This window comes from Felis catus, chromosome A1 (genome assembly GCF_018350175.1).
Source record: "Felis catus isolate Fca126 chromosome A1, F.catus_Fca126_mat1.0, whole genome shotgun sequence".
NCBI classification, from domain to species: Eukaryota; Metazoa; Chordata; class Mammalia; order Carnivora; family Felidae; genus Felis; species Felis catus.
Window position 1 is genome coordinate 208,150,472 of NC_058368.1, and position 143,761 is coordinate 208,294,232.

General features: G+C 44.3%; 2 protein-coding genes, 1 long non-coding RNA gene and 1 other non-coding gene across 8 annotated transcripts in view; 3 read left to right on the top strand and 1 right to left on the bottom strand.

Annotated features, from left to right (window-relative positions):
• Positions 1 to 6,292: 6,292 nt before the first annotated feature.
• On the top strand, positions 6,293 to 85,415 carry LIFR (LIF receptor subunit alpha). Of its 3 annotated transcripts, none has more exons than XM_045037924.1 (20): positions 6,293 to 6,308; positions 30,883 to 31,043; positions 32,709 to 32,823; positions 35,271 to 35,410; positions 41,384 to 41,547; positions 47,037 to 47,211; positions 49,018 to 49,272; positions 54,279 to 54,408; positions 54,837 to 55,006; positions 56,877 to 57,022; positions 58,659 to 58,821; positions 60,977 to 61,047; positions 64,341 to 64,554; positions 67,220 to 67,399; positions 69,999 to 70,100; positions 70,649 to 70,816; positions 74,470 to 74,631; positions 75,785 to 75,878; positions 77,737 to 77,815; positions 78,198 to 85,415. In XM_045037924.1, exons 2-20 carry the CDS (start codon positions 30,902 to 30,904, stop codon positions 78,819 to 78,821), a joined length of 3,294 nt encoding a protein of 1,097 aa, XP_044893859.1. In that variant the 5' UTR covers positions 6,293 to 6,308; positions 30,883 to 30,901; the 3' UTR covers positions 78,822 to 85,415. The 3 variants fall into 3 exon arrangements, with proteins under 3 accessions (XP_044893859.1, XP_023094747.2, XP_023094750.2); XM_023238979.2 differs by lacking the exon at positions 6,293 to 6,308 and adding an exon at positions 7,016 to 7,147; XM_023238982.2 differs by lacking the exon at positions 6,293 to 6,308 and adding an exon at positions 7,206 to 7,756.
• Positions 62,105 to 62,300, top strand: LOC111557052. Its single transcript, XR_002736813.1, has one exon. It is a non-coding gene; the product is annotated as a U2 spliceosomal RNA (small nuclear RNA).
• Positions 85,416 to 95,309: 9,894 nt separating the features above from the next.
• EGFLAM (EGF like, fibronectin type III and laminin G domains) overlaps positions 95,310 to 143,761 on the bottom strand; it is a 179,515-nt gene continuing 131,063 nt past the window's right edge. Inside the window, exons 12-24 of one of the 3 annotated variants that reach the window (XM_019811656.3) lie at positions 143,242 to 143,386; positions 139,732 to 139,921; positions 133,002 to 133,127; positions 131,433 to 131,676; positions 128,273 to 128,384; positions 123,657 to 123,773; positions 120,972 to 121,152; positions 115,162 to 115,185; positions 112,129 to 112,207; positions 108,345 to 108,488; positions 101,815 to 101,898; positions 97,297 to 97,400; positions 95,310 to 96,501 (exon numbers count right to left, since the gene is read on the bottom strand). In XM_019811656.3, the coding sequence (XP_019667215.2) occupies positions 96,347 to 96,501; positions 97,297 to 97,400; positions 101,815 to 101,898; positions 108,345 to 108,488; positions 112,129 to 112,207; positions 115,162 to 115,185; positions 120,972 to 121,152; positions 123,657 to 123,773; positions 128,273 to 128,384; positions 131,433 to 131,676; positions 133,002 to 133,127; positions 139,732 to 139,921; positions 143,242 to 143,386 (1,705 nt within the window). In that variant the 3' untranslated portion in view covers positions 95,310 to 96,346. Of the gene's footprint in view, positions 96,502 to 97,296; positions 97,401 to 101,814; positions 101,899 to 108,344; positions 108,489 to 112,128; positions 112,208 to 112,325; positions 112,653 to 115,161; positions 115,186 to 120,971; positions 121,153 to 123,656; positions 123,774 to 128,272; positions 128,385 to 131,432; positions 131,677 to 133,001; positions 133,128 to 139,731; positions 139,922 to 143,241; positions 143,387 to 143,761 lie in introns of those variants that run through there. The other 2 variants (XM_011286450.4, XM_011286454.4) reach the window with 2 other exon arrangements.
• On the top strand, positions 122,659 to 123,757 carry LOC123380207. Its single transcript, XR_006585737.1, has 2 exons — positions 122,659 to 122,964; positions 123,342 to 123,757. It is a non-coding gene; the product is annotated as an uncharacterized LOC123380207 (long non-coding RNA).

The following is a 143,761-nucleotide window of genomic DNA, read 5'->3' on the forward strand; positions in this document are numbered from 1 at the left end:
GTCCAGTACCCTGTGAAGTGAATGGGGAGAATGAGCTACAACACCAGTTCCCAAGTTGCTCCAGAGAACATGTAGAGCATGCCTTTAGGCTGGGAAGGGCTTTGCATGGTGCTCCAGCAAAACCCAACTTGGTCAAAGCATCACCTACAGTGGCAACAAGCTGGAGGTGAGATCCCAGCAAAGCTCCTAAAACTAGAAGTGGCAAAGGTTTACTGGGCAGCACTCATAGTGGAACAGAGTCCAGGAATCAGAGTGTGGATTTTAGAGCCAGTCTGTGGTGGTTTGAACTGCACTGTTGTCGATACCTGGCCTCCTTTGTAATTGGGGATGCAAATTCACAGGGTTGCAGTGGGTGCATGAGTCAGTACATAGCACCTGGCACACTGCAAGTGCTCGATAAATGTTTATTGCTATTATCTGCCAACTAAATATTCTAAACCCTGCTCTTAGCTCATGTCTTCAAAATCATTATAACAACTTTGCAATTAGACTGGTATTTTCAAATCTTTGTTGTTTTACCTAAAACATTTTTTTAATGTTTATTTATTTTTGAGATGGCGAGAGAGAGTGTGGATGGGGAAGGGGCAGAGGGAGAGGGAGACACAGAATCTGAAGCAGGCTCCAGGCTCCCAGCTGAGCTGCCAGCACAGAGCCCGACGCGGGGCTCGAACTCACGAACCAGGAGATCATCAGACGAAGTCAGACGCTTAACTGACTGAGCCACCCAGGCGCCTCTATTTTACTTCTTTGATCTTTGGTTTGTTTGTTCATCTGTAAAGTGGGACTAATCCCTATAACACAAAGAAAGTGCCCAGCGCTGGGACTGTTGGTAGTTCTTAATTGGTTAGTTACCAATTAATATTAACCTCCCAGTCTGAAGGTCACACGTACAACTGTCTCTCTTTCCTAGAGTTAAGAAAAAAATCTAGCAAACTTAGATTCATTGGCGTAGTCCGGGTTAGGCCTACGTAGGTGGGTAGGATGAGATTCCATGAGCTCTTGACTTTGAACTGCATCTAGGGAGTGGTAAAGTTTCTGTCTGCTGTTTGAGCGTAAGACTGTGCTGAAACAGAATAGTCAGAAACCCCAGATTTCTTGGGTTTGTCATGGAAAAGGTTCTCAGAGCTGCTACCTTTTCCTTTGAGAGTCCTCAGTTACCTCAAGTTCCGGCAAGCAAATCATCAACAGAAATGTCCCTGTTGACCAGAGCTACCGTAGTGATGGCCACTTTTGTTTCCAATAGGAGACCCAGGCGGTGTACCAGATTAGGAATCTGAAGGAAACCCCAGGGACGTTGCCGTTATTGAAATTAATTATTTAACGGACTCATTATTTTTCAATTGTGTTAGAGACCTTGAATTAAGTCTGTTGGCAAACGTGTAACCATTGAAAATTCTTCACAGTCAGAAACTGGAAACGAAAACTTTCTTTTGGTTTTAGATTTTTGGTCTTGTGCAGACCATTGAAGTCTGTGGATTAAGTGCATTAGTTAGAATAATATATTCAAGGATTTAAGGAATTTGGGTCCAATTTCGAACCACTCCACTACCTCTGGCTTGACCTCAGCTCAATTCCTTAATCTTTTGGCTTCGTGCTCCATCTGTGCGAGAGGCCTCTGGCAACCCACTGAGTGCAGTAGCTGTAGGAATAAATTAAATAATGGGCTTAATATCACCATTGAGAATGGAGTAAATTGCTCTTTTGTGGCATCCATTAGCTCAACTGAGAATATCAGCACAGGATTCTGGGACTATGATGGACTAGACGGGATAAGGTAGCATCAGTGTTAATGTCTTGTTTTGCCTCGAATGACTCTAGACAACAGATACAGAATACAGAGAAGAAAGAGAGAAACAGGGACAGAGGAGAGGGTTTGGAGAGGAAGAAGGAAGAGAGAAAAGGTGAAGGGATGGAGGGCCATAAGGTAGGATGTGAGGCATGAGTGTAGAGGTTATGCAGGAAAAGAGAAGACCAGCGAGGCAGGGAGGGGAAAAAGCTTACGGAGAGGACGCGCTTTACCCAGTAAGGATAGCAAGGTTTTATAACCACCTCACAACCACACTTAGTCCCAAAGCAGGCTCTCACATCTGCTTTGATAGATTTAGGAGGGATAGCAGAAATTGTAATAATGAGAATATCCCCAGCTAACATTTATCACTTACCCTGTGCCAGGCACATGCATAATGCATTCTTCCAAAAGGGACTCGAGGCTGTTTGCAATACAAGACAAACTACAAGAAGGGAGGGAAAACTGTATGTGCACACGTTGGCTGAGGGAAATTTTAGCAAAAGTAACACAGCGGTGAGTGGTTTTATAGGAATTAACTCATTTATTCTCTCCACCACCCAATGAGGTAGGTACGTTTAATAACCCCTTGCTATAAAGAAGGAAACTGGGAAAACCAAGGTTTTGATATTACGTCCTTGGCTTGCCTTCAAAGGACAGTCTAAAAAAAATAATAACCCTGTGGGCGTCTTGCTACTTACTTTCAACAATAGCAATTTCAAAGCTATTCACCAGGAAAAAAAAATATATTAGCTCTGCTTGCCACCAAAAGATGGCCAAAAATTATGTTGTGTAGTGTCCTTCTTAACTTAGGTCTTTTGAAAAGTTTATTTATTTATTTTGAGAGAGACAGAGACAGTGTGAGTGGGGGAGAGGCAGAGAGAGAGGGAGGGAGAGAGAATCTCAAGCAGGCTCCATGTTGCCAGCACAGATCCTGATGCCCAACGTGGGGCTGGAACTCATGAACTGTGAGATCGTGACCTGACCCGAAATCAAGAGTCGGACATGTAACTGACTGAGCCACCCAGGCACCTCTCTTAACTTTCGAGTATCCCTTATATAAAGACTCTTAAATTCCTCTCAGAACTTGGGCCAGGAGAGACTTTCTCCTAAATAAACTGTGTGATTCTTTCTACTTGACAATGGGAGTTATGAAAATCTTCATTTCCCCTATTTCACTTGGCTATGAGGAAGCTTGGAGCTAAGTTTTGTGCTCAAATGCTATTTGTCTCAGCCAGAGTTTTTTTGACTTGTCCTTTTTAATATTTGTCTTTCACTGTAAACCACCTTAAGTCTCTTTGGAAGAAGGCACAGTATAAATAAACAAAAGACAAACAAAATGTAATCCTGTTGGGGTTATGCTAGGGATATAATAATTTACCGAAATAGTTTCCATAACACCCCTGAAATCTTTTTATCTGAGAGGGAATATTCTACACGGTATCCTGGGCAGACACTATCTTTCATGGTGTTTATCGCATTTTTCATGCCCCTCAAATAGCATTCCAGACCACTTTGGGTAAGGAACATGACATCTAGAGAAAATTAGCTGATTGCTCTCATATGTCTTCTTGTTACAGGGATCTAATTAAAGTTTTGAATCTTGTCCAAAACTGTGCTCTAAAATAACCCAATTTAAATCTACATTTATCAGTCAGGCTTAAAACAAAGAACAGTTTCGTTCACCCCACCTATTCACTGGTTAATCACTACACTTAATTTGTAGATTTTTATTCAGTTCCAAAATTTCTTTCAGAAACAAAGCCAGTTCTCATCCCCTCGATTGATAAACACTATGCATGTTAGATCACACATCCCAAGAGGCCAGCTTAAGGGCCAAGATGGAAGTAATTTAATAACAAAACCTTATCTTCTCAAGGTTGCTTCTTCTGTGGGTGATCGACCCTTTCAGAGAACAAAGCCTTTCATTTCCAGAACTTACATTATAGGTATGAGTACGATTTTTGTTTCACTTAGAGATTATTTTATATTTTAAGCATTTCAAATGAAATCTTGTTTATAAAAAAAAAAAGAAAGAAAGAAAAAAGAAACATAAAACAGAAAAGCAGGGAGAACGGCCAAGAATTTGAAAGAAGAATGCAAATCTTGGGCACAAAATAACTAAGAAGCTAAATTCTGCTGTCCAGCAAGAAGTTAAAGTTTAACAATTCGCTGCTTCATTCCATTTTATTTTAGCTTATAATATAACCTACCCTTTTACTTCCAATTACGTGATCTTTTCTATTTCATTCTTGCTGTTTAACGAGCATTTAATGGGAACTATGTGTCAGGCTCTTCATATTATAAGACCTAAGCATCAAAAGAAACAAATTCTTGTTCTGATATTTCTTTTGCAACAGCTCATGAAATTGTAAAAAAAGTAAATACTCGATAAAGCAATATTTACAAATTGACTAGCCTGTGACACTTGAGTGAAATCCATGGCCCTTGAAATTAAGCTGAGATTCCTAGGAGAATCCACAATGGTTAGTACACTTTTTACACAATAGTTAAGAAAAATTTACTCCTATCAGCGCAGATGACAGGACCATATCAAGTGCTGCAAACTGAATTATGGCCTCGTCATAATCGGGATATTACCAACGTATTTTTAAAGCCACTTCTTTGTATGGAAATATAAAATCCGTGATTTCTTGGGAGAAGTGTGAACACCCCCCCCTCTTCAAACCAGACCTGGGTATGGGGTGAGCACGATGGTGGCCTTTAGGAGCTACCGCAAGTTCCTAAGTTTCCTGACCTATGAACTGGGTAGAGGGCATACATCAGAGGCAGTTTTCTGTGGAGCTAACTAAAGCTACGCTTCAAGGCATCTTTTCCAGGCCCCCCTTCATGGCCCTGGAAGGAGTCCTAGCAATAATACATTCACGCGGTTGTGTGTTTTTGTACAGTTGGCAAAAGTAAGCTCTTTTAACCACAATCAGCTGGGATTGAGGTCCTTTTGCACGTGGATTTTCCCTCTGTCACTTTCCCTTGTGTTGGATGTTGCTAGAGCAGTATGAGTAGGCTGCATTTGGTTTTTACTTTAAGAGGACTAACCCAATTAATTGCATAAAGTTCGGGCCTCACAAAAAAACTGCATCAATGCCTAGGTACAATAACAATACCTATATTACATGTGCATCATGATGCTTAAATGAGTAATGGACAGATCCGGGTACATGGTATATACCCAATGGATGCTAGGCTAGGCATTATCCCCCCAAATGTTTTCTTCTCTCTCTCTCTTTCTTTGTTCCTTTCTATCTGGAAAACAAAGTTCCAGAAGTTAGCATTTTATGTGCTTAAAACTGCAAATATTTTTCATGAAAAGGAACTTTTCAATCCTAGGTAACAGGACCACATGATTTTGGGGGCCCTAGGCACTTTTGCCTCTGTTGAATCCCCTCCTCCATTAAAAAATAATAAATAAAAATTAAAAAATATACTTTAACATTGTATTAGTGTAATGACAAATATTTTAATGTATATTAAAACACTCTCTTAGACCTTAATGTTAACTTTTTTCCTTCTGATTTGAAATGAGACCATTGACGTGGGCCCCTAAAGCTATTATGGGCCCTAGGCACTGTGCCTAATGGAAAAGCCAGTTATAGGCTTCTCCAATATAAATAATAACTTTCTCTAACCATCATGGACTCCAGAATGGGGGTAAGCAAAAGGCAATGTTGTATATCTTAAACCGAGCTTCAGGTACACAGAGAAGAACCATGTTTTCCAAACAAGATCTTAAGGACAATAGGAAGCATTTAGCTTTGGTGTTGCAAATATGCACGTGGAAAAAAAATAAAATACTCACATGGATGGAGTTGGCTCTTAGGAACTAGCAGGGACCATGTCTTACTGTGAAACACATTTTTTGTCTCTGAAGCTTACTTTTCAGTTAACATTCTTGCAGGTGTTTGGTTGCCTGTTTTAGTCACATTATCAACAGTGAAACGTTCTTTCAGAAAATAAGCTTCATTTTGCCAGTTTAGAATTTCACCCAAAGGTCTCTAGAAAACACACTGGTTTTGGTGCTGGTGCATCAAATAATCACAAATGAAACAAACAAGCTGGCTTCCTATCAAAGGTGTGTCTGCAGAGCCCTGTGACTCTGCGTGCCAGGGGCTCTATCTGGCACATTTCTTAACTTTGCAAAATTAATCGTGCCAAAGAGAACATCATCAAACGCGTCCGGCATAGAGTGTAAACATCTTCAAACCATGATTCTGCGCCATCAAGCGCTCTCCAGCTAATTTCATTTGGTGCATTACTCTGGAAGAAAATCGAGGCCAAGTGAAACTGCGGAAATGGGAACAATGCAAGGAGGAAAAAATCTCACCCCATTAAGGGATCCGTTTCTTCTTTGCACAAATAAACCCACCACGCCTTGGAGGCAAGACTAGATGGCTCCAGGATATTATCAGAATGCCCCGCGGGCCCTCTCGGACTGAGGGAGCCCTGCACTACAGAGGAGGAAGGTGGCTGGAGCCGCAGGGCCCCAGCCCTGGGCGCCTTTTAGGTAACTCCTATAATCTAAGCAATCGCTCCTCCTCCCCTCCCCCCCGCCACCCTCGCGGAGGCACAGAAGCCGGTTTTCGTGTGTTTTCACACGGGAGGCTAAAGCACGGCCCCACATTTTCCAGTCCTCAACGCAACGTTAGCAAGGCGCACTGACAGCGTTTCGGGAGCCACTCTCCTTCCCGCAGGGCCGCCGCACGCTCAGCCGGCCTTCTGTGGGGATTTGCACGGCCCCGTCCGCTTCGCTCTCCCTGGCTCCTCCATGACCTTCCGAGATTGGCCTCGGGACAGGACTCTCCGCGGAAGCACCACCCTCGGCGCTCCGACCCCGCGCGCGGCCGCGCTCCTGCGACTCCCAGAGGCGGCCCCTCGGGCGAGGGCTGGACGCGCGCGGCCGGGCCAGGGGGCGGGGACGGCGGGGGCGCGCGGGCGGTTTCCGGCGGGGGCGCGCGGGGCGCGGGCGGCGGGGCGGGGCGGGACTGGGGGCGGGGCCGGGACAGCAGCGCCCCCCGCCGAGCGGCGTGCAGGCACCGCCCCCGCGCGCCGCAGTCCGGGCTGAAGCGTCTCGGCCGTGGCCGTGGCCGTTAGCGTTGCCTCCTGGAGGCTCTGGCGGCGGCGGCGACTCCCAGGGCTCGCCGAGGGCAGCCGGCCGCCCCCAGCTCGTGGCCGCCTCGAGCAGCCCGGCGCTGGGACTGGGGAGGCGAGGCGGCGGCGGCGGGTTGTGCCCGGCCCCCCTCCTCCTCGCCTCCGGTCCCCGGGCGACTGCGGACTCCGGGCAGCCCCCGGGCGGCGGCCGAGCGGACGGCGGGGGATGGCGAGATAGCGGCGCGGGAGCGGCCCGTGAGTGCCGGAGGCGGGTGGGCGCGGCGCGAGGCGTGGGGAAGCGCGAGCCACGGTGCCCGGTGCCCGGTGCCGTGGGCGCGTCGCCGCGAGCTCCTGGCGGCTCGGGCGGGGTGGGGGGCAGCGCTCCGGCCGGCTCCGGTCTGGGGGCGTCCGCGAGGACTGACACCGGGGTGGGGGGAATGCTCCGGGTCGTGCTCCGGCTCCCTCGGGCCACCCCGCGTCCGGGAGGGCGCCCACTCCCTGGCCGCGAAATTCTGCCCCACGTAGGGCAGTAAGTTCTGAGACCAGAGGCTACCTGGGGGATGGGAAGGAGCTTTAATTTTTATTTTCCTTTGGAGATGTAACCAGCCGGGTGATTGCGTGACCCCGTGCCTCGACTCTTCATTAAACAGTTCTTTCTCTCTTCCTCCCTTATTTATGAGTGTATTTAATTTACCTGTACTTTTTATGTGCTTCTGTCCGAAGGCGCTAACCTCGATAAAGCCAAAGTTGAAGTGTTAGCGATCAAAGTGAGGCTTCTTGCACGATGCCACTTTTGATGGGTTGTCTGAAAGGAAGGAGCTGGAGTCTTGAGTTCTGACCCCTACAGAAAACTCTGCATGTCAGGTGGTTGTGCATTAACTTCAGGGCTTGAATAATGGGGATTCTGGTGCCCACCTTCGGCTACCAAAAAACAAACTCAGCAGCATATGAGGTCTTTACTCTCCGTTGGGTATCTTTGTGTTCCTTTTTGTATGAGTGTGTTTAATGCAGTCAAATATTGATAGAACGGGTGTGCATTTTTTTGAGTGACATTTGTGTGAAAATGAATTCTTTGCATTTGTTTTTATGTGTCCTTTTAACTTACATTTTTCAACAAAAAGGTTTCAGTTTAAGGTTTGCCTTCCCATTGTTCGTTTTCAGTTTCAGATTTCTCTTTAATTAAAAAAAGTTTTGGTTGGAGTAAAAGTCATGTGACCTAGTAGTATCATTTAGTCAGGGGTCCACAAATGAATCCTAAATTAAAGCCCATTACCATCCGCTGCAAATGAAAAATTAAAGCGTTTGTATACTGAATATGATGGTTGCCCCTCCCCCTAAAATTATTTTGCTGCAGATCTGAAATCATATTTCACCAAAATCGGAGGGTTCCTTGTCTAAACAAGCCTGGCAGAGGAAAGGAAACCTAAGTGTAGTAGTTAGTGTGTTCTCAAAAACTAGGGACTCTCCCCTCTTTTTTGACATTGACGTCCTGTTTTATTGCCAGGTGGAAACTGTGTTAATTTGGAGACTTCATTAGGTAATTACAAGCTCCATTTAAATACGAGGTATGTTTTCAAGGTGAACCTAGGCAGCTCTTTCCCTTCCAAGAATTGAACTGAGGCTTATTTGCTTTGTAATAGGTGAGATCACAAGCGAGCCTCTCTTAATTAGTGGAGACTTGGATTCTCTTCTGGGAATTAAGGATCAGGAACTCTGCTGTCGAATGGAACAACTTTTGTGATTTTTGAAAGCCTGTACTCTTAATGGGTCTTCTTGAATAATATGTTGGTAACCATATACGCTATTTTGATATTGAAATGTATTGTATTAATTTGTGGGACGGGCAGTTTGTGCACACTGGAGGAGATCAAATAGATATGAAGAGCTCTGGAGTGGAAAGTCCATCTTTCTCCCTTCTCTGCAGCAAGTACCCTGGTCTCCCCAGGAATCAGGGTTCCTAGTTCCTTACATATATCTTTCCAGATATACCTTATGCTAGTATTAACGTTTTGTATGTTTCTTTTTATTTGTCTTTCCGCAAACGAGGTCACTTTGTATATGCTGTTCTGCACCAGCTCCCCGCCCTTCCCTTAGAGTACTAAATCTTGGCAGTCTATCAGTACTTAAGAGAGCTGGCTCATTCTCTGGGAGCCGCTGAGAGTACTCCAATAAGGATGAACCATAATTTATTTAACCTCTTTTTTTTTTAATTGAGGTATGTGTAGGTTGTTTCTAACATTTTGTTATAAAATTATTGTAAAACTTGTGTTTTTAAAGTTTTTGAGTGGGTTTCACTTATTCCCAAAGGCAGTAGTAACATACGTCTCTGTAGCACATTCCAGGAAATAAATGCCCCTTCTCTCCAATATACACTTTTTGCTTTTGTATAATTTCACAGTGACCCGTAAAGATCTTTGGTGTCTTTGTGATGAAGCCTGAGCCATGATGGCCAGTAAACTAAGGTCATATACCTTGATGAACACCTTACCTCTTTGTTTCAAGAAAAGAAAGAAAAGAACAGATACAAATTTTTAAGAATAATCTGTAGGAAAAACTCATAAGAGATTAAATATTTTTGAACTTGGAGAAGAGGCTTGTACCTTTGATTAAGTTGAAGATGAAGGCAGTTTTTGTTTCATGAGACTTGTTTACCATTAGGCACTGAAATACCTGCCTTCTGTAGATTATCACCAGTATCTCATACTTTCATGCTGTTATAATATGGTTATAATTTGTACAGTTTGGGAGGTTAGAAGTAACTCTTAAGGGGAGGTATGCTTTTAGAAAATATTTGGCTCTTTAAAAATTGACATCTCAGTGCTTTTAAAACGAATCGTAGAAACAGTACTAATCCTAGAAATTGAGCCTAATACATCATAACATTTGAGTATTAGCCAATGTTGAGTTTTACATGTTTATTACATTTATTTTTGGAGAGTGTTTTTAAGATGAGGGTAAGCTATACTTTTTTTTTAACCTATCAAACAACTTAGTGTTTAAGATGTTTTCTTTTTCCTTATTATTTGGCACCTGTCATTGTAGTACAAAACTGCTAATATTGTCTATATTTGCTCTTCTTAAATAAGCATACATTGAGCATCTGTTACATTCCAGGCACCCTTATAGGGACTGCGAATATAGCACTGCACAGGGCAGGCAGACCCCACTTTTAATGAGTTCACAAATTACTGGGGGAGATGGATAAAAAGCAGAGAAGCAGTAAAGGAAATGATACCAAGTAGTGATAAGTACTGGGAAAGTAATGAGTCACTGTGGTAAAGACAGGATGGGGGCTGCTGTTTTAGATTGAGTGTTCCTGGAACTTTCTCTCAGGTAGAGAGATTTGAGCAGAGCTGAATGAGGCAAGGAGTCTGTGTGTTTGGAGGTCTGGAGGAAGAGTGGCTCAGGCAGAGGGAACCGCAGGTGCAAAGGCCCTCCGGTGAGGCTGGGCCTGTCTTACCAGAGGAGCAGAGGGCTGCCTCTGTGGCTGGGGTCTGTGATGGAGAGCAGATGGGGAGAGTGCCGGGCCGGGGAGAACAGGCACTGTACCTGGTGCCCGAGTGTTTGCACGTGTGAAGGAGTATTGTAGACGTGGAATAGAGGCCTTGGATGGGTTGTTCCTCCACCTGCTGAAAGCTCCAGGAGGGCAGGCAGGGGTCTGGCTGTTCCCCACCCTCTCCCACCAGCAGGAACAGCTGGCTGTGAATATTTGTTGAAGTAATGAATAATTGGGGAGTTTCAAAAAAATAATCCTGCCTGATTTTGGCCAAAATACTTAGATTCGGGAGTCTTGAGCTTTCCATCATGGCTGTGGCCCTTGACATTACCAAATCTGTGATGTACATCCTCTCAAAGTATTGGTTTGTGTTGGTTGCATTTGATTGCTTTTCCATGAAATTGAAGTGTGAGGGCTTAAAAACATACCTAATTTTCCAGGACATTGTAGTGACTTGTGAGTAATTTAGTCAGAAGTTTCACCTGTGATATCAGTAGATTTGCTATTTGCTTGAGCATAACATTTTCAAAGATGCCTTTTTTTGGGTTTTGTTTACTGAATGGATGAATTCCTTTGAGCAGATGACAGACTAATGAGCAAATAAAATATATGTACTTTATGCAGGTACTTCTATTCTCACAGGAAGAATGTGTGCATGTTCTATTTTAGGGAATATCAGGAACTGGGGTATTTCCTCTTCCCAACTTCTAATCAGTTTGTCATTCTAAATACATGTTCCCTTACATTAATTGAAAGCGTGGGAAATGAGTTTCGTGCCAAGTAATTGTTATAGATGTTTAATAAGAATCTGTTATCTTTCTCTTGACTGTGACTTTTTGGCTTCTGTGTGACGTTAGGAATTTGGTCATCTCGCAGAGTGAGGGTTTTAAATTTTTTAATTTGCTGTTCGAACTGGTTGATACCAGAACCGAATAAGTTGTTTCCAGGTTTCTCTTCCAACTTTTTCTCATGAGTTCTGCACAGACACTGTAAAGGATGGATTCTGTGGCTCCTAAAACTTAAGTCAGCTTTGTCCTTGTCACTGTCACTGCAGCGAAAGCTCTTTAGCGGTATAGCAGGAGCACGTGAGCATCTGTTTTATATGTAACTCGTTGTGGTCACTTAGCAGCTTAGATGTTTGAGCTGAAGTACTTTTCCTGCCTCCTTTGTATTTCCTCTGTGAACCACAGAGATGCAGAATTCCAAATCAGACTTCGGTTGTCTGAAATCAGAGCAGATACTTTCTCGCCCATCACTGCTGCTCATGTTGCTCACATAAGCAAAGGTTGTGTTTATCAGATGCGGTTTTATGGGTTTTATGTTGGAAGTTGGAGAAGAACTTCTGGTGGGCGAGCTTTTCATGGAGTTTTGCACAGAGGTGAGAAGAATCTTGGCATTTACCCAATTCTTCTTTTGTGTGGCAGGTACAGAAGACGACTTGGAATCCTGATAGGTGCCTGGAGTTGAGAATCTCTCTGTGTTATTAAGTGGCAGCATTCTGCACTTAGACCACAAAGAAGTGATGTCACTTCCTGAAAGTGTGTGTGTGGCCTTTCCCTAGAAGGGGGCTTGGGTTACTGAGGCCCCTTGCTGCGCCTTCCTCTCACTGCTCTCAGAAGCAGCCTTCAAGGAGACTCTGGATCTGAGGACAGTGGAAATGGTGGCGGCAGGAACATCTGGTGGAAAATAACAAGTGGCAGAAGTAGTGTTTCCCATTTCTAATATTAGAAATGCTAATGGGGCAGTGAGTGGTAGACGTTCTGTGGGCAGAATTGTGTGTCTGTTGAGCTGGGGGTGTGGGTGAGCTGGGGAGAAATGAGAATCCGCTACCCGGCCCTGAGTGCCGCAGCCCTTGAAAGTGCCGCCGTGCCGCCTGAAAGCTGGGGTGCCGGCCGTTCCTGGCCACAAGCTTGGAGACCCACTGCCGTACCAGCGAGGTCCTGTTTCACATTTCTTGCCTCAGTATTCATAGTGCAGTACAAAAGTGAAGGAGGCAAGAAGGTTTTAGAAACCTCTTCAAAGAAACTGTTAAAGTTGGGAGCATAAATCTTCATCTAATTGGAAACCTCTCCTGTGTTTATTCCTGGAAGATACCTGGCTCACCAGAGTTTTACCGTGAATGTAAAATTATCTTTTTTGGAGATCCAGGTTCAGGTTTTGTGGAACTATATAGAGCTTAAAATGCAAAGCACGTATCAGTAATAAGAACTTACACATTCAGACAAAACCGAAGAAAGTATAGAATTTGAGAGCCACAAGAGGTCGCAGGTCATCTGGTCCACTTCTTAAGTTTACTTGCGAAGAGACCAAGACCAGAGCTGTTGTAATTTGCCCAAGAATCCAGTGGCTCCAGACTGGGACTGTGGAACCACGATGTGCTGATTCTTCGCTACAGGGCCCTGAGCCTCCCCCCTTAGAACAGCAGCTCCTTGAAGGCAGGGACTCCGTGGGGTTCGCCACTGTGTCCTCAACAGACAACATTGCCCAGCCCATAGGCATTCAGATACTTGTTGCCAAATGAGTATCTACAGGATTTTAACAACTTCAGAGTGCCCCATTAGCTATAATATAGTACAGTATTTATAAAACTTGAAAGAATATGCAATTTCATGAGTTTCTTGTTAAAAAAATATATCACATTACTCTTAAAGCCCCCAATATTAAGCCTCATATTAGCCAGATGGGAAAGTGAAGGTGTGGCGTTTTACTTACTAGCTTGGCACTTTTCTGAGTCTGGCTTCACTACATTTTCTAATTGTCATTCTGTAAGCTCTGTCAGCTGGGATCTGATGTCATTAATGTTTTATATTTTGTTTTTGAAGACATGTATTTTAAAATACAGCATTTGGGCACCTGGGTGGCTCCGTCAGTTCAGCGTCTGACTCTTGATTTCGGCTCAGGTCGTGATCTCATGGTTAGGGAGTTTGAGCCCTGCATTGTTTCCATGCTAATAGCATGGAACCTGCTTGGGAGTCTCTCTCCCACCCTCTCTCTCTGCCCCTCCCCTGCTTGCCCTCTCTCTCTCTCTCTCTCTCTCTTTCCCTCAAAATAAATAAATTAATTAAATAAGTTTAAAATACGTCATTTGTTGTCTGAATTGTTTGCTGTTTCTCCACATATGTTTTACCAGTCATTTCACTATTTTTAAAACCGAAGGCCATATAGGGATTTGATTGTTTAAAAACAAATCTAGCCAAAGGGACGGGGGAATTGTCACTTTCAAATCCTGCTGGTGGGTGTTTGAATTGTTACAACTTTCCAGGAGGGCAATTTGGTATTACTCATCGAAAGCCTCAAAAATGTGCCATGTCTCTTAGTCAGGCATTTCCATCACAAGGAATTTAAACTAAGGAAAAAAAAAAAAAAAACATGTGTACAGAGACCAATCTGTAGCAATGGTTCTTACCTCCACGCTGCGTGTGGAGACCATATTCCTCAGTAGCTGTCTTTCCCACACTGGTTCTTAACTTGGTGGGAAGTCCACTTAGTGTGGAGTGTCTCAAAATTGCACGGGGTGCTCTCTGAAGTTTGGGAAAAACACATTTCCAGAATCTGGTGACGTCCCCACAAAGTACACACAAAAAAACAAACAACCTCTAATTTGCAAAATGATTTTTGTAGCTTTGTTTATAGTTCTAAGCTAGAAACAGTTTAAATGCTCAATAATAGGGATTGGTTAAACAAATTGTGGTATGTACATGTAATGGAAAAAACCCTTTATTCATGAACAGTGAGGTAGGTAAGGGAGTAATTTATTGATGTGAAAGATATTCAGAATTTGCAAACTGCAGAAGCAGATTGTAAAATGGCGTGTGTAAAAAAAAAATTTTTTTTAATGTTTGTTTATCTTGAGAGAGAGAGCGCGAGCAAGCAGGGGAGGGGCAGAGTGAGATGAGAGGGAGAGAGAGAGAATCCCAAGCAGGCTTGCACAGCACAGAACCAGACATGGGGCTCGACCTCAAGAACCTCGAGATCATGACCAGAGCCAAAATCAAGAGTTAGCCGCTTAACTGACTGAGCCACCCTGGCACCGCATGCATGTGTAAATTGATCTAAGTTTTTTGGTGATTTTATTTTGGAGGGCGAATGTGACAGAGCGTCTAGAATACAGAATGTGTATACAGTTTTCTACCTATTATATGGGAAAATGTCAGGGAAATTATACACCAAATATTAGGTAGGATTATCTTTGTGTGTTGAAATTACAAGTGACTATTAGTTATTTTTTTTTTATTACTGTTTTCCTGATTTCCACTATATAAAGCATGTTATATAATTAAGACAATGGGATCAGATGCTATTTCCCATTTACTGGTTGTGTGAACCTGGGCAGGTTCTGTCTCTCTTTCCTTATCTGTAAAATGGGAATAATAATGTCCAGCTCAAGGTGCCTGAAGTAGCGTTTGATAAGTGTTACCTTGACTTCACCTATCTGATATGATTAAGACCAGTATTATATTTCTATTAATATAGAATTTCTAAGCAGAATAATTTGTTTTACAAGTCCCATTGTTGTGAAAAGCATTTCAGGACATTCTGACAAAATATTTCATTGCTTTTGGTCGCTGATTTTGTTGAATTTTTATTTAGTTTAAACGTTTTTTTTTAAAGTTTATTTATTTAGAGAGAGAGAGAGGGAGAACACGCATGGGAGGGACAGAGAGAAAGAATCCCAAACAGGCTCCCCACTGTCAGCGTGGAGCCCTATGTGGGGCTCAAACTCATGAACCATGAGATCATGACCTGAGCTGAAATCAAGAGTTGGACGCTTAACTGACTGAGCCACCCAGGCACCCTGCATTTTTATTTACTTTAAAACTGAAATGCTTTCCATTGCCAAGAAATTTTATTTTGACTTGAAGGCTTTTTTCCCCTTCTGTTTTTGTCTTTAACAGTAGTAAGTTCTTGAAGGTCAAGGTCTCGTCATCTTTCCTTTTGTAGAGTCAGAATGAAATGTGATTCACTCCTTCAGTAACTGTTAGGGGCCTTTTTTCCCTGGGCGGTGGGTAGGCATCAGGTACACAGCAGCGCCCAGGACAGACATGCCCCATCATTTGCATGACATGGGAGGTGACCAGGACGGTTCAGAGCCAGGAGGCACACTCACACTCAATAAAAGGTCTTCCGCAGCTGACAGACACGTAGACCTCATTTCCTCCCCTGCAGTTTTAAAAGAAACTTCGTTGTGATGTTACTTTTCAGTGAAACAAACTGTGCCTCCTGCTTATTCCACAAAGCACCTGAGGAGCAGACTGGGTTATTGTTGCCTTCACTGACAGTTTACATTACACCTGCTTGAGAATACCCGAGGCTAAAAGTCTCTAAATTGCTGCTGTGTGTCTTTTGTGAAGGACGGGCCTTTCTGAGCTTACCTTTTATAAAATTACTGTGATGGGTTCCTACTAGTAAATTTAGGACCGAATGGAATACGTGGATCCCATTTGAGAAATTCTAGCACATACTCTTACTGAGGGTGAGGACAATAAAGCATGCACTTTAGAGTAATGTTTCTACTTGACAGTGTATAAAACGACATTAATTTTGTAATTTCCTAATGTAAGGGCAGTTTTTAAGTTGGCAACAGTTGAAATATTCTGATGTAAAGCAGACCCAACAGTCACGGAGGAAGCCTTGGAATTTCACAGGTAGTGACCTTGCGTATCATTCCCCTCAGACAGCCTGATAAAAGAACGTGGTCCCCACAAACCTTTTTTCTTGTGTCTACAAAATGCATGGAAGTTTAAGTCATGCCACAGGTCAGAGGCACCAGCAGAGCCAACATTTTATTCTTCATTTATCTCACGTTTTTCCTGTCTACACCATTGCTTTGCATGGTCCATTTTACCCCCTCAGCAGTTAGCTTCCCTTTTTTGGTTGAGGAAAGACCACTTTGCAGAAAGAAACACGCTTTATCTCTCTCAGTGAGATGTACTGAGTATGCATTGGCGAGTAGGAAGCAGCCAAGCCGTGTTGACATGCGGACGGTAGGCTGTCGGCTAGACATCGAATTTAGCGCACTCGCCCTTTCTCAAACACCAGCTTCAATAAAATTACAGACGTCTCTGTTTTGGAACTTTTCAGCTCTCTTCCAGATAATCAAAGCTGTGATTGCTGTACTCACACATCCCATGGGCTGTATTTATTGCTGGGATCAAAAGCTCAAACACTTGCAGGTGCAGTGAAGGTCACGTACCTTGCTGAGTGCGTCCGATCTGCCTTTTGTCTCCATGCTTTTGGTAGACACAGTGAGCGATTCTTCACTTTCTTTTTACTACACGGTAGACAGCAGTGATGATCTAGATGGTAAATGGCAACTGGAAGTTGTCTCAGTTCTGGGGACCAGTAAGGAGAGACACCAGGGGAGGTTGCTGTGCAACGTGAGCTTCGTTTCGAAGGATGGCCTGGTGTTTGTTCAACACACGAAGAGTGGGACGGACATGCCGGGCGGAGGGTGCAGCGTGTGCAGTGACCCAGAGGACCACCGAGTCTGGCATGTCTGGGGCAACTTGAGTGCAGGGGCAATGTGTGCAGAGGTGGGATTGGGAAGTTAAGAAAGCCTCGTGTCCTGCTAAAGTTGGCGCCTTTTCCAGTAGGTCAGGGAGACTGGTGGGAAACTTCAGGCCTGTGAGACCAGCATTTCAGAAATGTGACCTGGTTGTGCCGTGGAGGGTTTGGGGAGCCAGAGACCAGTGAGGAGCACTGCCGCCAGGCCCGGCCCCTGAAGTCTGTGTTGTCCTAACAGTGTCCAGGGGGTGGCACACAAGCTCCTCTCGCGCCCGGCCCTCCGTCCCCGTTTTTCAAGCTTCTGATTGAACTCCGCGCAGAAGCATTCCATGCGTTTAAAGCTCCCAAGCACTGGTCTACTGATGGCTTCTCCTTAAGTTGCTAAATGTTCAAGGGGTTCCCAAGTGTGCGTGGTAGGTGGAGCCCGGAGCGATGACGTAGCTGCTTGGGTTAAACATGTTGGTCAAAGGGTAGGAGCTTTCAGTTCTAAGGTGAGTGGGTTCTGGGGATCTAATGGACAGCAGGGCGAGTGTATTGTATGCTTAGAGATTGCTGTGAGAACAGATCTTAAGCATGTCCACTCTGCACACACAAAAAAGTGTGAAGCGATGGACGTGTTAAGTTGATTGTGGTGGTCATTTCACGGGGTACATGCATATCAACACATCAAGTTGTACACTTGAAAAGTATACAGTTTTGTCAGTTCTACCTCAGTAAAGCTGAGAAAAAAACAGGGAGTAGGTACACCTGTGGAGAGATGGGATAAGAAAGTGTGGTGTGAGATTTATATTGAAGCAAGAACTTCTTTTTTATTCTTTAATAATTTTTTTATGTTTTGATTTTTTTTTTTTTTGAGGAGAGAGAGACCACGAGCTGGGGAGGGGCAGAGAGAGGAGGGTGGGGGACAGAGGATCCGAAGCGGGCTCTGCGCTGACAGCAGAGACCCCGATGGGGAACTAGAACTCATGTACCGTAAGATCATGACCTGAGCCCAAGTCAAGTGCTCAACCGACTGAGCCACCCAGGCACCCTTGAAGCAAGAACTTCTCATAGTTTGAGCAATAATAAAAACAATAATAGTCTCTGTTTCATATTAATGATACCTTGACATTTGATTACCTACCTGTTAATTTTTCAGACTAAAAGTGAACCCTCCAGTTTTAATGCCACTGGAGGAGAGGATTTTATGCCTTGTGGTAAATGAGGAGGCAAAAGACTTATCCTTATTGTTACTATTTTGTCAGTTACGTTACATTATTGGCCCATTTCACTGATCAGTCTTTGGTGTTTTTCCCACATGTGGCTGCTAAATTATGTCTCTTCCAACCTGTGTTTGTTCATTTTCTACATGTGTTGTCATTGTCAGCATCAGCGTCATTTTGGACCTAAAATGATCAATGCTGAATTTATCTTATTGGATTAGTTTGTTGGATTAGTTTATTAGAATCCTCATTATTACATGCAGTATATTTGCTGTTTTGCCCATTTTTTTCATCCACGGATTTGACGAATGTGATTCCTGTGTCATCATCTAGTTCGTTAATGACAATGTCAAGAGAAATAGTGTGTCACACCTGTCAGTAAACTTTGTCCAGGGTGACGTCATCCGCTAAGAGGCACCCCTTGAGTAAGGCTGGGGAACATGGTGAAAGAACCCCCTTCACTCTTTTGCGTACAACCTGTGTCTCTTCATCTCGTTCATAAATACCTTTCAGTAAATATGTTCTGTTTCTGACGCTTGCTTTCCCAGTTCAGTAGCCTCATCAGGTAAGGGGGTGAGGGGTGGGGGCTGAGTACACTGGCCTAGGGTCCCTTTCCTGACATGTCCTGCAGTCTGACCCAGGATCATTGTAAAGCTTCCGTGTCTCTGGTCTGCAGAACCTACTTTCTTGACGGAACGTCTCACAGAACATCCCTTTCCAAAACGGTTTTGCCAGAAACCAGTTATTTCTGTTGTATTTTTCATTCTCTGTTCCACTCTGTTCAGAAGTTTCAAGTGAATGTGAGGTGCAGTGCTCTGCCCCCACATCTGTACAAAATGTTGTAGACTGTGGTCTGAAGCTAAAGGTTTTGTTTTAATTCTTTTTCTTTTCCTTTTTTTCTTATGAGAAGCATTCGTATTCTAAAATAATGCTTCAGATTTTGAGATCTGTAATTAAAGAATACCATAAAGGAAAGAAAAGGACCCAGTGAATTCTTTTGGAGAGGAGAGCTTTGAGATTCCAACCCTAAACAATGTTAAGAAACATTCAGGCCCCTTTTGGTCGATATCTGTGCACTGAAATATAAATCTTCAGACCGTTTATATTTTAAGATCATTTCAACAACAAGTCAAGAATTTTTTAATGCCAATACATTTTGAAAACAGGTTGTTAACTGGTGCCCTAAGAACTGTACTTGGCCTTCAGATATGTTTCCTTTGGCCCGCATAGTGTTTTGTAAAGAATTAGTTGCCAGCGTTAAAAATAAGGAGATTTCACGTTACAAAACCAAACCAAACCTGCCTTCCTGTCCCTTTTTTCAAAAAGGGTCAAAAAGGTCTGTGACTTCCGGGGCCCGTGTTCCCACGTGGCGGTTATGTGGGAGTCCAGCACGAGCTCCAGGCTGCCCGCCACCGCTGTCCGCTCCGCGCTTGTTCCCTGCAGCCGGCTCCACTCGCCTCGTCCGGCTGGTCCTCGGAGTAGGTTTGAGCTTGCACCTGCTGGGTTAGGAGCTAACCAGTTCCGAGTATACTTGGGAGAACAGCAAGGTGGTAGCAGTCTGCAGTTTTGTTCCCTGAACACAGGCTGTCTGACCTCTGTCTTGAGGTGACAGCCGGAAGTGCCTGGTAAAGCAGGTGGAATTTCCCCAGGAACAGCACGCAGCTGGGCGGCTGGGCAGGGTGGAGGAGGCCAGCACTCTTCACGCATTCTAGCTCTGCTGGTTCCCGGTGACAAGCAGCGTGCCCCAGGAATGAAACAACTGTGCATTTCTTAGGACATGGAAAGTAGGGGGGAGTAGGCCTGGGCGGTAGTTGTCTGATTCTAGAGACGTCAGGGAATTTGTCTGAGGTCACATACCTGCCACCCGGTCAGTGGCGGAATAGGGACTGGAGCCCAGGACTTGTTGCCCTGGTTCAGTGAGTTTTCCACTGCACATTTTTCATTTATGTGTAATTGTCTAGAGATGGGGGAATCAGGCCTGGATTCAAATCCACGTTCTGTTCCGGACAACATGTGTGAGTGACCTCAGGCAAGTGTCAAAACCTGTCTGTGCATCATTTTCCTTGTTATAAAGAAGGGGAGAATAATGATACTGACCTCATAGGGTGCTTACGGGGATTAAATATGATACTGCATTTAAAGAACTTAAAGCAATGCCTGCTTGTGATAAATAATGTATTAATAATGCATGATACCTGAAAATAACATTTGTACATTCTATATTATCATAGTAGACTTAGCTGAAACCAGCATCGCAACCATACAAAACTATTACATAATCATTTTTTTCCTCTTAGAATTTAGAAAGGGCTTTTAGGATGGCTTTACTCCATGTATTTTTTTTTTTGAAGCCAACAATTTGAGCCAATTTTATCTTTTTATTCATAATTTTTTTCTGTCGCAGACAGGCGCATTCAAAAGCATACCATACAGCTTCCTCTTCAGAATGTAAAGAAATAATTGAGTGTCATGAAAATATTTTCAGTTCCTCACCAAAAATGCCATTTGGGTGGATTTGTTCAATTCACTGAATAGATCTTGGATATATTGTGCATATAAAACCCTTTCAGATGCAGGAGTGTTATAAAGATAAATCTCTGTTCCTTAGGGAGCTCATAATTAATGGGAAGAGAGGGTTGGAGGAAGGGAAAGCGTAACCTCCGTTAATACCTGGTATGATACAACAAATGCCCGAGGTGGAACTTGTGCAGGGTGCACTGGGAACATTAAGTGATGCCAGCATCTGGGCGTGATGGCCTGCGAGAGATCCAGGAGGCAAGGACGCCCAAGGACAGGGAGTTGAGAAGGAGGATCAGCTTGTGGGGCCGAAGTTTGAATTTGAGTTTGGACGTACAGCCTGAGCAGTTGGTTGGGCCGCCTCCTGACTGTTGGCCTGAAGCTTGAAGGGACAGTGAGGGCTAGAGATGGAGAAGCTGATGGAAGCCAGGTGAGTCATCGCCGAAGCCAGAGGCCACGAGGTGGATTAAGCTGTGATTAAAGTACATGTGACGGCGATGCTGCTGAGGGCCCGCCAGAGCAGTGGCCTTGGAGAGAGGGGGAAAGGGTTGGGGGGGAGAGGTGGAGCCACGTGTAGGAGGTAAAACTGGTGAGTAGGTGGACGAGGTGGGGAAGAAGGTGGGGTTAAGGGTGACTCTCGCTTGGGTGACCCAGGAGAGACTGGTGCCACGAACAAGACCTGGGGCGCAAGAGAGTAGGTTGGGAAGGGAAACTGAGTTTAATTTTATACCTGTGGAGTTTTTGAGGGATCTGTGAAATCTCTAAGTGGATATGTCGCGTCAAAATATTTGTCATTCTTGAAGGACCTCGTTTGAGTGGATTTGTGTAGATAAACAAGAAGTTGCCTAGTGGACAGATGGTTCATCTATGGCTGGGAAGAGACCAGTCCTAGAAATACGGATTTGGACATCATTAGTTGTGAACGATGATTAAAGCCACCGAATAGATGATGCTATTCAGTGAAGATGCACAGGGTGAAAGAACGGTGGGCTAAGGGAGTCCCTTCCCAGCAAGGAAGTTGAGAAGGAATGCTCTCTTATGGGCGTCTCTAATCAACGGGGGAAGGAATGAATTCTTTAATTAGTGGTGTTAGGGTCAGCGTAACCTTTGGGGGCCAGGGGAACCTGCGTCCCGACTCCTCTTGTACACCGAAATTAATTTCAAAAGGACCAGTTTCAGATGTTAAAAGCCTTAAATGCACTGGAAGATTAGATGGGTGACCATTTTTACAACTTCGGCATGAGGAAGTGTTCACGGTCAGAAACCAGAAAGGACAAAATTGGAGAACCTGACTTAATGAAAGTCCAACAAAACCTCACTGGAAAGTAAGAAAACAAGCTGGAAATATGTGCAGTGCATGTAGCAGTCCATCTGTATACTGGGCTGTGATGTAAGGCTGTTTCTTATCAAGCAGTGAGAAAAAGATTAGTGTCTAATTAGAAAAATGGGCAAAAGACAGAATGAGCATTTTATTCATAAAGCATCTCAGATTACCAATAGACATGTGAAAGGTAGTTTTGACTACATATTCAGGAAATGCCATTTATGGCCTAACAGATGGAAGAGATCAAAATTAAAAAAAAAAATCCTTGATCTTGGTGAGAGTGTGGGGAAGCAGGTACTGGGGAACGAGCTGTTCCTGTTTGTTTTTGGAAGGTAAGCTTTTATCGTGCTTTTCCCCAGCACGTTGAAGATCCCTTGGCTGATTTTGGACCAAGAAGGAGTGTTCTTCAGGTTGTTTCTGTACTATAATAATAGAGCGTTTAACTCTTGCGATAGAAGGCAAAAACCAGCTCGCGGGTGTGATAGACATTGTTAGCATTTATCGAAGGCTGTTGCGTGTCAGCGACTCTGACCGCCCAGCGGAGGTGAGAGGCGAATGTACAGACCGCAGTCGGCAGCGCCATGGAGTGTCTGGTGGATCCCGAAGCACAGGAGGAGTTGGGGGTGTGGAGCATCCCAAGAGGCAGTGGTTGGAGGGGGGTCCTGAGGCCTGTGGGAATGTGTGGAGCTGGAGGGTGGTTCCCTGCTGCAGTGGGGGGTGAAGGGGATGGCTCTGAAGGGTTTTGTCTACCAGGCTGGCCAGGAACTTGACGCTGGAATCATGGGGAGTCTTCAGAGGAGTCTTAGACACCAGAGTGGTGTACTCAAAATTGTCTTTTTTTTTTTTTTGAACGTTTATTTATTTTTGAGACAGAGAGAGACAGAGCATGAATGGAGGAGGGGCAGAGAGAGAGTGGGAGACACAGAATCAGAAGCAGGCTCCAGGCTCTGAGCCATCAGCCCAGAGCCCGACGCGGGGCTTGAACTCACGGACCGCGAGATCGTGACCTGAGCTGAAGTCGGACGCCTAACTGACTGAGCCACCCAGGCGCCCCTCAAAATTGTTTTGACACGCTGAAGTTGATAGGGAACAGCCCCTTGAATTAACAGGGAAGTCCTCACTGGAGTGAAGATCGTCAAAACTGAAGGAGAGGAACGTAAAGATCCTGAAAAACAAAAAGTCAGACCGAGGAACACTTTTGGGGAAACGCTATCCTGCAGAATCCACGAAGACATATTCTTATAGCACAAGTCACATTTCATTATCATTCTCCTGCACGCAGATTCAGATTAGAGCAGGATAATGGAATCCGGAGGCCGTGGAGATGTCTCTCAGATTCCCAAACATTTCTTGGCTCACAGGGCTCTTGATGTTTCATTGTTTTCATGGTGCCCCTAAGTCCAAAGAAATGCCTAACAGCTCTTTTTGTGAAGTACTTAGTTCCAGACAACTTAGTATTTATGACCTGACACTTTAGTCGCGGTTTGGAAAAATAACGTGTATCAATTTTTAAAACAGAGATAATATTTTGATGTTATTCTTTAAAAGCCACATGTGTGAAAGATAATATCTTGATGTTATTCTTCAAAAGCCACTTGTGTGAACCTGTTGGGTACTGCATACCTTCTCAAACCTTGGAAACAGGTCGGGACACTGCCACCCTTGTTTCCATTTGTACGTTGATATCTGGATGGGTGGTGCTTATATTTTATCACAGCACCCAATGACCCTGTCTTTGCAGGATAAGTGACGTCATTGAGAGGAATGTAGCATCGCCTAGTGTTAAAAGTGACCTACCTTGGGGTGCCTGGGTGGAGCAGTCTGTTAAGCGAAGCATCTGACTTCGGCTCAGGTCATGACCTCAGAGTTCGTGGGTTCAAGCCCCGCGTCGGGCTCTGTGCTGACAGCTTAGAGCCTGGGGCCTGCTTTGGATTCTGTCTCCCTCTCTCTCTGCCCCTCCCCCACGTGTGTGTGTGTGTGTGTGTGTGTGTGTGTGTGTGTGTGTGTGTGTGTGTGTGTTGCATGTGCACACTCTCTCTCTCTCTCTCTAAAAAAAAGAAAGAAAGAAAGAAACAGAAACTGACTTGCCTTCCTAACTTGAGCTAAAGGTTCTGACAGTGTTGGACAGTGATGTCACTTTGTTTCCTTTGAAAACTTAAAATACACTGTAATATCCCAGATGGCTTGCTTTTGTGCCTTGGGGCACCTCAGTGTGTCGATTGGGAACTGCAGCTCCAGCTCCGACTCTGTGTTCTGGGCTGGGCAGTCCTTGGGTCAGCCATCAGCCAGCTTAAACTTGTGAGTGTCGGTGCCGTGCTGGACAGTGGGGGTGAACGGAGAGGCAGCATCCTCTCAAGGAACTTGGAGTCTGTGGGAGGAATTACAAAACTGGGAAGTGATGCCTGGGAGCCAGTGTCAGCAAGCTTTCCCTAGGAGGCCAGGTAGTAAATAAATCTTTTAGGCTTTGCTGGCCATGCAGTCTCTGTGGACGCTGCCCAGTCCTAACACTACAATGCAAAAGCAGCCACGGGCAGCATGTAACAAATGAGCACGGCCGTGAGCTAGTAAAACTTCATTCACAAAAGCAGACATGGCCCACGGCTCATTGTTTGTGCAAGCCCTGAACTAGAGATGTGATTAAAGCGTGGAAGCAGAAGAAGGAGCCACTGACCTGCCGGGGAATCCCAGAAGGGATCTCAGAGGCCACCCTGGGCTCTTCCTACCTCCTGCCAGGAGTTTCCCAAGTGAATGGAGGAGAGGAGGCGACAGAAAGCCATACAGAAAAGGAATTCCAGGCCCAAGGGAAATACTTGCAGATACAGGGAGTTGTGAAGGGGAGTGGCAGCTTGGAAATGGTAACTGTTAGAGGGGAGGGCACAGGGCTACAGTTCCATGGATCATTTCTCTCATGTTTCCTCCCTCATTTTTTGGTGAATTGCATCCTCTAGTAGCCTCCGGAGAATAGGTGTGTGGAGGTGTAGCTTTTGAGTTCTGGCATAGCTTTATAAAATAGATTTTATCATCTCTCGTAATTAGTAGTTTGAGAATAGAATTCAAGTGTGAAAATAATTTTTGCACAGATTCTGGAGATGTTCTCTTTAGCTTTCAATGCCAAGGAGTCTGATACTCCCCCTCACTCCCCCACTGTGTCTGTGGACCACACACCCAGTGTCTCCTCTGCAGCCCGCTCTGAAGATAGTGCTGTCACTGTCCCTGTGTGCTGGCGGAGGGCTGGTCGGGTTCATGCAGCAAGTCCCAGCGTCCTGGTTTTAGAGAACTGTTCCCATAGTGTCTTATTTCCGAAACCTTGTATGGATGGCCTTCCCCTCCCTGGAAGGTTTTGAAATTTTCTTTTACACGGTTATTCTCAGTGATGTACTTTGTTGTAACTGTAAATTCACTGTGCTGAATACTTGCCCGGCTCTTTGAGAACTAGACTTTTTTGCAGCTGAATATATATATATATATCAACAATTCTTTGTCTTTGTTATTGCAGTTCTCTCTTAATTAATCTTCCCAAAACACCACTTCCTTCAAGCTTCTCTGTTCCTGAAAAACCTTTACTGCCTTTCCAAACCAGCCAGGTTTGTGTTTTTCATAGGTATGTCTCCCTCAACTCAAATCCCCACACTTGACTTAACAGCACAGTGGGGTCTCCCTAACTGCAAAGAAGTTTATGTTCCTGCCAAGCCTTCTTCAAAGGCAGTGCCCCGGAGCTGAAGATCTCATGTATAGGGGAGGTGGAGGTGGGGAATGCAGTTAGGAAACTAGCTGCTGGTCACAGTTCTTCAACGTTTTCTTTTGTCCTCTAATAGAAAAGAATAAAGAAGGGACACTAAAAGAGTATGAATCAGCAGTATGGATACTGTTTACTTTCCATTCAGTCTCCCTTGCTTGGGGGTAAACATTCCAGCATCTCTCCTGTGGGTTTGGTGATCTTGCCTTGTAGTTAAGTGGCTTTTCTCCCTCCAGTGTGCAGTTCCTTTTCTGAATCGGTGACAGGAAGTATCTCATGGTGATGACAAAAAGCTACATTCTCGGGATGAAGGATGCTCTGGGTCATCTGCATTCATGTCTCCCTGACTGAACAGGTGTTTCTCAAGCCCCTTCCCGCTGGCTGTGGTGCCACCCGGGCACTGTAGGGAGAGTCCTGCCGGCAGGATACACTAGCTCTCTGCCACATTTCCCCTTCCCTCCTCACCCCCCTCCCCCTCCTCCCTCCACCCCGCCAGAAGAAAAATCAGATCGAGCAAAATCTGTCTGGACCGCAGTTTCTGGTCCTTCTCTGCCTTTAGCTTTACTTCCCTCTTTTCAACCCTCTTTTCTAATTGTCCTCAGCAGAAAGGACCAAAACCTCATGTAGATTGGAACCAGGATTCTCAAAGCTGAGGAGGAAGCAATCCGAGTGCATACGTGGAGGTTCCATTTCCCCAGGAGGGGCGGAAAGCACTGCATGCGGGCTGGCCTGCGCTTCTCCGCAGCCTACGCGAAGTCAGGACGCAACGTAAAGAAACTAACTAAACCAGCGAAAAATAGATTTTTTCCTTTCGATTCCAGCAATTTTATAAATTGATTCTGCTTGATCTGTTTTCTTAAAAAGAAGATTTGTTGATGTTTTTTAATCCTTTAACATAATTGTATCGCATAAGAGACAGACTGGTGGCCCACGGGTGGGGTACCTTCTGAAGGCATATTTTGTTTGGCCTTTAGAATGTCTAAAAAATACAAGTTAGTTCCTTGCATTTAACAAAGTTGAGCTTTTCATATACATCCCAGGTTTCTACCTTGGCTTGAAAAATAAAATCTGGCAGCATGAGGCCCACTGCTGCCACCTCTAGGCTGGGCGGGGAGCTCCGGTTTGTGCCTGCCCCTGTGGCCTGTCACTTCTTTTGTCCTCCAGGAATGTGCTGCTGCATTGGGCTGCCGCAGCATGCCACAGTGAGCCTCCTTTTGAAAATCAGCTCCTAAAGCTCTCTAAAAACGTGTTCTCCTCTAGGAATAAGGCATCCGGTGGGGAAAAAAGTAAATTTCTGGCAATGTTTCTATCGGAAGGGAGCAAAGACCAGTTTCACGTGTCCTTTTTCCATTAAAGTTCATTAGAAGGCTCTGTTCGTGTATTGTTGTGGTCTCAAGTGAGTCCCTTTGAAACTCTGCTTAGTAGTGAAGTCAGATCTATCACAAGCACAGTATCATATGGCGCGAGTGACTTCCTCCGAATTTGCTACATAAGTGTTAAGGACAGAAGAAAGTTTTCTTTATCATCCTGCGTGTGTTCACTTAAGCAGGTGTTGGTAGCATTGCCATTGATTGTCCTGTTCCTGAGCACACCCAGCACCCCAGCCTGATGCTCGCTGACCTCATCAGTGGTGTCCTTGATCGCTGCCTGCGGTCGGCGCCGACCTTGTGCTGGTGTATCTGCTTGCTTGTTGCCTGCCAACAGGAGTGGAATATCACACCTTGACTTTGGGAAGTTTCTCGCTTGAGCCCCGAGTAGAGGCGGCTTCTGTGCTGCAGTCCCAGAGGCTGAGGCCGGGAGGGATCAAGTGATTTGCCTCAGTCATGCTGCTGATTAGCCTTGGAGCCAGGAGGAGAGTCTGCGTCCACAGGGTCTGGTCCAGAGCTCGCCTGCCTACATACCCCTCTTGCCACTTCACAGGACACATGTCTCCTTTCTAGAACAACTGTAAACTTGTAGTGAGGGACTGTTTCACCTCAAGCTAATGTTCAGCCAGTCAGTGAATGCGGTGTGTGGTTATTTCGGTTACGGTTTGGTCGCTTCCAGGGCTCCTTGATTCAGTTATTCCTGCACAGGCCATGTAATAATTCTGTAACTTTAGCAACTGGCATTTTAGACATTCCACGAATACATTTTCATTCTAATATGTGAGCGAGTTGACACCAGAAGTGACTAGGAAGTTACTCAGCCAGAAAATGGCTGAACACCTTTAAAATGTGTGCCCGTGCCTCTTGTTGTGTTTTGGTTATAATTATTTAAGCTACTCGAGATTGCTGTTCTGAGTTTTTAACAGTATTCAGCAGTAGCTGAGAAGTCTTGCCGTCTGCGTTTGCTAAGAAAAGTGTTTTCTGAATCCTCTTTTTGGGCTGCAGTTAGTTAGATGTTGGATCCTTTTTCCTCTCTCAAGTCCCTGCTCTTAACATCTCCTCTCACCTGTTCTGTTCTTGTCTTGGGTTTTTTCCTGAAAGATTGCTCTCAATGTTGTATCCGTTTTTAAAAAACTTTTAGTATCAGCCAATACATTTAACTTACAAGAGCTATTTTTATTCCTGATTATTCCTTTTTCATTGCATCTCTTCTTGTTTTTATGGCCGAGTCCTGTTCATTCTGAGAATACGATTTAGAGGTGGGTTTTCTCTTTGTGTTTCAGTTTTCCTCTTTTCCACGTTATCCCTTTTCTCTAGGAGTAATTTTTATTTTTGCCCTGGTGACCCTGTTTATTTGGAATTTCTTTTCATTGTTTTGGGCTCTGCCTGTATGTTTTATGATCCTTGGTTGTCTGTTCCAGTATAAAAACGAGGCACTATTAGGTCTGACAAGGAGTTTTCAGTGCCTTGGAAGGACTCGTGTGTGGTGGGCTTCATCCCGGCAACAGCGAATGGGAACGTCATTCCTCTGAGGAACCCCTGTGTGTCAGATGCGGAAGCCTTTCCTCTTGGAGATCTGTGCCTTTGGTAGCTGCTCTGATTTCCTGGACAGTTCTTTTACATTCTGCAGGGAATGTGTCTTTGGGGAGTAGGAACACATCAAAGTTGAGGTCTTTAAACAAATCTCTGTTATAAACAGACTGTCTGTAAACAGCCCCGTAAATCGTTGCCTCCCTCTTTATGGACCCAGAGAGGATTTAAATGGCACCACCATCCTTCCATTGTTGTGTTCCCACCAAATCTGATAGCCATCTTTGCTTCCTGTCTTTTCCCTCTATCTCACACAACACACTGAATACGCTCAGTACCACTTACCACGTGTGTGCTACTCTGCTAAGTGCTTTACGTTTATTTACTCCTTTAATCTTTACAAAAAACTTAAGAGGAAAATATTGTTATCACCATCACTTTACACATGAAGAAATTGAGGCACAGAGAGGTTCAGGCCACACAATGAGTAGCACGGCTGGGCTTCAGCCCCAATCTGTGTTTTTTTCACCACACTGTCCTGCCTGCAGTGCATTGGGAAGACCTTCCATCTCTAGAACAGAGCCTGCATGTGACTGCCTCTTCCACGTCTGCTCTTAGAATCCTAGCCTTCACCACTGGTGGTGATGTCACCTGCACTATGGTTTCCCTGCCTCTTCTCTCCTCCCCTGGAGCCCACCCTCCATGTAGCAGCTAGAGAAATCTCCCCAAAGTGCACGTCAGATCATGGATCTCCCCTGATTAAAACACAGCAGTGGATTCTTTTCTCGGAACTCCATATCGTTTCCATGGCCCAGAGGCCCTCTGTGGCCTGACCAGCCCACCTCCTCTTAGCCCCAGCCCCGGCCCCTCCTCCTGACGTTTGAACCTAGTAAGCTTGTCCTTTCTTAGGGCTTTGTATCTGCTGTTGCCTTTCTTTCCCCTGCTCTTATCATGGCCATCTTCTAGTTATAGTCAGGCCTCAGCTTAGCTAACATCTTCACTTACACACTCTCACACACATTGACTTATTCTAGTTTTTTTGGTTTTTTTTAAGTTTATTTATTTATTTAGAGAGAGAGAGCCATGGAGGGGCAGGGGCGGGGGAGAGAATTCCAAGCAGGCTCCACGCTGTCAGTGCCGAGCCCGACGAGGGGCTCGAACTCACAAACCGTGAGATCATGACCTGAGCCAAGAATCAAGAGTCGGAAGCTTAACTGCCTGAGCCACCCAGGCGCCTCAGACTTCTTCTAGTTTTTAAAGCAGCTTTCAAGATCTGAAATTTCTTACTTGTTTGTATATGTGTATCTCCCAACTAGAGTCCAGGCTCCTTGAGGGCCAGGACTTGGTATGGCTCAGTGTGTATCTCCAGTGCCTGGATGGGGACCCGTGCTTGGTACCCTGTCTCTAGGCATTTGCTGCTGACAAGTGTCTCTGGGAGCTCTTAGGCTGAACAGCGCCTGCCTGCATTGCAGCCACTCCCCATGGCACTCCAGGTTCAATCGCTGCCCATCTTCTTGTTTACCAGCAGCCCCTTTCCTCCCATCGTGGTGTTTGGTACACTTTCATCATTTCTGTGTTGTCAATACTTTTGTCACATCTGCAAACCCACTATACTACTATTTGTCCTAATTCTTTCTTTAAACTATTTAAGTTTATATGAAAGATAAACATATCACGGTATAAACAAAAAAGAAATAATGACTTGTCACAAATGACTATGTTAATTAAAATTTAAAATGTCATTCCGTACATCGTTTAAAATTGTCAAAACTTCAATTTCATGTTCTGCTTTTCTATACTGAATAGTATTGGAGTGGAGAGTTATAAATATGTGCTTGGTTATAATCTTGAACTTGAAGCCCATCATTTGTTTAATTTTTTTTAATGTTTATTTTTGAGAGAGAGAGAAAGTGGGCAAGCGCACGTGAGCGTGCACAGTGGGGGAGGGACACAGAGAGAGAGGGAGACACAGAATCTGAAACAGTCTCCAGGCTCCGAGCCCATGCGGGGCTTGAACCCAAGAACCGTGAGGTCATGACCTGAGTTGAAGTTGAATGCTTACCCGACTGAGCCACCCAGGCGCCCCAAGCGGCTGTCATTGAAAGTTGAGCCTGTGACGGATCCCGGAAGCAGCCACTGTGTCTGAATGTTCACATCTCCTGAAGCCCGGGCAGCTTGAGTCTCGTGTGCACAAAGTTGTTCATGTAGAGTATGTTTCAGTATTCGCGCGGCTCTGTTTTCTGTGCCGGTGGGCACAGTACGAGGGGTCTTTGGAGCACTTTGAGCACCGTTTGAAACTCTTCTCCTCGCCTAGGACTGACTGCTTGGCACGGATGATGAACATTTCCTTACGTTTGAGAAGACCATCCCGGATGGTGGATGGTAAAAGGATGAGGATGACTTCAAGTTTCCAGCGGCTCTTACTAACATTTATTCTTCTGTATTTAATGAATCAAGTAAATAGCCAGAAAAGGGGTAAGTACATCTGAGTCTTAGAGAATAAACTGATTGCAATGCCATTGCTATTTTTTGCCATTACTGTTTTGGTTATGAGGTGATCCTGTGTCTTTATTGAACCCTTCAGGTTTTCTGTGGTTAAAATCCATTTCTTTGCAATCTTTTTTTTTTTTTTCTGTGTACTTTTTGTTCTCTTTTATAAAGGCCCATAAAGGTAGATGTAAATATTCTTGCCCCATTTAAAAAAATTAAGATATTATTTACATAAAATAAAATTCACCCTTTTAGGATAAAATTGTGTGAGTTTTGACAAATGTACACAGTCATGTAAACACCGGCACAATCAAGAAGTAGGACGTTCCTCATTCTAGAAAATTCTCCATGCTGCTCTGTATTTAGCCCCTCTCTCCCCACCTCCAGCCAACACTGACCTATGTTCTGTCTATAATTTTGCTTTTCTGAATGTCACATAAATGAAATCTAAACATCTTTCTTTAATAAAATGCTGTGTTCGTCTTTTTTAAATATATTGAAAATGTTTGTGTAGATTTACTACCTCACTAATTTTTATGAAGAACATTATCCTTTTGCCCCTGAACTTATTTTTAATATTATTTCCATAATTAAACATCACTTTTCCCCCAGGATCACTGTTGAATAATTTTATTATGATTACTGATAATTTCTAATGTATTTCTAACGTTTTTGTTTTCTGTCATATAAATAGCTTTATAATTTATTGCTTTCCTAAATGCCATGCCCGTCGTGTGTAAAAACTAAAAAAATCTTTTTCAGAGACATTTATATAGAGTCTGAGAGGGAATAACCTTTTTTACACTATAATTGCTTTATCCACTCCCTCCTTCCCTCTCTTCCTTCCTTTTGCCTTTTGTCCTCCCTCTCGTACCCTCCTTTTTTTTCATTTTCTTTTCAGCATGATAATTTTTCATTGTATAGTGCTTCTGTATTCCATGACCTTATATTATTTTATAGGTATGAATAAGCACTATTAGGATTATAATCTTCTGAGTCATTTGTTACTTTTCAGTTGTTTAGGCCTACACAAAAGACATATTTTTCAGACTCGTGTCAGTTCATTACTGTGTAAATGTCATATGCTTCATAAAAATCTAAAGATTGGTTATGGGGTTTCCATGCAGGTAGCAGTCTGGTAACAGGCAAAGAGACAGCAATGGCTACAAGTGCTCAGAAGCTGTGTTTGTGGGCATGGGGAACACGTAATTTTTGCTTGTAGTTATTTGTTTTGGGGGAAGGAATGGGGCCAATGGGGCTATTTAAAAAATCTTCTAGGCCCTCTCTGGGTCTCATCCTTGGCTCTACCGTCCCTCCCTGCATTTATCTTAGTGGCTGGAGGTGGGACTTTGATGGAGGCCCAGTCCCTAAGTGGTCTAGTGGTTGGCCCACGTCCATCAGTTTCCTCTCATTTGTTAATCCACAGCTACAAAGAGAAATCTAAAACCAGTCCCTCCTGTGACTCTGCAGTCAGTCCTGCAGAAAGAACCTGGCTCCTGTGCAGACACATATGCTCATACTCATGACTAAAGATGATTTGATGTGTTGAGCTTTTTACAGTGCAGTTAAATTATTAAGCATGTTCTGTGTGTGTGTGTGTGTGTGTGTGTGTGTGTGTGTGTGTGTGTGTGTGTTTCTCTCCTTCTCCAGGGGCTCCTCGTGATTTGAAGTGTATAACTAACAATTTGCAAGTGTGGGACTGTTCTTGGAAAGCACCCTCTGGAGCAGGCCATGGTACTATTTATGAAGTTTGCATTGAAAGCAGGTAATAGAGATACTTTGATTATTAGCTGTAACCTAAAGGTCTTCAATTGTAGAACATAGAGATTTTGTTCTAGAAATTTTTTAATGAAATTTTAAATCTTAGCTATTTCCTAAAAAATCTGAATCTTATGTCAATCAAAGTGGAAAAAAACCCTTCTCCTGGTTAAAACTTTGATTCTTTTGTTATATGAATATTAAGTATGGAACACACCTTGAATATGTTGTGGATTCTGATCTGTAGAGAAGTTTTACTGGTCTGTCCCACACCATCTGCCTAGATCAGTTAGGTTGAGGTTTTGACTCTGCCAAACGGGAAAGGTCAGGTCTGGAGTAGGCAGTTCAAGGCTGACATGGTTGTTGATGAGAGACCCAGGTTCCTCTTTATCATGCTGCCGTGCCACCTTTGGCAGAGGGCCTCATGGTCCCAGGATGCTTGAGGAGTGGCCGTCATGTCTGCCTTTCCAGAAAGCAATGAGGAAAAGAAGGGTGATTTTCTTTAAGGAGATCTCTAAGAAGTCCCACACAACACGTCTTGCACCTGCTTGCATCTTTTTGGCAGAAGTCAGTCAAATGAGGAAGCCTCTTTGCATAAGAGGCGGGGTAGTGTGCCTGGATAAACCTGGGGTTAATGTAGGGAAAGGGAGAGTGGACATCAGGAGGCCAGTCGCAGGTCCCACCACCTTCCCCCTCTCGGGCGATCTTGGAGAAGGCCACAAGCTCCGAAGCCTGGAGGTGAGGCCTTTGGGCTCTCTGCAAACCAGAACATTCTCTTCACTGTCCCTGACTCCACGGGCCCAGGAAAGTGGTTCAGCGACACCAGAGTTGTTCAGCACGGCGGCTCTGAGGCCAGTTGGCTGATGGGCGGTCCTAATGCGAATTGACATAAGTCTGCATTTAAGTACTGCTCAGGTTTTCCCCATTTGGTGTACATTTATTGAGCATTAGTCTAAGCTTTGTGGGAATTTGTCAACCAGGAGGAGCTTGGTTGTGTTGCAGAAACAGCTCTAACATCTTATTTGCTTATTTTCTGCTGTGAAAATAAAGGCTTATTACCTGCTTTCGTCCTGTGGCCCTCTGGGGCCAGCTGGCATCTCTACCCCGAGTCTCTCCCGCAGGGCGCCCGGCCTAGGGCTCCCTCACCCTCCAGTGCATGAAGTGCTGGCTTTCAGAGCTTCCTTCCTGAAGTGACAGATGTGACTTTCACTCCCATTTCTCCACAAATAAAGTCGCATCGCTACGCCTTGCCTCAGAGGAGTGGGAAGTGCAGTCCTACTGTGAGTCCAGCAGGTCTGGGAGAACCTGACAAACCTAGTAAATAACATGAGTGGCTTACCTCAGGCCACAGGGAGAGGGAGTTGTTCTGGCTCTCTGTTCACAGGAGACCAATCGTAGCAGTGCTGTGGGTCAGGTGCTGCCGGAAATGCGGAAATTCTATGTGAAGGGCCGACGGAGCACTGACTGAGGAGCGTGGGGTGCCGGAGAGGCTGTTGGAGGGGTGATTGCGGAGTACGAATTCCCGGTCTTCTCAGCAGCAAAAGGACAGAAGGACATTCCAGCCTGAAAGGATAAGGGCTCAGTGGCATAATGGAACTTATGAAATAGCACGATTTAGCAAATTCAGGTGGTTCTGTGTTACTGACACCTAACGAAGCCTCCCGCTGTGAGGCTGAGAACAGGTGAGCCGACCTGTTCCGTGGTGGTCCCTCCTAGCGAGTGATGTGGAGAGGCCCGCTCTAGGTGCCGGGCAGGGACGCTGGGACGCCGGGACACCGCAGAGTCCCTTTGCTTGAGTTCAGATTTGCATGGGACGTTAGAAATATACATGAATAACGGTAAAAATAATATAAATGCGCTCTTGAAAGGTTCAGAGGGCCGTGAAACCACAGAGGAGAGGAATGACTTTTGTCCAGGGGATAATGGGTGGGGAACTGGAAGAGCTTTGGAAACAGCGGATGAGAAAGTGTTGTTCAGACCAAACCGTGAGCCAAAACAGGAGCAGTGGCCAAGTCGAGGGTGTGTTTGAAGGGCCACAGACAGCCAGTTTCATTCTTGTCCTCTATCTGTGGAGCAGCCTCTGCACGTGAGACTCTGTGATGGTCTTCTGTAGAGGGGTGGGGGGTTAGGGGAGCAGGCGTGTGCAGCTCAAGGGAAGGCTGCAGAGGGAAGGCTGGTGGGAGTGTGAAGGGCATGCTGAAATCCTGAGTTTCTTGAAATGACCATCTCTGCTTATCACTCGACTCTCTGGCCCAATCTGGTTATTCATCCTCCATGTTGATGCACTTACCATTAACCTCTCTTTTCTCAGTCTTAAAACGCAGTGTAACCTATCGTGTTTCTGTATGAAAGAACAGAAAGTATTTCCTGGTGCATTTTGTGTTAATCAGGCTTTTATGAAAATTGCACTATTAGTTTTATCCACTAATTAAAATGTGATTTTTTATATTGCAGGTCCCGTTCTTGTTATCAGTCAGAGAAAGCAAATGCTAAAATCCCAGCTCTTTTACCTGGCGATCATGAAATAACCATAAATCGTCTATATGATTTTGGAAATCCTATAAGTAAATTCACACTAAATGAAAAAAATGTTTGTAAGTATTTGAAAAGAAAATTGATTTGAAAATAAGGCAGCAACAGTGCTTTGTAATTGGCAGGAATTTACTCTTCTTTTGAATTCCACTTGTTAGACTAATAGTTGCATTTCCCCAGCAACCATACTGTGGATTCTAGAGCATAGCCAGGATCAGGAAGGAAGGAGTCAGAGTAAATGTCACAGAGTTGACGATCCTTTCCACATGCGGGTACTTTTCTTGGCATCACTTCGCCTCATTGATTCCTGCATACCTTTCGGAATTCCTCAGGTGTCGCATGCTCTAGGAAGTGGTCTTTGACTATCCCCTCCCAGAGGAGATCCGATTCCTTTCTTAACATTCCCTTAGACAGTGTGTTTTTCTCCTTTGTGGCACTTCTCACAGTTGCATTAATAATGTGTTATGTAATAAGGCACTGCATTTGTTGCTTCTGCAAGAAATAGGCTCAGTAGGGCAGGGAGTGTGCCTTCTACACCTGGCACCTCGCCCACTGCCTTGCACGTGGCAGGATCTTCTACACGTGTGTTGATTGAATGCCTACGACCTATGTTACCCTCGTGACATAGCCCAGACTGATGGAGATGGAGATTTTGCTACACACTGAGACCTTAAAAACCCCAGTGCTCTTGACTCTTGATGGTGGGAGAAGCAGGTTTCTTTCTCTGACAACTCTGAGGGCGTGGCATCATAATGACATTATGATGAGTCTTATAAGGATGACTTACTTTGCAACAAGGAGAAAAATATAATTAACTTGGTGACTTGTTCAATTTTATAGATAAGATGCATGTTTGGAGCGGTCTGTGTCTGAGATAGAACAGATTTTGAAAGGATAGTAACAAAGCGTGCTTTCCAGGAACTTAGCATCTGTCTCACTGCCTTTTAAGTTAAAGAGAGAAGAGCCATGTTTGTTACTTTCTTTCTGTAGCTGTATGTGAGATCCATGTGAGAACATTTTGAACAGATCAGCCATGATCTCAATACCCACAGAGAAATACTGTTAACACTTAAATATATTTTCTGTGCATATACATATAAACAGTGAGGTTCATATTAGTACTTTGTAACCTGCTTAACAGAAAACAGAGTTTTCGGTTTGATATCTAAATAAATCTGTATTACTTGTATAGGCTGCAGAGTATTCCACTGAGTGGAGGTACCGTAATTACTTAAGTGACTGATTATTAACATTGAGATTTTTATTTCTGGTCTTTCAGTGTAATAACCAATGCTTTAATGAACATGTTTCGCAAATACGTGTTTCTGATTTGTGTGATGATGTCCTTAGGCTAAATTCCTAGAATTGGGAAAGCTGCATTAAAAACAGTCCCTTGTTAGGACTTTGATGTCCATTGCCAGTTGCTCTCCAAAACTTTTGAGTCTCTTTGCATTTGAGTGTCTTTGCAAACGTCACACTAGAGGGGACTTGTTCTTCACTTCCTTGCCAGGACTGGGTTTTGTCAATTTCTCTTAGTTCTGCCATTTCAATCTGGTGGCCCCCAGTTAGAGCACTTTGACTTTGCATTTCTGTGATTACTTTTTTGGGAAAAAATGATCAGTCATTCTCATTCTTTTCTGAACTGTCGGTATCCTCTCTCATTTTTCTCTCGTGTTGAAACTCAGCTCTTCCTCCATCAGTTCACAAGAGCTCTCAATATTGTTATTAATTCTGCCATGTTTCCTACAAATAATTGCCCAAATTTAAAATTTAAACTTCATGGTTTTCATTTTTATATAAATATACTCTCTTGCTATTTTTCTCTGAGATTTTGGTTTTATTATCATGCTTGATTTAAATCTTTTACACATCTGGAATTATTTTGTAGTAAAGTATGAGGAATCTAACTTAATTTCATTCCAGATTTTTAAAAAATTCCCCAGGACTCTGTCAGAGAGCCAGTTTGTGTTGTCTGATTTTTCAGTAGGTATTGAGAAGATTCTGTCTGGGAGCTGCTTGAAGATGTCAGTATTGGATAGAAAGAAGTAGAAAGGGGTGGGGGGGCGCCTGTGTGGCTCAGTTGGTTGAGCGTCCGACTTCAACTCAGGTCATGATCTCACTGTCCGTGGGTTTGAGCCCCACGTCGGGCTCTGTGCTGACGGCTCAGAGCCCGGAGCCTGCTTCAGATTCTGTGTCTCCCTCTCTGCCTGACCCTCCCCCACTCATGCTCTGTCTATCTCTGTCTCTCAAAAATGAATAAACATTAAAAAAAAAATTAAAGAACTAGAAAGGCAAATCAAGACAGATTCTGGATGACTTACTAGAATGAATAGTTCATTGCTTTTACATATCATGTAGTTTGTTGATAGCATTTTTAATAATACTGGGTCTGATTGTGATTAGAATATTAGATTAATAGTATCCCAATACTAAGCTGCTACTACTATGATAATACTGCTAAGAAAATTGAAAAGCAAACTAGATGAATATAAGAGAGGGAGGTGGCTGCATCAGCAAATCTTTGAGTACCTGCTGTGTTCGGGAGAAGCTGTGGAATGTTGGTGCAGTTGTGCGTTAGAGGATCTGGAGTTTGGGGCATTTGGCTACTTAAAAAAGTATGAGAAATTCAGTTTTCTTCAGATGCTTTCAACAGTATACATACAAAGAAAACTAACATATGTGTGTGTGTGTGTGTGTGTGTGTGTGTGTGTGTGTGTGTGTACAGTTTTTTTTAATAAGCTTCTAATTGGCCAGGGCTAGCACAAAAATAAGTCTTTGTAAGACTTTTAGTGTCTTAAGTTTCTTAAAATAACCTGAAAATATGGATCTGTCTGAGGCAGAATAAAATCATGTAGATCCCATAAATGAACTAGGGAAGCCTCCATCTTCTGATGTCCTGAGGAAGAAGAACACGGAGGTTATAGGTAAAGATGTACTAGCTTTAAAAAATAAACACAAATGGTTACATTTCTTTCCCAGCTGAAAAGTTCCTGTTTTTTAGAAAGCAAATTAATATTGTCCTCAAGTGTCCGTTTTAGCTGGAAAGAAATGCAGATAATAGATAGTTCATGGGAGCTTAGGGAAACTTTCCTTTTACTGTGAGGATGTATACTATGAAGTAGTGAGAAAAGTGTGTATTTAATCTTTTCATTTGTATAATTGTGATTATTACCTTCCTTAGCTTAAAATACTGTATATATATGACTTGTGTTTTGAAGAGTAGCCCACCTCTATTTAGATAACATGTAAATGACGTGTACTTTTCAGGGAGGGAGCATCTTAATAGACAAATACTGCCTTTGTGTAAATGCTCCCATCTTTAAGTTACTGGATCATGACATCCTGAAACACTTGAAAGAACCATGTTCTTAGAAGCCTCTGCTCTGGGTGATCACACTGGCACCTTGAATTTCTTGCTCCTTGTTTGCTCCTTCTGTTTTATTGTTGTTGTTATTATTATTATTATTATTATTATTATTATGTTTTTATTTTAATTCCAGTTAGTTAACATATTAGTTTCAGGTATATGATATAGTGGCCCTTCTGTTTTATTTTATTTTTTTAAGTTTATTTATTGTATTTTGAGAGGGGGGAGGGGCAGAGAGAGAGAGGGAGAGAGAGAATCCCAAGTAGGCTGCATGCTGTCAGTGTTGGAGCCCAGTGCCGGGCTTGAACTCATGAACCGTGAGATCGTGACCTGAGCTGAAACCAAGAGTCGGACACTTAATCACCTGAGCCACCCAGATGCCCCAGTGGCTCCTTCTGTTTTAAAAGCAGTTCCTACTGGGGCGCCTGGGTGGCGCAGTCGGTTAAGCGTCCGACTTCAGCCAGGTCACGATCTCGCGGTCCGGGAGTTTGAGCCCCGCGTCAGGCTCTGGGCTGATGGCTCAGAGCCTGGAGCCTGTTTCCGATTCTGTGTCTCCCTCTCTCTCTGGCCCTCCCCCGTTCATGCTCTGTCTCTCTCTGTCCCAAAAATAAATAAACGTTGAAAAAAAAAATTAAAAGCAGTTCCTACTTAAAATTTGCCCTGTAAAGCATCCTCCACTGTCCTCATGTAGCTGTGAAACTGTTGACTTTGCTACATAGTGGTTAGGTTTTGAATCCACATGTACTATTTCCTGTACAGCCATAAATATTTTACACAGATCCAGTGTAGAGCACTGTGCTCAGCAAATTTCAGCTAAATTTATTAAGAACTTATTCGTAAATCCCAAGACTAATTTGTATTGATTTGCTCTGCCACTTTTGTTATAGGCTGTATAGTGCAAATATAGGTTATATAGTGCTATGTTCTTAGCACATTTGGCTACCCTACCTCTGGAAAGTCCTGCAGTTTGTGCTTGCCGTGACTTATTTCACTGGCCCCTGTGCTTTTTGGGGAAGTGCTAGGAGAGGTGTGAGCCCCCAAGAACATGTGTCTCTGGGTTTCTTTTAACTTACCTTCACATTGTTATTTGAAGAGAGAACATGCAGGAAAGAATCCCAACATTGTCTGCCCTTCATACCAGAAGCCTATGTTTCATAGAACAGAACAGGTTCGTATCTTATGTGTTTTTCATTGAGCCAAACTATTTTAGTAATTTACTCATCCCTTGTAGGTAGGGAGACTTGAAGATTTTGAAAAGTAAGAAATTTACCATTTTCTCCCTATGAGATACTATATCCTTGAGCATGTTTGTTTTTTTTTTTTTTTTTCTTTTGTAAGGCAGCTTCAGAGCCCATTGCCCTCCCAAACTTCTCTCTCAAATATTAACAGTACCCTCACCAGTGTCAGTGGTCTTTGCTCAGTTTTCCTCAATGAACTGTCTTTATTTGGCCCAGATGACAACCCATTTCTTTTGGTCTCAGCAATGCTGTATCTTCTCTGGTTTCCTTGTGCCTCTCAGGATTCTTGCTGGGGTTCTCTGGCTCCTTGAGGCTGTGACTGTCTATTGGTAGCTCTCAAACAAGCTTTGGCCATTTTGAGGCTGTGTTCAAGTTCATTTCTTCAGCTACACTCAGAGAGTTCCTCTTGAGTCTGTGTCCATGGTGCTGATGGTCCCCGTTCTCCCTTGCTATCTGCAGACCTCTCCACTGGTAGGCTCTACCTCCCCAGACACTTGGTCATCCAGAGCCTATCCTCCCGTTTCTTCCCAATGTCAGTGATTCCTTTTGCCTGCTTTCTGGGCTAGAAACTTGAAGAAATCTTAGATGTTTCCCTTTCTCATTATGCTAATCCCTCATTTCTTCAATCTGGTCATTTCTTTGAAGTGCCTATCAGGGTTTTTCCTTTTCCATATCCCTCATGCACATGATGAGGTATCACGATCCATATCCTTGCTACCTTGGTCAGCCTTTCTCCAGTGGTCTCCCACTTAATCACATTATGTCTCCCAGCCCTCTGCACTGCATTGCATGCCACAGCTCAACTAGCTTTTCTGAAGGACTTCTTACCCTGCTGAGTACTTCACAAATCTGCATGGTACCCTGTTGGCATCCTCACTTAATGCCTTGGTCATTCCTATGGTCTTGCTGCTGTTTACAGATACCCACACCAGTAATAGCTCGTAGCATCCCCGGGTGGGTGACTTCCACCAGCATCGGGGGTTCTGACACTGGGAGATGAGTGGGAAGGGTGCAGAGGAAACAGATGGAAAGGTCTGCCAAAGCAAGCTTTCCATATTCCGTCATTTTCTTAGGCTTGACCTACAGTTACCCAAAGGAAGCTCCTTTACTTCTCTCTGATGTTGCCTATTTGTAGATTCCAGACTGATGACACTGCAGTATTATGGGAACCCAGTAGCTGTTTGTATACAGAAACATACTAAGATTTGATAATAATTTACTCAGATTTGACTGATGAATCATTGGGAGCTGCTTATACGAATAAATACGTATGTTCTCTTTTGTCAGTAATCACTTTGAGAGTTTGCTTTTAATTCTTGATTCTTTTTTGATCAAGAAGGAATAGAGTTTAAAATAGTTGATTAACGGAATTACAATATGAAGAAAACATTACTTATTTTACTAAGTTTGTCTTTTGTTTTTTTCCCAAGCCTTAATTCCAGATACTCCAGAGATCTTGAATTTGTCTGCTGATTTCTCAACTTCTACATTACACCTGAAGTGGAATGACAGGGGTTCTATTTTTCCCCGTCACTTAAATGTCATCTGGGAAGTTAAAATTCTGCGTAAAGAAAATACGGAAATCATAAAATTAGTAAGTTTGAATCAAAATAGATTTTTTTTCTTGTGACATTAAAGAAACCAAATAATTTTTAAAAGATTTTTAAGGTGGTATCAGTGAACTTTTCTTTACAGTGTTAAGGGAGTAGATCAACTATCCTTTCAGGGTTCATTAAAAACTATATGCTGTGACTCAAAAATCACTTAATTATTAAAATGATGTATAACCATTACAGTAAGTTTAGGAAATTAAGGGAGGAATAATGCATGATTCCACCACACAAACACAGTAAACATTTTTCTTTTTCTTTCCAGCTTTTTTCGTGTGCGTGTTTTTACATAAACAAACGTATCCATATAATTTCTATTTTATTTTTGTCTAATACTATAAACATAAAAATAAATGTTTTGAAACCTATTTAGTCATAGTAATTGTTGAGAAGTTTTGTATAAGCCTGTAAATTTGAATTTACCTGAACCTGAAATAACATTATTACTTTTAGTAGTACATGTTTTTTTCTCTATGTTTTAAAATTTTGTTTATGGTTTCCTTATGATCTGCTTTTAGTTTGCTCTTAATTGCAAGGATGATGAGGAATAGCAGTGAACAGTTTTGACAGCTGGTACTTGGTAATCCCCCCTTTTGTTCCTTGAACTCTCTTCCTCCTCAATGGATTTGAAATGCGCTTAGTTATAGATTTAAGAATTAGAAGACTATCTCATGATTTTACAATTATTTGCCTGAGGGCATAGATAAGACAGACAGTAAAGGTAAAAAAAATAGAATGACTCTGTGCTTTATAGTTACTGTCTTGTTTTTCCTTTCTGACACTCTGTGTATGACATTCCTAAAATGAGAGCCGCCATAACTGTAGGCAACATGTCTCCAGTGCTTCCGGCAGTGCTGACACCTGTAAAACCTCTGTAGGTGTCAATTCCTTGCATTCCTGACCCTGCGGTAAAAGCTCTGTGTATGTTCTTTGCATCCTCACAGCCAGCCCATGAGGGAGGCACTATGAACATCATCCCCATTTTATAGATGAAGATACAGGGACACAGGAAGACATTAAGTAGTGGAGCCAGGACTCAATCACAGGCAGTTTAGTTCCAGTCTGTGCTCTTTCTTACCCACCACAATTTCCGCTACAAAGTAGATATATTTATTTTTGTGTAAGGAGCCTTCCCTTTCCTTTTCACCAGTGCAGTCTGAATGTACATTCAAGACCTAAGTCAAATCCTGCCCCTTATTTTAAACCCCATCCTAATTATCTCGGCCTAAAATGCTCTCTCTTTTCTTGAATTTCAATGTCAATTCTTGTCTGTCAGTCTAATTTGCAAGTAGCTTTGATATAGCTGTACCATTGTTGTCTTATAACTATTGCTTATCTGAAATTGTATCTTGTGGCTTTTTATCATGGCCTGACACTTTGTGCTTTGGGTTACCACTTACCGGCTTAGGGTAACTTCCCCAAACCTCCTTTTTGTCACTTGTGAAGTGGTGCCAGTCTTTGCTTTAGTGAATGATTAGTGTTATCTGTAAAGCTGCTAAACAACTATCACTTGTCCTTACTTCCTTTGGGGGCTCCCTGAGGGCTGCTAGAGTTAGAAGGCTGATCTTTGCAGCATAAGTGAAATCAAGCATACATGAACAGAGATGCTATTTTTAAGATCATCTAGCTCATTGCCACAAGATACGAAAGAAGATGGCACTGATAAAGTGGCAATTCCCTACTTTTGGGGATGTGATCTTTGAAGAAGAATCTTTGTATCTAGCAGTAGAGAAAGAGGCAAGAAAAACAGAGATAGAACAAATTAATTTTTAAAAAGTGAAATGTAAGAGGGCAGGTGATCCAGATCTGTAGTAAAATGTGACATTTTTGTTTATAATTATATGTTATTAATACCAGCATTTAAAGCATAATTGCTTATAACCTGTCATTTTGTGACAGGTTATATGCTGTTATTTTGTGATAGTTTAAGAATCAAGAATACTATACGTTAGTGTTTATTTGGAACTTTACCGTTTATGCCCATGGCCTCATACGCAGGCAAGGAAGCATGTGCTGCGCAGACCAGGATGCCAGTGACTCCTGGGGGCTACGCGGCACCCTCCCGCCCCCCCCTCATATTTCTCTCCCTATAAACAATTTTCAATTCTTTTACCTGATTCTTTTATTATGTATTTCCATTTTCCAAATAGCATGCTTATGTTTCTCTTTCTTCATTTTTCTTTTCAGTTTTGAGCAATGTTTTATTTTAACAGTGGGTAATGAGAATTTAGTCCCCTCGCCTTCCCTGGGCACACACGCTTGCATGCTTCCGTGCTTGCTGTCTCTTACATTTCCCATCTTTTTCCAATATCGTTCTCTCATTCTGCTCTAATTTTTGGTAGACTGGCATTCATTGTTTGTATTATGGTTATATAAACACTATCCACAACTGAACCAGTAGTGTATTATCATTTTCCTTTTTTGGGGGTACAACTTCTTGTCTTGTATTTTTAGTTTTATTTTCATGCTGCATGAATTCATTCCTGAATTCTCTCCAAGTTTTATGAATCTCCTGTTGAAATGTCCACGCACACGAGTATCTTACCAGCTATACATTTGTGAATAGCTCTGAGACCTTCTGACTTACTTCTCAACACTTCTTACAGAGGGTTCACGTAGATAATGTTTGTACAGCAGGAGTGTGGTAAGTAGCTGAGGACTCTCGTGGCCAGAGGTTTCTCAGGAGCTCCAGCAGCCTCCACTCCTACCAGCAGCCCTTGATTAGAAGAGATTAATACCTAGGTATACACGTAACCCATCCAGGGCAAACCTCTGTGTTTCTTTTTGGCACATTTGTTATGAAGCTGCGGTCCAAGAGGTCTCCTGTCATCATTCGGGAGATTCCTTTTACCTTTTTCTTACAATGGATCCTTTTTTTCCTGAATTCTTCCTCTTATTTTCTCATTTTGGTAGAAGCATATATTCTCGTAGTTGTTAGCTATTTATTATAGATACTCTCTGTTACCTACAATGATAGCTTCCAGAGGTAGATAGATAGATAGATAGATAGATAGATAGATAGATAGATAGATAGATAGATAGATAGATATAGGTAAGATAGATATTTTCTTAATTAGTTGCTAACAAAATTTAAAAGACTGTCAGTTCCAAATATTGAGGAGAGGTAGAACAAACAGTTGGAACTTTCATACACTTCTGGTGGGAGTATAAAATGCTACTTGATAAATTCATTAAGACACATTTCTAAAAATGTCTATTTTGCACTCATTCGTGATTACTATTTTAGCTGGGTATACAATTGTAAGTTGGGGAATTTTCCTCAAGATTTGAAGACATTGTTCCATTTGTTTCTCATTGTGGATCTGTCTTCCTCTGTTGTGCTAGACAGTCATGGGCTCCTTTCAGTCTCAAACCACATGTCTGTCAATTTGGGAAATTTTCTTATTTTATGTCTTTGATTTCTTCCTCTCTGTTTTCTCTGTTCTTCAGAAATCAGACCTTCTAGATTGGGAAGTAATTTTCTTACTGTTCTTACTTTCTACCTGTTTTTTTTCCTCAATTTTCTGAGCAGTTTTTTCTTAAACTTTATCTTACAGTCTGATTATTGACTTTCTATTAATATATATATTTTTAATGTACAAGATATTCCTTTTCTCTGTTCTTTTTGTTTGTTTAATGGATGCAATATCTGTTCTTACCTCTGAGGACATCAGTTACCTAATATTCTTTCTTTCTGTTCTGTTTCTTCAGGTTGCTTTTTTCTTTATTTTGATCTTTGACCCTCAGAACTTTTTCTTCAATTTCTGGTCATCCTAGTTGCTGCTCATATTTTAAGTGGCTCTTAAAATTTTTTTTTTTATTTTTAAATCTAATAGGAACTTCTGTTTGCCATCCAGGGTCTTGTTGACTGAGATGTTATTATAGGTGATTAGGATGGGCCATCTAGTTGGCAGAATCTTAATAGTATTATTTTAGGTGTTCATCTTGACCTGTTCCTATGCTCCAGAAAATTCGTTTTGGTTCCTACCAGGTAAGTAGGAACTCTGCCATCAGCCTCCTAATGGCTGGGGAGAAGGCAGGAGCACACCAGCCTTCACAGTGCATAGGTTAGCAGTCTTCCTGGTTGTGGTACCATATTCCCCATTCTCCGTTCTTTCTGAGGTTCTTCATTCCAGAGATATTTGGTTTTACTTTCCCAGAGCATGAATCTCCCATCTGCCAAGATGAAGAGGAGTAGTCTTTTGGTAGCACAGAATGTGGGAGGGGATCTGGGTATCTAACATTATCTTCAGACAACTTTCAAGCAACTTTCTGTTCTGTGCCTCACCTTCACCTGCATTTCCATAGGAGCCTGGTGCATACAGCCCTTTCCTGAGCCCTTTGGCATTTCCATGATAGAAGTCAGGTTGTTTCTGCCTTTTCCACTGAAGGCTTCAGGTTCAGCTTTCTCAGGTCTTCTGAGTCCGTTCCCCTTGTCCATCAGCCCTCCACCATCCAGAATTTGACTGGTGGTGTTTCTTCTCCTGTGTTTGCCCTTGTGCATCTATACCTTTTTAAAAAATCCATGCACTTTTGTGTTGGAGACATTTCGGAAGGTAATAGAGAGGGAAATACAATTATTTAAGCTGTTGTCATTGGCTGGAGGTCCCAAGGTCTCTTTTAGTAGATCCTCAATATTTGATTGAAATCCTTCCCATTTTTCACAATTGAAATTAATAATTTATATTATTTTATATTACTTATAAGTTGCATATTTAAAAATAAAACTTTAAACATACAACACATAGATACAAATCCAACCTGAAACAATTTTTTGTTGAAATGCTGCTCCTCTCTTTGCCTTTAACTCTTTTTAAGTTATTTATTTTGAGAGAGAGAGGGGCACAAGCATAAGAGGAGCAGAGAGAGGGAGATAGAGAATCCCAAGCAGGTTCCATACTGTCAGTGCAAGGAGCCTAATGTGGGGCTTGACCCCACGAACTGTGAAATCATGATCTGTGCCAAAATCAAGAATCAGACCGAGCCACCCAGGCACTCCTGCCTTTAACTCTTGGAAGTACAGACCCATTACTTTTTCCTCAGTGAAAAATGGAGATCATTTTAGGCAATGGTACATTTGTCTGTGAAATGTATTGAATGTTTTGGAAAAAGGAACATCATGTGTAATAACGCAGTGGAGCCTAAAGTTGAAGAAGTAAACAAGTGCACCCATTGTGATGAGCACCAGGTGTTGTATGGAAGTGTTGAATCACCAAAGTGTACACCTGAAACTGATTTAACACTGTATGGTGACTATACTGGAATGAAAACAAAAGAAGGAAACATAAATGAATCACGATTATGGATTCTGTGAGTTATTATGCCTTTTCAAAAACTGAGAGGGTTGTACAAAAGGACAAACCTTTATTTAACTTAGTGGTGATTGTGTACAGTCTGTTGCGTCTTTTAATCTGAAAATAAAGCAGAACCTATCACTTAGAAATCTCACTTTGTGTTTGTGTTGGTTTTTTAGGTGACCCACAACACAACTGTGAATGGCAAAGATACAGTTCATCACTGGAGTTGGGCCTCAGACATGCCCCTAGAGTGCACCACCCATTCTGTGGCAATTAGATGCTATGTTGACGATCCTCATTTCTCTGGTCGCAAAGAGTGGAGTGACTGGAGCCCACTGAAGAACATTTCTTGTAAGCTTATATGTGAAAAGCTTCCGTTTCAAATGAATTAGATTAATCTTGCTTAAGGTTTAGTTTAAGCTTTAAGTTCTCCGAACGCCACTTAGCGTTATGAGGGTCACCTGAGGATCTTCCAAGTCTCTCTCCCAGAACATTTTGATTCAGAAACTCTGGGGTAGGAGTCAGGAATCTGTATTTTTAGAGATCTTCCTGAGTCATTGGATAAACGTCTAGGTTTGAAAGTCACTGTGGTAGGCGTTGAAGGACATTTAAAAATTTTAGGTAGATGTTATTGACGTCAAGTTTATATTTAAAAAAAAAAAAAGGCTCCTAGTTTCTTGCCCACAGAGCAGATCCATATGAGCTGCAGAATTATTGCAGAGAACATGGGGATCTGTAAGTGTACTGAACTCATCTGCACCCTGAATGGAACTCATGCAGGTAGAACGTTGGCAGTGGGAGAGAAGGCCTGGAAAATTGTCAACACCTAGGCTGATGTTTATTGTAGATCCACTCTAGCAACAGCGTGGAGAAGTGGATCCGAGGAAGGAAGGACTGGAAGCAGGTAGATGAGTAAGGAGGGTCTTTTGCAGTTCAGCAAAAGACAGTGAAGCTGTAAAGTAGGGCACTTGGGTTTGGAAATGAAAAGGGAGAAAAGTTGTGAACACTGAAGACACAGGATTAAAATTGGTGACTGTGTGTTTGGTAACCAAGAAATAGAACCAAATGTGAGTATTAGTTTGGGCGGCTGAGCAGCTGGTGATGTCTTCCACTGAGGCAGAAAATATATGAATGAATTCAGTGGGGAAGATAAATTCATCCTTAATATGTTAAGCTTGAGGTGCTTATGAAGTGTCTGGGTAGCAGTGTCTCATAGGCAGTGATTAGTAGGAGCTGAAGATCTCTATTTGAGAATCATCAACATACATGGCTTCATATTGTTTACGTCTGGAGGTTAACATGCTCAGGGAAAGAGAAATGGGGACCAGGGATACACATCTTACAAGCTTGAATGTCTAAGGGTAGGATGAAAGAAAAAGAGGCCAGCAAAGCAGACAGTAGCCAGAGGGTTAAGAGTAGCCCGGTAAGAGTAGCCCGGTGGGGTAGAGTGGTGTAGAACCCAAGAGAGAAGGGAGTTTTGAGAAGTTAGAGCTTAGGCAACACACCCGATGCTGTGGATGTCAAAGGGAAGGGGGACTGAGAAGTGGCTGTTGGACTGAGCAATTTAGGCCAGCAAGACACCTTAGTGGAATGGTCAAGGTAGGACCCATATTGTGGTAGATTAAAGAGTAAGTAGGAAACTAGAGATAATTAAAAAGATTGGACATTTAGGAAAATAAAAAGGTGTGGCTTTAACCAGCAGGGAATTAGGATTAAAGAAAAAGTTTGTTTAAGATGTAGAATACTTAAACATATATTCAGGCTGATGGAAAGTAAGAAGTCGGCCCTAAATACATAGAATCATTTCAGAGGAATAGAATTATATAATGAGTGACTTTTTCTTGCTGTGGATTTTTTATGTGTGGATATAAACCCATTTAATTTGAACCTTTACACTTCTTAAGACATTAACCTGTGACCTTAGCTATTGGCCTATAGTCCCCTGCATTCCCCCACCATCACCCATCGTAAGTAGATAAGACATACCTACTTTTATTTCTTGTGTAGGTAGGTCTTGCTCCTTTGAAACCTGGGAGGTCATACCTTGTCTTTGGGCCACCATTATTACAAAACACTTCATAGTATGTTTTGTATACACTGGGCTATTTTATGATAAAATGCTTCTAAAGTATTTGTGATTCCTTTTGCTCTTTCTAGGGTCTCCTGATTCCCAGACGAAGGTTTTTCCTCAAGACAAAGTGATACTTGTAGGCTCAGATATAACATTTTGTTGTGTGACTCAAGAAAAAGTGTTATCAGCACAGATTGGCCAAACAAATTGTCCCCTTATTCATCTCGATGGGGAAAATGTTGCAATCAAGATCCATAATATTTCAGTTTCTGCAAACAGTGGGACAAATGTGGTTTTCACAACAGAAGATAACATATTTGGGACAGTTATTTTCGCAGGATGTAAGTATATAATACTGAAGAAAGAGTTCCTAGTAGTCTGTTTTGGTCCTCTTTGAAAGCTTTAATGCTGTTTCCAAGTGATGGGGGATGGTGCTATTTCTTTCTCTCTTTTTTTAATTCTTTAGTAAGTTATAGATGAAGGCATCCAAATTTTTGCTTGTTTTAAGATGAGTTCTAATCTTTTATTTATATAACGTGAAGGTTTTGTAAGAAGATTTGCAATATCCAGCCGGTAATTTTTAAATTCTTAGTTAACAGCTGTGTTGAGTCAAGGGTAATTAGTATATAATACTTCTTAATCCTGCATTGTTCAGGAATTATCTCATATAACAGTTGACCCTTGAACAAAAAAATAAGTTCGAACTGCATGGGTCGGCTTATACATGAAATTTTTTCAGTAAATACAGTACAGTACTGTAAATGCATTTTCTCTTACGATTTTCTTAACCTGTTAAATAGCTCACTTTATTGTGAGAATATAATACACAGAATATGTGTTATGTTAATCAATCGTCTGTTATTGGTGAGGCTTCCAGTCAACAGTAAACTAGTAGTTAAGTTTTGGGGGAGTCAAAAGCTATATATAGATTTTTTTTAAGTTTATTTTTTTAGTAAAAAAATACACCCAACAAGGGGGCTTGAATTCATGACCCCAAGATCAAGAGTCGCGTGCTTTTCTCATTGAGCCAGCTGGGTGCTCTTGCATGTAGATTTTTGGGAGGTTCCACGAGAACTTCGTGGGAGGTTGGTTCCCCAAGCCCTGTGTTTTCAAGGGCCACTCTGTGTCAGTTTCCCGCCAAAAACACACCTTTTAAAATTAAAAAGGTAAAACGTCCCACCTAATTAAAACATATCTTTTTAAAATTTAACTTTAAAACATACCTTTTGGAGCACCTGGGTGGCTCAGTCGCTTAGTTGAGCGTCCGACTCTTGATGTCAACTCAGGTCATGATCTCAAGGTTGTGGGATGAAGCTCCACGTCAGGCCTCATGCTCAGCACAGAGCCTGCTTAGGAATCTCTGTCTCTCTCCGTCCCTCTCCCCTTCTTGCTGTCTGTCTGTCTCTCTCTACAGTAAGTAAATTTTAAAAAATTTAAAACATACCTTTTAAAACTTACCCCAATTAAAGAAATTGTAATGATTTTACACAAAAATCTTTCAATAGTGTATTGCAGGCTTCTGTGACTTTTAAAGTAATATATTTGAGAAGGAGAAGTAACTGGAGGACATGCATGAAAGGGCCCCCTCTCCCTGTTTGTGTGTGTAACATATGCTCCATTACACAGGGGCATCGTTACTAATGTGGTCACTCCTGCAGTTCTAAAAGTACAGGGTGTTTCCAGAAGTTATTGTGGGAGACTGCCCTATTTATATAGCTTGTGTTGAGTGTCCACAGGGACTTTGCGTTTCGAGCTTTTCTGTCCCCTCTCCCATGGCAACTGTCCTGTGGCGCACTGATGGCTTTGCCTCCAGCAGTTCTTGCTTCCCTTCCTCCCCCGCAATTCTGAATTCGAGGCGGAGTTTGGGCTAAAGGGTCTCGTGAATAAAGTGTGTGGAACGTAGTGAGTGGGTTTTGTGATTTTCTTTTGCTTGTGTGGTGATTTTTCTTAAACTTTTTTTGATTCTCAGCTGTGCTCTAGACCAGCAGCTCTCCACCTTTCTATTCCTTCTGTTGAAACTTAGGAGGAATTCTGTCGATTCACTGATACACTCCCAAGGGAATAACCAGGCTTAGGTGCACTTCTCAGTGATGGCTGGAACCGTGTTCCCTTTTTGTCTTCCCAGAAATGCATTTTGCAGCTCAAGTGAAAGTGAGATTATGTTCAAATTTAAACTTTAGAAATTTCTTTCCTAATGGAATTTTAGGAAATGACTTGCAACATTCCTCATAAATGATCATGGAGCATATAAACTGGGAACCAGTGGTGTATGTAGTGAAGCTACCTGATAAGTGATAACCAAAAAATGAGACAGCCACTTAAAAGTACAAAAGACAAAAATTAAAACTCAGAAGATGAGAATATCCATCAAGTTTTTATTATTTCTAACAGTGTTCTAACCTTCTGTCACATAGTAGGACAAACCTATTTAATTCATATATTAACCTTCATTTGTAGCATTTGGTGGTTGAAATACTACTTGTTAACTCTGGAGCAGCGGTAGCATTTCCCTTCAGAGGGATTTCTTTAGGGACTTAACAGCAAGTGCAGTTTATGGTGTGAGTTAGGGATCAAGAGTCATTATTTTCTTTCCCTCATGGATATCGTGTTAACTGGCCATGTGTTCAAAAGACACAGTAAAAACCTACCAGGATTTTGGTTTGAGTTACATTAGATCTATTAATTGAGGAGACCAGTTTAGGAGAATTTTCATTCTTTCTATACTGAGTTATCCAAGCCAGGAACATGGTCTATCTTTCCATTTAGTTAGGTCTTCTTTGATTTATATTGGTGATAGAAAGTCTTATGTATCTTCTAATAAATTTATTCCTATGAATTTGGTGTTTGGTGCTAGTAGTAACAGTGGCTTTTTTTCCCCTTAAGTTTATTATTGTAATTGCAAATAAATTTATTATCCAGCAGACAGAAGAATACTTATTTATCAATACTTGTCAGTGTTTGTTCATGAGCTAATTTAGTTCTAAGCAAAATAGATCTTATTTTATAAATACTATTTCTTCAGTAATCATTCAAAATTATTTTCTTTTTTTCTTTTTTAAGGTTTATTTATATTTGAGAGAGAAAGAGAGCACGAGCGGGGGAGGGACAAAGAGACGGAGACAGAATCTGAGACGGGCTCCAGGCTCCAAGCTGTGAGCTGTCAGCACAGAGCCTGACATGGGGCTCGAACCCAGGATCATTGAGATCATGACCTGATCCAAAGTCGGATGCTTAACTGACTGAGCCATCCAGGCGCCCCTGGAGTTATTTTCATAGATAGTGCCACTTCAGCATTAAACATTGACCTAAATACTAATCTTTCATCATACTTAAAGCATTTTAACAGAATACACTGTGACATAGAATTAGAGTGTTTAAATATTTATGTCAATGTCAGATTTCATACTTGCTCATTTGAAAACATTTTCATAAAAAATGGCTTTGTTTTTTAAATTACATTTTCTATTTGCTGGTAATACAGTTGATTTATACCTAGTTTTTACCTAGCATCAGGTGATTCCTTTATAAGTTAATCTATTTGGGAAGACAGTACCTTACCTTTCAGATCCTGCCCTCTCATATTTTTTCTGCCTCCCATCTTCCCTTCTTCTTTCTCTTTGCTCCTGTTATTTGGATTTTAACTATTTCAACTTAACATATCTGCCAAATACTAAAATAATCAGCATTTTTAGTGTACTCAAAAATTTGGTATGTCATTCTAATAAAATGACTTAAAGTTTGGCCTTAGATTTAAAACAGTTTTCAAAACAAATATGTCAGTTTTAGTCTCACTATGCCATTGTTAGACTTCAATATAAACACTGATGACTTCTCTTAATGTTACCTAAAATATCATTTATGGACATTATTCTATCTCAGGAAGGTATGGGAAATTTGCTAAGTCCTTTTCAGTTACTCACACAGTCTAAGAACGGTTTTTATAGTTTTTTTTTTTATTTTTTTTTTAACGTTTATTTTTGCGACAGAGAGAGACAGCATGAACGGGGGAGGGGCAGAGAGAGAGGGAGACACAGAATCGGAAGCTGGCTCCAGGCTCTGAGCCATCAGCCCAGAGCCTGACGTGGGGCTCGAACTCACGGACTGCGAGATCGTGACCTGAGCTGAAGTCGGACGCTTAACCGACTGAGCCACCCAGGCGCCCCTAAAGTTTAGTTTTTAAAAAATAAAATTATTGGGACACCTGGGCGGCTCAGTTGGTTAAGTATACAACTCTTGGTTTTGGCTCAGGTATGCAACTCTTGGTAACCGTTTGTGGGTTCGAGCCCCACGTCGGGCTCTGTGCTGACAGCTCAGAGCTTGGAGCCTGCTTCAGATTCTGTGTCTCCCTCTCTGCCCCTCCCCTGCTCATGCTCATGCTCTGTCTCTGTCTCTCAATAATAAATAAACGTTAAAAAAAAATAAAAAAAAATACCAATTTCTTTTTTCTTTTTTCTTTTCTTTCTTTCTTTCTTTCTTTCTTTCTTTCTTTCTTTCTTCTTCTTCTTCTTCTTCTTCTTCTTCTTCTTCTTCTTCTTCTTCTTTTTTTTTGAGAGAGAGAGAAAAGAGGAGCAGGGGGAGAGAGAGAGAATCTAAACAGATGCAGGGATTGATCCCATGACCCTGGGATCGTGACCTGAGCTGAAATCAAGAGTTGGACGCTCAACCAACCGAGCCACCCAAGTGACCCTGGAAATAACCAATTTGTGTAACTAGTGTCCAACACAGAATTTTCCATTATTACTTTAAAGGTCTAAGACACACACACACACACACATTCTTTTTTTTTTCTTGTTTTGTCCCTGCAAAATGAGAGGGAATCATTTCAATAAAGAACAAAAACCAAAGAGCAGTAGTCACTTCTGAATTATAGGAAGATGCAGCATTTCACCAAGAGATACTTTATAAGTAATAGTCCTTGCAACTTCTTTAAGAACTTTGAAACTTGTAACAGGACCCGTGTTGACTTTTAATTTGAATTGGAATTTCTTTTCAAATCACAGTTATAAATGATAGATATTGATACTTTTAACCTGTAAATTTTTCTGACTTGTTGGATCCAGGTTCCTCTGAGAGATTTGGTAGATTTTGAGGCGGGTGGGGGGGTCGTTGTTGGGGAGCTTCCAAATGAGCTAGTAGTCATTCGTCAGCATATTTTAATCCATCATTTCTAATGTAAAATCAACTCCAAAACATGCTACAGAAATTCCTGCATTGTTCCAAAGGTAAAGTGTAAACACGAAGTTATTTTCATTTTTAAAAGAAATTGTACAAAACATAATTAACATTTGTGAAACATGTTTTCAGGGAAATTGTTTATCACCTGTAACTACATTTTTCTTCCCATTAGATCCACCTGATATTCCTCAAAAACTGAATTGTGAGACATACGATTTAAAAGAGATTATATGTACTTGGAATCCCGGAAGACCGACAGCACTGGTGGGCCCACGCAATACAAGTTACACTTTATTTGAAAGGTAAAGATCACTAGTGAGGGAAAAATGTCAGACAGTGAGGAGTACATTGGAGGGGTATTAAATGACATAGGGAATGCTCTCATTTATGTTATGAGCAAGATGGAAAATCCAGTATGCTGTATGAAATTGGATATGCATATTACATGCACATAGACTATGTTTGCATGCTCTTTTAAAAATCCTGGAAGAACCCTCAAATACGAACAGAGGCTATTTCTGGGTAGTAGGCTTCTGGCCGATTATTTTCATCTATTTTCTGCATCCTCTACGTTTTCTTCCCAGAGTCTGTAGTAACATCTATAATTAGAGATATAAACTTTTTAAAAAGATTAATTATTAGAAATTTTACCCACCTATTTTTTCCTGCAGCATTTATCTCTCTTGCCATTTTGAAATTATTTTAATCTTGTTGCTCTCTTAATTCATAGTTTCTCAGGAAAATATGTTAAATTTAAAAGAGTTGAAGCACCAACAAATGAAAGCTACCAGTTATTCTTTCAAATGCGTCCAAATCAAGAAATATATAATTTTACTTTGAATGCTCGCAATCCTCTGGGTCGCTCAGAATCAACTATTTTAGTTAACATAACTGAGAAAGGTAAGCTGCTTCATAAACCAGTGTCTTAAAAATAATTGTAGAAGTGCTGGAGTGTCTTGAGATTAATGAGGAGTGCTTCCAGAGACTACTTTTTACTATTTCTAGTTTTATAAATTTTTATAAATTAGTTTTATAAATTTTATAAATTTATAAATCCTTAAAAAATCCTTAAAATGTATAATTATGTTTCACCATTTTATTGAATTCAGATAAAAATTTGAATTAGTCGTTTTCACAGAAACTTTAAGTGGTCTTATCTAATAGGTTTTGATTCCTGAAAAATGTTTTGCCCCAGTTTTAAAAGCTTTTTATTTTAATTATAGACTCACAGGTGGTTGCGAAGATATAAATTACAGCCCCGTGACCTCTTCACCTAGCTTTCGCCATTTTTGACGTCTTAGTAACTATATAGTATCATTTCCAAATGAGGCAGTTGACACTGGTACACTACTGTAAACCAGGCCAGTGAGCTGGCCTGCTGACTTTGCCCAGTTTTCGCAAGTTTCTACGTGCACTTAGAGGTGTGTGTGTGTGTGTGTGTGCGCGCGTGCGTGCACTTCTGTGCAGTTGGATCCACGTATAGGTTCACAGAACCACCAACACAATCAATATAGAACTGTTCTATCTCCACAAAGGAACTTCTTCTTACCCTCTTGGCAAATCCCCTCCCCCACCCCCATCCCTCCCCCACCCCCACCCTTCCACCACCCCTCCACCACCACCCCTCCACACATGCTCTTGCATCCCGCTCCCTAGGCAATATCCAATCTGTTATTCCTCTCAGTGCTTTGTTATGTTGAAAATGTTATATAAATGGAATCATACAGTGTATAACCTTTGGAGATTGGCATTTTTTACTAAGGGCAGTATCCTTGAGATCCATCCAAGTTGCTGTATGTATCAGTAAGTAGCTTGTTCCTTTTTATTGCCGATGATTCCGGAATTTTTAGCATCCCTGTTAATGCATAGCTCCAAATAGAACTTAAATATGGTCCATCTTCTTAGCGTTCATTCCTGTGGGCATTCTGCTGCATCGGGTCCATACCAGCCTCTGCAGCACAGAACGGTGACATAGAGGCCGTCTCTTAGAGACTCGGTCACTGAGAAAGGCTTAAACCAAATGCCATTAAAAAACAGACTGGCAAGTGATTAGTAGATGACCCAGTTGCCTTGTTTGTAAACATAAGTACACTTCATCAGCTATTCCTTCTCATCATTTTTGTTATTTCCTGGGTTTTCATAAGGTCCAAACAGCTACGTTTTATACTTGAGTGGTGGTGTTTGTGTGTATTTCCCTGCCCTCTGCCTTTCAACTTTATTTTCCCATGTTGCTTTCCTTCCGCTCACATGGCACGCGCACTGTCATCAGCATCACTGCGCCTTTGTTCTTGCTCAGAGCCCAACCTGAAATGCTTTTCTGCATCTGTTCTGCCATTTTGCTCAGATTCTCCCTTCAAAGCTCCTCTTAAGACTCTTCACTCTAAGACTTTCCCTACCACACTGACGTCTAAACTCCAGTAGCTGTTAATATCTCTGCCACACATTTCGAACTCAGCATATGTACTCTTGTTACTTTTCTTTTTGTTTGTCAGTCCCCTAGTAAGTTAGAGGTTCCTTAAAGGTAGAGATTATGCTTCTACGACCTTGTAGTATTCCTGATGGCAGTGTAGGAACCTTGAGTGTGGTTGGTCCATGAAAACTGTGGGCATGATATCAGCAGTAAAAGTGAGCTTTTGTGTTCCATGGATACTGAGTGGAATATTGTTGATCAGTACTAATGATACCTCTTTCGTTTTTCGGGGTTTTTTGATTGTCATTTGTCATGTTAGAAAAGAGCTTTTAAAATGATCTCTACAAATTGTATTTACAGTTTATCCTCGTATTCCTACTTCAATCAGAGTGAAGGATATTAATTCAACAGCTGTTATACTTTCCTGGCATTTACCGGGCAACTTTGCAAAGATTAAACTTTTATGTCAAATTGAAATTAATAAAACTAACTCAGTACAAGAATTGGTGAGTAAGATTCTTCTGTAGACTTGCTTTGAGGTTACTTTAGATAAAATACTTAGTTTTCAAAAAGAATTGAGTAAATTGAGGAGCGCCTGGGTGTCTCTGTCAGTTAGGCGTCCACTTTTTAAATTTTTTTTTTTCAACGTTTATTTATTTTTGGGACAGAGAGAGACAGAGCATGAATGGGGGAGGGGCAGAGAGAGAGGGAGACACAGAATCGGAAACAGGCTCCAGGCTCTGAGCCATCAGCCCAGAGCCCGACGCGGGGCTCGAACTCACAGACCGCGAGATCGTGACCTGGCTGAAGTCGGATGCTTAACCGACTGCGCCACCCAGGCGCCCGGGCGTCCACTTTTGATCTCAGGTCAGGTCATGATCTCACGGTTCATGGGATCAAGCTCTGCATTGGGCTCTGCACTGACAGCATGGGGCCTGCTTGAGATTCTCTCTCCCCCCGCCCCTCTGCCCCTCTCTTTCTCTCTTTATCTTTGAGAGAGTCTCAAAATAAATAAATAAACTTAAAGAATTGTGTAAATTGATATGCATAGGCTCTCAGGTTATTTATTATAGAGATTTACTAAGAACTAAGGCACTATACATCAATGTAATAATGGCTTTTTATTTAGTACTTGAACACAGTTATAATGCTGGATATTATTAGAACATGAGTTGCACTTTTATTAGGTTGTTTCCAGGTCTAGTATAGCATCTTGCACATAGCTAGTGCCCAGTAAATTTGTGAATGAATGAGTAGTTTTTTGCCATAGCCGCCAGCATGAATTAATGGACTAATAATAAGCACCAGAGAGAAGGTTTCAGACTGCCAAGTGCAGCAGTAGGAACAAGTGAGTAAGTGAGAGCATGACTTTTTAATACCGTTTAGATACTTAAGGTTGACTTTTATACTGTACCGTCTTGTAATTTGTGCTAAGTCCCAAATAAAAGAGACTGTAATGAAAATATTCATTGGAAGCTTATTGATGGTTGCTACAAAACTCAGAGGCCAAAATATAACCCCGAAAGCTTTGTAATTGGGAGTTCAGAGGATTTCCTGAGGCATGCACATCCCCAAATTTGTTTAAACTGTTTCATTTTTTATGTAATTTAAAAAAGAATTTGTTGACTGTTCCGCATGTTTAACACCAAACTAGAGGTTCTAAGTGCTGTATTAAAAAATGCACAAGACGATGCCTGCCTCGAAGCTTCCAGATATACCTAATGTACTTAAATCCTCAAGGTCATCTTAGATTAGTAAATCTGAGGCTTACCATATATTAAGGCTTATTGTATTACCATTAGCCATTGACCGATGATCAAAATTTATATCATCTTCTCTGCATAATTTAATTGATCATTATTACTTAGATCCAGTATTTGGATTAAAATGACACCGAAGTTGTTTGGTTGTTGTTGCAGAGCATAATTTTACCGATTTGGTAGTTACGTAAAAATTAAAATGTTTTGGTGGCTGAACTAACTTTAGTGCTCTAAAGGCAAACTCAGGTGGACATTTAGTCAATTTATGTTACACATTTGGGCAGCTTTCTTATCAAAAAAAAGTATGTGTGTATAAATGTGTGTTTTTAAACACATGACATTACTTATACATACATTTGCATATTTATTTGCTCTCTAATAGCGGAATGTCACGATCAGAGGAGTAGAAAATTCAAGTTATCTTGTAGCTGTGGACCAGTTAAACCCATATACTGTATATACTTTCCGGATTCGCTGTTCTGCTGAAACTTTCTGGAAATGGAGCAAATGGAGCAATGAAAAAAAATATTTAACCACAGAAGCCAGTAAGTTAACTAAATGATTTATGGCTAAATATCACTAGGGATCCTGAAATTTTACAACTTTTTTTTTTTTTTTTAATGTCACCAAATGAGTAAAAGGAGAACACTTGAATTGTGTAATTGTATAGTATCTGCTCGTAAAATGTCATCCAGACATTTTAAATGGTGACTCTAAGGTTTGGGATAGTGTGGACAGTTACTTGGCCCGTGTTGTGTGGGAAACTCTAGGTCTGTCTGCCGGATGATTGCAGCTGTCCTAAAATCATGCAGAGGAAACAGACTGGAAGCTGTGCTAAGATTACGGGGTGATTTTGCTCACAGTCCTTTCCTCCTTTTCCTAGAATTTTAATTCTGTTTTAATTCTGTTCAGTTCTGTTTGCTGAAGACAATTCTTGATAAAGAGAATTTGTTGGAATTTTTATTTGCGACCTAGGCCTGAGAAATGGATGGGGCCACGGGTCTAGAACTACTCTTCCTGCAGTACACCAAATAGGTCAGAATAGGTGCAAAATTAGTTGACTGGTTTTCTGAGTATGATAATTTCCAAAGACAGAATGAGATTCTATCCTTGATGAATCACATGTCAGCTTTGAAAATCAAAAACAAAAAACTTAAAAATAGGTATAATTTTCAGGAGTCATTCAGTAAAAGATAGCAAAAGCTTTATTTAAACGGGATACCTTGTGGGGGGGGGGGTGTAAAACTTCTTCCAAAAATTAATGAACAGTAAAACACAAACTGATAGGTATTGATCCAGACTTTGCCTCTCCACAGGAAGGAAGGTTAGAAAGGTGAGAGGGGCTTTGCAGTATTGTGTCCAGGTGGTTTGGATCATCAAAATGGAATCCCATGCATGAATCCAGAGACGGAGAGTGTTAGTTATTCATTGCTGCCTGACAAGTTACCCTAAAATTCAGGGGCTTAAAACAGTAAACATTAATTCTCTCGCGATGAGTTTAGGTCAGAAACTCAGAAGCAGCCTAATTGAGTACCTCTGGCTTCGAGTCTCTTGTGAGGCCACAGTGTGGATGTGGGTGGGGGCTGCAGGCTTGCCTAGGACTAGAGAATCTGCTTGAAAGATGGCTCGCTCAGTGGCTGGTCCTCACCACACAGACCTCTCCGTAGTGCTGCCGAGTGGCCTCATAACATGGCAGCTAGCTTCCCCCAGACTTAGTGAGGAGAGAGAGACCATGGTGCCTCCATGATGCCTTTTATGACCTCGCCTCGGAAGGGAGGAGCCATCGTGTCTGTTGCACTCTGTGTCACACAGGCTGATGCTGATACAGTGCAGGAGTGGACCACACAGGCAGGCATATCAGGAGGCGTGACCAATGTCATTGGTCATTTGTAGACTGGCTACCACAGGGGCCTTTGCCTTCGGTTGACAAGCTGTTGTTGCCAAGAGGAAACACTTGATTCACACCTCATTAAGATGACAGCATTAATTCACTTAACAAATACTTATTGAGTACCCGCCATGTATCAGGGACTGTTCTAGTCACCAGGGATATAGCAGTGGATGAAACAGTCTCTGCCCATGGAGTTTATAGGCTAGAGGATTAGAAATAAAATTTTAAACATAGTATGTTGGGAGAAAAATAAAGCCGAGAAAGGGGACTAGGGAAAGAAAGTGACGGGGGAAGAGGGGTTGCAGTTTTAAATAGGATAGCTGGAAAAGACCTCACTATTAAGGTAACATTGGAGCTAAGATCTAGAGCAGGCAAGGTAGCAAGCTACACGGGGAGCCAGGGCAGGAGAGCTTCCGCGCACAGGAAGAGAGGTCACAGAGAGCTCAGGAAGCCTGAGGCAGGTGTCCTCAACACGTTGGAGGAGCGGGACACCAGGAAGCCCGTGCTCGGCCAGAGCCCACCTGAGCAGGAGGAGGTGGGAAGATGTGAGCCAGAGCAGCACGAGCCTCAGGTAGGGCCTGAAGGGTGATTTTAATCCACTGGAAGGGGCCTTATGTCTTGCAGACGTTGAGAGCTCGGCTGTTTCATCCCTTCACTTCTAAGTGGAAGCCACTGAACTGCTTCACATTTTTATGGAGAATTCCAAAAACCTAGAAAAGAATCTCAAGCGCCGCTGTCTCAATTATCGATAGTCTCAACTGACATGCCGTACATGTCTTCGAATGCTAACTTTTAAATCTCTTTCCTAGTTCCTTCAAAGGGACCAGATACTTGGAGAGAGTGGAGTTCTGATGGAAAAAACTTAATAATCTATTGGAAGGTAAATGTCCAATTTTTTTTCCTTAGGTATTTAAATGATTATATATGCTAAACTTGCGTGTGGTACTTGGGTTCTCCAGGAGACTGGATTTCCCAGACTGGCTCTTTGCAGCACTGCTGAGAATCTAACCTGGTACTAAAACCCCCCAGACCCCTCATCACTACTGAATCACCACGGCCAGTGTGGTGAGGGTCTTCTCTGTCGGATCGGAGCGTTCTTTACTTTGATTTCATGAGGACTGGAAAGGACCTGAGGATTTTGTGAATTCCATCCACGACTGTCACTTCAGCCAGAAACACCTCAAGAAGTCACAAGTTAGAATCTTAGTTGTGTTGGTGCTACATTTTTTATCTTGAACACATAGGAAACTTTTTACATATTTCGTGTGTACTTTGTTTCCCTTAAGTAAATTGCATTATTATATGCCACTTAAAATTTTTGCATTTGGGTGGAAAATTAAGTTGTAAAGTTTTGTAAAAATTTTAGATACAGTGTAAATTGCATTCTGTTTCCACAGTTTTTCTCTACTAGAGCAACCGTTTTTGTTGCTATACTCGTTATCTGATTTGCAGACATCAAAAACCATTGTTTTCCACATCAGATATTATAAGAACAGTCATAATTGGATTTCTTTAAATAGGGAATTCTGTTGTTGAAAGTAAAACTATTTTTGCAAAAATTTGATGTCAATACAACTTTGAGTGAAGTAAGTCTTTGTGCAAGTTCGCTCTAAGTTCTGTTGCTTTGTGGTGGGCTGTATATGACCCCTCTTACTCATTTTTTTAAATGTTTATTTATTTTTGAGAGAGAGAAGGGGAAGGGAGAGAGAGGATCCCAAACAGGCTCCCCACTGTCAGTACAGAGCCAGACACAGGGCTTGATCTCATGAACTGTGAGATCATGACCTGAGCCAAAATCAAGAGTTGGACGCTTACCTGACTGAGCCACCCAGGTGCCCCCCCTCCCTTACTCTTGATTAGAAAATCCACTGGCTACCCAACAACTGTCTGTCACATTTCATGATAATATAGTAACGATGATACAGTCACTTCAGTATATCACTTCTCAGCCTTTTGGCTAAGATCAAGTGTAGTATCTGTTCTTAACAGTTTAGTATCCGATATGTCCTCTATCTGAGAACAATATAACACATGCATTTTTGGAATCAGGAGACAGAATAGGAGCTTGCTCTGTCCATTTCACACTTCAGCCTGGTACTGCAGAACCGGTACTTCAGGTATAGAGAAAATCTGTAATGTTGTTCAAACTAGATGAATGCTTAACTGAAGCTTAAAAATACTGAAGTGATTGTAACTTTGGTGACTAGGTTGATGGTTCTGCCATTTGTCAAGGACGAGCATATTTGGGTGAAAATTAAGTTGTTTGGGGTTGAATTTTTTAAATCTGTTTTTAAAAATCTGTGCCAGTGGGATATCCAAGCAGAGTCTAATAGGTGGTGGTTTGATGTAAGGCTCTGGAGTTCGGGGCAGAAGTCGGAGCTAAGACACAGCTTTGAGTAGCATGTAACTGGGATCACTCAGGGAGAGCACGCAGGGTGCAGAGAGGCCAAGGACGGACCCCTACGTGAAAACAGCATAAAAGGACCAGCAAAGGAAGAGGATCCAGCAGAGGAGAGTGGGAAGGGTAGATGGGCAGGAAGACCAGATGAAAATAATATAGCAGAAGCCGAGAGAGGGGGTTCTGTGAAAGAGTGAGCAGTCAGCATCATCTGATGAAGCCCACAAATCTTGGGATGATAATGGGTAAGGTAGAACAGGTCATCGGAGAGTCACTGGGGACCTGTTGTGGAGCAGTGTTTTCAGCAGAGTTGTTTCTGTTTTTAATGAGAGAGATAGAGAGACATAGTCTAAGTGGGGGGGGGGGGGGAGGGCACAGAGAGAGGAGAGCGAGAATCCTAGGCAGGTTCCGTGCTGTCAGCACAGAGCTTGACGTTGGGCTTGAACTCACGAAAGCGCGAGATCATGACCTGAGCCAAGATCAAGGGTTGGACGCTTAACTGACTGAGCCACCCAGGCGCCCCTTCAGCAGAACATTGATACCCAGGTCTGTCTGGATTAGAGGCTTCCATGCGTCATCATATAAATTGGAGCAGTGGTTTTGAAAAGCAGTTTAGCTCCATAAATAAGTTTGAATGTTTCCTCATGCCCAGTAAGTCTACTTTAGAAATCCATAATAAAGAATTAATCCTAACTATGAAAATGAAAAGTGGCACTGAAAGGTGCACCAAGTATTATCTTAGTATTGTGAAAAATTGGAAACTACTTAAATTTCATTTATTTAAGGAATATTCATGTCAGCTAGTAAAAATACTACATAAAATATAAAGCTGTTAAAGTGTATATATTATAGACAAGTATATTATAGAAAGGCAAAAAAAGATAAATTGTATAGAATGATTAAAACAATGTTAAAAAATCTACATCTTAGAAAAACAACTTGAAGAAAGTATTAAAATGTAAAAGTATTTAAGAGATAGACATGGGAACATTTTATAGTTTTTTTTTTTAACTTTTGTATAATTTCCAAATTTTCGGGTGATGAGTATGTACTGGTTTGATAAAAGAGTAAATATTTTTTAAAAACTGTGATGCCACAGGGGCACCTGGGTGGCTCAGTCAGTTAAGCGTCCAACTTCAGTTCAGGTCATGATCTCACGGTTTGTGAGTTTCAGCCCCGCGTCAGGCTCTGTGCTGACAGCTTGGAGCCTGGAGCCTGCTTCAGATGCTGTGTCTCCCTCTCTCTGCCCCTCCTCAGCTTTCACTCTCTCTCTCTCTTAAAAAATAAACATTAAAAAAAAAATTTTTTTTACAGAAAACTATGATGTAGTAATTTTTCTAAGTTTTGTTTATTTATCTCTACACGCACAACCCTGAGGTCAGGAGTCACATGCTCTGCTGACTGAGCCAGCCAGGGGTCCCTCATGCCATAATTTTTTACATTTTGCTGGGTAGAGCAGTCATTCTTACTACTTTTTTCGTTTGTGTCTGAAAAACGAGGCTAAATGCTGTTTTGTATTTACTTAATTTTTAAATTTCTGTGTGTTCTTACTGCTTACGGTAAGTATAGTTTTTCTTCAGTATCACTTTCCTGATGTATCCTGGTCTCGTGCCTTTTAAATCTGTGTTTTATACTGTTAACAGCTTCATCTATTCCACTGTTACCTTGTTGTGATTAACGCAGTACCTGGTTTAGACTTCATGGATGGGCCTGCCTCATCACATAGCCATTTTTTGCAGGTTTCTTGACAGAATTTATTTTTCTGTTTTTCATAGCCTTTGCCCATTAACGAAGCTAATGGGAAAATCCTTTCCTATAATGTGTCATGTTCACTAGATGAGGAGACACAGTCCCTTTCTGAGATCCCTGATCCTCAACATAAGGCAGAACTACAACTTGATAAAAATGACTACATCATCAGCGTGGTGGCAAAAAATTCTGTTGGTTCATCGCCACCTTCTAAAATAGCTAGTATGGAAATTCCAAACGGTGAGTACTTAAGATAACATAGTACATAAGAACAGGGAATTAGAGTGAAGCATCTTAAAGGTGTTTGCTCGCATAATGTCAGCTTTCTTCTCCTGTCCCCTGTTGCTGCTGATGCAAAAGGAGGAACAAGCAGATTAATGTCCCGAATTCATTGAGAGACAGCAGTCATCAGTCATTAGTGTTGACTCCAAACATCTACTGATGGATAAAATAATTACCCCGTTACTTTAGTGCATAATGTTGGAGAGTTATGGTGGTAGATTACTCTTCATAGGAAATGTTTCAACTACTTACTCAAGTACCGTTTTCATTTCTCTCTCCAAGACCATGAGAGCTGATGCTGTATTAGCTCGGCTATTTTGCACACTGCCAGGACAAAATGTTCATTTTAAGTGGCCACTTTGTTGGTAATGTCTTACCAACAAACGTCTTTATTATAATATTATAATATATATTATCAATATAAGCTTGAAAAAGTAACTGGGGCAGTTTTGAAATTAATGCCTTTTTTTTTTTAAGTTTATTTATTTATTTATTTATTTAACGTTTATTTATTTTTGAGACAGGGAGAGACAGAGCATGAACGGGGGAGGGTCAGAGAGAGAGAGAGAGACAGAATCTGAAACAGGCTCCAGGCTCTGAGCTGTGAGCACAGAGCCCGATGCGGGGCTCGAACTCACGGACCGTGAGATCATGACCTGAGCCGAAGTCGGACGCTTAACCGACTGAGCCACCCAGGCTCCCCTAAAGTTTATTTTTTGAGAGCAAGAAAGAGAGGGCAGAGGGGCAGAGAGAGGGGAACAGGGAGAGTCCCAAGTGGGCTCCACATTGTTAGTGCAGAGTCTGACATGGGGCTCGATCTTGCAAACCATGAGGTTGTGACCTGAGCCAACATCAAGAGGATGCTTAACGGACTGAGCCACCCAGACTCCCCTGCCTTTCTTTAAATACTATGGATTCCCAATGATGTGTCCATTCTTTCTTGGCCGCCTTTATAGCTCTAGACTTGGGAATTTTAAATAGCCATTTCTGCCTCTTTTCCCGGTCGATTCCTCTTTGAGGTCATTCCCTGCTCCCCCACTTTGCTGTCCTGCCTCAATATGGGGTCTCCTATCTGTGCCCACCCATTCCTAAAGGAAGAAAAGTTGGTCCAGTTGGGGGTCCTCTGAGTATCTTTTCAACTCCTGATTGAGGCAGTTTCTTACTGCCTGTAACTTAGCTGGTTCTTTGCTTTGTTTCAGTCGACAGTTTCAGTCGACAATTCGGGGGAATTAGGAAGGACTAGGGGAGGCGCCATACATTTCAGAGACACACGCAACACAGAGCCCAGGAAGCAGCACACGCCAGAGAGAGAGGTCTCCAGGTAGCAGTGTGAGCACAAAAAGGAAAGAGAGACACACAGAAGAGAACACCAACACTTCTGATTTAGAGTCTGTATTTCATTGCTTTATAATGATAAGCAATAGCTGTGTTGTCTTTTAATTTAAGAACTATATTCCTGCCTTCTCCCTGTGTCCTTCGGAAGGTGGCAGTTTATGGAACTAACAGTGGTCTAGCATCAGCACCTAGAGAGTTAAGAAGAAATCAGTGTGCCTTGAGGATTTCCCAAGATGGCGGCCTTGGGCCTCAGAGCAAGTTTAATCACATTGTGGGGTTTTTCACAATGTGGGGTTTTAATCACATTGGGCCCAAACATGTTAAATCCAAAGTCTTCTGAATTCTAAACCAAATTGCTATCTTTTGTTAGGTAGTAATTGCCTTATGAGCACAATTTTTTTTTTTTTCCCAGAAAGCCTTTCTTTGACTTTTTTACTAAACCCTTGAATATAAATCAGTTACAGAAATTATGTCTTTTCTCCCATTACTGTGGGAAATTTCGGCCTAACCTACCCAATCCTCACCCCCAACCTTGGGCCTTCCTTATCCCTGGGCCGGGATCTGGCAGGATGGGGAAACAGAACCTCAGCACGGCCCCCTTCCCACCAACCTCTGCATCTCACCCCTCCCTTTGCCCACACTGGCTGTTCCGTCCCACAGCTCTTGATCCCACTGCATTTTAGCAGATTCCCTATTCTTCACACCTTCTCCAGGAACCCCTGCAGCCCCCCGCCGCCCTGACTCCCACCATGGGCCTGAAAGGAAGAGCAGGTCTGCTCCATCCACTCATTCACCGCGTGTCACTGTGCTCCTGCTCCGTGTGCCCCGGGCTGGGGTTGCAGGCACACGCCTCCGCCTGCTGGCCTGGGGCTCATGTCCGTAGTGGACGAGGAGAGGAGAGGTTAGGACTGTCCACTCGTGCTCTGCACCTGCCTCCGGCATGCCTGCCCCCTGCCTTGCTGCACCTGTCTAGTGCCCTCACGCCCTCAGCCCCATCCCTCCTGACGCTGACCTTCACATCCAGCCCTGCTGTGTCACCGTCTATCCTGGGTGCTCCTTATTACTTTCTCCAGCTTCTGAGTTTATCTGTATATGCCGGTAATTACTGTTCTACAACAGGAATAACAGAGCGACATTTCTAAACTTTGCTAGAGATTTATCTAGTTTGAGCACTATTTTAAAATTTCTCTACAGTGAAGTAATTTTTCTAACTCCTGCCCGTTTTCATGAGATTTACCGTATGTTATTGTTTTTAATACAAGTAAAACATACTTCTTTCTTGTTGAAGATGATCTCAAAGTAGAGCAGGCTGTCGGGATGGGAAATGGAATTCTCCTCACGTGGAATTACGATCCCAGCATGACTTGTGACTATGTTATTAAGTGGTGTAACACCTCTCGGGCCGAGCCCTGCCTCATGGACTGGAAAAAAGTCCCTTCCAACAGCACTGAAGCTGTAATAGAATCTGGTAAGATGAACTCATGCCTCTTAATGAAAGTTCTTAAAATATATTTTTAAACGGCAGTATATGGTGTGACTGAGTATAATGAGTGACCACCCACCCCCCCACCACCACCACTGTGAATTGGTGTGACTTTTCTGGAAAGTGCTTTGTAGCCCTATGTGTGTGAAATGGTTCATATCTTTTGATCTAGTAATTACTTGTCTGAGAATTTATTCCAAGAAATAATCAGAGTGACATCGGATACCATGTAAGAATGTTCACCACAGTGGTATTTATAAACATAAAAATTGAAAACCCAAACAGCAATTAGGAGAATGAGTAAATTACATCTAGAAAGTGGAATGTTAACGCCAAAGATTGTGTCAAATATGTAACACCAAGGACAAGTGCTCCTGAAGAAAAAAGACTGGAACCCTAAGTAGTATGGTCTCACTCATCGTGTGCTCAGGGTGCAGGTTGCGGGGTTAGGCAGAGCCGAGAACAAAGGACTCGCAGCCATCACTGCTGGTGTAGGGCATGGGGGCACCCGTGTGGCAAGGGGCATGGTGCGTGCATGTTTTGGGGGGCCGTTCCCAGTGTCTGACTGTTGATGAGCCGTGAGTCCTACCAGGTGAGCTGCTTTAGATATGAGCAGTCTCGAGTTCAGCCATGAGGAGTGTGTGGTAACCTGCAGGCTAAGCCAGCCCTATCCTTGGTAATTACAGCCCCCTTTCCACTATCATTGTTCCTTCTGAGCGGCTGATGAGTGTTCTGTGCCTCTGCCCTCGGGAATTGTGGAACATGTAGCTCAGTGGTGGTGGTGCTTCTCGAGGTCATTCCGTTGCCGTGGTTCTCCCTCACATGGGCACAAGGCTCAGGAGAGCAAGCAGCTGCTGATTCTTATCTCCCAGAGAACCAGGGCTACCTGCCTGCCCTTTTCACTGTCAAATGGTGAAGATGAGTCCCGCCCACGAGATTACTCCAAGTCGGTTGAGATTATTTGCCACTTCTTGAAATATGCAGTGGTTCCCTTCATCCTTCCTTAGAGCATACCTCCCTCATCAGAGTGCCCAGCTCACACCAGCTCCTCTCCTGGGCGCCCTCCTCCCCCCACGGAGCTGCCTGAGTCTCCCACAGTCCTGGCACACCCCACCGGAGCTCTCGTCCGTTTTCCAGCCTTCTCGCTTGAGCTTTGAGAATGACTGGGTGGACTAGGGCAGGCTCAGTGGTGTGGAAAGGGGTCTCCTTGGATAGCGTGTGACCTGTAGGGTGAGAGGGCCAGCCTCCCGTGCCAAGGCAGGTGAGCAAAGGCCCTGCGGTGTGGTTGAGAGAACAAAGGCTCCGAGAAGTAGGTGGCTTGGCCCAACGTCACAAAACTGGTGTGGGATAGCACCAGGATTCACATTCCGAGCTGTTCTGAGCCTCAGGAGGCCAGGAGTTGTCTCCATTATATATGGTTGCTGGGAGGCACTTCTCTTGTCCCCTTTATGTACTCACTCCACTATCCTCTCTATCTTATGACCTCAAAACATGGAACCCCACTCGGGCTCTTTTTCTTCTTAAGGCGGTGGAACCCTATAGAATACTGATACACATAATTGTAACATAACGCTGGGTGCGTGCAGATTACAATAACCTCAGGTACACCTGTCTCGAAAGAAAAAAGTTGCAGAATGATTGTAGAGGTTGATCCATCTCTCCTTTGAGCTTGTAGACCCACTGGTGTTCCTTGGGCATGTAGCTGGAGATCTGGTGCTCTCACCACACCAGAATTTCCCCCCAAGCAGTATCGTCTCCCTAGACCACCACTGGTGAGCTCCTGATTGCCCTTTAAGGCCCTGTTCACATGTCACTTCTTGGTGGATTTTCGTGATATTCTTAAATTCATTTGGTCATTGAAGGTGCCACAGCCTACGATAGACCCCTGTGGTCTAGCACATTGTGTCATGGTTACCCCGTCCCCCCACCACTCTGCCAGCCTCTCTAGGCCATGGGCCATACTGTGTCTGCCCATTCCCAACATTTCTCACGTTGCATGGTATTGAGGAGGTATCTTAAAAGGGATTTTTTAACTGAAGTTAAGAAGCTTCTCTTGCATGTCTTGTGAAGTTAATGACTCAAGGGCACTGAATGGTAATGCTACAAAGAGAGGCTGACTCTATGGCCAGGTCCTTCCACCCTGCAGCGTCAAGGGAGGGCGGAAATGTCAGTGTCTGCTTTGGGGAGCAAGGAGGGAGAGAGAACACTGGCCAGGGAAGGGCTTCCAGGGGCTTGATGGGGACCTGCGACTTGCTAGTAAACTGACCCTGGACCAGATCCTGGGGAGAAGTCTTCATTGCTTGATTTTAAGAAACAAAATGCAAGTTTTGATCACTGTTCTTTCCCTTCAAGGTCATGTCATATTATAATACTGTTCATTACAACAGAAGCGAATTTGTTTAATTTTTCTTCGGTCACTTTTCACTTTGTCAATTTTGAAAATACAGATGTATTGTTTTAGAAGAAGAAAACATCTGTTTAAAACTAGCTTTGGAAATTTCAGAATAAGCATAAATTGAATATTTCTAAAATAGATGTCCATAGTAATATGTACTTATTAAAGTTAATTGTGTTCACCCTGTAGATCAGTTTCGACCGGGCGTAAGATACAATTTTTTTCTGTATGGGTGCAGAAATCAAGGATATCAGTTACTGCGTTCTATAATTGGATATATAGAAGAATTGGGTAAGTTACGTGGGTAAAATTTCTTGGAGTTCAAGGTAATGTGAAAAAATAGAAATCAATTGCAAGAGTAAATTCTATAAATAGATTAAATGGAGATACTTAGCTCAAGGAAGGAAAAATAATTCATTTGATGAATTTAAAATCGTGATTACTTCATCTTCATTTCTCTAATGTTTATATTTCACGATTTCACCATTGGGAAAACCAGATCTTCATTTTGATGTCAAAGATACTTAATTTGCACTTAAACGCATTTAAAACACCATTAGCTTTGAGACCGTCTGTTGGAGTGACCACTTACAGACTTGGCCCAGGACGCTTCCCTGGGTGTGTGTGTCCTGGGTTCCACCTGTGTGTCTAGTTATTAGCGTATAAGCTTCACAGGAAAAACACTTGTGATAGAATTTCTGAAATTTTACGACTCAGTAGAGAATAAAGTTCTAAGTCCAAATGCAGTTATTTTTGAGGATAGAAATTTCATGAAATGTTGATGTCTTGCTCCGTATCAGTAAATCCTCCCTTAACTATCCACTTTTTCCCTTTTACAGCTCCAATTGTTGCCCCAAATTTTACTGTCGAGGACACATCTGCAGATTCAATATTAGTAAGATGGGAAGATATTCCTGTGGAAGAGCTTAGAGGCTTTTTAAGAGGATATTTATTTTACTTTGAAAAAGGAGAGAGAGACACATCTAAGATCAGGGGTTTGGAATCCGGTAAGTAAATTACCTGATTGTGAGTATAGCAAGAACAGTACTTCCTAGAAGTTCTCATTAACCACAAAAAAAAAGAAAAAAAAAAAAAAAAAAGAAAAAGAAAAAGAAATTCTGCTGAGCAACTTAATACTTGTTTCCAAAACTGTCTGAAAAATAGGTAAATGAAAATGTATGAATATGAGGATTTTAGGATTTTAGTGTGTGATAAAAGACACGTACCACCGTTCATTTAAATTATTTATTCTGCAGCCCTTGGTAATAAGCCCCATAGGGCAGGGAGACAGACCATCTCTTTCTAGTCTTGTATGATGCATAACATAGCATCTGTCATTATAATGAGGAGAAAAGCTCAGGAACCCAAAGAAGGGCTCTGGAGCGTCTGCTGTTCTGTGACAAAGAGCCACCCGTGCAGTTCACCGGGGCCTTAATGAGCTGGCCAGCTTAATTGACTTGACTGGGGACGTGTGTCTCCATTAGATCCTAAAAAGTACAGTCAGTCCTCGACAGTTGGTAAGCGTGTGTCCAAAGACCTTAGAGAATTTTCAAATTTACAAATACAGAGATGTTTGCGCAGACCTCTGGCTTCTCCCTAAATTATATTTCTGTTGGGAGTCAGATGATTCCTATTCATAGCCACATAACACAAGCATATCATCTTTTCCGTTTGAGAGCTTTCATTTCCCTTAATGACCTCTCCTCAGAAAGAAGCCATTTTAATTATTTAATGCCTGTCCAGCAAGTAGAGAACAACAGTGCTGGATGGAGATGCTGACCAGGCATTAGCTAGGTTACTTCCCAGAGCAGCTGCATTCCATGGGTACCTCCCCCACATCACTGAGGTCTGCATTTCCTGAACCTTCCACTGCCTGTGAGTGAGAAAAATCCTAAACACAAAGTTCTACCAACATCCAGAGTCTAGTGAAACTTTTCTTAAATGCTCAGAAATTTTACACTTGGATCAGCTAAAATTCTAGCATACGGACTTCCATTTAGAGGCGGTGGATTCGTCACTAAAAGAAGAAAACAAAGGCAACTGGACAGGCGAGAGTACACCAGATGTGGATGTTTGGGAGCTGATGGGCGTGGGGCACATGACCCAGAGAAAAGCGGAGCTCCATGAAATCCAGGTGGACGTTCAGGCTTCAGTGAGAAATAATTTCACTCATTGTAGGGGCCAGGATTGGAGACAGATGGTTAGGATGGATATGGGCTGACCAGTGAGGGTGATTGAAAGTCTGCAAGAAGCAGTTAGAACCCCCAAGTCCTGCACCGACTTCATGTAGTGAACATGAGTGCTCTCTCCTCTGCCTGAAGACAAGGGGTTTATTCTTTGGAGAAACTGAGCCAGAGAGGCTCCAGAGAGGGGAACGTGACAGGAAGCAGTGTCTGAAGCACCCTGCCTTCTCCTTCCTCTAATAGGAAGCTAATGGGACATCTTCAGCTAGGCCTGTTTCCTTGGACGAGATTGGAGGATCTTTCTTTGGAAAAAGTACATGGTTCCTGAGGAATGACACAAAAGGTGCTGATAGTGGGGGGCTGTCCCAGTGAAAGGCTGGAAATTGACCTGGTCATTTCCCACCAGTGATAAGTGATGCCCGCCAACCAGTAAACGCCACCAATTCACAGTGACCTTCCAGAGGCTCACTCTTAACCATGACTAGCAGCCAGGGGTAACCAGATGGTTGAGAAAGATTCTAACATGAGGACAGAAACCGGGAGAAATGAGAGGAAACAGGTTCAGTGTAGGGAAACAAATTTAAAACTATCCTTGTGTGGTTGAGATGCGCTGTATTTATTGAAAGGGCGTGATGTTCTAAAAAGGAACAATCAGAAGATAGGTAAGGGTTCGTCAAAATTAAAAATGTGATCTAAGAAAATTTTAAAGAATTAAATAGAAGATAGAGGAAAATTGAAAATAGAGAAATTCTTCCCCAGATTAGATGAATGCAGAGGAGAAAACTTTGGAGTAAAACGATTAGGAAGTTGGAGCATCAGAGACATGCACTGCCATGCGAGAGAGAAGAGGGAAACAGAAGGAAATTACCAAAGAAGGAGCATAAGACCATTTCCCAGAAGTGAAAGACCAGGCTATATAGAGTAAAAGTACACAGATAAATAGGAAACAAAATCTACACCAAGGTAGATCGTCATGAATTTCCAGAGCACCTGATAGATAAAGAACAAGTCCTAGAAACAGAGAAAAGTGGCTTGTGTGTGAGGCATCAGGAATGAGAGCGGCCTCGGACTTCTCAACAGTATACCGGATGCCAGAAGGTAGCACAGCTATGTGATACTGACTGAAAATCTTTCAACCTAGAAGTCTGTACTCTGTCAATCTTCCAGCCCGTGTGAGAGCAGAACGAAGGCATTCTCAGACCTGGAGAGCTGCAGGTCTTTCCTCCCCCATGCCCCCTTGTCAGGGGGCTCTAGAAGAGCCCATCATCCTGAGGGAGCAAGGGGGGCAGGCCCGTCCAGGAGGGTGGGAGCTAGGAAAGCCTCACGTCCGGAGCAGACACCCTGGGGAGGGGACCCCGGGGGGCATAGGGGTTTGGGGGGAGCTGGTCGTGGCACTGGGATTTTGTTGTTGGGCCACGTGAAAAATTGTGTTGAATATTCACAGGAGGATATGGGAAGAATTAGGAATAGGTACACTAAGCAAATGAGGGCAAAAACACGCAGTTACGACAACAGTGAGACAAGAAAGGAAACATGAGCAGACCAAGCAATTTGTCTTAACAGGAATTCATGTTTCTATGATCCTAGTGATGTACACGCTGGATTTCCCAGACATTTCGATGTGTTTGTGTGAATGACGTGGGATGAGAGGGAGAAGGGGTGTGGAGAACACCAAAGCGTCACCTTCTTTGTAGGATGTGCATACGGAAGGTCTACATCAAATTTATAAATCAAAATCAAATCAGATTTGTAAATCAAAGCACTGCTAGTCTGAGGTTTTTTTTTTTTTTTTTCAAAATACGGAAGTAAATCCGCAAAGAGGCAGATTGTGTGGTGATTGTCGGTGGCAGGGGAAGGTGCTGGCAGGGAGCTGCTACTTTTTGGCCGTTAGCCATTTAGTACAGTTCGGTTTTGCAAACTGTTGTCTTCCGGTATTTTGATTCAAACTTGAAAATAATGGTTTAGACAGTTCTTCATACTTCTTTTGAAATGATTCAAGACTTCCTCGCCAGTGACTCGTCCGGCAACCCTGGTGCGCTGCCTCTACCCCGGGTGGTTTGGAGCAAGTGCTCTAGCGAGGCGGGCTCTCCTCCCTCGAGCCTCTCTCTCAGCTCAGGCAGGACCAGCCCCAGGCACCGCGTCCCCCTCCCCAGCAAGTTGCGGTTGTGGTGTGGTCTCATGCCCTTAGGAAGAGAAGAGACTTCTCTTGTTTGTCGGCTATATGCTGGGATTGTCCTAGGGAATGTATGGCAACTTCACTTCCACGGGCAGAGAAACTCAAGGTCAGAGTGGTTTACGTAACAGGTCCAGATTCCACGACTACTAACTGGCAGAACTTAGCTGATTCCACAGGCCTTGGTCCTCCCGGTGACCAGCAACCAGTCACTGGAAAGGGATGTGGGTAGAACAAGAGATGAATGACCAGGTGTTTAAAATGGTGTAGAGATCAGGAATAATAATCTTCGCTTTAAAAATAGGTCGTTCTGACATAAAGGTTAAGAATATTACCGACCTCTCCCAGAAGACACTGAGAATTGCCGATCTTCAGGGTAAAACGAGTTACCATCTGGTCCTGCGAGCCTATACAGATGGTGGAATGGGCCCAGAGAAGAGCATGTTTGTGGTGACAAAGGAAAATTGTAAGTTAATTACTGCTGTTGAGATGCTTTCCACACTTGAGCGCATAATGCTTCTAGCAAGTTTTGTCGCTGTAGGAACCCTCTTCTAAAAAATTTCACGTGTTGCGTGTTTAAAGTGGGTAGCCAGCAGTGTTAAGAGGCCATGGGGATGGCTTCATATTTATTCTTGTCAGTTATCTGGAGCTGTTTCCTCGTGAGTACCTAAGAAATTAAGGAATTAAGGATACCTCTGAAGTCTGGAGTTCTGAATGCATGTTGAATTCAGATAATGGTGACCCACTTTATCCTTCTTTGCCCTAACCATTCTAAATGTGATTTTTTTTTTTAATTTTTTTTTTCAACGTTTTTTATTTTTATTTTTGGGACAGAGAGAGACAGAGCATGAACGGGGGAGGGGCAGAGAGAGAGGGAGACACAGAATCGGAAACAGGCTCCAGGCTCCGAGCCATCAGCCCAGAGCCTGACACGGGGCTCGAACTCACGGACCGCGAGATCGTGACCTGGCCGAAGTCGGATGCTTAACCGACTGCGCCACCCAGGCGCCCCTAAATGTGATTTTTAACATATCTAGAGAAGGGTGAAAGAAATATCCTTAAAAAAAAAGGAAAGCCCAGCATTCACAAATTTGAGATGGGGACTGGGGAAGATAGTTTTGACTGTCCACGGCAAAGAACTTGAGTTCGGGGCACGGCGTGTCCTGTAGCCCCGAGGTGGGCTTCACACACTGAGTAAAGCACCATGAGGATACAGTTCTCAGCCAGGGGTGATTTTGCCTCCTGGGGGATACTTGGCGATGTCTGGTGACATTTTCGGATCCCAGAACTGTAGGGTGCTCCTGGGATCACATGGGTGAAGCCCAGGGATTCTGTGGAACTTCCTAGAGCATGCACGACAGCCTCCTCGCCCGCCCCACACACAGGGAAGAAGAATCGAATGGTCAGTAGCTCAGCTGTGCTCTAAAGAATTTTAAGTATTAGTGTAAACATTATTAAAATGCCTAAAGGTCATATTTGAGTAGTTTTTCAATGTCCCTGGAGCAGTGGAATTTTTTTCCCTTTAAATAATCTATCAACTTAAATGTATCTGATAGGAATTTATTCTATACTTCATGCTAAAAATAGTGATGTGAATATATCCAATATTCTCTTTTTAGCTGTGGGATTAATTATTGCCATCCTCATCCCAGTGGCGGTGGCGGTCATTGTGGGAGTGGTAACGAGCATTCTTTGCTATCGGAAACGAGAATGGTAATGGTACCCGCATTTACTCTTGCTGTTGTGTTCTTAAGAGCATGATTGTTTAGTTTATGTGTTAACGGAGAATTACTTGGCTGAAACTAGTCAGTGAAAACTGTGGATTTAGTCAGATCAATGTTGGATTTAATGGTAAGCAAGAACATGGCATGTTATTTAAAGGTTTTTAGTCAAGTGAAAGGTAAATTTTTTCCTGCTGTATTTACTAATAATTTTAAGTAATAGCAGATATACTAAAAAATATTTACAGGCATAAATAGGGCAGTACCTCTATGCAAGATTAATGATTAGGATCACATTTGTCCTGATGACCTATTTAGAAACTACCATCATTTATTCATTATTCAATAAATATGAATGACATCTCCCATGTGAAGAGTGAGACAGAGGTGAACTAAATAAGCATGATCCTTATAGACTTCTATCGTAGTAGGGAAAGGTGGACATTAAACACATAATCATCCAGTACATGCACGCTTACAAAGTATGAGTGGGTACTAGGAAAGTCACTGGGCACCAGGGGGGGAATAACAGGAACCACGTCACTAGAGATGCCAACCAAGGCTTCCCTATGGGAGTTCCATTTGAGTGGAGTCCCAAAGTGTAAGCAGAGGAGAGAGTGTTCCAGGGAGAGAGAGGAGCTCCCGTGCGGGCCCAGACATTGGAAAGAGCTTGGTCATCTGGAGAAAGTGAGAGGAACTGTGTGTCTGGGTGAAGCTTGAGAGGCAGGAGGTGAGGTGAGGTGGTAAGCTGGGACTCCGTGTGAGAGAGTACATCATGGTCAACTGGCAGGCACTGTCCTGGGCTGGGCTTGGGACAGATGGCTGTGTTCAGGCATAGACAGCCCTCACTGGCATTAAAAATACCATCATTCATGACAGAGAAAAGAATGTATTCTAATAATCTCGGTTTATAAATTAGCGTAGTAATAGTTTAGAACTATAGAATACCCTGTTTCGGTAACCATATTTTCATTACCAAAAATCACATTTTAAAAATGATTTTAATACAAAAGATAACATGAGAGAGTTTATTTTTTTTTATTATTTTTTTTGACGTTTATTTATTTTTGAGACAGAGAGAGCATGAACGGGGGAGGGTCAGAGAGAGAGGGAGACACAGAATCCGAAGAGGCTCCAGGCTCTGAGCTGTCAGCACAGAGCCCGACGCGGGGCTCAAACTCACGGACCGTGAGATCATGACCTGAGCCAAAGTCGGACGCTTAACCGACTGAGCCACCCAGGCGCCCCAACATGAGAGAGTTTAAAAGCTAGAACATTTCATACTTAACATTTAACAAAGTTGTTTTGTTTTTTCCTGCAGGAATTTCAAATACTAAACTTCCTTTTAACAGCTATAAATGTAATATGGCACTGAGAAAATACCCTTTATGTTTGCATTCAGTTTTTGCTCAACATTAATAGCCTTTTCCCCTAATAGTCCAGAACCTGTTACGAGCAGTGGAGAACTGCCTGATGCAAATATGTTCCCACAGTAATGGGCCCTGCTTAATCTAGTTTGCACTGTGGACGTTTGAGTAGATGAGCAGGTCCTCTGTTTCACTTATGATTTGGGAGTACAGTCACCATTTCAATTCATTGCTTTCTATTTTCAGAAGATGCTGTCGTTCTAAAATAGAAGTACCGCTTGTCTGTTTCAAATAGGAACCTCTCAGTGCATTGTACACAAAGGTTCATGAATGATCACACTAAAAAGGATCTTGCATTTTTATCTCAGAAGTTCACTAAAGCATCATATAAAATGTCCAAGTAAACCTAGTGATTTACTAACTTATTTGTTGTCTAATTGATCATCTCAGTTATTAAATGTACTTAATCATCTTTATTTAAAGGATTAAAGAAACCTTCTACCCTGACATTCCAAATCCAGAGAATTGTAAAGCTTTACAGTTTCAGAAGAGTGTCTGTGAGGTAACCCTTTATTTTCTTACGTTTCTCTTTGAAGTACTGGCCTCCTTTTTTCAGTCTTTTGTGAAAAGCTTTTAATGTGCAAATATCATTCAACGTAAAATGTATCAAGCGAAAGAGCAGTGCTTTAACATCTGCTGAACTTCTGAAATTATTAATTTTAACTTGTTTTTACCCTGCTCTTTTTTCCATTGCTATTAATAGCAAGGAACATACTGATATGTAAAAAAGTAACTTTGTTCTAGCAGGTACCACAGAAGAGTAGAGACAAATTTGTATAAACAGCTGTGAAAAAAATCCCTCCAGCAACGCCCCTTTTTGTAGGAAGGGCATTGTGGCAGCTTTTAGTGCTATTCTTAATCATTGTTTCATAATCTATTTCTAGGGAAACAGCGCTCTCAAAACATTAGAAATGAATCCTTGTACCCCAAATAATGTTGAAGTTCTGGAAACTCGATCAGCAGTTCCTAAAATAGAAGATACAGAAATAATTTCTCCCGTAGCCGAGCGCCCAGAAGAGAGCTCTGATGCGGAACCCGACAACCACGTGGTTGTGTCCTATTGTCCGCCAGTCATCGAGGAAGAAATACCGAACCCGGGAGTGGATGAAGCCGGAGGGACCTCACAAGTCATTTACATCGATGTCCAGTCCATGTACCAGCCTCAGGCAAAACCAGAAGAGGAACAAGAGAGCGACCCCGTCGGGGGGGCAGGCTATAAGCCACAAATGCACCTCCCCATCACTTCTACTGTAGAAGACCTGGCTGCAGACGCTGACTTAGATAAAACTGCAGGTTACAGACCTCAGGCCAATGTAAATACTTGGAACTTAGTATCTCCAGACTCCCCCAGATCCACAGACAGCAACAGTGAAATTGTCTCTTTTGGAAGTCCCTGCTCCATTAACTCCCGACAATTTTTGATTCCTCCTAAAGATGAAGACTCTCCTAAATCGAATGGAGGAGGGTGGTCCTTTACAAACTTCTTCCAGAACAAACCGAATGACTAACAGTGTCGCTCTGTCACTTCAGTCTGCCATCTCAGTAAGCTCTCACTGCTGGTGCTGCCGTGCCAGCACGGGGCATCTTGGAGGGATCCTGTGAAGTGTTGTTAGCAAGGTGGACCTCACTGCGCAAGTTACACTCCAAGTGTTAATGTGCTCTTAACGTAGTCTCATGGCCCAAGTAGGGTAACTCAGAAATCCAGACCATGCAACTCATTTCGGAGCTATCTGTGATTAGAGCCAAAGAATTCTCTCATGCTCCACCTTTGGGGAGCAGTTCACGGCTAATCCTGTCCCGTCCCACACATGCAAAACAACTCCCACAGCAGCGCGTTCTGTTCTGTCAGTGGTTTTCTCATACGGATACTTTATGGAATTGCAAGCAGATTTACAGGCACAGGAGAAAAATGTCAAAGTAACAGATGATGTTTATTTGCCTGACACTTGCTCCATTTAGATGAAAACCAAGCACAGATTTCAAAATTGTTAACATCATTCTCCTCTATCCACAGCATTTACGAAAAATTAATATAATTTTTACCGTAGCAACAGCTACTTAGTGTTTTGTTTGATAAAGTATACTGATTTCCGTGCCTACTGTATAATGGTTATCAAACAGTTTTCTCAGGGGTACAAACGTTGAAAATGAGCGTGACACTGACCAGCCCAAATGAGAATCGTGTTCTCTTGCTTTGGGAGGGTTTACAAACCTGTCCCTTATTTTGTAGCTTGCATGCTGACTTCCCTTGTTGCAGTTGGTGGCCCTAATACTTAAAACTGAAATTTCTGAGACTGCAGATCTAAGTTTTTCTAAACATCTGTTTTTTTGCGTGTGACACGGTGCCCGTTTTGTAAACATGAGCAAATTCAGTATTACTGATAAACACACAGGATTCCAGGGGTTTCCTGTTTGAGGTGACTACTGGGCAGTCTCGCTGTGTCGGCTATTCTCGTGCAGCCCTGATCGGTGTGAGTGCCTCCTGAGAAGGCTGTGCCACGGAGCCCCACGCACCCAGGCGGTGATGACCCAGGCCATCTCGTAGCAAACGTTCCTCCTGATCAGGCATTTTGGCAGGTTCTGCCTCTGAAATGATCGTGAGTCCAGACTGTTTGATCCAGTCCTCAAAGTTTTAAATCTAAAACTAAAAAGATAATGCTTCCTGTAGGAACAGTTACTCAAGGGCTATTTTGTATGAACTGTCACAAAGTCAGTTTGAATCCGTGGGCACGCCTGCATTAAGGGCACAGCATTTTCTTTGTGAGCTGCCCGTGATTGTGTGTCCTCTTAGCATCCTCTGCCCCCTTCGGTCTTCATAAGTGATGTCTAGGACGAATGTGGTCAGAATGAAAAACTCAAAAGTGTATCTTCTGTTTCCCTCACCCCCACGTTGTCTTGTGTGTTTTGTCTTTTGACAGTTAAGGCAAAGGACCTGAAAAATGGAAATCTCTGAATACATCAAAATGTGCCTGGTTTTTTCTTTTTTATCATCCGAGGTTCTGTGATGTATTTGCGTATAATGGATCAGTTGTCTTTTTTTCTAGCTCCTAATGTTTCTTTTATAAAAACCATGTCATGGAAAAAAGCCACAGGGTGACAAGGAGCAAAATCCATTTGGGTACTCTATGAATCCTGGCTCTAATTGCTAGAGTTCAGCTAAATTCTTGAGCTTCATGTTATATGGACACGTGGGATGAACTAGAACTAATTATATACACACACAGTATATTAAAACCATGTCATAGCTCCTTGGGATTTTCAACAGTGAAAAATGTATCAAGCCAGGGCCATCCCTAACAGTTTTCTCTTCTTCTTTATCTTCTTGGGCTCCTTTCCTCAGCTTACACCCCAGACACTCAGACCTGGGGCTGCCTTCGTTTCCCGCCGTGGCTGGTCATTACCGCACCCCTGCTGCCCGCAACTCATGCCTCGTTCCCCCTGAAACCAAATGGATCCTGCACTTCATCTCCTTAGGATAGCATACGTGTTGGCTAAGGTAGACATTTTTTTTGGTGTGAACTACACCTCACCGAGAATGGGAAAAGGCAGGCCAGCAGAAATTGATCTGTGTCATCAGGATATATGCATTATGCATTGCAGCCGTGGCCATGTGGATCCGATGCCCTTTCCAGCCTATACACCGACTCATTTGTTCAGCTGATGGGGAATATCACTGGGCCCTTGAGTCCTTTCACCTTGTCCGAGACTTCGGTACTTTTCCTGCATGAAAAAGGTTCAGAGAGCTGCTCGGCTCTGCTCTCCCCTGCCTCTGGGGTTGCATACACAGTGATCGCTAGGTTAATGGGAAGCAGAGTAACACTGTTAGTGTGGGTAGGCTCCTGATAAGTTGCCTCGTGCTTCGGAGTATGTGGTTTAGGTGTCAGGCCAAAGGTTCCTTGCCTTTTCCCACGGAATTGAAGACAGACCCACTGTGTAAATCCTAAGTTATTACCTCCCACCCACTCCCAACCCCCCAACCTGGGCATATGGGGGTGGCCTCAACATGGGGAGAGAGAGGGGAGGGGTGGAGAGAGAAGATGCCCTTTGTCACATATCCAGTTGTTTGTGGCACTGGAGACCCTGGTAAATGTGCACCGTCCGTCAATGCTGGGGCCATGCTCCAGTGTGAAAAGCAGTTTCGTAGGGGTCCTGCTCTGTCCAGTCATGGTAGCGCCTCTGCCTCGGGCAGGGGAGACTAGAATTGTTCTCTCCAGCCCTTCCTGACTGGGAAAGTAATTGGGAAATCCCTCTTTCCTCAACTAAGGCCTAGTCATTGCTTAGAACATTCTAAATATCTGAACTACAGTTACACCCCACCATGTCTGTTTAATAGTACTGTGTATTAGGACGCATTTTCATATCTCTTACAAGCCAGTTCACTTAGTAGCCAATTTCAGATCAAGTTTCCCTTGTGAGAAATGGAGATTCTGGTGGTCATTATGGCTGCCTTTCTCTTGTGAGTGGCCCTCCTAGATAAACAACATTTAGCATAAAAATATTCTTAGAAGACGTAGCTAGCATTTTGACATCAGCTAGAGCTTGTACATTATGGACTGCGTGGATTAATCTCCACATAGAGTTGCAGTCATCAGTGTGTTGAACTATAGAAGCCTGGATTTGAGATTGTGGCCCTGGGTATCTGGACAGTTGTGTGTTTATGTGCTTAGGTGACAGAGGTGCTCTGTTCTGCAGCTGAGACTCAGAAGCAGCCGTTCGGGGAACAAGTTCAGGGCGGAAGTGTCAGCCTCGTCTTCCATACCAGCATAACCTTCACGGCCCGTGGGTCTGAAGAATTTAGACACCCAGTACTGTCGCCCTCTCAGAAACTGGTGAAAGTCACACTGTTAAAACTTGATGCAACTTGGATTCTTGCTGGAAGTTATTAGTCCTGTAATTCTTAGTGGTTTTCATGTTGTCCACGTTTAGGAACATTACAGCCCTTTCTGTGTTTGAATAACTAGATTTAGGTTAGTGCAAAAAGAATTTGAAATCCATTTTACGGTCTTTTGAAATTGAAGTACTCCCTAACATTCGACATGCAGAAAATGTTATCTCAAAGCTTTCTACTGCTCAGGCACATAATCTGATAAGACTTTTTTTTTTTTTTTCTATTTACGCTAAAGTAATTTTTACTGTTACCTGTTTCGAACCATTTAAACATTTGCATATCTTTTATAAAATGCCTTTTTTTCTTATTATCTAAAATTAAGCATCTCAGAATTCAAATGTGAGATCATTAACTATTTACAAAGACTAGGTACATAGTGGGAGTTCAATGAGTAATTGTTTATCGAGGCCCCTTCCAGAACGTGCAGAATAAGCGGTTTTCCTGAAGGGTGGTATGTATCAGGATCTAGCTTGTGTGGATCTAAGACTGTCGGCTGAAAGATTCAGATCTACTCACGAAGTAGCTCCAGTTTCAACGAAAACTTGGGAAAGACTCCTGCAAAAGCATCCACTGTCTTATTCCTTGCATCTTATTCCCTCCCTCATGAGTATTCGTAGTGTCTTTTTTTTTTTTGATGGCTACAAAACTTGGGACCTGTTTGTGCCAACCAGCATGTGTTCTAGCGAACCAACACTACACTGATGTGTGAGCTTAACCGATTAATATAAGCACTCATTCATTCTCTGGATAAACTCTTTCTTCAAAGCGTTTATTTTAAACTGGCATTTCCCGCCAAAACAAAATTCCATGGTACCATGCCCATCCATCTTACTTTTTATATCCAGAAGAAAATTTTTCACAGAAGGAAAAGATTTTCTAAACTTACTGTAAATGCATCTTTTAGATATGACCTTAGAATATCATTGGAAAGCACTCGGTTTAAATTTGCTCCATTTACGTCTTCATGGATTATGTACCAGGGCTATTCATATTTAAACTTCTTATTTCAATACGGTCGTGAGATTTTTATGTCTTTTCAGTTTGAGCTTTTGTCTATTACATGATCATATTCATGCCAGTTATAATACAAATGAGCTATTTTTAATGCCTGTATGGAGGCTCAAGAACATTAAGTTCATGTGTCAGGCTTTATCGTGTGTGGTAAAATTCCAGGGGATGTGATTTGATCTGGAATATATCCAAATTCTTACAATTGTGATACTGAGTTCTGAAAGGTTTCTGTTGCTTTTAATCATGGGTAGTGCTTATTTCTCCCTCTATTAAGAATGTTCATATTTTGGATTATAAGTGTCTAAGTTATAGACAGAATTTACCTATGTAAGACATAACTGCAACATTTTAATGAAAATTAAAAGTGTTGTAAGAGGGAAAACTTCTGAATGTTTTTATGTACAAGTGCCTAGCTGAAGAACCATAGAAACAGGAAGTTCAAAATCTCTTAAATAGGGAAACTATACTGATTGAATATTAACCAAATACAAAACGGTAATAACATAGTACTTTTTGATTGCTATAAGTTAAAAGATGTGGGTGGGGGAAATGAATATTTAATTGATAAGAAAATTAATTTGTGTTACATAAATCTTCTGAGATTGCCTTTGCAGTCAGTAGCCAGTCATAATTTTAAAAAGCCCAAATAACTAACACCATAGACATGCTGTCCTTAAGCCAAAAATACTTTGTATACCTGGTTGAATGGCTTATTTAAATGTATTGAAGTTCCTTATACATTTAAAATGTACTTCCCTTCATAATTATTCCATTTTAAAAAGGGGTAACTTTCAATTTCTGAACTTACTGTTTCTCCTAAGCATTCCATTATAAGAGCTCAGAAAGATTTCTAGATGGTATATAAAATTTTCATTGAAACATGGACAAGCTAAACTGTTAGGTTTAACATTAGTATTTTCGTAATTGAGCATAAAAAACAATAGTAATTCATGGTTTTCATAAGACATTTTTCAAATATTCTGCCCCCAATTTGATTCCAAAACTTTTTGGATGTTTATGATATACTCACCTATTTCATTTTTTCCTTCCAACATAATGCTTTGGGAAAATGTGACTATGTTATGAATAGTTGAAGACAACACACAAGAAAAAACCCTGTTCGGTTTGTTGTTGTGGAAGGGTGGGTATGCTAAGATACCATGGGCTTTGTTTCTCCTGTTATTTTCTCAGAAAGGAGCATGGCTTTTTCTTACATACATTTCAATTCAGAGTTGCTTGAAAAAGATTGGCCTGGATAGAAAGGCATCCAAAATTTGAGATAGAACCACCTTAAAAACAGGTCCAAAGGTAAAAGTCACTTAAACACTTAACTATCCTAAAGGAATGTGTTGCCTTTTCTTCTCTTTCATTAGTTGGCCAGAAGTCAGAGGTCCTCTTCATAACATTAGGAAATTGCCATTTTTTACTTTCAAAATTGCATTGTAGTGAATTACTGTTTACAAAATACACATACTGTGAACAGATATAACTTTTTGTTTTTTATAAGGTTGTTTGTAGAGTGAGTGTTTTTTTTTTAAGGGTTCTGTGTTAAATATTTTCAGTTTTTAAAATAAATACTAGTAACTGTTTACTAATTTTTGTTTGGTCAGGTGTGTGCAGATGTAGCGGAAAGATAGGGAGAAATCAAATCCAACACTGTTCCTGTATTCATTTCTTAAAATGTCACCACTACAGACCTAAAAAAAACAACAAAAAAAACCCCGAGCTATAATTTGTGATAATCTGTACCTAAAATCATACTTAATCATGTAAGGAAACATCTAAATACTCATGTAGAGGAAGCAAACTACAGATTGCGGTATATTTGTGTGATTCAGTCTGATTCACAGAATTCCGAGTTCAAAATGGAATAAAACAACTCCACTTAAGAGAGATGACAACTGAAGTATTTTCTGCCTTGTGAAAATGTGGAGATTATGTTGCTGTTAGAATGGAAAATTTGAACATTTTATATCCTCGTATAATTTCAGAATTTAGTTTCCATATCTTTTGGAGAACATGGTTATATCAAGAACATAGAATATAAGTAACCTATTACTAAGACACCTTAAATGTAAAACTAGTATGCTTGGCTGTTAACTCTAAAGATGTTACTTATGTTTGTTTTTAAAACGTGCATGTATTTAACAACTTTATCATAGTATTGTCATGGAAAAAAATAAATATATTTTCTTACAACTTACGCAGACGAATTTGGGCATTACTGGTTTTTTTTTTTCCCTCCTGTCTTAAGCACTTAGGAAAAATACCTTCTGCTTTAATACTTCTGTTAATTCTGATAAGAATTACACTGGTTTATGAAGCAATAACATAGGGCTATCTATACATTTTTAATATTTTAATACATTGCTATGCCATTGAGATCATCATCTGTATCTTCCACTAAATCTATAATCTGTGTACCAGAAATGTTAGCATAAAAATAACCAAAAAGTGGGACTCCAACATTATAAAACAACACTGGTCCTTAAAAGTATGGTTTCTAATTTCTTCCCTTTGAAGACCAACATTTCTGGAGCTTCTAGGAATATATCAAAATTAGTTTTATCTCAAGTTACCGAATTTGGAAATCCAGTCGTTGCTTCAGCAAAACCTCCGTAATTTTCAAGTAAGAAGTGATCTTAAGTAGAATTTCATAAGGGGGAGAAATTAAGTCTTTGGTCCTGTGTAGCCTGTGCTTTACCCAGAGTAACTGAAATATGAACGGGCCACAATTTAACCTGAAGAAACTGTGAACTAATTTTGAATTAGTTGTGAAACACGTGTTAGTGTTTAAGCCCTAAGAGAGCGTGTGCATGTGGTCTGTCCTCCAGGGAGATGTCCATGCATAACTTGTTTCCCAGATGGTGAATTCTTGAGCCAAAATATATAGCCCCATCAACCATAGGGACTTTGAAAAGGTCAAAAAGAGAGGAACGACGTATTAGGGAAAGAAAAGTAGAGATGTATGAACTTGTTTTTAATGTATTCGACATCACTAAAAATGTTAGTTTACAAACCCCAGTTCTTTACAAAAGAGCTGTGTAAAAGTTAGTTTTGAATGGCCTATGAAGTTGATCCAGTACCCTTCCCCTGGAGCGACTGACAGAAAAATTGAATTAAAAGTATTTATTCGGTCTCTAAGAACCAGCGAAGTTGATGTAACTAGAGATGTCTTGAACTAATTCGGGATTAAATTGGAGATGATTTTATCCCAGAGTGATTAGTTTCAGATTAAAGAGACAAGAAAAGCTTTTGAGGAGGATTTTGGTAAAAACTGGGAAGCAGAAATCTTGTTAAAATGAGTGCAACTGAAGTGTCCTGGCTGCTCAAGATTCTCTCTGAACCTTTGAAAGGTGAGAACGAGTCTGAGGTCCCAGCTCAGATGCAAATCTGCTTCCCGGGTGACCCCAGCCAGCTTCATCACTGCTGTGGAAGCAGGCCCTCGTGTCTCCCGCCGCAGACAGCCTTCCAAGGCCGGAGCCTCCCCCCCCCCCCCCCCCCCCCCCCCCCCGCCGTCTTCCTATCCCTGCAAGTGCTTGCACACCCCCCGCCCCCCACTCACCTGGTCCTCAGGGCGGGTTCTGATTCGAGAGGCAGGAGGCCCTGAAGAAGCAGAGTGCAAGACACGTGCACCCTCCTAATCCCAGATTGCCCAATTACCAACAGCCAATGGCACCCTTCACAAATGAACCTCGAGTCTAATTTTCTGCCGTTGGTGGCTCCTCTCCTCTCCTGTGGCGGTGGACGGGGTTTCCCGTGAGACCAGGCGGCGGCTGGCTTGCCTGAGCCGCGCACATCCGGCTCCCAGCTGATTTCACCACCTGCTACCTGGGGAATTTCCAAACTCTCCATCTCCTCTGCTCTGAACGGTGGGTCTTGATAACCTCTTCTCGCAAAGCTGTCGTGAAGATTCCCATAGTGTATGTGACGCTCCCAACAGAATAGGTGTGAGATTCTTACATGTGACTCTATCCCTCCAGAAGCCTCAGGAACGGCTCTTTGTGACCGGCACCTCAGAGGTGTAAATGCCTTAGACACGGATAAGATGCACCTTAGGCTACGGCCCACAGTTACCCAGAGGGCTGTTTGTTACACGGCAAGAGGCCTGCCAAGATGAACCACGGGGCCTGTTCCCACCTGCTCAGATGCTGGACTCCACCTTTCTTCACCTGGGTGACTCCGTCCTCACGTCTCAGTTAAAGCATTGCTGGCTCAGGGAGGTCTCTTCCAGTGTCCCAGGACCTCCACCTCTCCACGCACCCCACCTGTCCCTGCACCCCACCTCTGTGTGGCACCCCCACCCCTCCAGGCAGCCCACCTCTGCACAGCACCCCCACCTCTCCCTGCACCCCCACCCCCTCCGCTCACCGAGCACGGTTCTCACGCTTTCTTCGACACAGAAATTGAGCGTCTCAGCGCTGCATCCACAGAGCACGGCACAGTATCAGACGCACCCCAAGAGTCTGATAAATAGTCTTGAAATAACCGTACCTTGAAAAGCCAATATGTGGCCTACCATGTTTCCTGGATATAAGAACTACGTTATTTTACAGAGAGGTGATCCGCCTGTGGCATAGTCTCCAACCATGGAAAGACAGGGGGTCCTCACGGAATTGCTGTGCCTCAGACAAGGTGGTGGCCCAAGGCGCTCCTTCTCTGGTGAGCCAGGAAGGGTTTGTTCACCAGAGGTCCTCAAGTATTTGTTGAACGTGGTGACCCTGTGTTCCTCCTCAAGGAAATTTGCTCTTATCCTCATATCTCTTTGACAGCAGTGGATAAAGGATAAATAGCCTTGACTGAAGTGACAACAGTTTCGAGCCCTCCTTCTGCCCACCATCCACCACCACCGCACCTCCTCCCTGTCTGGAAATCGATTTCCTTCTCTCTGGGTTAGGTTCTCCGTATTCTTCCAAGTGACAATTTGCATAACCAGGCGATCCATTTCTGTCCCCACCTCTCCTCCCCGAATTGCGCATCTGCTTCTCCAGAAGACAACCCTTATGGCGTCTCTCAGACATTTGCCTGATGGGTAGGTGAGTCCCGGTAAGTTGCGCAGGCCACACGGGTCTGTAGACCCTCACTTTACCTGGGGCTAACACGTCTCTTCTCTACATCCAGAACTTTCTTCTCTCAGGTCAGATGACCCCAGAGAGCTGGGCCCGTAGGGTCAGGCTCCTCCAAGCTTACAGGCAACTGCCTTTTCCAGTGGCCTCCCAGCATGATGGGCAAGGACTCTGGTGGGCCTGGCCTGTGTCACGTGTCCGTCCATGGGCTGGTCATGTGGCTGGACAGTTCTGTTCAGAGGCCACTTTTACAAAAACCACACAGAGTCCCCCAAAAAGAAGAGAGGTAGAATTTCGAGTGGCCAAAACAATAAATATTTACTACTGGCTCACTGAAGAAAAACTAGAAAATAAATGAAAGGAAATGGGAAAAAAATCGCTATCTTCTTATATAGCATTAGCTATTTTTAACACTTTGCCTGTTATCCTCTCGGACATTTTTCCTATGTGGATGTGTATATGTAAATATTTACACATTTTCATATACGTGTATATGCATGCATATATAAAAGGGTTATATTGTATATCTGTTTTCAAACCTGACTCTTTTATTTAACATATTTTGAAAATCTTTTTTTCATATCAATAGAATATTCATGTGCATTGTTCTTTCATGGATATGTAACACTAGCATATGGAAATATTATTTAAATTTCTTATTCCTTAGTCCTTATTGAATTCCTTTAGTCTGTAATTTATTCATACTATTCATATTTTCATTAAATAATGGATGACTTCGAAAGCCAGGCAAAGACGTCTGGCATTGATTTGGCTGGGACTAAAAAACAACACTCAGATTTCACACTAGGAACCATTAGCACATTATACTCAAGCGCTCCCCAACTTTTCTATCCCATAAAATGTCTTTTATACCAACTGACTGATGAAGATTCTGACTTAACGCAGAATTCTGCTTACATGGTACTTCCTCTAAGGTGACAGGGCAGCCAGCGGGAGCTCGGGAGTGGGGGCTGCTCAGGGCTCATGCAGGGTGGCCGTCGGAAAAGGCCTGGCTCAATGTAGCCAGTCCTCGGGGCACCCACACCAGCAGCTGAACCCCATCCCAGGCCCTCCGTTATTGGTAAGAGTCCCTGGACCCACGGGAAACAGGACTTTCAGGAACTATAAACAGGGATTTTGAAATCTTTTGATACCCTCCGGGAATAGAAGTCCCTTTATCCTAGGAGCCTTTGACTCATTGTCTAGGGACGCGGCAGGCTGTGGCGCATTCTTTACTGAGAGAGCACATGACATGAACGTGTCTTAGGAAAACAAATCTGGTTTCCGGTGAAGCACTGTGTGGGAGGTAGCACCGCCCGGTAGTCAGGGCTGATGGGGTCTAGCCAGCAGAATTCTAAGATGGCCCCCGAGATGCTCGCCCCTGGTGCACGGGCTGCTACAATCCCACTCCCTGGAGTGTGAATGTGACAGGATGGCACTCCCACGATTAGGTTACCCATCAGTTGACTTGTGTTCATAGAAAGGAAGATTATCCACGATGGGTAGCCGAATCAGGAGCGCTCACAGGAGGGACCGGGCCTTGAAGAAAGTCTCCTGACCGCCTCGAAGGAGCAGGTGGCCGGTGAGTGTGCCAGATGAGACCACAGCCCTGGGGGACACTGGATCTGAGGAGCTGGGTCTTCTCTGTCCTTCGTAGGCTCACCCGTGTCTCATCCAGGGGTCGGTTCCCACGAGGGAATCCTTAGCAAATGCTCATGAAGCAAACGTGTGTTGGCACATTCTGCGAAGGCGAGCGCTAAAGCAATGCATGTGAGGCCCCAAGAGATCATTTGGCCTCCCTCCAGCCTAACAGCCCCCAACCCTCTGAACAAACCCCAAGGGCTTCGGGCTGCCAGGCCAGAGGCAGTCCTGTCACCGTAAAGAAGACCCCCAACCCTTGGCAAATCATTTTACCTCCCCAGTCCTGAGGGGCTGGATCAGTCTGTCCCCCAGCTTCATTGGTGAGGCTGGAGAAATGTGACTCGGACAAACAGCGGGTACATTTTCTGCTCTGACAGTGCCCCCATATCACGCCCACACTCCGCCAGGTGCCCTTTGGAGCTGACGCCAGTGACAACACAGGACGCCTGCAGCCGGGGCAGCCTTGAACTCATACCGCTCTCCTCCACACTCTCTTGGTCTGCTAGTCTCTTCACCTGGTCTCTGCTTTCCTGCAGCCTAGCAGGATTTTCTGCAGCTGATCCTCTGGCCCGGTGCCTGTTACTTTTGTGGCTAAATGAGAATATCTGAGCAAATTTCTTGAGCTCCCCTGGCCTTCCTTCTCAGAGACATTCCAATCCAAGTCCTCTTTCAGCCAAGTCGGAGCTGCAGCCCCATAACCGGGCTGCCCAAGGAGGCCATAGCCCCAAGCGGGACTCTTGCTTGGAGGTGGGCAGCTGGGACACTGGGGGAGGTCGCACCACGTGTTTAGAGATTTCCGTGCCTCTGTAAGCCACTTGGAGCGTGAGCAGGTCAAGATAAAGATAGACAAATAGAAAGCTGCGACCTCATCCCAAATACTGAGACATAGTGTTCCTCTCACATCCTTCCAGGAAAAGACAAGTGCTCCCAGGAGCCTTTCTAGGACCAAAGACGTCTCTGCAAAGGCAGACACGAAGAGGAGGAGAGACAGCGAGCTTTCTCCGCTGCCTGTCCTGTGCTTTCAGTTCTTGGCCGGGGCCCCGGGGAGCACGCTGCTGCTTGGAAATAGTTTGCAACAACTCCCCCGGGTTCTGGAGGTTATTTGTGGAGGGGGAGGCGGAGGTGAGAAGGGAAAAAAACTTCAAACCCAGACCTCATTGCATCCTGGGGGTCCCTGAATCCCACCCTGATGGAATGGCTCTGGTTTCTGCTTTCACATTTATTCAAACCGGAGTCCTTGAGAGAAGAGAACTTTGGAAGAAGGCAGACTTGGGGCTCGGATGGGAAAGCAGCAGGCGGACACTTGGGCACTGGCTCCTCAGCCCCGGGACTGTGCTGCCTGTGACAACTAACCTGAGGACGCAGCAGAATGCCGCGGAAGAATCCCGGAGCCCCTGAGCTGGTCCTGTCTGCAGGTCGGGGTAAGGGGTAGGAAAGTTCCACGACGAAGCATCATGCTTGTGTCCTCATGGAAGGACCACGGGCAAGGTGCCAGTCTTTCTGGCCAGCTTGTCTTGCCAAGCCAAACAGGCCATGTGCATCTGCTCTGGGCGCCATCAAAGGAGGACCGTCATTAAGATGGAACATGTGAATGTGAGACTGGATTGCAGTTCCCCACGGGGACTATCCCAGAAGCCAGTCCGTGTCGTTGCCCGAACATAGCCACCTGTAAGCTGGAACTTCCGGAGTGACAGCCTGTCACTTCCACTAAGACCTTTGAGAAGCTGATCGCACACACTTATCAGCTAAGGGTCTGGGCTGGTGCAGGGCACCCCCACACCCCCACCCCCGTCCTCAACGGCAGCTACCAGATGCTAACGGCAGCTACCGGATGCTGCCGGCCCGGGCCAGAGCTAGAAGAGGCCATGAAGGGAGTGTGGAGGGGCTAATGCTTTGTCCAGTCCTCTCTCCTAAAAGATTAATCGTCTTTCTACTCGGAGCTGGAATTCTCTGCCTTTATTTTCCCCAGCAGCTGGGCCTCTGCAGGCTGCTGCAGGCGCTCCCCATCCGAGGAGGAACGGCCTTCTGGGGCAGGGGGGTGGCTCTCAGAGCCGAGAGGGCTTGGGAGCCTCTCCCACTCTCTATTCTTCTTCCTTTGGGAACTCACAGTGCTAAAAACAAGCATTCTGAGAACCATATTTTTCTGGGTTAAAGGTGAAAAATGCAGCATTTCCTCCAAGTGGAAAGCACTGGGGCTGCCAGCTCCGGGCACATTTCCGAGATCCTTCCTCCCACTCAGGGAGGAGGCAGGGCCTGCTCGCCAGGGGGAGAAGGGATGAGGTGGGTGGCGAGGGGAAGGCGAGGAGGGAAGTCGGAAGGAAAGCACCGGTTCCTCTGGAACCAGGGCAGTCAGTGTATGGAAACCCGAGGCCTGTTTGTGTTGGCGCGGGCCTGGAGGCTGGGACAGCACCGGCTCCGGAAATGAAGAGCTAATAAGAGGGTGGGCGAGCGGGGCGGCCATTCGGAGTGGTGCCCGCCAGGCCGGGGTCATCAGGCTGCAACTCGCGGGCTTCTGGGACACTGCAGGGACCAAGATCCCCCCCCCCTCCCCGCCCCCCCACACCAAGGCCTTCCAGAAAGAAATCCCACAACGGGGCTTAGAGGAAACTAAGCCAGTTTTAATAGGAAAGGCAAGAACATCCCCTGTCCTCACCCCATCCTCAGCCATCCTTGCTTGGAACACATGGAAGTCTGGGGAATCTTCTCAGGTCCTGATTGTGGGACGAAAGATCTTCAGGAATTCACGCTTCACGACATCCTTCCCGGGCAGGACAGGCATTGCGTTCACCTCCCGGCTCCCTGGCTCCTCAAACCTCTCTCTGGAGCCAAGGGCCCAGGAAGCTTCTTCGACATCCTCTCAACAGAGCCGCTACCCAAGGGCTATGCCACAAATCCTGTCCCACTGCTAGTTCCCCTTCCTTAGAATAACAGCATAGCTGCCCAGTACCAGGCAACAGGTGGAAGGAGGAGGGAGAACAGGGCCCAGCAGGGGAGGCTGGAGGAGGGGCAGAGATGGCCCCCGGGCCGGCCACTGACATCTTCACAGACCTCGTCCCCACGGGGACAACCACGGCCAGGGGCCGCCTCACCCTGCTGTGCGTCTCGCCCTCTGCTGGGTGACTCAGCAGCTGTCTCCCTCCTACAGAGGTGTGGTCTCTTTCTTCATCTCTCCCATTTATGGGCTTGGGCTAATAAGACGTGGCAGAAGGGACCCGTGGCAGTTCCGAACCTAGGCTGTCAAAGGCCTTCCACCTTTACTCCAGTTTATTCCTCGCCCTCTCCTCCAGTACAGAGGGCATGCCCACCTACCCGCTGGTCCCACAGGGGGGATGAGAGCCACACGGAGCAGACCTAAGTCACCTCATCGTCCCCACCGAGGCCATCCTAAATCAGCCAGCCGCCACCCGAGTGAACAGGTCCAGCTGAGACCAGAAGAACCACCTGGCCAAGCCCGGCCGAGATCAGCAGAGTAGCCTGGCTGACCGATCAATACACGAGAGCAATTAGTCCTTACTGGGGTATGACCCTGGGGCTTTGTGGCCGCCGGGCGTGCAGGTTTTTGTAGCAGTAGACAACAGAGGGAGGGGAAACTGGGGCACCCACAGACCCAGCTTGAGATGGTCTCAGCCACCGACCCCAAGTCTGAGTCCTCAGCTTCAGAACAAGGTTTTCATCCCTACCACCTCCACCCATCCCGTATCTCCTGGGTTTTGTTCACTGAAAGGGTGAAAGAGCCTCGCTCTTGGCTTAGGGTATACTGTCTCCTACCCTGTTCTCTGATCCTGAGCCCTCAGGTGATTAGTTCCTTTTGGGCCACCCTATTCTGGGGCCCTCTTGCCAGCAGGATCCCTGCTGCCCCAGCCCACCACGGTGTCGCCCTTTCTCATCCCTTCTGGACTCGCCCAGGGTGGGGGCTGGGGGGCAAAGGGAGCTCACAATTCTTATCAGCTTCCACACTGGCTCCCAGGATCTCACCCCTGAGTCATCGCATTTTTCTCTGGAGAACACCTGCAGGGAACAGATCATCTACAACACATCTCTTGTGGCTTCAGCTCAGCTGGATATTTTGCTAAAATAACAATGGTTTTTGTTTGTTTGTTTTGTTTTGTTTTGGCTGGAGGCCATCTGTGCTATGAAAGCAGCCCCATAGTATCTTGGGAAACACTGGTCCTAGCAGTCTCCAAGGAAAAGGTGTTGAGGTGAAGGTGGTTGGGAGGTGGTAAACGCCACTTTCCAAGACATCTTCTGATCGATTCCCTGAAGGGGACAGAGAATACCGATATGTTGGCTTAAGGAATGTAAAATTCTGGGCTGAGAAAATGGCACAAAATATTGTGCAAAGACATGAAAATCCAGAGTTCAAAAAAGCGTGTAGGATACAGACTGAAGGATATAAGAATGTAACAATATGATAATTCTGTATTTTCGAAGCTGATCGCTAGCAGGAAGATTTTGCAATTAACTAAAATAGGGCACAAAACAAACAAGACCACACTTTCTACCACTTGGCTTTCCCGCAAACTGTACTCCCAAGGTGACCTCCATAGGAGAGAAGGAATTGCCTTGACTGTTGCTGTTATGACCCTTGTCATTATTACCTCTATTGCTGTTATTCCTCCAGGAGGAAGGGTCCTGGTCATCAAAGGTCCCAAAGGCAGGAAGCAGAAGGCTGAAGCACAAAGTGAACGTCTCTAGTTTATTCATTTTTTCAGAATAATTTTTTCTTCTTATTTTAGAAAGAGAGAGAGAGCAGGGGAGGGGGCAGGAGAGAGGAGGAGAGAGAGAATCTCTTCTCACAGGCTCCACGCTCAGTGCAGAGGCCAACTTGGGGCTCAATCCCACAACCCTGGGATCACTACCTGAGTCAAATCAAGAGTCGGACGCTCAATCGCCTGAGCCACCCCGGCGCCCCATTTTTCAGAATTCGTAAACTGCCCACACTGGGCTTGGCCCAAAGCTCGAAGTCTTTGCTGCACAAATGGTGCACACGTAAGAGGAGATTCATGACGGACTAATTATAGGCTCTTAGGCGAGTTGGATCATATTTCCCTTCTCTTTGGGGACAGTGTTCATCTCACCTTTCCCTTAGCAAAGTCCCATCCTGGAGATGTGCCAGTGAGCCAGCTGCCTGCAGGGTCACAAGTGTGAACAGCGCCGGGGCATGGCCGACGGCTCAGAGGAAGCAGTCCCGCGTCTCTGGTTCTTGCCCAGACACTCGGACCATGCTGAGGGCACCCCCTGGCCCGGAACAGCCTTAGAACAGCACTGTAAGACTTGCAGGGATCATTTCTACTGTTCCTTACTGATTGTGTGAGTGTCCCTTTGTGGACATCGCCTCTGTCAGGATCCGTAACACCGCCCCCCAATGAATACCAGACCGAATGAAAGAGTTCTAGCCTTCTCATCTCTTTTATTCAAGTTCCCTACAGACATCCCCCCTCGCCTGAAACAAAAATGACAGTGACCAACCTCAGTAACACAAGTAAGTGCCTTTTAATCTGCTTATCCTGGAAGCTTCATATTCATCTCCTTGAGCCAACGTTTACCAAAAGAGAATGGTCAGCTCCCCAACGTGCTCACCCCAAGCTACCTATCCCACTCCAAATGATGCCAAAAGGGCCCAAACAAGTCTCTTTGGGGAGAAAAATTTTTGGAAGTGTGCAAAGAATTCAGGGTTGTCCACGCCAACTGGCAAAAGTATACCGTGCGGACAATCTGCAGCTATAAAAATATACACATACAAAAAGACAGCTACAAAATCATGGTGCCCATTTTCTTAGATTTCCATTATAAAAAGTAGGGGTTTTCCATTAAAGGTAAACTGGGGGGGGGGCAGCATTATAACTGTGATTCCATGTCTAGTCTCCCCTCATCCTTATTTTCATGGAATAGAGCACACTGAACTAGCCACTGAGGAGTGGAAGGGGTTAATCCTAATAATTCTCGGACCAAGGTGAGAAATTCGAGGTTCAAGGTCAAATGGTCATTCTGCTGTCAGTAAGAGTGTCATGAGTCAGGGAAGGAGGGAAGTATTTTAATCCTGCCCTTTGGCCCTTTGGGTCTCTATTTTTTTTTTTCTTTCTTTTTTTATGCACTATGAATCACAACACAGTCATTGAGCTACAGCAGACAGGCTCTGGAATTTGCATTGATGTGTGATCTCTGGCAGCCCCTACACATTCAATGGAGAAAATTCGATGCTTCTTACACAGAGTATTCCGCTGGGTTTGGCCCACAGAGTGTCAGCAGGAAAGGCCACACAGGGACTCCTGTCTTGGGTCTCGTTTCTCATCAGGGCGTACTTTCTCCTTGATGAGAGGAAACACACCTGGTCCCCGTGCCTCTGCGTATGGCATCGGGCAGGGGCTTGGGGCCCCTGGGATTCTCAGGATAGAAGGCTGTGTCCCTTGGGCAAGGCCAGCTGGTGTTACTTGGCTCCACAAGTGTTGATGTTTTTCCCATCCACGGCGTCTTCCACGAGGGAAATGTGGTAATCGGTGGACAGGGTGAAATGAGAAATACAGCCCACAAGGCCTCGCATGTATTGCCTGTTAGTGTGCAGAGCAATTTCCTTCATTCCACCTGCCAGGAAGCAAGAGGGAGAGGAGGTGAGCCAAAGGGGAGGATGTCTCTTTAGGACACCTGTCTACTGACCAAGGCGTCCCTTGGCTGACACGATGAGTGAGGGCTATGAGCCCCTTGAACTGCTCAGTGCACAGCATTTGTCCAATTAATGATTACCGCTGAAGGAACAGGTTGACTGATATCAATCTGACACACACAATCTGCTATTTACACCCTCCTTGCATGTGATTTCTGACCCAACTGACCACTTACAGCCAAATAGTATCCAATAAAATTTGAAATGTTATATAATGTCAACAAAATGTAACATGTAAATGTGATGTCATCTTAAACAGAAAGCAATAAACTGATATTGAATGCTTTCAATCGAGTGCACTTTTAGGAACTATCACATGGATAGAGATGTATTTTCAGGTTTCTGTATCTGCAGTAGTAGGTTCTAAACTATTTACAGAAACACCACTCATTCTAATTCTGAGAGGGCCAAAGAAAGATCCTCCTTCCTCAGAGGGAACTTTCGGAGCTATATTAAGCAGGTTCCTGTTCTATAAACAAGAAAAGCATGGTTTTCCTGGTGGCTCAGCCCAAAAGTACAAAAGCATCTAAGTACTTCCTGCCCCTCAGCGATGAGTCAGAAGTTCAGAAAATGGAAGAAGAGAATATCTGGCAGGCTTCCCAATTTCTAAGTATCTGATCTAGTGAAGTACACCACTTTGGGGAGCCCCACCATGAGAAATGGAAGATTAATGAGAAAACACTGGCATAATTTAGACTTGGTCAAAGGTCACTTACCCACATACAGAGCTCCATTGATGTTGAGCTGCCTCATCATGCCAGGTGATTTGCCTGTTCTGGCCCCATAGTCATCCACAGTTATCTTTCCAGATTGGCCATCCCTGTAGAAACCGTGATTTTCGGAGCTTCATTTAATTACCCTCCATTTTAATAAAACTGTATTCAAGTACCTACTCTGTGCCAGGCGCCATGCTAAATGATAGAGGTGCAAAAATGAACAAAAAATTCCTGGCCTACAGGAGTATATGGTCTACCGAGGCAAACAAAAAATCAAATTGTAAATGACCACATCGTGCCTCCAACTCTGCAGTAGAGGAATGCCAGGATGCTGTGCAATTACACAGGAGGAGAGAGGGTCAGGGAAAGCTTCAGAGGAGATTCTGAGTTTCGGGGGCTGGGTAGGTCAGGTGAAGGAGGAGGGTAATGCAAGCAGGAAGTGGCGATGCCAACGGGAGAAAAAACAGGGGACTGGTACAGATTAAGCATAGAGAATTCCGGAAGTGGGAGTAGAGCAGCTAGAAGCAGATGATGAAGGGCATCTCTGCTGACGGGAACCAGAGAAGAACGTGTAAGGGGAGAAGTGGTCGTGACATGATGGCAAATGATGTGTTTGAATGCTATTCTAAGCAAAACGGGAAGCCAATGAAGCAGGTATTGTAGAGGGAGGATTACTCTAGGGGAGGACAAAGAACAGCTTAGAAGTTTCTAAACGATTTAGAGAGTCACCCAGAAGGGACTCTGGGCACAGGGGAGTGGAGGTATTCATCTGTGGCAAGGGCTTTAACCATTTTCTAAGCTGAGTTCCAAAACTACCCAGTCCCATGACCTTCAAAAAACTGCCTCTGTTTGTACAGCTTTTGGAGGGGGTGTACTAACACAGGTTGCACCTTTTTTTTTTTTTAAAGGAGTTCATTATTGATCTTCTAATGTTCCTTTTTTATAGCAAACTGTTCTTGTTTCTTGGGTTAATAGCCTTTCTTCCCTGACAATTGTAATATGTTTTATCTTTTTTTTTTTCATTCAAGTCTGTTTCCTTCAAATTGCTTTGCTATGTTAATTTGTTGTGATACCCATCTTTTACACTGGAGACTTTTCTCAAATGCCCAGTGATTTCTGACTGCTACTTCATAGTCAAGTGAAGAAAAAAAGCACTAAAAAGCAGATTGGAAGCTCTGTGTGCAGGATGGGCTCTGTTGACTGTGTGATGGGCTTCATTGTGCTGTGATCTGGCTCAATCATTTTCCTGGGGGACACGCAAATTTTCTACTTCCTTTACTGTGGAGTATAGGCATGGCTGCCAGCGCTCTGTAATCTCACTGGAGGAAGAATTACAGGGTCCTTAATATTCAATATATGAGCTTGAACACGTCCCCAGCCCAGTATACGGTCCAGTATTTAGTTATGCCTAGTGCCTCTCATTCCAGACCCTTATTTCACTCTTCCAAAGAACTGCCTTTCATTATTTTCCCATGGTTAGGCAAAGGGAAGTGTGCCAAATATGGGAAGTAGAAAAGAAGTTTGGGGTCTAACTCTTCAAGTAAATTCAAGTACATTTTTTAAAACCGATCTTCCTGCTTTTAGCCCCTCCTTCACCTTCCAGAGGTTCCTGGCTCTACCTCCTTTTTGGGGGTACACTAATATAAATCTGTCGCCTGGGACTCACATCTTGGTAGCAACTCTTCTAGTAACTAGCTTTAGAGGTAATTCTGTTCTGTCCTCACCCTCGATACCACATACTGCCTCCCTGTTTTGGATATGCTTTTTTTGGATCTCACACCTGAATGCCGTGATGGGCAATGCCCACAGTAGTTCGCTTTGGCTGACTTGCTGCCATTTTCCCCCCTCCATTACTCTAAAAAATTCCATTTTTCCTATTTCATTTCATCAGTTCTAAGAATTTTTCACTTTGTTATATCTCTGAAATGAAGATACTTCTTACAATCACTGGCATCTTAGATTTGAAAAAACATGGTATCGACTTCTAATATAATAAGTAATATACTTCGCTATTCGGTCCATTACTTATTGTCTACTGCCTCCTGTTAGAACGCAAGACCATCAAGGCAAGGGTGATGGTATTATTCGATGATGTGTCTCATGTGTCTGGAATAGCACTGCAGTAGATGAATGAACAAGTGAATGTGTGAAGCTTCAACATCCTCGTCTGAAATGGGAGTAACTATGCCTATCCTACGAGGCTACTGATGAGAGATTATACGTGCAAAGCACGGAGCATGGTACCTGATATGCAATTGCAGTACAAAGAGTAGTAGAGGAAGATGCTGCTATTGTTACCAATACCATCATCGTTCTCATCTGTAAAACGAAGATCACAAAACCCAAGTTGCTGTGAATATTGACCAAGATAAAGTATGTAAGGCACGTGGCATCTTGAAGAACCTTAACAAATGAAGATTTGCTTTCTCTTTTCTGCTAGGATTAATTCCTACAAGACCAGGATTACTCAGAGCAAGACAATGTAGGAAGCAGAGCTCCCCTTGGAGAGCTTCTTCATTAATTCTTCTATTTCTGACTCTGAAGCCTGCTTCAGAGAATTAAGGTATTCATCCAACCCTTCTAGTTCTAGTTGAAACCCATGGCCTTAACCCAGTTCCTGCTTGGATCTGTTGTACTACCCCTTCTAGGCCTATCTGCTCCTCTGGGCACAATTTATAACATCTGCTTGAATCCTCCCATCTCTCCAGTTTCTGGTTAGTTCCTTCTGTTCAGTCCTCACTTCAATCTAAGACCCACAGGCAGAGATATCACTGATTACAATAATAACAGTCAGGTCTACTAAATCATTTTTGTGGTGCCAAGCTCAGTGCTTTGACATTCAAAGTCCTTCTGTTGGAACATGCCCTGTCTTATCCCTCTAAAACATCTGAAATCCTAGCTGGGGTGGGCTGCCACTCCATGGGGTGGGATGGAAAGAGCTTTGATCTAAGATTCTAATTTTGGTTCTTCTCACAGAGAGTTGTATAGTCTTGGGAATGTCACTTGACCTCTGTTCCCTGAGATGTCTAGGAAGTGCCTAGAATCCCCACCAGTGTGTATCTTGATGAGCATAATCAAACCACAACAATTTGGAGGATTTAATAATCATTCCACAATGTCTGACTATTCCACCAACCTTCTCGATTCAAGGAAATTAACAACAGGTGTTCTCTGATGTTCCCAGGATGGGAATTAAAGGGATCAAATGTGGTATTTCATATTCCTTTGGATGATTCTGAGTGAGCCCTTTTACAGATGAGTAAAGAGAGAAATATGAAGAACTTAGAAGCTACATTGTAGTATCTTGAAGTTGAACTACGAGCATTTAAATTTATATCCTAGAATATATTTGAGATCAACATTATAAATACTCACTATGGGAAAGACATTTCCTTTTTTCAACCAGTCAGAGCTAGGGCTTCATAAAAATCACTGTCTCTTTTCAAGGGCTTTCTGAACCCCCCGGGCAGTTGGCACGGCTCTGCCTCTTTATCCTTACACATCCTTTCAGGCATCAGAGGTAGGCAAAATGGGCAGGACACTGGGGTCCATCGAGGCTACTCCCACCACAGCCTACATGTGAGCTGAGCCGGAAACTGATCATGGTAGCCCCATGTTTCCCAAGCCTTACTCATGACCTCACCCACCAACCTCCTCACGGAGGGCTACGGTAAATGCTCAGGGAACCTGACACAAAGACTCTGTTCAGTTCATCTCCTAGAACCTTCATCTAACATGGCAAGAGTGAATTTTTTTTTTGCATTTTTTTAAATTAATTAACTCATTTTTTCATTTACATCCAAGTTAGTCAGCATATAGTGCAACAATGATTTCAGAAGTAGATTCCTTAATGCCCCTTAGCCATTTAGCCCATCCCTCTTCCCACAACCCTCCAGCAACCCTCTGTTTGTTCTCTATATTTAAGAGTAAGAGTGCCACTTTTTTATAGAGCTAAGTTTAAGCCTGGTGCTATTTGGTTTCTCAGAATATACTGTTAAGAATATGGACACAGGTAGTAAAACTCATTTTAAAGGAATCATTCACCCAAAGTTAATCAGAAGTCAAGGTAGTGACCTCTGTGAGAGGGGAAATATGTAATTGGGGCAGGTTACACACAGATTCTAAGGCTCTGTAATGTCAAAAAAAAAAAAAAAAGTAAAAGGAAAAGTAGGCAATTGCCTACACAATGAGAGTTGAAGCATTTCTTAAAGTCCACATGCCCGGAAATCTTATCCCACTAGAGATATCTAGCTCTCACTAGATAGCAAGGCCCCCTTCCACTTTAGCCATCAAAGAGTTCTTTCTCCAGAAGGTCACTGTCGAGTGAAGATTTGGGAGTTCAGCCTCCCTAGTCTGCCAGTGTTTGGGAAAAGTAAGGTGGAAGTCAGTAACAAAATGCCCCGAAAGACCCAGGTCAGAAGTAGTAGGATGCCAGGCAAGGTTGGGGAACAGGACACTGGGGCTAAAGGGACTGGGATAGCACATCGACCTCTGTCTCACCTTTTGGTAGGTACTCACCTAACAGCCTTGACTCGGTGCCACCGACCATCATTGAAGGAGCCATTAACCATGATGGATGCCACACCACTGCCCAGGTTATAGCTGACAGCGTGGGGGAAGAACAAGACAGACAGAATGAAGTACTATACTACAGGCAGCCAAGCGTGCACAAACGATTCTCATCGCGAACATTCTTTGGGACTCAGAATGCAGTTTTCTTAACACGAAACAAAACAATGTTATAAAAAGCGTTAGGTTTCTAGGCTAGGCCATGAATGATTAAAAAAAAAAAAGTTTTCTTTAAATCTTAGTTGTAGTAAAATACACATAACATAAAACTTACCATTTTAACCGTTTTTAAGGGTAGAGTTTAGCAGTGTTAAGTATGTTCACATTGTTGTGCAAGCAATGACCAAAGCTCTTTTTATCTTGCAAAACTGCAACTCTGAGCCCCATAAGCTACAACACGCGATCCACCCTTTCCCCAGACCCTGGCAAACACCACTCTACTTTCTGTGTCTGTGACTTTGACTATTCTTGGTCCGTCATATAAGTAGAATCATACAGTGGTTATCACTTTGTGAATGGCTTATTTCACTTAGCATAACGTCCTCAAGGTGTTTGTTTGTTTGGGCCCCATGTACAGAAGCGTCATACCATAGTATCGGGAACAAGAAGGGTTTTATCATTTGTTATGTGTGCTACTAGGTTAAATGATGTCTCCTGAAAACTAAGGTTCACCCAGAACCTCAGAATGTGACCCTACTTGGACATAGGGTCTTTGCAGATGTAATCTAAGTTTATGATGAAGTCATACTGGAATAGGGCAGCTCTAAATCCAATATGTCCTTATAAAAAGGGAATTTTTGGACAAAGAGACAGAGACATGCATAGGAAAATGCCACACGAATATGGAGGCAGAGACTGAAATGATGCATCTATAAACCAAGAAACACCAAGAATTGCCAGCAACCACTGCTACGTGGGAGAAAGGAATAGAACATTCTCCCTCAGAGGCTCTAGAAGGAACCGACCCTACCAACACCTGTGTGTTGGACTTCTATCTTCCAGAATGGAGAGAGAATTAATTTCTATTGTTTTACGTCACCCAATTTGTGATAACAGTCATGGCAGCTCTCAGAAACTAATACACATGTTTTCGCCTTTTGAAAAACAAAACAAAACAGAACGCTGCGGAGTAGTCTGAGCCCCAAAGAGATCAGGGGAACTTACCTGAAAATCCCCAAACTAACATATAGGACTTAACTTGGTATCTTATCTGCTCCTCCCTCCCCATTTTATTCTGACATCAGGTCTACTCAGTAGCTTTGTATTTTCTTTTTTTTTTTTTAATTTTTTTTTCAATGTTTATTTATTTTTGCGACAGAGAGAGAGACAGAGCATGAACGGGGGAGGGGCAGAGAGAGAGGGAGACACAGAATCGGAAACAGGCTCCAGGCTCCGAGCCATCAGCCCAGAGCCTGACGCGGGGCTCGAACTCACGGACCGCGAGATCGTGACCTGGCTGAAGTCGGACGCTTAACCAACTGTGCCACCCAGGCGCCCCAGTAGCTTTGTATTTTCTAGTGCAGTTTCCAGATACCCTCCTACCCCGGGGTATCAGAAGACGTGCACATGTTGTTTACGAGAGAGAAATATCCCTCTTAGTCCAGTGTTCATTCAATAATTCTAATTTAATTCGATTCAACAAATATTTGGTGAGTGACTACTCCAGGCTGGGCACTGCGCCAACTGCATAGACCTCCCCTTGATAATGTAATAAAGCCTATGTAATCATGCTCTTCGAAGAAAATGTGTTCCACCAGGACACCTTCATCTTAGAAGAGGACATATCTCTCCATTACTTCACTGGCCAAGAATTAGGAACGTTGAAAGGAAACCTGGATTAGTTACTGAGCTCCTGCATGCACTCGCTCTGAGAAGAGAGCAAGAACAGAAAGCACTTGGCTTTCCCAGGGAGAGCACTATCGGTCCTTCCTGTAATAACAGCGGATCAGCAGAGTCACACAGCCCATAGACACTGAACCAGGCACAGAACCTGGGCGACTTGACGAACCAGGAGACACAGCTGTCACTCTGATCCTGAAGTTTACTGCTTTCTAATGAATTTTCCCACATCCTGTGTCCCCTTGTATGAAGCAGCCTGCAGGTGGAATTGTCAGATTTCATTATTTAGTGGCCAAATACTTTTTGAAGAAATGAACGAATACGAAGCAGGGCCAAGAGCTGCTTGGCAGCAACTGAGCTGAATTACTAGTGTGGCTTTTAGGAAAGGTAGCAAAGGGTAACAGAAAGAGCATCAGCTCTTGGATCGGACTAGCCGGCCTTGATTCCCAGCGTCGCCAATGACTAGCTCTGGGATGTTGGCCATTTGCCTGATCTCTCTAAGCCTGTTTCCTCATCTGTGAAATGGGAGTAATATCTTCCCTGAAGGACTGCAGGGAATATTATATACAAAGAGCACAGCACACAGTAAGATCCAAATAACCCCATTACCCCAAATATATGCGGTCTTTAATGCAGCTCATATTCAGGGTTGACAATACATCTGCAGGAACCAGTAATAAGGAGAAAGTTGCCACCAAGAGTTAAACTCATCAGGCCTCTCCTGGAAGAGTAGTCATGTGTGACAGTAAACCCACAGTCTGTCAATATGTAACTAAAAAGGCCAGGAACACCAAGTTTCTGAATCAGGGTGACTTGGGTAAAATCTCAGGGACGCTAGACTGGAACGAGACTGTGATCCAGTGAGTGGAAACCTTTCAGTTGATAAGGCTCCTGTTCATGCAAAGAGCCCGAAAGTGCTCAAGGGAGTCAACACTGAACCTGGCAGACAGGAATCCAGTCCTCATTGTGGGGTGGAGGTTGGAGGGGCCGCTCGGTTGGCATCTCCACGACCTGACTCTCCAGTACCCACCACCACTCTATCTCACCCTCCAAATAACCTCTTGCCTCTCCAGACACCCTGTCACTCTGGAATATCTGCTTTTTGCAATGATAAGAGACCAAGAACAGTGGTTACCTGTATTGGGAGAGGGCATGAGGGAGCTTCCCTGGGTGAGGGAAATGTTCTCTATCTTGTTCTGGGGGTGGTTACACAGGCATCTACATGTTTAAAAATTTACCAAAATCAGGGGCACCTGGGTGGTTCACCCGGTTTTAAGCGTCAGACTTCAGCTCAGGTCATGATCTCCCAGCAGTTCTTGGGTTTGAGCCCCACGTCGGGCTTTGTGCTGACAGCTCGGAGCTTGGAGCCTGCTTCGGATTCTGTGTCTCCGTCTCTCTCTGCCCCTCCCCCACCTCCTCTCTCAAAAATAAATACACATTAAAAAAAATTTTTTTAAATGTACCAAATTCATCAAGCTGTATACCTAACATTTGTGTACTTTATGTAAATTATACCTCAGGTGTTTTTTTTTTTTTTTTAAAGGTGGAAATATAGAATGAATGAACAAATGAATGTGTGTCTGGCTTCTCTATCAATGCCTTGTTAATCTGGTTAGCATGAATTGCTTATTTTAGTCCAAATTTACCTACTTAACTTGCTGTGCACGAGAAGCTATGGGGCTGAGCACCAAGGTGGGGGCTGGCTCGACGAGCCACCAGGTGAGGCCTTTTGGAAACCACTCGGCTGCCTCCATGTGGTGACACCCCTGCTTAGTCACGTTCCCTTCGAACTGTAGCACAGGGCACTTTGCTAATGGCACATCTCTTCCTTTTTCTCTCTTGCCTGAAAATGTTATCAAGGTCACACGGAAACAGTGGGAAAGACGGTCAATCAAGCGATTGTCACAAACCTGTTCACTGGGTTTTATGCCCCATATCCAACCATAAAGCGTAATGAAACAAAAGAGCCAGTATCCACACACTTGGATTCCCTTTCTTCTACTTAATCTTGCACACAGAAACACAGAAAACATTTGCTCAAAGATCACAATTTTAATAACCATTACCACTAACTGCTAGATATGCCAGGCCCTGCATTCTGTGAATTAACTCCTTCAAGGCTCACAGCTGTTTCCTTTCACAGAGGTCAGGTGACCTGCGAGAGGTCACACGGCCATGGGAATGGTGCAAACCTGACTCAGAAGCCCACGCTTTTGATCATTTCAGATGCTGTTTCTTAGGGCGTGGTTCCTGATGGCACCCACTAGGACCTGGTCCAGCAGAATCTCTGGGGGTGGTCCCAGGAGTCGACCTCGGAGAGGAGCTCCCTGCTGACTCTGTACATTGACATTTTCAACCCACTGGCCTGAACTCTAATTCCTCTCTCTGCTCAGCCTCCCGCAGCCGAGCTTCCTACGCAGTAGGTGCTGGGTGAATGGATGTGGGAAGGAACTGCCCAGAGGAAGGAAAAGCAGCAGAGGCAACAAGGCTGTGGTCCCAGGCCCAGGGGCGGGCGCAGATGTGTGCCTTGGTGGGGGTGAGGTGGGCGATCCCTTACACAGAACACAGCTAGAACTCCAAGGCTTAAGTGAAAAACACTGGGCCCGTTTTCAGAATCCCGAGGAAGAACTGGTATCCTAACAAAAATGGCTGGGATGCCGTGGAGTTGTCAGAAGGGTCTCTGGGGGTGTGGGAAGCGGGGGTGGCCGGCTGTGGGAGCCAGAGGGAGAGCTGTGCCGGGAGGGCCCTGGGCCGAGCTCCCATGACTGGGCTGAGTGGATGGGTTTTAGCTGGCGGTTTAGGGGGAAGTGGGGCCTCCCACCCACGGCCCAGCTACTGTTTCAGTTCCCTTTTCTGGGCACAATCAAGCACTTGAGGCCTTGGTGAGGTTAACCACAGGAAAACCACAAGAAAATGGCTTCGCGGCAGCCAGCCTGAAAGTGGGGTGTGAAGAGCTCTGCCTTTGACCTCGGGGCCAAGCGGGGGATGGGGGACCAGCCGGTGAGAACTGCTCCCACCGGCCAGCCTCTAGCTTCCAACCACACGCGCTCTCACTAGAACCCGGCAATCACAGGACTGCATGGCTTAGCGTGCTCTGCTGTCTGGGGGCAAGCGTGATGTTGGGCAAGTGACATTTCCTCTCAAGATGCCTTTTGTTCAAACTGAAAAAGACTTAACGGTTATTCTACTCTGGCTGTCAGTAATCCCAGTGCATGATCCACAGAAGCCTCAGAATTAAATCTTCCCCTTCTCCACAGGTCAGTCATCTTTGTTTTAATTCCAACTGATGCCCTATCATGTAGTGAATTTCTGCTAGTCACCAGAGGAGGAATTAAAAAAGGGAAAGCCAGATAAATTCCTACCCCCGTGGAGCAGACAGACGATCTAGAGACACGCAGGGGTTTCAAACATTAGCAGACACAGAGTCACTTGGGGAAACCGTTAAAACAGAATGCTGGGCACCCCCCTAGAGTTTTTCTGGTTCAGTAAGTCGGGGGCGGGGCTGAGAATCTGCATTTCTAACAAGTTCCCAGGTGACACGGATGCTGCTGGTCCAGAGACCACGCTTGGGGGAGAGGGGCAGAGGGAGAGAGAGAATCTTAAGCAGGTTCCATGCTTAGCAAAGAGCCTGACACGGGGCTTGATCCCCAACCCCGGGATCACGACCTGAGCTGAAATCAAGAGTCGAACACTCAACACACGGAGCCACCCAGGTGAACCTGGACAAGTTATTTCTAAGCTCAAGTGAGGATGTAGCATCAAAATCTCTACAGAAGCTTTTTCATATCACACAAGCCAGTGCCTGCTTGGAGAAACCCAGCTCCCACCCAGTGTGGCGGGGAGCAGTGGTCTAGGAAACCCTTTTGCCACTTCACAACCATCCATTTGACAAGTTTGAGAATAGTCTAAAGTCACTCAAAAGAGGTAAGAACTTCTGGGACCGCCTTATCAGTATCACCCAAGAAGCATTTACAGAAAGCCGAATGTTGGGTCGACCTACTGACGTATGAATCTGTGCTTTGCTCTTCTTTGCCGTGGGAGATTGGAAAGCAGGCATTCTCCTTCCAAAGGCTGCACAGCTAATAGGGAACAGAGTCATAATTTACATCCAGGTCTCGCGACCTTCGATGGCTGCATCCGTCTGAGCTAGCTTCAGCTGAAGAGTCATATCCATGCTTGGCGCTATCAAAGTCCTCTCCCTACGACTTCCTAATTTCCAAGTGGGGAGCATATGGCTGCAACATACTAGAACAGGGGTCAAAAAACTTTCCGTGAAGGGCCAGATAATAAATATTTTAGGCTTTGCGATACAGTCCCCACTGAAACTACTCAAGTGTGCCAGTGAAGCACGAAAGCAGATAATATATAAATGAACGAGTCTGGCAGAATTCCAACAAAACTTCATTTACAAAATTGGGTGGGGGGCTACATTTGGTCCTCAGGCTATAATCTGCCGACTACTGCTCTAGAAGCTGGATGAAACATCGGAACACCAGGAGCGTCAAATAAGCCTGGCGCTTCAGGCAACGGTCAATTCCAGCAAAATGTGTGCTGGCTTACTTCGGCATGGCTCTGTTTGGCATGATCAGCACTGAGAAAAGTCGCAAGGTGATGCTGCAGACAGCTGGTGAGGGGGTTACCTGAACACCAGGGCTCCATCTCGAAGGCCCAAGGAAATGAAGTCACTGTTGGGCCTCATGGGGCTGTCTCCCCTCCACAACAACAGGCCATCTTTGGCAGTTGTCTTAAACCTCATGAATGCATTTGTTCTTGATCCTGATACCCTGGGGGAAAAAGACAAATAATTGCAACAAACCAACCAGTGTCCATCGACATCCATTCTGCATAATCCCCGTGTTGGCCACCAGCCCCAAGAAGCCAGGAATGAGGGTCATCTGGCCTTCCCGATACTTACTACCAGGAAATTAAAAATGGCATCATCGCCACGAGTCACAGTATGGGTCTAAAATGCTGGACTTCTCATTCTGCAGCAGTGTCCCCTCCCCACATGTGGTGAAACTCCACGAGGGAGTGCTTGATGAGTCACAGAGTAGCCAGAGTCTGGCCAATGCCAGCATCAAAGATGCACCACCCCCTATACACACCTAGGTCTTTCCTCTTTCTTGTCCCACCTTCATGGGGCCTTGGAAAAGCGCTCCTTATTCCCCAACAGAGAGTGAGTTTCTTAATTGCCAAGGGGTTCAAGTCAGCAGCCCTCTGGGCTATGATCATGGCCATCGATGGCTTGCTCTGGCAGGGACTGTCCTTTAGGGCAGAACGGGAGGCAGAGGAGTGCCAGTCAAGGAAGGTGGCTTGATTGGATAATGATCTTGAGAGCTATTGGGGCAGCAGCAGGGTGGGGAGGAAGAGGAAGCTGAGAGGAATGGAGGGATGCTCAGGCAGGTCAGCTCCCTGCCCCTACAGCCATGGCTGGGCATATCATCACAGGCTTATGTGTTCTTATCAATTCTTGGAAATAGACCAGTTCAGAAATCTAGTCTCACTAAAGTGACCAGGGTTTTATCTAATAAAAGGAGAAGAGCGAGCATGAGGTCCTTACATCAAAGTGAGATCAAAGTAAACATAATTTAGCATTGCTCCTCATATGGCACTACTGGGAAAGTCTCTTTTTCTATTTTCCTATCGCTCATGCCACCCTTCTGTCTCACGTACCTGGTCAGGAGCTGTAGAATATATGTTAGTGCAGATCTTTCTCAACTTACTATGGGGTTATACCCTGATAAACCCATCATAAATTGAAAATACCCTAAGTCAAAAATGCATTTAATACACCTAACCTACCAAACATCATAGCGTACCTTAAACGTGCTCAGAGCACTTACATTAGCCCACAGGAGAGCAGAATCATCCAAAACAAACCTTAACGTAAAGTGTTGAGTGTCTCGTGTAACTTACTGAATACCATACTGAAAGTGAGAAACACAATAGTTGTATGGAAACAGAATGGTTGTAAGTGCTTTTGTGGTTCACCCTCCTGATGGCGTGGCTGAATGGGAGCTGCGGCCACTGCCCTGCACTATGAGAGAGGATCGTATCACACATCGTAGCCTGGGAGAAGATAAAAACTCAAAATTCAAAGTATAGTTTCTCCTGAATGCACATTACTTTTGCACCACTGTAAAGTTGAAAAATCATTCAGTCAAACCATCTTATCTGCAGTGAACAGGGGAGGGGACTTTTGTCTAGGTTTTCCAAGAGCCCGACCTACATAGAAAGAGATCAAGTTTACTGTCCCCATAGAGCGCATTAGAGTGAAGCAGTGAGAAGCAGGGTCCATAATGGGGACTTTGCCACCAGGCCGGGTGCAGAGAATCCAGCCCTGGCCTACTCACTAGAGATCTGCTTTTTTCCATCTTTTATTCCAAGTTCCTTACTTCTTTTACTTGCTCTGGATACATTGACTAGTATAAGCTGATCATTAATGGCTCCACTTCTCTTGCAGTGATTGGTTTAGGGGTGGCCATGTGACCAATATTGTCCAATGAGATAGAGGAAATTTATCAGGAGGATTCTAGGAAAGATTCTTTTCCTTTTAAAAAGAGTCAGATGTTGGGGTGCCTGGGTGGCTCAGCTGATGAAGCATCTGACTTCGGCTCAGGTCATGATCTCATGGTTCATGAGTTCGAGGCCCACGCTGGGCTCTGTGCTGACAGCTCAGAGCCTGGGGCCTGCTTTGGATTCTGTGTCTCCCTCTCTCTCCACCCCTCCCCTACTCGAGCTCTGTCTCTCTCTCTCAATAATAAACATTAAAAAATAAAAACAAAAAAGGCACATGAAAAAAAAATGTTTACTTCCACTGGATATTGCCCTGATTTATAGCCATCTTATGAGCATCTTATGGACAGCTGTCTTATAACCATGAAGGGCGGGGCCGTTGGGGAACTCGTTGAGGATAACAGGGCAGGAAGATGGAAGAGACTTACTCTTTGATGATGCAGTTGAATCGCTGACTTAACCAACCCCGGAACCAGTCTAAGTCTGGACCGCTTGTTATGTGATGTGATAAATGCCCTTCATTTTTCAGACATTTTGAGCTGAGTCTTCTGTTACTTGCAGCCAAAGGCATCTGACTGAAACAGACCCTGGTCTTGACTTCCACTTGCAGCTTCACACACATCGCATATACATGCGTGTACACGCAATTGCTTTGGTTTGGGGCCCTGCACCTCCTCCTCTCACCAAACCCCTCTACTCCCCCAAACCACCCGGTGCCTCTTACTAAGCACCAGGGTGCTCAAGACTTGGGCCCTCTTCACACTGCCTTGTTTTCTGGGGACTGAATGCCCTTCCGTTTTGGGGGGAGAAAGTGCTAAAGAAGGAAGAAGCTCTCTCTCGGCTGGGAATCCATATTTCCTAAGGCCCCATGCAAGGACAACCTAGATAAATACAACCTGGAATTAAAGAAATGAAGCAATGCCTGCCTGGTGTGTGTTTCGAGTTACCAGGGACATCCAATGCCACAAGAAAAGGTCTCGTTACTACTTCTGTCCCTTAAAAGCCCCCAGACTCCACCCTAAGAACTGGGTGCCTTTGGCTTAAAGCTTTGCCTTAGTCTGTTAAGACACAGTCAACCTGAAGATGAAGGAAAATTCTAGAATGATGGTGTTGGTGGCAGGGTTGGGGGGGGGTGGCACCCTATAAACTACAAAGAACCAGAGGAGGAAAAAGGAGAGAAGGGCAAACCAAAAGCACCAAAGATGCGTCTCACAAGGGCGAAGACTTGGCCTGGGCCAGCCTTTCCCTTGTCCTGTAAACATGCTCCAAACCAGGAGAATTGGACTGCAGACCAGTGCTGGAGCTCCTGCTGCCAGGGATTGAAAGCCACGGCTAGGACGTGGGCTTCTCCTTGTACCCACGTGAGAGCTGAGAAGCTGCTCCCTGAGTGGGCCAGAGCCTGCAGAGGACAGAGGACCTTTGCTAAGGAAGATACAAAGCGGCACCTGCATTTGAAGACTGGCTGGCCGCGGGAACACTGGGGCGCTTGGGCTAATGGTTCCGGGCAGAACCGCAGACTGTGGCCATAGGATAACGTGAAGCGAACTGTCCCTCCCGGGGACTCATACTCATAACCTTCTTGCTTCTCAAAGCCCGAGTATCGCAAATCCTGGAGCTGGGTAGTTTCTCTCTCCAGGCCCTTTGACCAGAAAGGGTCTGGGCTGTTTGTAATGGGGTTGTTCGAAGGGCAGCATTTTTCAAGTTTAGTTTGTTTTTTGTTTGTTTTGTTCTGGTTTCTATGTTTATGGTGTGTGTGTTCCGCACCCCCCCCCCCCCCCCCCCCGAGGCCACAGCAAAAAGGACTTCTTTGGGAGTTATCTTCCGGCAAGTAAGATAAGGAAAAGTCTGGGAAAGACTCCGAAATCTACCCCCACAGAGATGAGAATGGTGCCTGCTGTAACTTCTTACCTCTTGAGGATGTCTGGATTGTCGTAGATCAGGTAACTGCGGCCGATAAACTGTGGAATCTCGATGGCTTCTGTGATCGCTGAGACAGAACAGAAAATGGAGGTTACATGGAGTATGGCTCCCTTGACCCCAGCCCTCAACCACATGGCAGGAAAATACAAAGGAAGCCAGCTCCTGGAAATGGGACATTTAACAACCTGTCAGCCCCTTCCTCTTGGCTGCACATGCACTTGGCCAGGTTCAGAACTGCCTGTCGTGGCTGGGAGTTGGTGTCTCCCTGTGGTTGCCTCCCTGGGGCTGGCTGTCACTGCTATTGGCCTCAGCACTACTGAGAAGTCCTTGCAATATGTTGAAACTTGAACTGTGCCCAATTATTCTTGGAATCCAAAAAGCAGGTCCGGGGCCATGTGGGGAACAGCTGGGGATAACCCTAGATGCTCTCCAAGGGAGGCAGAGAAAACATTCTCCGAACAAAGCCCACCAGGACGGCATTGTTTGAAGCCAATCTGCCCCAGGACTCCTTCAGCCATGACCTCAAGAGATCGGTGAGGTGGGCAGGATAAGGTTTATGACTCTTTTTTTTTTTTTTTTTAACAAATCACCTCCCAGTGTTACATTTCATAGGATCTTCACTACAATCCCATGAAGTAGCAGGGAGTATGAAGGAGGGTTGGTTATTCCCATTTTACAGAAGAGGAAAATGACGCACAGAATCATCAAGGATTTGCCCAAGATCACACAGCTAAGACAGCAAAAGACCATAAGCCAATGGGTTCTCCCTAATTCTGGCCCTCAGCCCACTCAGCAAAAACTTTCCAGTATTTTAGAAGTACGTTTCCTTCTTTCTAATTTCTCATCACTTTGTTTTCCTTAGGAATCACCCGTTTCCACACAGTTAGCAATATCTTTTCCTCTTTAGAAATGACAGTTTAAGGAAATTAACATGGAATGAATCTCATTTTCAAAGAAATGTGTATGAGATGAGAGACGAAAATCCAGCTTATTTTTTATTTAATTTTTTGCAATGTTTACTTTTGTGGGAGTGAGAGAGAGAGAGAGACAGAGACAGAGAATGAGCAGGGGAGGGTGAAGAGAGAGGGAGACACAGAATCCGAAGCAGGCTCCAGGCCCTGAGCTGTCAACACAGATCCCAACGTAGGGCTCGAACCCATGAACCGTGAGATCATGACCTGAGCTGAGGTCAGATGCTCAACCAACTGACCCACCCAAGTGCCCCTAAGGCAGCTTATAAAATGAGTTCTAGTTTCACAAAAATACGCAGTTGACACAAAGGAGACACTGAGCTGACTCTACACCCAGGAGAGGATGTGTGTAACTATCTGATACTATGAACAGTAGGAGAGTTGAAGCATAACTTCTTAAACATGAAGAGAGAGAGAGAGAGAGAGAGAGAGAGAGAGACAACAGCAAACGCTCAAACCCGATGACATTGAGCCCCAATAGAAGGTCCTCTGTTGGCAAGTTCCCAAAATCTTTTCATAAAAAATACAAAACAAAAAAAAAAAAGTAAGGAAGGAGGGAGAGAAGGAAGGAAGGGAGAAAACAAGAAAAGCAAAGGAAGAGAAGTGAAACGTTTAAGATCGTTTCTGAGGGAACTATGAAGAAATTGGTCTATTGCTCTCTGGTGCAGCACAGCCCTGGACAGGGGGCAGCCAGCTGAGAGGGCCTATTAGAACCCAGAAAGGCTCTTGCCGTCCACACTTTGAGTCGCTTGTGGTCGGCCGCGGTGCAGAGGGACACCATCCTCCTGACAACCCTCAGGAAGTCAGTAGGAGCGTGACGCCTTCCACCTCACTCATCTCGTCACACAGGCATTTTATCATTTCATAGCATCACGGGGTGGGGACAGTCCAATAAGATATTTTGAGGGAGAGACCACAGTCACGTAACTCTTATTACGTGTGTTGTTACATGTATGTTCTATTTTATTATTAGTTATTGTTGCTAACCTCTTACTGTGCCTAATGTAGACATTAAACTTTATCGTAGGTAAGTGCTTACAGGAAAAAACATAGAATATATAGGATTCTGTACTGTCCGTGGTTTCAGGCATCCACTGGGGGGTCTTGGAACGTTTCCCCCACAGATAAGCGGGGGGCTATTGTAGCTTAAAATTCTGGTCGCACCACCAGCCTCTCTCCCTTCTGGTTAAAGTGCGTAGGAGGAAGAGGGGAAGAAAAGGAGGGGAAATAGAGGAAAAAAGAGTGGGGTGCAAAACAGCACAAGTTGAGTAGAAAAACAAATGGGAAGAAGGAAAGAGAAGGGAAAAGGTTCGAAAAGAAAACGATAAGGAAGGAAGGGAGATGGTGTGAAAAGAAAGGAGAGCCAGGTGGACAGGCAGCCTTCAGGTGGGGAAAGAAATCAGGGCAGGAAAGCCAGGCAGGGAGAGAAGGACCCAGAAGAACAGAAGCGGAAATGAGAGGGCAACAGTGGATGAGGTAAAAGGGGGCTTGCAGCTAGGAAGCGCGCCCCTACTATCAGGATACGAGTGCCCAGAAGGAAAAGGGAGAGGCTATCCAAGCTGACGAGTCCTCGTTCCCAGAGCTAAACATAGCCAAGGCTCCCCTACTGGGCTTGGCTCACCCCCAGGGAGAGAGGCACAGGCAGGGCCCATCCCTGCTGTTACTGGCCACGGACACGGGCCTGTGGCCAAGATCCATCGTTCCCCTGGACTCCTTGAAATGGTCAGGATGTTCTTGTCACGTGTCATCAGCTCTGCACACGGAGAGCCTCAAAGGGGTCCGTGTGAGCCCAGTCCGGCTGCCTGCTAAGCCCCCTGGCTCTGGGGCTCAGGCTCCTCCTGAGACAAGCTGGGAGACCAGCGCATTCTCAGGGCTGGTGGTTTTAGAGGGAGGATTCCCACTACCCTGGTAGAGTGTCCGAGGCCCTCACCATTTCCCCGGATCCCTCTGCATGTGGTCGGCCCGTGCTGTGCCCGTGGCCTGGCCAGAACTCTCCCAGGCACGAACCCGGGGTGCTTTCCCAGTGTCTCGTGGAACGTACTGTACTTACTATTGAGGCAGTAGTTCCCACACTCTGCCAGGTGCCAGCATGGAACAGAATAGGGAAAGTCAGAATTCCACAGTCATTATAAAATCCCAATTCTCTTGGTTGCAGATCCCTGAAAACCAGCCTTGTTTCCCTCATAGATCCCTGCAGAGGGCCCAGCTCACCCTCCTAGGGGAATGTGAGTAAGAATCCCAAAGGGACCACTGGGATCTTTCTCAGCAGGATTACACCAAGTCACAGACTCATCTCCCTAAGTCTTCACTGAACAGTGGGGGTGGGGATGGCTGGGCAAAGAAGAGATTTAAGTAAGTTGTCTGACACTTCCGAGGCTCCCCTGACCTTCAACCAACAATCCCCATTTATTCTAAACCTGCAGAAGTAGTTCTTTGCTAAAGAGTCACTTACCTTGTCCATGATTATTACTTTTCTTGCCTCTAGACTACATGTGAAAGAGGAAAAGACGAAAAGAGCTGCCTCTTTTCTCTCTGTAGTGGAAAAATACCACCCCAATTCCCACCTTCACCTCCCCTTTGGAAGATCCAAGAACGCTGCTTATTTTGTGATTAACAAACGTCAGGGGGATGCTCCAGAAATGACATGACTGAGTACAAAATGGAGAAAATGTACTCACTGTAGGCAGTACATATGGAGAAATATTAATTCCATACTAAAACATTAGGGCCAGAAATGACCATCTTGGCCCTTTCTGGCCCTTGTGGTTTATTTAAATATTGTAAACACGACGATATTTTATCCTAATCTAATTTTTTTCTACATGGTCTTTTTTTCTGCGGCAACTACACTAGTCGACAAATATTTTTGTCACGTCTTTCCATTTATACCCAGAAGCTTGTGCCATCTGCTGACACACAAAAAAAATACCCCAATGAATAGCAGCATCCAAGCCAGGCAAAGCGAATTTTCCACTTGAGGGACCTGAAATTCCCAAAAGACTCTAAAGAGTTTGACGGGAGTGCTGGCTCTCTCACAGGACCACAGCAGAGGAAGGCCCTGGGGGGGTGTGATCTGACTTTCCCAACACCATCCCGATGGTGGCAACTCCCTCATCCACAGGGCAGCTCCATCCCTTGCTGGAAAGTTCTACTTGGTACAGAATTCTTGGTTACATGACGCCTACTCTGTAGGCACAGAGTGAACAACAACAGAATACCTTTTTCTTTATGACCAGCTGTCAAGGATCTCGAGAGCAACATCTAGGCCGACCACCCCCACGTTTCCATTGTTTAATGATACAGCATCCCAAGGGGAAAAACTTCCCTGTATTATGCATAATTAATATATTTTTTTAATCTGTGGTTCTATATACTGAGTTTTTATATATTATGGCCTATATTTACTGAAACTGTTTTTTCATACACTGGGACCAAATAAATAAATAACAAAATCATCTAAATCAGACCCAGCAATACGCTGTCCATTTGCTAAATACAATATATAATGTTCAAAATGTTGCATTTGTGGTGTATCTGTAATGATGAGGCAAGACCCTATCTTTTAGGACTGCGCTTCCCTGACAAATATGTGACCAAACCGGTTTGGCTGTCAGTGGTGAGTGGGGTACAGCCCACCTGCTACAGAGGAACACCCCCATCTAGTGGCCTGCAGGGTCCTGCACGATCTGAGCCCAAGCTTCTCGGCAATGCAGGGAAGGGAAGGGAGGACCAGGGCTGGGTTCTTTCCCAGGTGGCCTGTGTGCCCTTGGCTGGGAGAAGCCCAGGAGGAAGAAGCTGCACCCTGTACCCTTGTCGTAGGCACTCGAATCATTGCCAAGGCCCCGAGAAGTCCCGCAGAAGAGAGAGCTGTTTAATTGTGGTTGCTCAGGATTACCCAAGCTTATTTGACCACGGAACCCCACTGCCATTTTGTGTATGTGATTGTGTGTCTGCCTGTGTGTCTGTGTGTGTGTGTCCTCAAAGCAGTCATTAATATTTGTTAGAACCTAATTTTTTACACGAGCCTTGTGAAACTCTGCTTTAACTTGCTGGTCACTTACTTAGATACAGGAACTCTGAGGGACTGGACACAAGATGGGTAAATCTGGATGAGAGTAGAGAGAACAGAAATCCCTTAGGATGGGGCATACATTATATGAGGAGGGAGGACTTGGTGATGCCCCTCTGGTGAAATGAGAAGGGGGTCTCAGTATTGGGGTGCTATATGGGATGCCTAAATTTGAGGTGGCAGGAGGCATCTAAGAGTGAGAGCCCCCAAATGGAAGGTGAGAGAATCACCAAAGTCAGGCCTTATGGTTTTTGTAGGCACCTGAAGTTAGAAGCAGGCTGGGGGTTAGAACTTCTGGTACATATATACAATGGAATACTACCCGGCAATGAAAAAGAATGAAATCTTGCCATTGGCAGCAACGTGGATAGAACTGGAGGGTATTACGCTAAGTGAAATAAGTCAGTCAGAGAAAGACAGATATCATATGTTCTCACCCATATGTGGAATTTGAGAAACTTAACATTAAGACCATGGGGGAAGGGAAAAAAACAAACAAACAAACAAAAACCTTACAAATGGAGAGGGAGCCAAACCATAAGAGACTCTTAAATACAGAGAAAAAACTGAGGGTTGGGGGTGGGGGTAGAGAGAGGGGAAAATGGGTGATGGGCATTGAGGAGGGCACTCGTTCGGACGAGCACTGGGTGTTGTATATGAGCGATGAATCATGGGAATCTACCTCCAAAATCAAGAGCACACTGTATACTCTGTATGTTAGCTAACTCGACAAAAATATATACATTTTAAAAATTTTAATAAAATCAAATAAAAATTATTTGGGGGGGGAAGAACTTCTGGCTTCTCCTGTCCTGGTGGGTTCCCCACGTTGGGCTGGAGAGGCTCAGGTTTCTGTAGCTCCTGGCGCTGCGGGGAGCCTGCTGTGCCCTGGGAGCAGCCAGGAGCTCAGCGGGAGCCCGATCCCTACTTCCGTCTGGGCTCAGCCTTGCAAGAACAGAGGGGGAGGTCCCCAAACCATAGCGATGGTCTGAGTGTCTAGCACCACTCCAGGATTCGTGTGAGTTTCTGGCTCCAGTCCTCCTGTGCCACCAAGTGGTGAGGACGAGTGTCCATCTCCCAGCGAGGGCCCTCGTGGAAACCGCCTGCCTGCCACAAACTCCCTGACCGGGTTGGAGAAAACTAGACTCACGAGGATCCCCAAAACGAAATTCCTGAAGGAGGTGGTATGGACTGAATGAGGTCAGATGCTGGTGACGTCTGCAATATGTCGCTCGATGTAAAAGGACCGGTTTAACTTCTGGAGGGGATACTATGAATAGGTTTTTGCTTTTGAAACATTGTCAGGGAGGGGGGAAAATTTAAACTTTTAACTTATGAAGCTAGGGATCACCTTGCTGGATTTGACAAGACTGTCTCCTGTCTACTTGTCAAGATTCATCCTGACAACCAAGGATGGCTTCTAAGTATTCTTGGTCTCCCCAACTAAGAATCCACCCAACTTTTAGAATGTTCTTATGCATTTCTACGGAGGAGTGTAGCTGCCTCTCTCTCTCCCCTCTCTTTCCCATCCTTACTCAGGACTAGACGCTCACCCCAATGAGTCTGTATGACAACTGCATACCACTGGGTGCCTGCTGGGGCCTGGAAGAAAATTGTCCTTAACAGCCTAACCTGTGCCCAGGCGCATTAATCCTCTCAAGCCACATGATGGGAGAAGACATGATACAGGCCATGCTCCCCATGTATAAATCTTCCTAGGGCTGGCAACAGCTGCCATTCTGCCAGGAGCATTATCTTTATTTCAAAGCATAAAAAAAAATACTGAGACAACACAAGGGGAGCTCATAGTCTGCCTGGGTTTTACTCTTGACTCTAGCCTAGCACGTTGCAGAAAAAGAGGCCTAAACGTCCCCTCAGGTTCCCCCGGCTGCTGTCCATTCCCTTGGATCTTGCCAGGAGGCCCAGGCCCTGCATGGAGATCTGACTCCTCATTCCGGTGAGATGTGTTTCTCACTGAACCAGAACCTACAGTTACGAAGCTATAAATGTGAGCGCTTTGCACCTGTCATGGCTGATATTCTACAGCGGGCAAGGAGGGTTAACAAGATCACAAATTATCCCGTCCTTCTTCCTTTCGTTCTCAGAGCTGCATGTTCATTTAGGCCTGGACTTTATATATTGACCATTAATGTTAGCATTTAAGGCAGGAGCAAACCTGAATTGCCTGTGGTAAAATTGGAGACCCAGGAAATTCAAACACTAATGTGTAAAATCCAAACTCAATTTTCTGAATGAATGGGCTACTCTCGAACTAAATCTCTGCAAGTACCCACTATTAGCTAAACAACGATTTGCTTGTTAGAATTATAATCAGGATCTTTCAGAAATGGATCAATTACTCTTCTTTGGAGGTTCACCGCTAGGGTGAGCTATGTTAATAAATATATTTCATATAATTTGCCAGGCAGTTTTCAGAATTCATTTAAATATAATACTACTCAGGCTTCCAGCCAGCAAATTAGCATTCATATTTCCCAAGACTGTTGCAAAACAACTTCTCCTAGCATTCCATATACCGCAATATCTACCTGTAACTTAACAGTCTTTCCCTAAGCCTTAATTCTGATAAAGATCGGGAACCTGGAAATAAACAGGAAAGAGAGAGAGCACATCCCTTCACTGAGGCTGCCCCCTGCCTTATTTCCTTTGGCCTGTCTACCTTTTTTTATTAGTTCCCAGACAGGTGAGATCATACTGATGTTGGAAACAAGAAGATCCATATGGCCCAATATGATAACCATATGCTGGCAGGCCTCTTCTAGATAACAGATCCGTGGCCTCTGCCTCCCTGGGGCAGATGTGAAAATCTCAGTCCAGCAGGGACTCACCACCTGTGACTTGCTCTAGCTTTCAGACAACGGAAGGTAGGGAGCTGAGTAGCTCACCGCACCTGTAGTGCATTTTATTTTTCTCCCCAGTAACAACATGGCTAGTCCTGGTTGAGTACTTACCAGGCATTGTCTCCGCAATATGCATTGTCTCATGTGGACTAAATGAGGACACTACTGTGTTAGACACTATTGCCTGGTTATTCCCATTTTACAGATGAGAAACTGAGGCACAGAGGAAACAGCATGAAAAACAGCACTTTACAGAAGGCTATTTGTACTTGTAGTTTGAAGCAACCTATTTAGGATTTATACATTTCTGTATTTGGCGCGATTTCTCAGCCACATACAGAACACTTTTTTTTTTTAACCTTTTTTTAATGTTTATTTATTTTTGAGAGAGAGAGACAGAGCATGAGAGGGAGAGGAGCAGAGAGAGAGGGAGACACAGAACCGGAAGCAGGCTCCAGGCTCTGAGCTGTCAGCACGGAGCCCGAGCGGGGTTCGAACTCACAAACCGTGAGATAATGACCTGAGCCGAAGCCGGAAGCTCAACCGACTACCCAGGTGCCCCTAGAACACTTTATAGCGTTCGCAGGAAGGGGTCAAAATAGTTACCAGCCTATAAAGTCTCCACCTATGAGGACAGGCATGGCTCAGGTGCAGGGGTCCTGGGAACCCCCCTACACTATGATGTAACCTTTTGGTGGCTAGACCCTGAGGGGATTCTCAGGAAAGAAGCCATTTACCTACTGTTACAGAGGCATTTCAGCATTTCAATTCTTGTTTAATGTAACAATTAACCATCTCATATGCTATTGAATACGTTACTGAAATCAGTGATAAAAACCACTGGCACGGCTGTCCCCGGGTTGCCAGATCCTTCTGGAAAGTCGGTCCCCTCTGCTCCCTGGTGCAGCGCCTGCGCCCCACCCCGTGTACCTTTCTGGCAGTGGAGCCCCTCGAAGCCCAGGGGGCAGTCACACTCATAGCTGTCCTTCCTGGGCCGGCAGCTGCCCCCGTGCGTGCAGGGGGCCCCCACGCAGGGGTGGGCTGCGTTGTCCACGTTCACGCCCCGCGTGAAGTCGTGCTTCACGTGAATGGTTCGGTCGTTCAGGATGATCTTCGGGAGAAAATGTAAACACAGAAAACATCTTTGCAGTCTGCTAAAGCTTCCCTCAGCCTGTTAACCTCAGCTACATGTGATGGGGGAGCTTTCATAAAAGAGAAAGTGTCTGGTTCCTGTTTTTACCGCCCAGTAAGTGATGCAGGCACTGAAGTGATGCTCTGTGGCCCTTGGGAGAATCTGCAGAGAGTAAAGCATCCTCTGGTCCTGGAAGATTCCGGGAGGTCGTAAAGAAGTCTCAATAAATACAAAATTAAGGTTCTCAACCTGGCTGCCTGTTAGAATCGCCTGGGGGACTTTAAGAAATACACTAATGCCCCAGGTCTCACCCAGATCAATGGAATCAGAAGCTCTGAGGGCAGGATCCAGTCAACAGTAACTTTTAAAAGCTTCCCAGGTGATTCTAAAATGCAGCCAAGGTTGAGAGGTGCTGCTATAAAGCCAAGTAGGGAAGAATACAGAACGAAGTATCATGCAGGCAGAAATCAAAGGGGGACTGACGCCTTCTAGTGGCAATGGGGCTGGGGGAAGCTTCTCCCTGCACTGCTCTGTTCTTCTGGCTGATGGTCTCGTGTCATCTACAGCTCCATCAGTGGGGTCTCCCAGATTGTCCCATCCCTTCCTGCTATCCTCTCTCCCTGACACTCTTGAATTCCCTTCCCCACATCCCCTTCCCCACTATTTAAAAAAAAAAAAAGTGACACTCAGATCACATTCTTGTCATTGCTGTGCAAATTCACTGGGACAAGAGGGATCCATTGCCTTCACTCCCTTTTCCCTGCAATGGGGGGTCTAGTGAAAATGATGAATTATAGGGAGAGGCCACTGGGTCTCCCAGCCCCAAATAACGTCTGGGGGACCCAACGTTTTCAGCCCTCCACTTGGAGAGTGTGTTTACCTTGGGCTGTTGGGTGTTTTGGTGTCAGGCAGGCTTTGCAGAACCAGGAGACAGAACACCTCTCAGAAAGACCCCCACCCTGCAGGGGGTCCTAAGAGGTTAGCCATGGTCCTTCCTGCCACTAATCCATGGTTCCATAGGCCTGCCTAGTCCTTGGAGGGTGTCAGGAGAGTTAGGAGAACACTTTTTCCCAGTCTTGAATCTTACAAGCTGCAAGAGAGTAGTCAGAATCCTTCTACAATCTTCCCCTTTTCGTGCTTCAAGGGAAAGACTGTGAAACTCAGTCATACGTCCTTGAGGCAGGCCAAGAGGCTACCATCCCCTTCAGGACGTGGCACGGCCAGTGACTCAGCCACTGGGAGGGGCGGGTGGCCTTTCCCGGACGTGGGGAGGAAAGGGTTGTGTGTGCCACGTGAAGGGGGCAGGGCAAAGCCTGACAGGGGCCGGGAGGGAGGCGGGTGAGGCCTCTTAGCATCTCAGCTTGATTTCTCAGTGAGAATTTCAAATGCATGATGAAACATGGCCAAACCCACTGACGGGGGACAATGGGCTGAGATGAGGTGTCGCTGACATCACAGTTCAGCAACAAAGGGAAACACCTCAGAGTCAGCAAATATTGACTGGACCCCTTTTCTGTGCTCCACACTGGGATACAAGAGGAGGGGAACAGAGCCCCACCGGGCCCTTCCTAGTGCCCAGATGTGCAAATCACAGTAGGGCTTTCTTTCACTGTCCTGCCTTCATTTTAGCCTCTCTCATGTTTCACCCCAAGTCTAGAAAGGATCAATGGCCCACATTCCACCACTGGTTGCTGAAGGAAAACAGGACGAAGCTAACATCCAGCAGTCGAATATGGTTTTCTTCAAATGCTTTTTTTCCCTAATGTTTGATGGTCCTGGAAATCTGGTTTGGTGAGTCAGCCTGCACCTCTGTTACAGACAAAACATATTATCGAAACTGGAGAGGTCATGGGCAGCCCCAAGAGAAGGAATAACAGACAAATATGTGTGGGGTCAATGTCCTGTATCTTTCACTGGCTGCATGATTCTACCCCCCCCCCCCCCCGCCGCCCCCGAACCTTCTATGGAAGGACTCCTTAATCTCTGCTCTTAAGAGCGTGGTTACATGATTGATGAGCTGCAACTGCTTAATTGCAGGGGTAGGGATGGGGGTGGAGGTGGGATGAGAGTTGGCTCTTGACTTGAGCAGGAACTTCAAAGGCACCTCAGAGAGAAGCACAGAGCCAAGAGTTGCTCTGAGACTCCACTGGCTTCCTTCCCTTTGGTAGAAGCCTGTCTGCAGCCACCTGATGCCCGCTGCCTCCCCCAGCAATGCCTGGATCCTTCGGTGGATGTATTGTAAAGACTCATCTTCATTGAGTTGCTTTCGTGGAATGTCTGCTGGATGGGGGCCCAGGAGCAGACGTTATAAGAAAATGGGGTTGGAAAGCTATGCTGCTAGCATTAAAAAAAGAAAACCTTAAAACGTGAAAACTTCCTCCAAGCTTCTTTTTTGGATCCTGCAGATTCCACTGATCACGGTTCTTAATTCCATTGTCTGTAGTCAAGGTCACACAATAAACATGCAAAAGCGAAGCCTGTACCTTCTGGATGCTCCCACTAAAGGGCTTGAGGACGCCCGAGTTCTTCTTCACATCATCGTAATTAGGGACTCCACCAATAAAAATGTCCGTGTTGCACTTAATCTGTGTGAAGCCTCCCTGCCAACAGATGAAAACGAAAACACGGTTTAGCTTCAGAAAAGGTAGTAAGGTCTGCCAAACGGTAGAGACACCTTGAGGACCCACCGCAACAGGCCAGCTGGACTTTCACGTTATTTTGCATTGCGACCTTACTGCCTGTTTGTATGTTTGGAAATGTATTAACCTCTCTGGGACTCAGTTTCATCATCTATAAAATGGCAGCCATCATATCAACCACATAGACACGTCACGGTGAATGTGGTGGGCCGCATCACTGTCCACCAGCATTCAGCGCTTCTCCAGAAGAGCCCCTTCTCCCTGCAGGGAGATGACCTTCAACCTGTTGCTCTTGAGTGGGGCCAGGTAACCTGCTTCAGCCAATAAAGCATGAACAGAAGGGAAATGAGTCACTTCCGGGCAGAAGGTTTCAGAGCCAGAAGGTGACTCACACTGCCCTCTCCCTCTCTCTCTGTTCCTTCAGCCGGGGTGTCAGATTAGAGCTGCAACTGAACGTTGATGGACATGTAGTGCAAGTAAGAAATAAGCCCTTATTGTAGCTGACCTTCTGGAGCTGTTTGTGACCCGCTTGAGCGCAGCCTAGCCTCTCTTGGAGGCAGAGAGCCCACCGATTTAGCACTTTGCCCAGAGTTGGATGATTAATCAGCATTCCAGTCTGACCAGCTATTGCTATATTAGGCAGTGGTAAAAGTAAAACCTCTTCAGGCCAAGAGAAAAGGAAGGCATGGTGGGTGGGAGGCATTCCTTGCTATCAACTACAAAGGGTAGAGAAATTCTTCTCTTTTCCAAATTCTCAGAAAACTACCCAGGTCAACCCCCAAAGCCTTGCCCTGTTACCGGTCATTTCAACAGCTTAAACTCTAACGGGTGGACTAGACAACAAGCTGTGTATAATATTTAAGGTCTAAACTCTTTCACACATGAGCTGGACGCAAAATGTGAAAATGTCCTAAGACAACAAACAGAGATAAATGGAAATGTGAGACTCCAACATAAATCATTATTTCCTTTGATTTATGGTAAAAGGAAATATAAATAGTAGCAGCATTTAGTCATTAATTTAACAAATATTACTGGGCATCTACTGTGTCCCAGGCACTAAATGCTAGACAAACAACAGTAAATAAGGAAGACCTGGTTTCTGCCCTCAGAGGCAGAATCCAGACACATAAATGGGCAGGTGGGATTAGCTCAGCAAGGGCTGCTCAGGGGACTCTGGATGCACTTGAGGAGGGAGTGCACATATCCTACCCTAGACACAGATAGTCTGGGAGGTAGTAAAGGAAGAGTCAGAATTATAGAAATCAGTCAAAGTCAGGGCTTGAGAGGAATATAGTAGGTATAAGGGCAGAGGCAAGGAGGGGCCAGATACTGCATGCTTAGAAACGCCCTCTACCCAAAATGCATCAAGCTTTAAGCAGAAAGAAAATAGTTATATCTGTGTTTTAGGCAGATTACAGGCCAAAGGGAGGAGAACGGACTTCGGGTCAGGTCAATATAGAGAAGGAGAGACAGAACAGAGAGGAAGGTACAGGATCTAGGAGAGTCTCACAGTGCCCAGGTCCCACCAGGGAACAGCATGGAGGTCTTGATTGGAACATAGAATTGCCTTCCATCAGTAACCTTGGGGCAGCGTTCTTATTTAACTAGGCAGGGGTTTGGGGAGGGGGAGGGGAAGGCAGTGTTCATTAAAGAAGCAGAAGGCCTTTCAGGAATTGTAGTGGCTGGATGGAATGCTGACCCTGGAGGGAGCTGTTACCACACCGCCCCCGCCCCCGGCCCCCGCCCCCCCCAGGCCCCAATCACTGTCTTAGCTCTTCTAAAAAAATAAGATAGTAAGTGGAAAGGAGAAAGGTTGCAGGGTCAAAGGGATGTCAGAGAAACAGGCTGTTTTGAAAAACCTTTGAGTTACAGTTGTATCCAGTGAACAGGACCTGGCCTCATGGGGTGAGAGCTGGTTCCTTTTGGTTTCTCATCAAAACCCTCCCCTGCACCCCTTCCCCCCTCCCCCCCGCCCCCCCTCCTGTTGACAAGAGACAGGGCTGCAGCTGCCACACCCACAGGGAACCGCAGGAGAAAAGCAAACAGACCCCACCGAAAGGAGGCTTCGCCTAGATCTGCCACTTCTGTTTAGCTGCAAGTGGTTGGAAAACCTGAGCAAAGCTGCTGGTTAGGGTTTTCTGGAACCCTCAGAGGCACATCCCATCCTTAAGTCTGGCATAGACTCAACCCTTGGCTGTTAGTATTTCTCAGCTGAGCAACCCAGAGTTTGGCTTTCGCATGGACACTGAGGGGCCTAGGCCCTGGGTTAATCCCCAGAAGAGTTCTTTCATCCCACCCATCTCTAAGCTCTAAGACCACTACTCCTAATCCCATTGCTCTCTAACCGAAAGAGTCACCTATGCCTTTGAACATGGTATGGACAGCTGGGGAGCAGAATCCCCTGCTGGGGGAAGATGTGATTAAGGCTCAACTCACTGAGATCAAGCATGGAGCCTTCCCACTCCTGTCTCAGAGCTGCCTCAAAAAAACCCCAAAACAAAACAAAACAAAACACCCTCACATGCACACAGATTGGCTACACCTGTACCCACATGTGCACACTGCTTTCCAGGTGGGCAGCACTCCAGCCAGCTTGGTCCATTCAAAAAGCCAATAGGGAGGCACTGGTTCTACCATATTGGTTGAATTCTTACTCTCTGATATTGTAGCAATAGAAATTCTGAGGTGTGGTTTTTACCTTTGTGTTGTCTCTTCACTGTAGGATCCCAACAGTAAATACTGTGTCCTAAAGAGTTTCTTCTTCATAATCAAAGGCCTTAACCCTACTACCTACAAATATTCCATTCTGAACTTTTGTTCCTGTTTTACAAATGTTTGTAACTAAGGCCTACAGAGATACAATGCTTTTTCGAATTTATATTAAGTCAACATATAGTCAAGTCTAGTCAAGTCTATAGTTGTGAGCTACTAATTCTATCTTGGACTGAAGTCAGTTGTTAGAATTTTCTGGAGCATCCCAGAAATTACTCCTGTTCTCCCTTTAAAATCCATTCCCCTTCATCCACCTTTCCTTCCTTTCTGCCTTCCTTCCTGCCTTTCTATTTTCCTTCCTTCCCTCTCTCTTTCCTTCCTTCTTTCCACAAATACATATATAGAACATTTTCTAGGTTTGAAGAGTGCTCACCTCTTGAAGCAGAACCCAGTTGGGGATTCTTCTTATCCTGAGAAAGTCCTTGGTTCTGACAGGACCTCCCACCACTACCATCTCTGGCCTTGGGACATACGTGTTCTTCCTTCTGCTCTCTTCTCCAACTAAATACCTCCTTCCTCACCAAAAGTCTTTTTTTATTCCTTTTCTTTTTTCTACCAATCCACTTTCTTATCAGAATACCCACATTCACAAACGCCCTCTTTAAATCTGGTGATGCACAGAACAATGACATGGGGAATTAACATAGTGGAAACCCTAAGTCCCCTTTAGGGGACTAAATTTTTTGTGTGTAAAGAATCCTAGTAGGTTATAATTTAAAACAAATCTCTCTTATCTTTTCTTAAAAATGTTATTTTCTTGGGGCACCTGGGTGGCTCAGTCGGTTAAGCATCCAACTTCGGCCCAGGTCATGATCTTGCAGTTCGTGGGTTCAAGCCCCACACCGGGCTCTGTGTTGACAGCTCAGAGCCTGGAGCCTGCTTCAAGTTCTGCGTCTCCCTCTCTCTCTGCCCCTATCCCGCTCATGCTCTGTCTCTGTCTCTCTCAAAAATAAATAAACATTAAAGAAAAATTTTGTAATGTTATTTTCTTTGGATACGACCTTGGAAATAAGATCATGGGTGAAAGTTATAAATTTGAGTAGAAATTCTGTGCTCTTGAGGTCATGAGAGTACTCTATTAACCAACAGGAATAAGTAAAGCTACATAGTGCTGACCGTGTACTGTTGTATTTTACATATATAGTTATTTTAATTGGCACAACTCTACAAAGTAGGCGCTATTGTGGTTGCCATTATCCCCACTTTATAGATGAGAAAACACAAACTTGCAGGTCAAGTGACCCATCTGAGTTCACACTACTGGTAAGTAATGGAGCTAGATCTGGAATCCAGGAGCCTGGCATCAGAGCTGTGTTCTTGCCAGATGTGTGGCCCCCACAACACTGGCCCGACCTCCAACGTATGTCCTGACCTACTACACTATACACTGACTCAACAAAGACAGGGATTGGCGGTAGGGGTGGGGGTGGCAAGTGATTTCATAAACGATGTACTTGTATTAGTTCACTTAATCCTTGCAACGGCCCTGTGAGACCGCTACTATTATGACCCCATTCGCAGCTGAGGAACAGACAGGTTAAGTAACTCGCCCAGTGGGGAGCTTGGGTTTTAAGCCAGGCAATCTGGCCCTGGAGTCCATGTACTTAGCCATTACTCTGCTGCTTTTCTCTCCAGGACAGGAAGAAAACAGTAACCCAGTTTGCGCTGACACGTGTCCTTCTTACCTCTGCCATTGCCTCCACTACCTTCTGCTTATCCACTTGTAAGATACCATTCTTTGCTGTGCGAGATACATGCAGCTCATGCCAGTGGCCCAGGGCGAGGGGGTCTTCACTCCTGTTGAAGGAAGGAAGCTGAGCGTGGGATAGCATCAGTGGTGGTATGGACAGTGTTCATCAAGCTGCCCTGATGAACCGATGCAACCTTAGCTACCTCATTCATTCCATCACAAGAAAACAATCACTCCTGCTTAGTGAACACAGCGACGCTCGGTCCGTTTATTGGACCCCTTTATGGTAGGAGCATTGCAATTATCACTTTATTTTATTACTTCCAACAAGCCTGAAATGTGGGTAAGATGAGCCTGGTGTCCTGGAGGAGAGGTGACGGTGAAATGTGATCATAGTTGCACACAAGCTTTGAAAATGAGAAAATTACCTGGACTGTAGTGTAAACCACAGATTCTTTCGTGTGCTGATGGCTACGGCATCCTTTGAAATGCATAAAAAATTAGGATGGATGGATGGATGGATGGATGGATGGATGGATGGATGGATATAAGGATAGCTAGACATGTGATAAAGCAAATATAGCAAAATGTTAATTATAGATGACAGGTGGGAGGAATAAAGATGTTTACTGTATAATTCTTTCAACTTTTCCACATGTTTAGAATTTCTCATAATAAAATGCTGGCGGGGGGAAAGAGTCCATGTTGTCTAATATTGTGAAAAGGATTAAAACTAAAAATTCAATTAATTCAACATGAAAGTGCTTGAAGTTTAAACGATTTCGATAAGAGTTTTGCACGCTACTTTGGACAGTGAGGTATGCAAGAAGAGGATAATTATTGCATTTGTATTTCTAATGATGTCTAGTTCCTGGCCTTCACTGAACCTCCCAATTATTTTTTGGTCCTGGATCATCCTTAGAAAACTGCCAGGAATACCAATGGGCACAATTATTGAAAGGTCTCCACCCCCTCACTTGATTTTTTTGCTCTGGCAAATGCTTTTGTGATTTGTCCTTAGCAATTAGAATTTAATCACCTTGGCTAAATCAATATGCAATAAAGAAACCAGAGGCACTCTTTAAGCAGCCCCATCTCCATAATAAGTACCACCGCCTTAGTCGTGTTCTTGTCCTGCAGAGGTCATTCCCTGTCAATACCCTGCCTTCCTCGGCACAGTGACATCGATCACAGCCGTCACGAGCTCATTTCAATTGCCTCGATTTCTGAATCAAGTTCATAATGAATTTGACCACCTTATCCTTTTCCTAAAGTTAAAATGATTTGGCCAATTCCACAACTTCCTGTGGTTCAGGACTTTACTGAATTTTCTTAATCAAGCAGGAAGTCTTAGAAATGATCTTCAGGATAAACATCTTGCAACGGGGCACCTGAAACGCCCACAGTAATCCCTGTTGTCAGGTTACCCTGGGGAGGGGATGGGACAGGGGTGGTCTTTCCCTTGGACATTCTGGGCACTTGCCTTCTTTTCGTTACACCTGATACTCTGAATTCTTTTTCCAGGCACTTTTCTGACAGGCAGGGAAACGATATCTTACATTAAAAAAAAAATTAAATAACACTTCTTGTCTCAAATAGGCAGAGAATGAGGAAAGAGAGAAATGCTGGACACTAAGGTCCTATGTGTCTGTGACCCCAGAGCTGGAGCTGCCACCATGGAGGGGAGCCGTGGGGGGTGGGGGGCGATCTGCCCAAGAGGAGGGCTGATGAGCCCGACCCTCCCCCTCACTCTTCCTGGTCATTCCTTATCCAGGAGGAAGCCATTTGAAAGTACAAGGTGATATTCAAGGTGTCTTCCCTTCTGAACTTGACAAACAGTTCTACGTGAATTGCTTAGACTGTTTTGCATAATCTTATGTAAATTGAATCAATTAAACACCCACGAAAGTTGTCTTGAGACATAGGATGTTTTTGTATAACCAGAGGCACAAAAATGTTTGCCCATGACCCAAGGTGGGAGGTGTCAGTGACGTGCAGGAATTCAGCCATAGGACAAAAATGAACTGTCCTTTTTAAGAATTCTTGAAACCTAATGCAGCAAGCATTTCCCATCGGCCGTGAGAAATGATCAGCAATTAAGGGCGATGTATGGCTGTAACAGCTCTCCCGCAGTCTTCCTAAAAATGACAGTCTAGCAGCATAAATTACAATTGAATGCAGCCTGCAATTTCCTTTAAAACAACCACCACCTTTGGATTTCCTGCTGCGGGGCACCATTGAAGGAAACATCGTAGTGAGTTTCAAAAGAGAATTCGTCGAATATAGGAACAAGGAGCATGTCTGCATTAGATTAGCAGGCCTCTGGCTGGAGGGTAAAAACTACCGTGGAAGGAACACAGTGCGAAGAGGGAGACATAAACAAATAAGAGAAACGTCTGTATCCACCATCATCAGGCTCTGAGGGTGTTGTAAAAATCGTGACGCGCTGTACGGGAACAATTGATCTTCTAAGTAAATTAATAGTACAAGCTAGATAACAGGAGGAAAGGTTTGAGGACCCAGAGCCACTTCTGCAGATACCAGCAAGTACTTCAGAAGCACCTGTTCACTGCCATGCTACTGAAACCACTCATCGCACCGCCTTCTCGAACAGATCGGTCAGGGATGAGCCTCTGTGATTTGCAGATTCGCTGTCAGACTCCTTTATCTGGAGAATGGTCAGAGATGTGCTAACCATCTAGTCACCATCAAAGAAACAATGCGAGAGGGTGGTAAAAAAATCAAAGTCAGGTCACCAAGGGCATGTCTGTCCATTCAACTTCTGTTCATACTTCTTTCCTAGTCATCCTCTATTGACGGAGTGCCCACAAAATGATGCTAGGAGCACGGATTGATCAACTACAATTCATCAGGTTTTTGTGATGGCCTTGTGCAAAATGAAGGCAGCCCATCCATGGGTTGAAGCAGAGAGTTGCTACCTGCCGGGGAGTTACTTGACAAAAGGAAAACTTGCCAGTAGGAGAGAATGATCCATAATGAAGTATGTCATACCACCAGGACACGTTTCGGAAAAGAGAACCACGGAGGGACGACAGGAATAGTGCAAGCTATCAGGACAAGGCCATCTTTTTCCAAAGTGACCGCTGTTGAGCTTTCTGGGGGGGAAAGGAGCCCCTAAAGGTCTCAGCCCTTACCTGAGAACACCAGTGCCAGAGCCACAGTCAAAGCGGAACTCCACGTGGCCCCCGGCCATGTTGATGGACACAAAGTCTTTGCTGCCCGTGTCGTAGCTGTAGAGGAGGACACCATCACCCGAGTCCGGCCGAAACGTGATCTCAAACTCCATGAAGGAAAGGTAATGCTGGGGCTCCAGAGGCCAGGGTGTTGCAGCATAGGATCTCAGGGACTCTCTGAATTGAGGGATGGTCAGGGAGAAAGCTGAAGAAAGAAGCGTGCTGTTAGAAATCCCTCTGTGGCAGAACTAGCCATGTTCTCTTCCTCCTGGGTACGGAGCTAACCTACATTTCCCAGCTGCCCTGAGTGAATTGGGTAGTATAACCGAATTCCGGTCAGTGGATTGTGGGTGGGAGTATTATACGCATCCCAGGTCTGACCCCTAAAACTTCCTACCATCTTCCATGCACCCTCTCGTCCCTCACCTGCTAGCTGAATGCAGGAAGCAGGGGAGGATTCTCAGGGCCTGGCAGAGCCCTAGAAGGCAGGGGCCTGTGTCCCTGAATGACTGCATGGCACAGAGGCCACCCCCACCCAAACTCCTCACTGACCTGCAGTGATGTGTGACGTGAGCAAGGATCGAGCCTTATTATGTTAGACTACAAAATATGAGATGATATGTAACAGCTTTGACTTACAGGAACTCACACGCCCTCTTCTAGGTGATCTGAGATCTGAGATTATTCAGCGCTAAAGAAAACCCCCCACCAGGATGGTGTCTTAGGTCCAAATTTGAATCAATGGTAGAAAAGTTAAAACATGTTCAACTCGGGCCACCTGGGGGGCGCTCATTGGTTAAGCATCCGGCTCTTGATTTCGGTTCAGGTCAAGATCTCACTGTGGTGAGATCGAGCCCCACATCAGGCTCAGTGCTGGGCATGGAGCCTGCTTGGGATTCTCTCTCCCTCCGCTCCTCCCACACTTGCACGCGCTCTCTCCCTCTTCTCTCAAAAAAAGTGTCCAACTCCACACGTTTGCCAAAATCTTTGAAATCTTTGAAATTTCCCCTGATTCTGTGTGTTTGCATATGCACATGTGTTTACGCGTATTGAGACAGGTATAGTATCAAGAGGTGGACAATTCACTAGAACAGTAACAAAAAGAAGAAAGATTACTCTTGTGCCTTCCCATTGTTAACAACTCTGCGTGTCTCTTCCCCACATTTTCTCTGAACTTGTCAGACATTCTCAGAAGCATGAGCTGCAGATGCTCTGAATTCAGTCTGATAAAGACCACACACATAAAGGCTTTTCAAAGTTACTTGAGGGCCAAAAGGAGCCCACCAAAGCCTGGCCCAGAAGCATCTTAAAATGAACCTATCTTGGGTTGGCTTGACACTCTGACACTCAAAGGCACTCCAATCTGATAAAAAAAACCAAAACAAAACAGATTCTCCCATCTCTCCCAACAATGTATAGATTTTAATCCCATAAACATTTATGGGACTTGCTAAGAGCACGCTGATGAAAAATTACAGCGACATGAATTAACAGGGCAGGCAAAGTGCAGCCAACTTGCTTCTTTCTCACCATCTTCACAGTGTCGACCTTTAAACCCAAGGGGACACAGGCAAATGTAGGCGTCAGCTTTGACTGCTGCACAGGTGCCGCCGTTGATGCACGAGGCTTCGTCACAGAGTCCACTGCTGCACTCCCCTAAATACAGAACAGGAATGACAAAACCGATTCATCGCGTGAGCCAGTCCAAGACGCTGGAGCTGACCGCACCAGCTCTGAATACACACGCTCAGCTCCCACTCGTGTTAATTTGTACCCCTGCCCAGCTGCAAAACAGCCTTCAGGGTAGGTGGAACGTACCCTTCATTTTAGTTTGATTTTGGCCTGTTCTTTATGAAGAGCCACAAAGAATCTTTAAAACATGGCGGACACAATACATCAAATAGTAAATTGTTTGGACAATTTTACGACCACCGACGAAGATGAATGAGTTGTTTCTGCGTTAATCCATCTGTCTCTTATTCCAACAAGAGTGTGTTTCAATCCCTTCCGTGTCAACATGGTGTTTCTGTTCCAAGCATTCTAATTTGTGTGGCCCCAGTTACCTTAAGTGCTACTGCCTTGTTGGTTCAAAGTTGAGGCAACAAGGGGAGCACGGAAGCCACATCTAACTTATTACCTGGCCTCAACCTTCCACTGCTCTGTCTGGGGCAGGAAGGGGCTGGGGCGGGGGGTGCTTCATAATACCTCAGCAGATGCCTTCCAGCATCCCTACTGCCACCTCCAAAACTGAGATCTTATGGGGGACAGGAGGGTGGCCTGGAGTAAAAAGCGGTGAGAGCTTCAACACCAGATGGGTCCATACTCTTTACCAAACACATATCAGAGAGGCCCACGCAGGGTATACTCTCACTGTCAAGATCATCAGATGACATGGAAACACATGGACTTCTCCTGCTCTGCTTTTCTTCTGCTTCTTTGGCCCTCCTCTTCTCCTTGTATATAAGAAATAAATTTCACAGATGGGCCACTAGCTGGCCCAGAACAACACAAGTGAGTCCTAAACACTCGCTCCCGGGGTAGGGACAAAGGAGCACATCTCTGACCGAGCCGTGAGGGGCCCGGCCCTGAGCCCCGCAGGCTGTGATGCTGCACCTGCCTGAACTGCAAGCCCACTTCTGGTGGGATGAAAAGCCTCCGTTGGCCATCTCAGCAGGGCAAGCCCCCCATCCTTTTCTCATCCGTCCTCTGCATTTGTGGAGCTGACCCCGTCTTTTCTTCCACGAAGCCTCGCTGCGAACGTGAGCAGGGCTGGGTATAATGTGCAGCCAGCCGAAGAGGCCGACTTCAGGAGCTGAGGACACAGTTTAATTAAAGCCCGTCCAGATGGCTCGTCGCCACAGCCGGGGTGGGCTGGCCTCAGCGAATTCCAGCCGGGGCCACTGGAAGCTCAGGGCAGAAGTGACCGGTGGCCTCTGCAGCCACCGCCTGAGAACATGGCCAGCATCCAGTCTCCTCGGGGTGATGGACATGGAACCATGAGAGCCGGACTCTCACAGCCCCTGAGCCCCCACCCAGGTCTGGGTGGGCTGGGATTCTTTCCCCAAGAAGGGCGGCTCCCACAGGAACAAACGAGGTTCTTGGGTTATTTTAGCTACACATGGAAAAGATATTACTTTACAAATTTGCATCGTGACTATCCTTTAAGAGGGGGGAGTGGGGTGGGGGCGTTGATGAAAGCAACACGGCGGCAGGATTCTGCTGGCAATTGGTACGCAAGATGGCCCATGAGCGGCGGCGTGGGAAAGAGGACCGGACTCCCACGGGGAGGGAACGTGGGGCTGGCCGGGGTGGTAGCAGAGGAAATGGACAGGGAGCGAAGACACGGGGAAGGGAGACCCAGCCAGTCCCTTCTAGAGCTTGAAGGCGGAGGCAGACCCTAGCAAGGCCTCCGGGTTCCTCGCCTGGCGGTCTGAAAGGACAGTGGCGGGAGTACAATGATGAGCACGGCTGTGAGCAGGAGCTGGTTTCTGAGGCACAGAGGACCTGGCATTGGGAAGCAGACTCCGTTTCCCATTCTCTCCCTCCCTCTCTCTCTGCCCCTTCCCCGCTCGTGCTCACGCTCTTTCTCACTCTCTCAAAAGAAACAAACATTAAACAAACAGATTGCACAGCTTTATTTCAATGTAATTGTTTCCTACCATGGATAAGTTATTCTCTACATTTAAAAACATTATTTGTTTCAAAACATCCGGCTGGCGGGGTCAGTGGAACATGTGACTCTTCATCTCGGGGATTGTAAATTTGAGCCCCATGTTGGAGGGGGAAATTACTTAAAACTGAAATCTTTAGAAAAAAAAAAAAAAAAAGAAAGAGAAACATCATTTTGGGAAGAGTCCACAGGCTTTACCAGACTGCCAGAGATGTTCACAGCACACAAACGGTTGAGAACCTTTGGGTTACTAAATTGATGATCCTGGCAGCAAAGTCCAGGGATGTAGGGAAGGATGGGTGCAGAGTTTTAGAAAGGAGGAAAACTGTCAACTCTGAGAGTGGGAGGAAGGAAGTTAGTCGCAAGGTCATGTGCACAGAGCGCTGGCAGGACCTCATCATCAGTATATAATTTTTATTGACATTGAACCTACTAGATGCCAGCTTTACGCAAGACAATGAGGTGAGGGCAGGAGAGAAATTAGGCCTCCGAGGAGAGAACAGCAGGTGGGATGGGGCAGACTACATGAAGGACTCATGGACGGTGAGCAACCACCTGCCCCTTGCCCACCAATCCGTAACTGAAGCCAGTCTATTTCCCGGACTGAAGATCTGTCCACTCGGTCCACATCTCCACCACCACTACCAGCCTAGAGCCAACCGCCATCATCTCTGATCTGGATTGTCGTCATAGCCTCCAGCCAGTTTGCATGTGCCCCCTGAACACCGCTTTCAGTAAGCTTTCCACAGCCAGAAGGATCGTTTCAAAACACAGACTAGATCATGGTAACCACCTCCCCCTCATACTCCCACTGGGACAAGCCATTTCCTCTGCCTGGAATGATCTTCCCTCTCTTATCTGCTTAAAAAGAAATGCTTCAGATATCATCTTTGGGTTATATGCTCAGAATGGTTATATGCTCAGAATGGTTATATGCTCAGAATGCTCCAGCCCATAAAATCCCCTTATTATACACCATTATTATACCACCATTTCTTCTTTGTGACACGCTGAATTGTAATTTTTTCATTGACTTGTGTGACTATTTGATCAGTTTGGTCTTTCCTTGTGGCAGCTACATGAGGGCTGAGGTAGGATCCTGTTTTCTTGTTCATTACTGTCTCCCCAGGACCTGGCATCATGACTAGCATTAAGCAGATCCTTAAAAAAGTATCTTGAGAGAAAGCATGAGTGAAACAGTGAGAAACCATGGTGAGACCCATGGCCACCTCACACGTCTTGAGTCTCAAATAACTTGAGAAGTTGGTTTCCCAACTTGTCACATTGACCCAGTGGGGTGTGGAAATCCAAGACAGGATTGGAAAAACTGAGTTCCGGTGGTTTAGGTTTAAGAATTTGCGTGGAAATGATAAAAGAAAGTCTGGGCCAGCGAATGCGAAATTTTGCTGAGATGACTGACTATTCTAGAATGTGGGTGTAGAGAGAGTCTAATTGCTGGGAATAATCTAAAGAAGGTGATGAAGGGGAAAGGCTTCAGTAATGAAAGGCCCCTTTGAGGAGTTGAGGTAGGCTTTAATGGAGGTGGGCAGGGGGACAGAGAAAAAGCTGTGGTTGAAGACAGCAGTGACAAGTTAGAGATACCAGACAAAGGAACCGTGACTCTGCTACTGTCATTACCTTCTTCTGGAAGCCTGTATCTCCACCAGAAATTCACTGCTGTTTGTGTGAGCCCAGTCTTCCCTCATGGTGGCACTGCATTTAATTTAAAAGAACTTGAATTTCTGGAGGACTAACTCAAAGTAAAGCAAGTATAGAGGCTGAATAACCAGCTCTGTTCTAGCACTCCAGGGGGAAAATGGGGAAAAAATGAAAAAAGGCAATGAGACTGATGCCTGCCATTAAAGTTCATCACAAGGCTCGTAGACATCAAATAATCCAATAGCAGCTTCGGAGGGGGGGTGGGCAGAGCCAGCAAGGTGGGCCCATTTGGTACCACCTGCTCAACGGAGAGGCTGGTTTTGCACAATGTGAGAATTTAAAACACTGCCAGAAATCGGTCCTTGCTCAACTTTGCAAGGTCTCAGCTACCTGTCAGGGGTCACCATGCAACCTCAAGACTGCAGATCTGGATTTCAGGACTGTTTCCCATTCGTCCAAGGAAGAGAGAAAAAACAACTGATACCCTGCTGAATGGGTGGAGCCAGAATATTAATAATAATATTAATAACAAATACTTACAACATGCTTGCTATATGCAAAGCACCAACTCATCTAGACAAAGAGATTTTAGGAGGAAGTTACTAAAAAAATTCATAGATTGAAGACCGAATTCCCAATGTGACTGCATTTGGAAATAGGGCCTTTGAGAAGCTAATTAAGGTTAAGTGAGGTCTTAAGGGGGGGACCTAATTCAATCTGACCAGTGTCCTTATAAGAAGAGGGAGAGACACCAGGGATATAGACACAGACACAAGGCCCGATGAGGACACAGTGAAAGTATGGCCATCTGCAAGCCAAGGAGAGAGGCCTCAGGAGAAGCTAAACCTTCCAGTGCCTTCAGCTTGCATTTCCAGCTTCCAGACTGTGAGAAAATAATGTTACTAAAACCACCCATTCTGTGGTATTGTGTTATGGCACCCCTTCCAGGCTAAAATGGTCACTGAATTAACCAACCTTAGAATTATCTATCTGCTTTCAGTGACGGAAATAAATGTCCTTACTGCTTTAAAGACAATCCTAGTCTTTTCACAAAAATGGTTCTGGAACAACTAGACAACCTCATGCAAAAAACTGAATCTAGACACAGACCTTACACCTTTCACAAAAATTAACTCAAAGAGATCACAGCCCTCAATGTAAAATGCAAAACTATGAAACTTCTACAAGATAATGTGGACAAAAATCTAGATGACCTTGGGTAAGGCTTGGGATGGCTTTTTAGAGACAACACCAAAGGCATGACCCTTGAAAGAAATAACTAATAAGCTGGATTTCATTAAAGTTAGAGAAGACAAGCCATGTCTAGGAGAAAATATTTGCAAAAGACACATCTGATAAAGGACTGTTGCCCAATATATATATATATATATATATATATATATATATATATATATATATATATATATATATAAATCTCTGAAAGCTCAACCGCAAGAAAATAAACAACTTGATTAAAAAATGGGCTAAATAAAACCTTAACAAAACCTCACCCAAGAAGCCATACAGATGGCAAATAAGTGTATGAAAAGATGCTCCACATCATATGTCATCAAAGAAATGCAACGTACAACAATGACATACCACTACACATCTGTTAGCATCTGAACTCTGACAACACCAAATGCTAACAAAGATGTAGAGCAACGGGAACTCTCAAACATTCCAGGTGGGAGTGCAAAATGGAACAGCTACTCTGGAAGACAATTTGGCAGTTTCTCACAAAATGAAACATGCTCTTACTATGTGATCACCACACCATCACACTTCTTGTTGGTATTTACCCAAAGAAGTTAAAAACTGATGTCCATCCAAAAAACCTGCACACTGTTTACAGCAGCTTTATTCACAATTGCCAAAAACTTGGAGGTAACCAAGATGCCCTTCAGTAGGCATGACAAACATGCCTTGCAGTGCATACAGACAATGGAATATCATCCGGCATTAAAGAGAAACGAGCCACCAAGCCATGAAAAGGCGTGAATAAAACTCAAATGCATATTACTAACTGAAAGAAGCCAATCTGAGAAAGCTACATATGATTCCAACTATATGACATTCTGGAAAAGGCAAAATCATACAGAATATAAAAAGGTCAGTGGTTGCCAGAGGTGGGGGGTGGGGTGAGCCATAATATGAACTACGGCTCACCATGAGTGAGCCATAATATGAACTACGGGCTTTGGGTGATACTGAAGGGGTAATTCAGGTTCATCATTTGTAACAAAGGTACAAAGGCATGTTGCTAATAGAGGAGGCTATGCATGTGTGGGGGTGGGGGATAGGTGGGAAATCTGTGTACCTTCTCCTCAGTTTTTTTGTGAAGCTTAAACCGCTGAAAAATAAAAATCAGTCCTAGCTCTGCCTGCTATTTGGGAGAAGTTATTTGACTTTTACAAGCCCTAGTTTCTTCATGTATAAAATAGGTATCATAACAATTTCTACTTCCTAGAGCTGGCGTGAAGAGTTAATGAGAGGGCATATGAGAAAGTTGGACACAGTGGTCAAGAATTAGAATGTGACCATTTCTTTTGGAAGCAGAGAGCATACGAAACCTCTTCTTACATTACTGTGTTGGCTTTTCCACTGAACTGGGTGAGTAAGGGAGGGTGAAAGCGCTGAACTGCTTGCTGCTTTGTTGGATGAGACCATGCCATGCTTCGTGAAGACAGCCAAGGGCAACAGGACACAACCGAGGGTTTGGTGCGCCATATTGTTTAACCTATCTTGGTATTCAGATCCAGGTCATCATGTCTGCAAAGCACCAAGCTTGTCCCCTGGGCCCACCTCCCTCCTAAAGTTTGACATTAGCCAGCTGCCTAGGGTTTCAATCCATGAAGCTTCTTACTGCCCTGGCCCACACCAGAAAGGCAATCCCACAAGAGCACCCTGGCCCACTGGGCAACCACTTACCCACGTCGGCCCCACTGAGTGCTTTTCCCAGTGGCCAGGGCCTCAAGTCGATTCGCTTCCCATTGACGGTGAGCGACTGCACACAGCCTTGAAAGCCTCTGTTTGTTCCTGTTGCTCTGACCAACCAGTAAGCACTGGGAGCCCCACCAAGATAGAGGGGCGTCCGGAAGGTAATTTTACTGTACTGGCCCTGTAAGAAAGAAGAAAACCGTAACTCACTAAACAAAATCAAAAGCCAAAACACAACAGATTTTAATGAGGGACATGGTTAAGATGTAGTTTACAGCCCCACTGCTTTCTTCCATCTGTGTTTATGTTTATGACATTGCCTTACTGGAAAATTAAACCCCTGGTTACCGTAGGAAACTCAGTGAGCTCCTCAGAGGGCTGTGTTTCGAGAAGGGATGATTTTGGAAGCCTAGAAGGGAAGGGAAGGTAGGTCAGAGCCAAGAGCAACCCAACGGGCAGGGTACTGGGCCGGGCATCCAACAAAAACTTTGTCTTTCCAGTCTTGACACCAACTTACTGTGTACCTTGGATGGTTCACAGGGTTATTCTGCGTCTCAAAAGATGATAATGCTAATTTTGTGTATATGTGGGCCAACGCTTACCTTTCCTATTCCCAGACACCTTTATACTATATCCTGCAAGAAACATTGTGTGTGCGGGGGAGGATTGCCACACAGATTGTGTTGCAAAATATTTTGAAATTTGCTCATGGATACAACTTGTGTGTGTGTGTGTGTGTGTGTGTGTGTGTGTGTGTGTGTGTGTTACTACGGTGAGGTAGGGACATTTCTAATCTTAGAGAAAACCACAAACTGGATTGCAGGTTTTGAGGTTACAAAACACAGACCTGAACATTAGGTGGGACAAAATTAAGGCACCCTTGGTCATTTTTTTTTTTATTACAGAAATATTTCATTCATTTGGATTAAAGGGGACTGGGAAAAAGCATGTTGCCAGAATTTTTAAAGTCCAGAACGTAAGCCACTGAAATGTGGCAAACGAAATGTTGCCAACAAATAGAACATCTAATCGTTACTTTATATTTTCTAATGAATGGATAAGAATCATTTATAAATAGTGTGCTGAATGTGAGCGAGGCAGCTGTAAAGTGCTTACAGTGAATTGTAAGGACTGTTTGCCAGCCTCTGGGCACACTGCTTTTGTGGGATGACCTGAATGCCCTGTTGGCTTATTTCGTTAAGATCCTCAGAATTCACTCCTGAAACCCATCTTCACTCTGTTCCCTGATTCAGGACTGTACCAGGAGCCTGACCACTTAGCGCTTTTTTCCTTTTCTGGAACAGCAACCCTGAGCCCCCCTTACAACGTCCCAGGCAATAGTCTGGTAAAAGCTGGCTTTTACCTTCCTCTGGTGAGGGTTGCTTTGGGTTTCTGGAGCCTGCTTTGCCTACGAGGCAGAGAATTCAAAGTGCCCTGGAGTTTTCATTTCCCCTGACACAGCACTTAACAGTGTTTGATGGGTGCCAAAGTGTGAAAGTCCAATTGACCAGCTTTGGGTTGGGACCGCTCTGAGGTATAAGTTATACTACAGAGCTCCCCTAGGGTCAGGCTGAAGCCACACAGACCCTGAAGAACTTTGCAAACCTTGATATAAGACAGAGTCACTATCTCCCAAGATAGTTTACTAAACATTCCACAGCTGCTGTCCTGCTTATACAGCTTGCTAGCAAATCCTGGGAGGAGAGCGGCAAACGCTGCCCTGAGTAGCCATAAAATTGTATGTTTCTTGCAATTAATTCTTATATTCATTCAAAGGATAAGATTGGCAAAAATACAAACACTCATATAAGCCAAGCTCACATTGACTTCCGGAGCCCTTGTATTATCCCTACCAAAAGGTTTCGGTAACTTATTTTTTCAACACCCCCAAGGACAGGACAGGAAACCGTCTCCTGAGATAGTCCTTTGCACTTCTGTGCACTTTTGTATGATTAAGTGGAGTTAAAATTACTCCCTTAGGCTCTCCCATTCAACATCAGCCTGGGGGGGGGGGGGCACAGAGTAAGTCCTTCTCTCCCCAAATTCCCTCTCTGATTCTATGAAAAGGCACCATCCACACCTTCACCTTCTTTTCTCCAAACTAAACAATGCTCCTTCAATGAATCACTCCAGGGATTTCAGGTCAGTTTCCTGTTTCAATGATTGCCTTCATGTTCCAATATGTCTGTGGTCCTCTTAGAGGACCTCTTCGAGTACAATCACAGAGCTGAATGCAATCCTCTTAGAGGATTAGAGTTACCATTAGAGCACTAGAAGCTATATACAGGGCTACTAGGATATCATACGATCATCACCTCGCTTTTTCTAGATGCTATGCCTCTATTAATACAACTTGTAATTTCTTCAGCTTGCCGTTACCATATGGCTCTGCTTATTAACCTTTACTGAACTTCCTTGCTTCAAAACATAAGACATTTTCACATGTGTTGCTGCTTTTATTACAGTTTCTCTGCCCTATATTCACTATTACTATTTTGGATCCAAGTTCAAAGCTTCTTTATTCCTATCAAACTTAATTTTAATCATATTTAGGGCTATTGTTCTGGGATTTATGTGATTCTGTAGTTCATTTATCCTGTCTTTTTTTCCTTAGAAGTACATGCATATATGCATAAGCGATCTCACTGGATTCATATTCTCTATATTTGGATTCTTGTTCCTTTGGAAGCTTTGGGGTCCAAATTAATGGGAATCAGCAAAGCATGGCTCTTTATAGGATATATCTTGCCAGTAAAAAAGTCCAGGCAGGGAGGAAGCTATATACATATACACAAAGGTTTTCTTGCTACATTTTTCCTGAGAGAACACAGACACCTGCCTGATTATAATTACACACTCCGTTCCTTGGCAGGTTGCTAATCCAAACTGTTTATTCTAAACATGGTTCTGAAATTGCCCAGAGCATGACGAATATGTGAATACCTAGGTGATTTACTGAGTAGCCCCACAGTTAAATTGTTTTGCCGCTTCCTATAACCATGGCCCCCCAAAATGGTAGATGAAAGGATCATTCCTGCATATTGAACCAAGTGAAACTTTCCGAACTCTTTGCTAAAGCCACAGAATTGCAACACCCTTGCCTTAAAAGCAAGCTTTGTGTTTGGCACTAATAATGGCTTCTATTCTTCTGATACAGGCCTTCTTCTACCCCTGGCTTTGATGTCCTTGTGGAAAAAGAACATGTCCCTGGGCACAAAGCCAACTGCATGCTTCTGTGCCCCCGCAGTAATGACGCTTGCAAATCCGATTCTGCTCCTCAGTAGATGTGGGATGGATGTGTGCCCTGAAAGCCCACCGAGGGTGGTAAGAGCCACTGAGATGCAGGAGCATCTCAGAGCTGGGGTGCACGGGTTTGCCATGACAACCAGCCCATCCGGAGCTCGCATCCCGCCAGCGTGGCCTGAGCTCGGCAGCAGGGCCCTCTTGGGACGCGCATGGTGGGTGCTGGGTGGGTGGGCAGGTTGGGAGGCTCACACTCACCTGGGACTGGCCGGTCGCCGGGGTGCCATTGTTCAGCTGCAACAGCCCGTTCAGCCCATCTCTGTAGAGTGTAACCGTGTGCCAGCCCCCCAGTTTGATTTTGGTTTCACTTATAATGATGCCCACCCCAGTTCCACAATTAAACCTGTGGGGAAGGAAAAAAAAGAAAGAAAGGCTCTCTGATCAACCAGCTCGTTATGCTTTCAGGCCCCACGGATACCACTTCTGGGGCAATGGCTTCTCTGAGAGTCAATCTGTTTAGTTACGTTTATGAATATCAAGGACTGTTTAAATCTCTAGAGGAAAGAGCTAAACACCTGCTTTCTGGGCCGGCCTCAATCTACTTATCTTAATCTGCCCGCAGACCTTTCAAATGTGGGGCCTCCTTCAACCTGATTTTCTCTGCAGCTTCGAAAACGATGGGCAACTAAGATCCTCCCCCTCCTTCTCAGTGACTGCCAGATGCTTCAAGTGGATCCCAAGAGCAGAGAATTAGAACTTGAGTCATTTTGCTTCCAGG

Bases quoted from the DNA above. Each gene is read 5' to 3' on its own strand.
- LIFR (XM_045037924.1), top strand. From the start codon at position 30,902: ATGATGAACATTTCCTTACGTTTGAGAAGACCATCCCGGATGGTGGAT. The intron at 31,044-32,708 runs GTAAGTACATCT...CTCCTTCTCCAG, and splicing joins AGTAAATAGCCAGAAAAGGG to GGGCTCCTCGTGATTTGAAG. The intron at 61,048-64,340 runs GTAAATGTCCAA...TGTTTTTCATAG, and splicing joins ACTTAATAATCTATTGGAAG to CCTTTGCCCATTAACGAAGC.